General features: G+C 46.6%; 16 protein-coding genes across 16 annotated transcripts; 7 read left to right on the top strand and 9 right to left on the bottom strand.

Annotated features, from left to right (window-relative positions):
* Positions 1 to 4,270: 4,270 nt before the first annotated feature.
* On the bottom strand, positions 4,271 to 6,481 carry PtA15_16A167 (uncharacterized protein; the record flags this gene model as incomplete). The annotated part of the gene is made up of 9 exons (XM_053163830.1): positions 4,271 to 4,515; positions 4,586 to 4,616; positions 4,697 to 4,767; positions 4,839 to 4,848; positions 4,936 to 5,234; positions 5,308 to 5,593; positions 6,012 to 6,166; positions 6,236 to 6,417; positions 6,474 to 6,481. The coding sequence occupies 9 exons, from the start codon at positions 6,479 to 6,481 to the stop codon at positions 4,271 to 4,273; spliced, it is 1,287 nt and encodes a 428-aa protein (XP_053027816.1).
* A 264-nt stretch (positions 6,482 to 6,745) lies between these two features.
* On the top strand, positions 6,746 to 10,478 carry PtA15_16A168 (uncharacterized protein; the record flags this gene model as incomplete). The annotated part of the gene is made up of 9 exons (XM_053163831.1): positions 6,746 to 7,212; positions 7,333 to 7,366; positions 7,426 to 8,879; positions 8,953 to 9,181; positions 9,250 to 9,582; positions 9,662 to 9,830; positions 9,905 to 10,011; positions 10,082 to 10,287; positions 10,370 to 10,478. The coding sequence occupies 9 exons, from the start codon at positions 6,746 to 6,748 to the stop codon at positions 10,476 to 10,478; spliced, it is 3,108 nt and encodes a 1,035-aa protein (XP_053027817.1).
* A 181-nt stretch (positions 10,479 to 10,659) lies between these two features.
* Positions 10,660 to 12,219, top strand: PtA15_16A169 (uncharacterized protein; the record flags this gene model as incomplete). The annotated part of the gene is made up of 4 exons (XM_053163832.1): positions 10,660 to 10,719; positions 10,828 to 11,349; positions 11,446 to 11,637; positions 11,761 to 12,219. The coding sequence occupies 4 exons, from the start codon at positions 10,660 to 10,662 to the stop codon at positions 12,217 to 12,219; spliced, it is 1,233 nt and encodes a 410-aa protein (XP_053027818.1).
* Positions 12,220 to 17,504: 5,285 nt separating this feature from the next.
* Positions 17,505 to 17,915, top strand: PtA15_16A170 (uncharacterized protein; the record flags this gene model as incomplete). The annotated part of the gene is made up of 1 exon (XM_053163834.1): positions 17,505 to 17,915. The coding sequence occupies one exon, from the start codon at positions 17,505 to 17,507 to the stop codon at positions 17,913 to 17,915; it is 411 nt and encodes a 136-aa protein (XP_053027819.1).
* A 1,699-nt stretch (positions 17,916 to 19,614) lies between these two features.
* On the bottom strand, positions 19,615 to 21,243 carry PtA15_16A171 (uncharacterized protein; the record flags this gene model as incomplete). The annotated part of the gene is made up of 1 exon (XM_053163835.1): positions 19,615 to 21,243. The coding sequence occupies one exon, from the start codon at positions 21,241 to 21,243 to the stop codon at positions 19,615 to 19,617; it is 1,629 nt and encodes a 542-aa protein (XP_053027820.1).
* Positions 21,244 to 28,332: 7,089 nt separating this feature from the next.
* Positions 28,333 to 30,187, top strand: PtA15_16A172 (uncharacterized protein; the record flags this gene model as incomplete). The annotated part of the gene is made up of 3 exons (XM_053163836.1): positions 28,333 to 28,959; positions 29,049 to 29,285; positions 29,369 to 30,187. 3 exons carry the CDS (start codon positions 28,333 to 28,335, stop codon positions 30,185 to 30,187), a joined length of 1,683 nt encoding a protein of 560 aa, XP_053027821.1.
* Positions 30,188 to 32,132: 1,945 nt separating this feature from the next.
* PtA15_16A173 (uncharacterized protein) lies at positions 32,133 to 36,417 on the top strand (the record flags this gene model as incomplete). Its single annotated transcript, XM_053163837.1, has 13 exons — positions 32,133 to 32,201; positions 32,314 to 32,718; positions 32,786 to 32,899; positions 32,981 to 33,072; positions 33,161 to 33,242; positions 33,325 to 33,516; positions 33,584 to 33,748; positions 33,848 to 34,423; positions 34,489 to 34,972; positions 35,064 to 35,601; positions 35,715 to 35,838; positions 35,912 to 36,001; positions 36,079 to 36,417. The coding sequence occupies 13 exons, from the start codon at positions 32,133 to 32,135 to the stop codon at positions 36,415 to 36,417; spliced, it is 3,270 nt and encodes a 1,089-aa protein (XP_053027822.1).
* A 912-nt stretch (positions 36,418 to 37,329) lies between these two features.
* PtA15_16A174 (uncharacterized protein) lies at positions 37,330 to 38,497 on the bottom strand (the record flags this gene model as incomplete). The annotated part of the gene is made up of 7 exons (XM_053163838.1): positions 37,330 to 37,413; positions 37,477 to 37,631; positions 37,712 to 37,823; positions 37,880 to 37,936; positions 37,994 to 38,050; positions 38,108 to 38,347; positions 38,420 to 38,497. 7 exons carry the CDS (start codon positions 38,495 to 38,497, stop codon positions 37,330 to 37,332), a joined length of 783 nt encoding a protein of 260 aa, XP_053027823.1.
* Positions 38,498 to 42,444: 3,947 nt separating this feature from the next.
* On the top strand, positions 42,445 to 47,287 carry PtA15_16A175 (uncharacterized protein; the record flags this gene model as incomplete). Its single annotated transcript, XM_053163839.1, has 5 exons — positions 42,445 to 42,993; positions 43,093 to 43,594; positions 43,680 to 43,786; positions 43,853 to 45,553; positions 45,629 to 47,287. 5 exons carry the CDS (start codon positions 42,445 to 42,447, stop codon positions 47,285 to 47,287), a joined length of 4,518 nt encoding a protein of 1,505 aa, XP_053027824.1.
* Positions 47,288 to 54,257: 6,970 nt separating this feature from the next.
* Positions 54,258 to 54,805, bottom strand: PtA15_16A176 (uncharacterized protein; the record flags this gene model as incomplete). The annotated part of the gene is made up of 2 exons (XM_053163840.1): positions 54,258 to 54,569; positions 54,677 to 54,805. The coding sequence occupies 2 exons, from the start codon at positions 54,803 to 54,805 to the stop codon at positions 54,258 to 54,260; spliced, it is 441 nt and encodes a 146-aa protein (XP_053027825.1).
* Positions 54,806 to 54,850: 45 nt separating this feature from the next.
* Positions 54,851 to 55,233, bottom strand: PtA15_16A177 (uncharacterized protein; the record flags this gene model as incomplete). Its single annotated transcript, XM_053163841.1, has 2 exons — positions 54,851 to 55,050; positions 55,128 to 55,233. 2 exons carry the CDS (start codon positions 55,231 to 55,233, stop codon positions 54,851 to 54,853), a joined length of 306 nt encoding a protein of 101 aa, XP_053027826.1.
* Positions 55,234 to 57,849: 2,616 nt separating this feature from the next.
* PtA15_16A178 (uncharacterized protein) lies at positions 57,850 to 58,434 on the top strand (the record flags this gene model as incomplete). The annotated part of the gene is made up of 5 exons (XM_053163842.1): positions 57,850 to 57,983; positions 58,065 to 58,082; positions 58,159 to 58,179; positions 58,248 to 58,277; positions 58,377 to 58,434. 5 exons carry the CDS (start codon positions 57,850 to 57,852, stop codon positions 58,432 to 58,434), a joined length of 261 nt encoding a protein of 86 aa, XP_053027827.1.
* Positions 58,435 to 65,590: 7,156 nt separating this feature from the next.
* On the bottom strand, positions 65,591 to 66,648 carry PtA15_16A179 (uncharacterized protein; the record flags this gene model as incomplete). Its single annotated transcript, XM_053163843.1, has 2 exons — positions 65,591 to 65,667; positions 66,495 to 66,648. The coding sequence occupies 2 exons, from the start codon at positions 66,646 to 66,648 to the stop codon at positions 65,591 to 65,593; spliced, it is 231 nt and encodes a 76-aa protein (XP_053027828.1).
* A 4,447-nt stretch (positions 66,649 to 71,095) lies between these two features.
* On the bottom strand, positions 71,096 to 72,887 carry PtA15_16A180 (uncharacterized protein; the record flags this gene model as incomplete). Its single annotated transcript, XM_053163845.1, has 6 exons — positions 71,096 to 71,186; positions 71,293 to 71,362; positions 71,802 to 72,291; positions 72,436 to 72,521; positions 72,673 to 72,750; positions 72,851 to 72,887. The coding sequence occupies 6 exons, from the start codon at positions 72,885 to 72,887 to the stop codon at positions 71,096 to 71,098; spliced, it is 852 nt and encodes a 283-aa protein (XP_053027829.1).
* Positions 72,888 to 130,052: 57,165 nt separating this feature from the next.
* On the bottom strand, positions 130,053 to 132,773 carry PtA15_16A181 (uncharacterized protein; the record flags this gene model as incomplete). The annotated part of the gene is made up of 6 exons (XM_053163846.1): positions 130,053 to 130,847; positions 130,937 to 131,289; positions 131,381 to 131,456; positions 131,837 to 132,273; positions 132,379 to 132,436; positions 132,606 to 132,773. The coding sequence occupies 6 exons, from the start codon at positions 132,771 to 132,773 to the stop codon at positions 130,053 to 130,055; spliced, it is 1,887 nt and encodes a 628-aa protein (XP_053027830.1).
* A 1,986-nt stretch (positions 132,774 to 134,759) lies between these two features.
* PtA15_16A182 (uncharacterized protein) lies at positions 134,760 to 136,801 on the bottom strand (the record flags this gene model as incomplete). Its single annotated transcript, XM_053163847.1, has 4 exons — positions 134,760 to 135,554; positions 135,644 to 135,996; positions 136,088 to 136,383; positions 136,536 to 136,801. The coding sequence occupies 4 exons, from the start codon at positions 136,799 to 136,801 to the stop codon at positions 134,760 to 134,762; spliced, it is 1,710 nt and encodes a 569-aa protein (XP_053027831.1).
* Between the last annotated feature and the right edge of the window lie 5,107 nt (positions 136,802 to 141,908).

The raw sequence follows: 141,908 nt of genomic DNA on the forward strand, positions 1-141,908 counted from the left end.
TCCTTCTCGGCGAGCAGGGATACATACACCTACCCGCCGAGGGGCTCTCGGCGAGCAGGTATATGTATGTACATGCACCTGCCCACCGAGGGGCTCTCGGCGAGCAGGCACGGTGCACGCTTGTCACGCCTATGTGGGGGCGTGCACGCCCTCGCACGCCCTTGATAAAGCTTTTCAAAGGGGGTGGGCGTGGGCGTGCCCCCGGGGGACGGGTGTGCATTTATCAATGCCCGTTCTTGCTCAGGCAAAGGCTGAGCAGCAGCTGGGCCTGGGCCAAGGCTGAGCAGCAGCTGGGCCTGGGCCAAGGCTGAGCAGCAGCTGGGCCTGGGCCAAGGCTGAGCAGCAGCTGGGCCTGGGCCAAGGCTGAGCAGCAGCTGGGCCTGGGCCAAGGCTGAGCAGCAGCTGGGCCTGGGCCAAGGCTGAGCAGCAGCTGGGCCTGGGCCAAGGCTGAGCAGCAGCTGGGCCTGGGCCAAGGCTGAGCAGCAGCTGGGCCTGGGCCAAGGCTGAGCAGCAGCTGGGCCTGGGCCAAGGCTGAGCAGCAGCTGGGCCTGGGACAAAGCTGAGGATCAGCTTGTGAAAATTGCACTAGAGGCTGGATAGCCAGCTGGAGCAGGTGTCATGTCAGTTGTCATCTAGTGACTACTGATTTTTCCTGGTGAACAGTTGTCCGGAAGGGATCCCTCCCGGATGACTGTTCTATGTATCAGTCGACTGGGAGGGATGCCTCCCGGAGGACTGATATATGTATTAGTCTTCCGGGAGGCATCCCTCCTGGTCAACTATTGTATGAACCTGTTTTCCAGGAGGGATCCCTCCCGGATAACTGATACATACAACAGTCGTCCGGGAGGGATCCCTTCCGGACGACTGTTGTATGGAGCAGTTGTCCGGGAGGTATCCCTCCCGGAGGACTGATAAATGTATCAGTTGACCGGGAGGGATCCCTCCCGGTTGACTATTGTATGAACCTCTTGACTGGGAGGGATGCCTCCTTGACAAATATTCCCTATATCAGTCAAACGGGAGGGATCCCTCCCAGACGGCTGTTCTATGTATCAGTCGTCCGGAAGGGGTCCCTCGCGGACGACAGGTTCATACAATAGTTGACCGGGAGGCATCCCTCCCAGCCGACTGATAGGTTGACATGGGCTGGTCAACATGAGTGCCTTTTCATCTAGCCTGGTCGACCCCGCCTAGGACGGGAGGGATTACTCCCAGTTGACATGGGCATATATTCTGGTTGACCTGGTGGAATTCCCCCCAAGGGCTTGTATTATGTGTATGGAAATACATCCCCTTGTTGATGACCAATGAGCACCAGTACGGCTCAGGAGCTTGGCACATGCAAATACTGAGCTAGCTGAGCTGCCCTGTGATTAATCATGGAATGAAAGTGGATGTCCTGGAAGTCTTGCCCTGGATTGCACATGTCAACTGACGGCGCTTTCTCAAGTTTTTTTCACAGTGAAAAATACACTTTTTAGGGGTAGCGCAGCAAAGGTGCCGCTAATCTGTTTACGCCTCCCATGTAGCGTAGCTACAATGAGGGCGCTAACACTAAGTTTACATGTAATTTAGCGGTGCAGCGGCTTTCAATTGCTAAAGTACCTGCTACACCACTACATTGAGTAATTATCAGTGTAGGGGTACTTTAGCGGGGCTTTGACCTGGTTGAAACACACCAGCACCGCTAAAAATGAGCAATCAGTCTTTGCACAAGGAGTACTGGTGCTTTGCCAAGGAAAATACCCAAGCAATTTTACCCCCATATACAGTAGTATTTGATTCTGCAATCAATCTATGATAATTTGGAGTGGTGTTGAAGTTATGGGAGTTTGACGGGCCAAGCGCCCCCCAGCGCTCGCAGAGCTCATATTGTTGGATTTCGCGTAATCCGACAGTAAGAGCTCTACAAGCGCTCCTGAGCGCTCCTGAGCGCCCCCAGCGCTTGTACAGCTACTGTTGCACGAAATCCAACAGTACAGCTCAACAGTAGCACAGTCGTACTGTCGGATTTCACAAAATCCAACAGTACAGCTCAACAGTAGCACAGTCGTACTGTCGGATTTCACAAAATCCGACAGTACAACTCAACAGTAGCACAGTCGTACTGTCGGATTACGCGTAATCCAACAGTACGAGCTCTGCAAGCGCTGAGTAGGCAAATATTCCCGCGGAGTGCGCACTGCAGTATCTTGTGAAATCTGACAGTAAAACTCAACAGTAGCACAGTCGTACTATGAGCTCTGCAAGCACTGAGTAGGCAAATATTACCGCAGAGTGCACACTGCATTAGTCGCTAATTAGCGATCTAACTTAGCTAATTAATTGCTGCATTAGCGAATGAGGCGCTAAAAGAAATGGAGCATAGTTTTTTTGCGCTACAAACGCTAAACATTAGGGATTAAATTTGTCTGTTATTCTCCCAACTCAGGTTGCAATTGTAACTGTAGCTGAAAGACAACTGCGCTAAATTGCAGCGTAGCTGGCAGACCGCTACGCTAAAAATTTTGCTAAATGGGCTAAATGTAGCGTAATATTTGGGGTGTTGCTCTATAGCTGGTCGTCAAGAGGATTACATGTTTCTCTTGATGACCAGCTAGAGAGGAGTACATAGATTCTCCTCTCTAGCTGGTCATCAAGAGGACACTCCTCTGATGGCCCCCTTGACAACCAGTCACACCAGGCATTGAGAGGAGCCGGCAACCTTACCGGCTATCCAAGCATACACTGCTCTTGATAGCCGGCACTGACCGGCCATCAAGGGACTGTGTGAATGTCCTCTTGATGACCGGTCTTTGCCGCCCATTAAGAGAGGGGCTTGGGAGTGAGTTTTGATGAAAAAACCCCGGCGGGTACCGCTGGTACCCGCCAGGCGGTGCCGGGTCCTGAGAACCTTTTGCTGAATGGAGAAGGGGATGATGGAGGTGCAAACTCTGCCCTTCTGTACTATCAGATAACAAGACCCACCAAGGTAAGCTTGGCAAGTTTTAATGAAGTGATAGGATTGGTTGGCTCAAGATGAGCTTGTTGATGACACTGAACAAATTGATGTTATTGTTATTCTAGGGGTTGTTATGTATGTAGGTGGTTAAGTATATGTAAGCTTGTAAATGTAAATGTTGGGGTGACTGTAATTGGTGAGTAATGAACTGCCGGAAGGACAGCTGGGGGGGAAGAGAGCTCCTTATGTAGACAAATGTGAGGGAGTTTAGCTACAGGGGAAGTTGAATGAGTGAATGTGGTTGGTCAGATCTGTACATGACATGTAGAAGATGCAAACATCTGAATGAGTGACTATGATTGGTCAGAACATGAGGGATTTAACGTAGTAATTCTATGATATCACCTGCAGCTGTCAGTTGTAAAAATCCACTAAATTAGAATGTATCTATATACCATGCAGTGTAAATGAGTATGTGTAGCTGTCCTGCAGCCGTGTTGTGTATGTAAAAGTGAGGTTGTAATAGGAGGTTGTATGTATATGTAGCCTGCAATGTATATGTAGCTTGCAAGTGTAGCATCTAGTCCTGTAGACTCCCGTCCTTGCGCCATAGTCTGTGATTCTTGATCAATATCATGTAAAGAAAAGAAAACAAAGATTTTTTATTTATTTTTGACGTAGTGGAACCTTTCCGTTTACCGCAACGCAAGAACCTCAACCTTGCGCGCAAGTCCCGCCGTGGTGGGAGGATGCTGGTTTCCTGAGAGACCTACTGGTCCTACACCATACACTGCAAGAAAAAGGCAAGCAACTGCAAACAGTTGACATGCAACCAATCAACCTTGTGTTATTCCACAAGCCTTTGTCCAGGCCGACTGTTGACAAGCTTAAGCACACAGTCACTGTGCAGAAAAAGCTTGTGTGTGTGTTTAAATGGAGCTAGAACTGCAGTTCCACAGCAGTGCCCCACTAGCAGTTGAGCAAGTTGTTCTTGTAGTGGTAGGTGCAGTGCCAGTGGAGGTGTGATGGACCAGTTGGCCGGGATCACCAATCCCAAGATCCGACCCGATAGAACCTCTTCCTTTGTTGCGACACACACCAAGCCAATGGGATGTGTTGAAGGCCCGGCTGTTGTTCGACAGATGGGCCCAGCAACGCGCAGGGCGCCGCGTGCATCGGGATAGGTAACCAAGAGACGAGGATGGTTTACTTTTGGATATATGATTGTGTTTTTTTGAGAAGAGAGACGGAGCGGGGAGTTTAGATGTGTGTGAGTGTTCGACCGGCAAGGCAGGAAATTCTAGCCGGGGAAAGCATGGGAGCGGATCAGGGATGGAGTCTCTTGGGGTCTCTGGGGAACAAGCAAGCCTTGCGGATATTGCCGAGGCCGAAGAAGAGCATGACGACGCGCTCGAGGCCGATCCCGCCGCCGGCGTGGGCCGGACAAGCCAGCCTGAACCCGTCCAGATATCCCTTCATCTGCGCCGGGTCGATCCCCGCTTCTTTCATCCGGGCCGTCAGGAGCTCCGGGTCGTGGATCCGCTGGGCGCCCGAGATTATCTCTTCGCCTCCTGCTCGCCAGACCCATCTTCTCGTTAGCCTCTCTCTTCTCTCTCTCTAACGGGGAGGGGGGCACTTAACTCATGAAGAAATCGTAGCTGTTACTCAACGTCTGACAAATACATTCAAGATTTTTGTGTTTTGGAGGTTAGTTAACTCTTTAAACAGAAAACGGAGAGAACAAAGCTCAACTGGATCGACCGGGTCTGGCATCGTGTAGAAGGGTCGGATGGCTAATGGGAACTTATCGATTATGTAGTAATCTGGTGGTTGAAAGAGTTGATCAACATGCGTTTTTTGTTTGCTGATGTTGATTATTGGAATGGCTGCTTACCGGTGTGATACTATATTCGAGGAGCAAGTTTTGCCCCGGCGAGAAGGAGCTCAGCGAGTTCTGCTGCTGCTAATAAGAGGAACAGATAAGGACGGACCTTTTCCTTGATGAGTTTGCCGAGGATGCGTTCCTGCTCGGTGCCCATATCCTGGCCGAGCTGGATGTCGATGCCGTTGTCGATGAGGATCTGGACGGCCTCCTTGTGGGACAAGCGGAGGGTCTGATCGAGGAAGGTGAAGTCGTCGAGGGGGTGCTGGGACTTGATGGTCTGGATCTCCGGGGCGGAGGAGGCCTGGAGACCTTTGAAGATGGACAGGAAGAGTCTGTCGAGCAGGTCGACGGCCTCGTGGTAGTGTTCGTTGATGGCCATCTCGAGATCAAGCCCGATGAACTCGGCTGTACACACACACACACACACTCACCCATCAGTCTCTCTCACAGAGTGTAGGGGCCAGAGGGGGGACTCAACTCATGTGACGATATGTGTTCGAGTTCTCGGCCCGGAAGACGGGGCCGATCTCGTAGACGCGCTCGAAGTCGGCGGCGATGGCCATCTGCTTGGCCAGCTGGGGCGACTGGGCCAGGAAGGCGGTCTGCTCGAAGTAGCCCAGCTTGAAGACGCTCGCGCCGGACTCCGTCGCCGCGCCCTGGATCTTGGGCGTGTGGATCTCGATGAACCCCTCGTCGTCTAGGAAGCGGCGGAACAGGTTGCATACGCGCGATTGCACCCTGAAGATCGCTTGGTTGACCGGTGTCTGGGGCGGGGACCATCTTGGTCAGCTTAGTCGTGTTTTTTTTTTGACTTGTAACTTACTCGGAGGTCGAGGACTCTGTTATCCAAGCGGGTATCGGTGCCGACGGTCACGAACTGTTCGCCCTCCTTGGGGAGCAGGTCGACGGGCCTGCTGGCGTCTTCGAGCAGGAAGGGCAGCTTAGCGGGGGCCTCGGCGAGCAGGAAGATCTGTTCGAGCTTGATCTCGAGCTTGGACTGCGAGCAGGTCTTGACGTCCTCGACGGGCGCCTGGAGGTGGCCCTCGACGACGACGATGGACTCGAGCGGGATGCCGATGGCCCACTTGATCATCTGCTTGGACACGCTGGTCTCTGTGATGGCTAGGATCGCTTGGAGGGTCGCTGTCTGTTGGCGCAGGACGAGGAAGGATAGCTTGGCACCTGGACACCATCATCAACAGTCAGATTTTTCGGGTGTGTGATGGATGATCGATGGTGTTTACTCTGTGATCGGGAGTTGTGTACTCTGGCCTGGATCCGGACGCGTTGGCCGACCATCTCGGGCTTGAGCTCGGCGATCCTGGCCCACGTGAGGTCTGCAATTGGGGGGAGTAGTCAGTCTTCGGATTCAACAAGAAGAAGAAGAAGAGACGGGGATGATGTACGGCTGCGTTCCTGGCTCATGTTGAGTGGTGTTTTGCCGTAGTTCTGGAGGGCATAGTCGGTCTGTGTGGCCTCCCTGCTCGCCTTCTCCTGGGCCTCTTTGGCCTGTCGCTCGAGCTTCTTGGCGGCCTTCTCGCGCTCCTTCTCGAGCTTCTTGAGTGCCGACTTGGAGAGGGGTTCCTGTCTGCAGATGTGCTTTAGTGTCTTGTGGTGTGCTGCTGTTGGTTGGCTGGTTCTTACTCTGCCATCCTGGGTGTGTGGGGGTGGTAGTGGCGGGGCAGCAGTGGTCGGAGCAGGCGTGGTCCTCTGCGGAGTGTGCTCAGCATACTATTTATTTTCTTTGGGTGGGCCGCCTGTGAAAGATGCACCGGGGGTGGGTGGGGGGGTGGGGGGGGAGATGTCACAGATCCCCGGCAGGAAACCCCCGGGGAGGGCAGGATGTCACACAACCACCCCGATCACTCACTTTCCTCTGTTGACCACTTCCTGCTGACCACTCGGCGGACACCACGATGGCCATCAGCACCCTCAGCCAGCTCCAGGAAGTCTTCCCGATCGCCAGCGACCTCGGAAGACTGCTCCAATCAGCCCAGCTCAGCCTGTCCAGCAACCCAGAACATCTGCTCATCGAACAGGACCTGCTCACCAACCCAAACAACCAGCAGCGATGGGCATCATACATCCAGACACTCACCCAGGAGCTCGAGCGAGAGATCAGGGAGGAGCGCGGCAAACATGACTCCAGACTGCTCGGCACCAAACTGGCCTCCGAACAGGGCAGGAGGGCATACCAGATCCTCGTCTCCGTCTACGAACGCGCACTGATCTACTTCCCCAGATCATTCACCCTCTGGAACGACTACCTCCAGCTCAGGCAGTCCTTCATCCTCGGCCAGCCAGCCAAGAAGTTCAAGCCGTCCTCAAACAAGAAGAAGCAGAAGACCAACGCCGACGGCGGCGACTCCCTCTCAGTGCTCGAGTACATCGCCAAGACGGAGGACCAGCTGGAGGACAACGAACGCGACATGGACGGCGGCGGGGGCTGGGACGGCCACCTCGACGGCGGGCTGGGATGGCTCGAATGGAAAGCACTCGCCAGCGCACACGAGCGATCATTGACCTGGCTTCCACAGGTCAGCACCCACAGCCAGGCACATGGTTTTCAACAACAAGCTAATCCATCCCTCCACAGATGCCGCGGCTATGGCTATCATACCTCACCATGCTCACCCATCCATCCTGTCCAGCACCACTCTCACTCACCCACACCCGGCACACCTTCGACCGCGCCCTGCGCACCCTGCCCCACTCCCTGCACGAACGGATCTGGAAACCCTATCTGCGATGGGCCGAGCAGACCGCCGGCGGCGAAACCTGCATCCGCATCTGGAGACGCTATCTCGCCGTCGATCCCAGTCTCACCGCCCACTACGTCCAGTTCTTGGTCGCCGAGGCGCAGGCAAGCACGGCTCATCAGGCTGAGGGCGACGGCCAGGATGCGGACGAGCAGGAGGAGGAAGATGACGATGATGATGGGGAGGAAGAAGATAAGGCGCAGGAGAAAAAGACTAGATACCCCTCCAAGGCTCTCGTCGCAGCCAAACTGCTTCTCGGACTCGTCCGAAGGGCTCGCAGGGGGAAATACAAGTCTCCAGACGGGAAGAGCCCCTACCAACTCCTACTCGACTTCCTCGAGCTCTGCGAGAAATTCCCGAGCAAGATTGGGATCAGTCTCAAGGAGACCATCCGGCGCCGGCAGGCACCCGCTCCACAGGAAGAAGCCCCCAACCCGGCCGGCGATCCTCCGAATCCGAGCGCCCCCGATGACTCGCCGGCGCCCTTCAAGGGCTTGATCAGGATGGCGGGGGCACCCATCCCCGTTCCCAATCGGCAGAAGAGCAGGCCATCGGAGGATGCCGAGGCCTACGATCCAGATACCGATCCATCAAATCCATCGAAGCTGGACATCGAACAGATCGTCGAAATCGAAGGTCTCAGCGTCTACAAGGATCAGCTGGGGCTCATCTTCACCAGTCTGGCCACCTATTGGATCAAGCGAGCCGAGTTCGACCGAGCCAAGGAGACCTTCGAAGCCGGGATTGCTCGGGTGGTGACGATCCGAGACTTCACGACGATCTTCGACGCCTATGCCGAGTTCTCTGAGCAGTACATCTCGACCTTGATGGAGTCGTTGGGAGAGAACGAGGAGGAGGAAGAGGATGAGGAGGAGGGCAAGAACTCAGACGAGCTCGAGCTCGACCAAAAGATGAAAGAGTTCGAGGAGCTCATGGATCGCCGTCCGTTTCTGGTCAACGACGTGCTGCTCAGAAGGAACCCGAACGACGTCCAGGAGTGGGAGAAGCGGGTGGTCTTGTTTGGGGAGCAGGAGGACGAGAAGGTGGTGGAGACCTATCTCAAGGCGATCGAGACGATCAACCCCAAAAAGGCAACCTCAAACTTCACCCAACTGTTCATCCACTTCGCCAAATGGTACGAGGAGAACGGGGTGGATGCGTCTGATGAGAACTTGCCCGACCTCGACAGCGCCCGGAAGGTGTTTGAAAGGGCGATCAATGTCAACTTCCAACGGGTCGACGACCTAGCAGAGATCTGGATCGAATGGGCCGAAATGGAGCTTCGAAATGAGTGAGTCAGCACGCAGGCAGACAGACATATCTATTTTCGTGTTGACTTCTGTGTCCGTGCGAGGAATTTTCAGGCAATATGCCGAGGCGTTGAGGGTGATCAGGAGGGCGACGGCGGTGCCTGCGAACTACAAGAAGAAGATGATCAGCTTCCACGACGAGTCTCTGGCCGTCCAAGTGAGACTGTTCAAGTCCCTCAAGCTCTGGTCGTTTCGCGTCGACCTGGAAGAGTCCATCGGGACGGTCGAGTCGACCCAGAAAGCCTACGACACCATCTTCGAACTGAAGATCGCCAATGCTCAGGTAAGCTTCACCAACTCTCTTTTTCTCTGCGCATGTAGTGAGGGGGGTAATAATGGGATGGAACACAGATCGTGGTGAATTACGGGAATTTCCTAGAAGAGAACGAGTTTTGGGAAGAGTCGTTTAAGGTCTACGAGCGAGGCATCGAGCTGTTCTCGTACCCGATCGTCTTCGAGATCTGGAACACGTATCTGAGCAAGTTTGTGAAGCGGTACCAGGGCACGAAGATCGAGCGGGCCCGGGACCTCTTCGAGCAGGCGCTCGAGAACTGCCCGGAGAAGTTCGTCAAGCCGATCTTCCTGGCCTATGCCCAGCTCGAGGAGTCCTTTGGGCTCGCTAAACGCGCGATGGGCGTCCTCGAACGGGCCACGGAGAAAGTCGCGCTCGACGACCGCTTCGAGGTCTGTCCTGATCCTCCCCCCCCTTTTTTTTTTTTTTTGAAGGACGATCTTGTGGCTGATCCGGGCGGATCGTGTGCAGATGTTTGCGTACTATATCGCCAAGGCGACCGAGAACTTCGGCTTGCCCGCCACCCGTCCCATCTACGAGAAAGCGATCAAGTCGTTGCCGAACGCGCAGACGGCCGAGATGTGTCTGCGGTTCGCGAATCTCGAGCAGAAGCTGGGCGAGATCGACCGGGCTAGAGCTAGTTCGTCTCTCTCTCTCCCTCTCTCGTTTTTTTTGTTTTTTTCTGGCTGAAGCTGATGTTAGGATGGCTTGTAGTTTATGCCCATTCGTCCCAGTTCTGTGATCCTCGAACGTCCCCGAAGTTTTGGGAGACGTACCACAACTTCGAGATCCAACATGGAAGCGAAGACACGTTCCGCGAAGTAAGTGCCCTCCTGTGTGCCTCTTTAAGTCGGGTGTTGACCATTGGTGTGTGTGGGGATGGCACTGTAGATGTTGCGGATCAAGCGGGCCGTGCAGGCGTCGTTCAACACCCAGACGTCCTATCTCGCTGCTAAAGCGGCGGCAGCCAGGGCCGCTGGGTCTTCCCACAAGACTGAACTCAATGGGGACAGGGATGGAGATGGGGCTGCAAGCGCGGATCCGATGAGCATGCTGGAGAAGAAGGAAGACCATCGGGCGGCTGGAACCTTCGTGCTGTCCGTCTCTTTCTTCTTTCCTCTCTGCTCTTCTCGGTCTCAAATCTGTTGCATTGTTTTTTTTTTTTGGGGGGGGGGATAGGTCGAAGGAAAGACAGATGCAGGTCGACCAGGCTGGGTCTCTGGACGGTGACCTTACCAGCAAGACTAACAACGCCGATGAGATCGCCATCGATGACGATGATGACTAGCTTTCATGTTTTCTTGCAATGATTGATATGTATACATTTGTGATTGTTTCTGTTTGCTTGGGAATGAGCCTTTCGCTTCAATAATGGGCCGGGGGTGTGTTCGGGATGTCCCCGCTGAGCTCGGGTGGGGCATATATCATGTCCTCCCCAGGGAGGAGGGCGGCAGCGGGAGAGAGGCAAGATGGCGCCCAACCAGCTGCCGACACCAGCCAGCCTGCTCCTCTCCGCAGACCCAACCCACGCACTCCGGCTGCTCAACACCAACAAAACCACGACCACCACCAGTGCCACCAGCACCATCTACTCCCGCCCCCAGCCACCCTCCAAAAGACCCCGGCACGCAAAACAGCCCAGCCAGAGAAAGAACAGCCCCTCGCCGCCCCTCTCCTCAGACCATGAACCACCTCCAGAAAAAGACCGCGCTTGGGCCATCGAACAGGACGACCTGCTGCTCCGCCAGCTCCAGTCCCAGCCAGCAGAGCTAAGACCCGCCCTGCCCCTCCTCCCACCCACCCCTCTCACCCCGCTCGAGATCATCAAGTCCAGCACGCTCTCGAGACTGTTCAGGAAATCCAACCGGGTCTTCTCCCAGATCGCCGACAGCGCCACCGGGCTCATCGAGTCCGACTCGAGCACCTGCAACAAGCTCAACGAGCTCGTCGAGCTCCTCCGGGGCGATCTCAGCTCGCGCTCGTGGATCGACGTGATCGAGCAGTCCATCGCGCCCGCGCAAGCCGCCCCAGAGAAAGCGGACACCGGCCAGCTGCACTACCAGGTCCTCGCCCAGACCCTCGAGACCATCCACGGCCTCTTCACCACCCCCGCCCCGATCACCGTCCCCGCGATCGCCAACGGCCCGCCCCAGCCCGCCGCCAGCAGTCCGCAGCACAAGCGCAGCTCGGCGACGACCACGACGACGACGACGACCGGCCGGCCGGCCCCCGCGCCCCCGCCGCACCCGGCCGAGGAGACCCTCAGCCCCGCCGACCAGCTCGGCTGTCTGGAGGCCTGCGCCGCCCAGCTCGGCCGCTTCCTCGGCGACATCCAGGACTACCGCGACCGGCTCGTCGAGATCCGCGACGGCTGTCTGGCCATCGAGAAGCGCAGACGCGCGCTCTGGACCCTCGTCAAGCTCTCCGCCGCCGCCTTCGACCGCGCCGTCTCCGCCAACGCCCCCGACGCCCTCCTCTCCCCCGTACCCTCCTCTACCTCCTCCTCATCATCAGCATCCTCGGACGACGACGACGACGACTTCGACGGGACCGTCGGCAGCCATCCCAAGCCTTCCCGCAAGCCCGTCACCGGCGGCCGGCCGACGGGAGGAGACAAGCCGAAGACGCCGCAGAAGCCGAAGAAAGCCAAGAAAGCCCCCCGCCCGTCGTCGCACCAGCAGCAGCAGAGGGCTGGCGGCGCGCCCTCGGACTCGGATCCCGTCGACCAGCCCCGCCTGTCCGACTCGGCCGACTCCGTCGAGCCCGCCGTCAAGCCGCGCAAGAAGCCCGGGCCCAAGAAGGGCGCGCCCAAGAAGCCCCGCCCGCCCGGCCTGCCCCCCGCCGCCGCGCTCCTGCCCCCGCCCCCCGTCGGCCCCGCGCCTCCTGCCCCGCTCGCCCTCCACTCTGGCCCCGCCGCCTTCCCCCACCCGCCTGGCCCCCCGGCCTCCGACCCGCCCGGCGCCGCCTTCCCGCCCGCTACTGACCTCTCGCCGGCCGGACTGCTCAAGCGGAAACGCAAGATCCCGTGACACCGGCCTGCTTCGCCCACTGTGTTTCTTCCACGCACATCCTTGTATATATAGAGAGAGAGAGTTATTTATGTGGTCATGGTCGTGCTGGGCATTGGTGGCCTTCTCGTGCATGCTTGCATCCTGCCAGCGTGTCGCGCTGTGTTGCGTCAGGCTCGGATTCCTGCCGGCCGTGTGTGGTTGAGGAGACTCGTGCCTGGTTGGATAGTAGGCGAGCTTAACCAAGCCTCTCTGGAGGAGAGCCCCGCAGGGTCTCTGTCTCACAGAGAGGCTTGCCCCCAAGCCACCGATTTTGGCATGAGAGCTGACAAGCCTGGGGCCCAACCAACCCCCATTTTTCCTTTTATCCATGATCTCCCACCCATTTTTTGCCCAATAGGGACATGAGTGGTGCGGCCTTGTAGGCTTGCTTCTTGCGCAGGCAGCCATCCACAAATCAGCTTTTTATCGGGTAAGTTAATTTTGCAAACCATTTTTTACAACCCATATGGGTTGTAAATTGGATCGGTTGTAAAATTCTACTTACCTAGGGTTGTAATATAATTTTACAACTCATGCTCCTAGTTTTGAGGATTGTAAATAGATAGTGTGCAAAACATGGTTTGTAATTTTGTGCCTGGCATGTGCATAGAGTAGATTCACAAACTATGTTTTGCAAGTCTCACATGTCAAGGTTGTGAAACTGCATAACGAGCTGTCAAAATCGAATTTCACAAACCATTTATTTGCAATCCATTGTGTGTTGTGAAATCAAGGTTGTGAAACTGCATAACGAGCTGTCAAAATTGAATTTCACACGCCATTTATTTGCAATCCATATGTGTTGTGAAATAAGCTATGCAAATAAGCATTTTTGGGCCGTGAGATACAATTTTACAACCCATCTGGAACTGAATTGCAACACATCGTTTGTGTGATCCTGCATGCACCAACAAGCTCAACAACCAAACAAAAGAACAAAAATGACATCAGCAAGACCTCCCGGCTGGATCGATCAGTTTTCCTTCCCTCCCACACTCTGTCCAACCGCCATTGACGAAGACAACGACGACGACTCTGACGCCAAAAACTCTTGCAACAATGGATCCGCCGCTGTTCAATCCGGAGTCTAGTCCGTTTTCCTCCGACCCTTCGATGCCTGACAGGTTTAACCCAATTCTCCCACCTTTCGGAATCGACTCCAACTCCTCCATCATCCCACGACCTGAAATCAACTCGATAATCCCAGATCTTAGTCCCATCTCTGGTTTCCTAGTTGATTCGTCCGATTCGTCCGATTCCTCTTCCTCCGTTTCAGCTGAAGCCCCCGTCTCAAACTCAGAAAAAATGCCGCCAAAGCCCCAGCAGCCCGTTTCAAAACCCTTGAAGCCCTCCAAACCAAATTTGCCAAGCAAGAAAAACAAACCAACCAAGCAACACAAGACGCGCAGTCCCTCCCCAAAGGCCGAGCACCCAAGTTCTGAATTGACCTCTCCTGACAATGCGGATGACAAGGGCTTTGAAGATGAAAGCGAATACAAGGTGGATTCGGATCAGGCGGATTGTGATGACGGCCAGGCCGATTTTGATGACGATCAGGCTGATTTCAATGATGAACCAGCCGATGCTGATGTTGAGGAAATGGACGATGACGATGCCGATCATCAGCAAGGAAGACGGTCAAAAGAAAAAGAATGGTTTCTCCCCAAATTGGGCGACCATTACGAGACGTACATTGATCACGGATGTACGCTTGACAAGCAAGGCTATCCAATCTACCCCAACGGACGGACAACATTTGTGCGCTTACCTGAAGACGACATCACAAATTTTGGATCAGTCGGATTTGCGAAGACGAGCTCGGTCAGCTATCGCAGCAACAAGACGTGGAAAATCACTCGGTATTTCTGTCTTGGTGCTCTGGTCTGCGACAATCCGTCCTGTGAGTGGGCCGGTTCTCCCCCTACTGGAAAAGGAGGTTGAGAAAAGCTTGAAAAAGGGTAAGTAAGGTCGGATGAGTTGCAAAATTATTTTGCAACTCATATTTTTGCAACTCACATTTTACAACCGTCAAATTTACAACCCTTTTACTAATTTTTACAACTCTTATTTTTGCGCTTCATCAGCCTCATCAAATGCCGCGGTCTAGCAAACAAGTGCAAAGGCACTGTTTACCATCAGACGTGTCCCGACTCCGTGGCCATCCGTTTTGACCACCATCTCCCATCAGGATGGGGGCTCCTCAGGCACAAGGGTAAACACCCTCATCCTTGGCCCGAAGCTAAGAAGCCGGACCCGCTTGCGAAGAAAGAACTGAAAGAGGAGATCAAGAATAATCCTAAAGCTGGCGCACTCAAGCTTAAGGTAAGCTTTCTCCCTGCTCATTCCTTCCAAAGTGAACTAATCTCTTTGATTTTCCTTATCTTTTTCACCCTTTATGTAGATGGGAAAGCCTACTGATGCTCAATCCGGCTTCGAAAGTGTGGCTTCAATCCACCCATCTTACCAGAATAAAGATCTACTTGCCTATTATTGCCGAACCATCTTAGCTGAGTTGGGATTAGCGCCAGACAAACTCGGCGCTGGCGTTGGCGACAAATTCATCTTGGACATGTTTGGATGGGCCGCGTAAGTTAATTGTTTTACAACCTTTCTTTGAATTTTACAACTCATTTGAAATTTACAGCTCACAAGTCTTGTTGCGCAACAAACAGTCGGGGGATGTGGATTATTTCGTGCTCGTTCATGCCGAACGCCGAGCATTTCACCTTCCAGACGAGATGGATGGCTGATCGCTTACTCGCTCGTGATAGGAACAATCAGGTGTACAGCAGCGGTCTAATATCCGATGTCACTTACCGATACTTTGAGACGGGATACCTGCTGACGACTTCGATGTTTTGCGAAGATCTTCAACGTTGGATCCCTGTTCAATTGACCTGGATGCGAGGGCTCAGTGAAGAATATTATCAGATCCACTTCGCTACTCTCTTCCGGCAATTTCTGAAGCCTTCAATCACCCCGGCCGAGAGGGACCAGCTGGTCCGCGAGGTCGTTGACTTCTCATTGGCTCAAGTCAAAGGATTCGTATTGGCTTACATCAAAGTCTTTCGTCAAGGCACTCGCAAGGAAGTAAGGGCGATGTTGAAGGGTTGCCGGGAGCATTACAGACAATCGGTCACTCGCATCAAACGTAATCGAGCCCTTATAACCGTGGATCAGGAGGTAAGCCATCAGCATAAATGACTTGTAAAATTATTTTACAAAGTTTTACAAACCTTTATGACTTGTAAAATCATATATGTCAAATTTGCAACTCATAATACTAACAAACAATGGTCATTTTTTCCACAGGAACCCTTCCAAAAGGCATGCATGGAACTCCTGGAGCGTGCCAAACCGGATGGCCAAACCCACAAACAAAAGGTTGACTACATACGGCGTCGTTACCCCAAGGTCCGCAAATGGCTTAATTGGTGGACGGTATCGGATATCGAGGCGCTCTTGTTCCCTTCTCGAGCTCCGCGACTTGAGGACACACCCGATGGCCTTCCTGATACCACCAATGCCCAGGAAAGCATGCATCGAACGTACTATCGGCTCAGGTAAGCATGGGTTGTAAAATATGGGTTGCAAATTTTCTAAAATGCTCATTTCACTTACCCCATTTGTTTGAAATCCCAAGCGATGGACGGCAATGCCTTATGGTAGGGATGATTGACTTGTTCACCTTCGTCGACATGCTGGAACGCGACTGGAACGCGGTGATGAAAGGAATCCCAATCAGTTATGGAGCGAACACCGGGAAGAACATAGGTCAAACCTTGGGCTTGGGCAAGAAGCGCAAGCGTTCCAAGTATGTCAACAATGGAAGACCGCCGGATACCACTGACGACCTGGTCGATGGACATAAGAAAAAGAAATCACAAGGAGGACGGCCTCCAAATTCGAGAAATCACAACAGAAACCTCTGGGCCGCCTATCCCTCGTATCAAGCAAGTGGCGAGTCAAAGAAGATAAACCAATGCTGGCTTGCTGCCGGCTTGGAATCTATGTACGCGCTGTTCAACGCGTTGTGGCTTCGTGGGATCAGCGGAAAGGGGAAGGATATCTTCACCCATTTGGCCCATCACTTCTCATGTCGATCCAGCGGCGAATTAAACGGCGGCACCTCTATCAGATCAACTATCACGCGTGGCCAAAACCACATGTTTGAGGTTTTGAACGCAAAATATCCAGCAAGCTTCATCCCTGGTGCTTTCTGCTCGGCCGACTACTTTCTCGAGGTCGCCTTGGATCCCAAACTCCACCAGAGCCCAGAATACAAGAAACTCTTCCATCTCCACAAACATCAAACATTTACCTGCAAACTGAAGCCTGATACACTGCAGCTCCATCCAACTCGTGCCGATCGAAGCTTCCACGTTGTCGCCATGAAGCCTCAGATGTTTGACTCCAACAGGATTCCCTACTCTGATGTCGCCCAGCTCGTCGAAAAATGGCAATCAACGGGTTTGATCGGTCATCCTGGTCTTGTGTGCAAGGCCTGCAATGAAGTTGAACCTTCATCTAAACCCAAACATAAGCCAAAGAAGCCGAAGAAAAAAGCCAAAAACGAGAGGGACAATTCCATCGAGATTTGCCACAACCCTGGAGTATCGCAGCAATCGGCTCACTACATCATCAATTGTTCAAAGCTTACCTTTGACAAGAACGGTCCCCCTCTTCACATCAACTTCCACCTTGAGGTCAGCGATGTCGATGATATCCCTCGACGAGACAGTTTCATGGCGACCACCAACTGGCCCTTCAAGCTGAATGTTGGCGGGGCAACATACACCCTCATCTCTCGAGGATATTGGAATGGCAGTCACTACTGGTGTAAGATCCTTTGGAGCGCAAATATCTCGGCAGAAAAGGGGAGTTTAACAGCGGTTTGGATGCATAATGATGTGGAGAATGACGGCTATGCTCAACAAATCAATCGAGTGCCAAGTTCAATCGCCGGCGCAGAACAGTTCACCAGCTGGCTCTTGTATTCGCGTGCGTGGACGCCTTCCGAGGAAGAATACGTTAACAAATCCATCCAGAAGATTGTGGATGACAATCCCAACGCAATTGGAGATGTCCCCTTCAGAGAAATGAAGGCGATTTTGAACATATCTCATTCTTTGACGTTGATTGCACACAAGGGACCAGCGCCAAACAACTCTCAATCTCAAACAGTCCACTCTGAAACACCGGCCGAACATTCTGCTTCACCTGAAGAATCAAAACCAAAAAAGAGGGCCAGAAGGAAAAACAAGATGGCAACAATAAGAGAATCGGAGGAGAGTGATGTCGAATCAGACGTCGCCAAGATTCTAGACCCAGACGAATCGTTCATCGCCAATCAGACCTTCGAAGACGAATCTTTTTCCGTCGCCAAGATTCTAGACCCAGACGAATTGTTCATCGCCAATCAGACCTTCAAAGACGAATCTTTTGCGGCGAATGAATCTTTCATTGCCAATGATTCTTTCATGGCCAATCAGACCGGTGAGACCGTTGAAGACAAGTCTTTTGTTGGCAATGAGACAGTTCAGAACAAAATCGAGCAGCAGTCCTCTCAAACTCGAATTTGGATAAAGCTCAAACCTCCCTGCCCACCAGCGCCGGCGATCCCAGCTACCTCCAAAAGCAAAAGACCTACGAGGCGATCAAACAGGAAAATATAGTTGTGCAATTTTCTTTTTTGGATGGTTTGTGAAAAAACGTTTGCAAAATTGTATTTCTGTTAGCCTTGATGTTATTTTACGGCCTTCATATTACAATCTATGATGAGTTGTAAAATAAAGAGTTGCAAATTTCCACATAACAGGGTTGCAAATGGAAATTTGCAACCCTTCTATCTTGCAACGCATATGGTTTGCGAAATATGTTTTGCAAAATTGGTCTTCAGACCGCTAATTTACGTTTTTACAACCTTACTTTTGCGCACCTTCACTTTGCAACTCACATTTTACGATGATGAGTTGTAAAATTACATAATTCATGGTATATGTATAACTTTACAACCCATATGAATCGCAAAAAATGAGTTGTAAAATTACATCGACCCGCTTTTTATCCCCCCAGCTGGCCGCTGGGCATCCTTGCAAAATCACTGCTGAGCTGGGTCCAACAAATCAAGGTTTTTTTCCAACTTCTGTACATCAAGCATATCAATATAAATATTATGCATTGATCATGAATTGAGAATTGAACTTGTTCAAAGATATGCATTTTCATTTAATTACAAGCAGAAAATACTGCTTCCATGCACTTGCTAAAGATACAGAAGTGTACAATCATTGCCAGAATCTTGGAAGCATGATTTTAAAAGCTTTGTAACTTCAAGACCGTTCAAGATAAAAATATATGGCCCATGTAGGTTTGAAGGCCAGATACAGGGCTTCAATTTGGCACCTGGGCGGCCCATTTGGCTCACAGGATGCAATGGTGGTGTGGTGTTGAAGTTTGACACCAGCCAAATGGGTTGAGCCGGTCCTCAGCGCTCACGCCAAATTTCCCCGCTTACTCCCAAGTCCCTCCTTCGGAGGCTTGCGCTTCGCGCGAGGGGCGCCAGCCTGCCAACTCAGAAGGAAGGACTGACTAAGCTCGGATAGTAGGGGCCTCCAAAATCGGAATCACATATGCATAACTGCAGGATCTCAAGCGACTTGGCTGGCAATCCCAGCCACAAGCCATTAATTAATTTATCATGTCTTGTGCGGCCACTTGCAGTAACAAACTCTCTATTTTTTTAGTTGGGTGGTTGCATAGCGTGTTTGGACTTGTCCTGACTTCCTTGTGAATCCAGATCAATTGGGGATCATGGGAGGTGCATACTTGTACTGCCGGTTAATGGTTGTTGCGGAGAACGCGGGTGATGGCGGGTGTTGGCGGACTGACAATGAGTAGCTTGGTGACAGCGGATTTTGGGCGGCATGTCACCATTTCCACATTTCACAAAAATTGTATTACTGGGCAGGCTTGATTATCACCCATCACACATTCAACAGGGCCACATTAGGGCAAATGTGAAGAAATACAGTTTCTTTGCAAGCAGAATGTGTTGATATTCAAGGAAGAAATGGGGAAAGAAATTGAAAGTAATTGATCAGAAAAAGCTTGCTACAGAAATGGGGAGTACTGCACTGTAGTAATATGATTTCTTTTCAAGCATGCACACAGAATGTATTAATATTCAAAGAAGAAATGAGGAAAGAAATCAGAAGAAGTTTGCTGAAGAAATGGGGAGTTCACTGTGAATTTGAAATTAATTGAAGATTAATTGGAAATGGAAACTTTGATTTGAAATCTATAAGGATTCTCCTTTGGATTGTGTGCTAGGCTTTAACAAAGTTTTCCCTGTATTCTAACATGATGGTCAATTTATAGTTGTCCAAGATTCTGCAGAAAATAATTGTGAATGTCTTGGGGCAAAAACATTCCAACAGATGGTTGATAAGGATGTATGTATGCTGCAATATCATCAAATCCTTTAACAATATTAATCTTCCACTGGTCCTCCCAGGTTGGAAATCGATTGAAGCTGTTTGAGAATTCAATCTGGTTGAAATCAAGCGTTTCAAAGATCTTTCCAAGCCTTTTTTCAAGAAAAGAAGGAAATTTGGTTTCATACTTCCGGTCCCATTTTTGACGTTTTTGGCCATATGCTTCCAGTAAGGTTCTATAGGAGGCTTGTGAGGCACTCCTGTTTTCTAAATGGTAGAAAACTGCTCCACCTTTTGGATCCCCTCCATAAATCAATCGAGCCACTGAATTTAAGCGTTTGAGGATTTGCATGTGACTGTATTCTTCATTTTGATGCACATCAAAAATTCGATGTCCGTGGGAGCATTCTACATTGAGGATTTTACTAAAGTAATCCAAGGCTTGTAATTGTAGAAGGGAAAAATCATTTTTTGGAAATCTTGCATCTGATAGTAGTTTAAAAACTCTGGCTAAATCGGTGCGGGTGTTGAAAACGCTTGATTTCTTTGTTGAGTATCCTGAATTGAATATGTATAACTGAGGGATTGATAGTTCTGAGATGAAATCTGAGATCCAGAGAAACTTTCTCAGGATTTGATGCTCTGATTGTTCACTTTCATATGAAAAATCCCATAGGTTGCGCCACACAAGGAGGATTTGGCACCAATGATTTGTTGAAAGTGGTTTCATCATCAACTTGTGCACAAATGGCACTAAGATCTGGTGAGAGCTGTGCATTGTTTCCAATTTTTCAGTCCATTGGATGTTTTTCAGTGCGTCCTCAAATTCCTGGACCATGAATAGAGTAGCACAGGCCGCTTTGAGGTTGGTTACAGGCGGAATCCAGTCTAGAGTTTGACAAGGGTAATATGGGAAGAACCGGAGGTCTTCTCTCCATTGTAGCCATGAGTTTTTGAGGTTTTTCTTGTTCAAATCAGGGGCAGCAGTCGTGCTTGCAAGATCCTCATTCCTGAGTGGCTGCATCACAGAAGACGTCGAGTGAGAAAACGGAAGCCTATCGGTTAAGGGAATGATTCCACCGAGCCCCAGCTGCTTGAAAAGGTCGGTGTTCCGCGACAAATGCATGCCACGTGGAGCCCACAACCCTCCTTGCTCTTGCAGTGGGCTGTGAGCATCGTTAGGGGGACGAGCAACTTGGTCATGGTGAGCAGCTGGTCCCACCGACAGTGTTAAATCAGCGCTTGGGTAATAAGATGCAACATGCTCTTCATGGGCTGGAAACATATCAACCCCCGTTGGTATTTCGCGAGCTTCCTGATCTTCATCCATGTTACTGGCGTATCTGGTGGGATCTAGTTGAAACAGAGGCAAAAGTTGAGGAGTTCTTTCCCAATCCATGTGTTCTGGAATCTGTGATTCGGTCAAGCCAGAGCCGTTCTTGGAAGTTGAGCCGCTTCTACTCGTCCGCCCGGGGGATGAGAATATGGCGCCTTCGCTGGATGCTACCCGTTTGAAGATTCCCGGAAGGAGCAGAAGAAAGCCATAGAGTCTTGTCTTCGCGATCATTTGTACTAACTGGAAATGTTTCTGGCCACCTTAAAACTGAACTGGAACGATATATAAAGTGAGATTTGCTGATTGTTTGGCCCAATCAAAATCCAAGTGGGCAGGCAGCCTCGAGGATATGGGATTGAGGGAGTTATAAGTTTGTACGAAAGCACGTGAAGATTGTACACTGGGTGCTTCAACTTGACACTCAAGATGGCCGCGAAATGCCGATGGGCCAGCTCTTTTTGAGTTCCAATGGTGCTCTACACCTAGCCTATCCGTGCTCGAGGACATTCATCTTCAGTCATCGGTCAATACTCTCTCCGTCGAGGAAACTGCAGTATGTACATACTGGTTTTGAAGTCTTGCTGCAGACTAACTCTAGTCTCTCAAACACAACTGTGGCAAGACTTGTGGCTGCCTGCACGAAGTCAACGAAACTGCACCAGTGAGACCAAGCTGTATGGACCTGCAGAGGTAGCAGGCGACGTTGCCAGCTGGTCGCCTGTGGAAATCCTGGGTAGCAAATCACAGACTTCTACTAGATATACGTATATGCCTCCGAGGTGCGAAGAGACTTCCAATGTGCCCAGGCCCCTGGGTCACTGGGTCCTTGAAGGGGTGAGGCGTTTATGAACTAAAGGCTGATTGCAGCAAAGAATGGAAACAAAGTAAATAGGTCAAGGGAGAAGTGTATGATTTCTTTCCAGGTAGAATGCATGAAACATTCAAAGGACAAGTGAGGAAGGAAATAGAAATGCCAGTGGTCGTCTACGAACTTAACACATCCCTCCCTGTGCTCGCGGGGCGCGAGCACCCTCCCGCTTGCAGGGGACTTGTGCCTGATGTCCAACATTTGGCTTGGTCCAACATGGCCAAATGTTGAAAAATGCCTTCTAACCCACATATCACCGCATACCCCTCTGATTTCTTCACAGCCTTCAGTACCATCAGAATCCTCTTTCATTTCTACATAATCTCATGTATTCAAACCAACACCTACCACCATCCCCTGAAAAATAAATTTATCATATTTTATCAATACTTTTTGATCCAAAATGTTGATCAAGCTTTCAAGACTTTTCAGCAAAATATTGGTGAACTTCCTGAGGAAAAAACTTTCCAAAAGATGGTTTATAAGTACCTAGGTATGTATCAAATAATTTAACAAAAGTAACTGCCTGTTGGCCCCATTTTGGAGATGGATTCAAGTTTTCTGAGAATTCACTTTGATCAAAATCAATGTTTCTAAATATTTCCTTGATCCTCCACTCAATAAAGGTAGGAAATCTGGACTCATATATCATGTTCCATTTTTGACGCTGTGGACCATATTCTTCTATTAATTTTCCAAAGTTTTTTAAATAATCAGAAACTGATCCTCTGTTTGCATCCTCTCCATAAATAAATCGAGCCGTTGAATCCAAGCGTTTGAGTATTTGAATGTGGCTATTTATTTGATTTTGTTTCACACCAGGAATTTGATCTCCATGTGAACATTCAACATTTGAAATTTCACCAAGTAACGCAATGATCTGATTTGTGTTCTAGAAATATGTTTGTTTGCAAATCTTCCATCTGAAAGTAGGGTCAAAACTTTTGCTGGATCTGAGACTTTGTTATAATAGACTCTTCTGTTTAAATCATTGAATAACTGAGGGATGGTAAGTTCTGAGATGAAATCTGAAATCCAGAGAAACAATTTAAGAATCTGATGTTGTGATGGCTTCAAGATTTTTTCACTTTTGAATGCAAAATCCCATAGCTTGTGCCACACAAGGAGGATTTGACACCAATTATAAGTTGTAAGTGGTTTCATCATCAATCTGTAAACAAATGGGGTCAAGATCTGATGAGAGTTATGCATATTTAACAATATTTCACTCCATTTGATTGGGTGAAGTGCATCCTTAAATTCCTTGACCATGAAAGCAGTAGCACAAGCTGCTTTGAGGTTGATTACAGGTGGAATCCAGTCGAGAGTTTGACAGGGGTAATATGGGAAGAAACGGACATCGCCCCTCCATTGTAACCATGAATTTTGTACTTTATTCTTGATCCAATCAGAAGGAGTATTTGTGCTTTCAATTTTGACATTTCCTAGTGGCTGCATCACAGAAGAAGTTGAGTGAGAAAACATTGGGTTATTGGTTGGAGGAAAATTTTGAATGAGCCCCAGTTGTTTTAGAAGGTTTGTGTGCCGCGATAAATACATGCCACGTGGAGCCCACAACACTCCCTGCTCTTGCAATGGTTTGTGAAAATTGTGAGTGGGAGGTGCAACTTGGTCTTGATGAGAAACTGGTTCCACCAACATTGTTAATTCAGTGCTTGGGTAATGTGATTCACCTTGTTCTCCATGGGTTGGAAATGTATCAAACCCCTTTGGAATTTCACAAGCTTCCTCATCTTCATTGATATTACCTGGATACCTGGAGGAATGCAGTTCAAATAGATTTAAAAGTTGAGGAGAATTTCTTTCCCAATCCATCTGTTCTGGAATAAGTGATTCAGTCAAGCCAGATCCCCTCTTGAAATTTGAGCCAATGGTCCTTTTCAAACTACCTGCTTCTTGTTGCTTGTGTGAGGAAAATATGGTGCTTTCACTGGAGGATAATTGTTTGAGGGCACCCAACAGAAGCAGAGCCCAGATATGTAGTCTTCTCTTCATGATAAATTTTCTACAGATAAAAATCGGAATTTTTTCTGGCCACAGACAGACTGCACTGGAATGATAGTGAAAGAGATTTGCTAATTATGTGTGATAAAAATCAACATAGACAGTCAGCTCCAGAATATCAAGGTTGGGGGAGCAGGTAACAGGCCAAGAATACAGGAAGTCAAACTTCAAACCAGTTTACTTGAAACTCAAAGTGGTTGAGCAACCCTAATGATGGGGATCACTATTCTAAACATATTACGTGTTTTGTGGTTGAGGAACATTTTCAAGGAAACTGCAGTACTAGTATGAAAATGAAACACAGGCTTAATGCTAATTGTAACTGTGGCAAGACTTGTCACAGCTTGCACAAATTTAAAAAAACAGTACTAAAGATGTGGTGAGACAATTCTCCATGAATCTGCTAGAAATGAGTGTCAGAATCATTATTCTTCTTTACAGAGATAATCAGGAGGCTGTTATGGTCTTTTCTGTGGAGAGGAAGATGGGGTCTGGGGTCTGTGGTTCTAAGGGTTCTGGATCCAAGATGGTAGATTGCAGGATGAGGGATAGGCTTGGATATCAAGGCTCTCCAACCTTGAGCATGGTCCGTGACATGTACGTGTAGTATATGTACATGTGTGCTGCAGAGCCCATGCTACATCTCATAACAGAGGCCAAGAAAACAATACTAAGTAATTGGGTCACGGTTGCTTATCTAATCTTTGGTGATTAGTTTTTCAAACCTGCAAGGAGTGCAGGGCTTCAAAAATGTTCCCATCAATAGGGGGTTTCAAACATGGTGCAGGTACCAGTTCAGGAACCCCAATTCAGGAAAACAAAGTTTATGCAAAATGAATTTTCAAATTATTTCTGTATGTTTTTTGGGTAAAATTGGGTGGGTGTGTTGCAGGTGCCCTGATTTTGTGAATTGGGGGTTCCTGAAACAGGACCTGCACCATGTTTGAAACCCCCTAATCTTGGAAAGGATTGTGAAATTTTTAAATTTCAGGAATATCTTTTAGATGGAAGTTTTTCATTGGAAGTACTCGAACCAGGCACGCAGGAGAGTACTGAAGTCCATGAGCGCTAGGGGAACAAACTGGTTGACGGCAGACCAGAGGACCAAGCACTGTTGCGGGTCTGTGCGGCTGCCAGAAGACGAGAGCAAGTGGGAGGTATATGGAGCGGACTTCAGTCAAGCAGGATCCACTCCAGTCACGTTTCTCACACCCATCCTTTTAGTTTTTATCCCTCACACATCAAGCAAAGATAAAAACAAATTTTTCCTTTTAAAAACCATCCCACCCGCCCAACTTTTTAACCGTTGAGGGGGAGGGGAAAACATTCTATCAGGTGAGGTATTTGCCTTGCTTACCCTCCTCAATTTATATTATCAAACAGAATTAAAACATGCGCTGTACACTTGTAGCCCTCAATTGAACCGGGGAAAGATTGGTTTCAATTTCCTCCCTAGACTCGGTTGAACTGAGAAGTAAATCAGAAGATTTCATTCCTATTCACCCTAGGAAAGGTTTGAGAACCTAAACAGAATCATAGCATCTTAATTGGTTCAGTTTATTCTCACCTTTCTGACACGAGTACTAGAAGGTAGTACCTCACAGGCGGAATGGATTGCAAAGGGGGATACTTGAAGACTGAGACTAAGCACATCAACTAATTTGGCCAAAGAAGGGGGAATATATAATATATGATTTATTTCCTGGAAGAACACATGGAATCTTGAAAAAATAAGAAATAGAAAGCAATGAATCAGAAGAATTTACCTGGTGTGATGAGGAATCATTATCTAACTATGTAGTAATTTGAATTTGATTAAAATCAAAACTTTGAATTTAAATATATGATGAGATTTTTTGTGGATTGTGTGCCAGCTTGCAACATAGCTTCTACCTGATATGGTGGTCAAGTTGTGAGAATTTTTGAAGAAAATATTTTTGAATCTCTTGAGGAAAAAACTTTCCAAAAGATGGTTTATAAGGATGAATGTGTGCTAAGATGTTGTCAAATTCTTTAACAAAAGTAACTCCCCTCTCACCCATTTTTGGATATTGATCAAAGCTGTTATGGTATATTCTGTGGAGAGGAAGATGGAGTTTGGAGTCTGAGGTTCTTGGGGTTCTTGATCCAAGATGGTAGATTGCAGGATGAGGAGCAGTCCAGGATCTCCAGGCTCTCAAACCTTGAGAGTGCCGCCTGTGACATGTATGTGTAAGCTATGTACAGCCATGTTAGAAAAGCTTGCTTTTGGGCTGCTGATTTCTGCCTCAAAGCCTGTATGCTCCTGTATGTCAGGAATGCCATCAGAAGAAAAAACCTATCTTCTTTGTTTTCCACTTTGGGGCCTCGAGGGCCCCACCATTGGATTCCTGGAGCAATTTTACTTCGATCTGGCCCTTCGCCGCCCCTGCCTCCCTCGCCCCTTGCCCGGCCCGGCACCCATGTCAAGCAAAGCCGGCTGCCCAAACGGGTTTTGTCTGCCTGTACAGTGAATACAGGCCTGTGGCTGAAATGCTGAAATCGTTTCAGTGAAGCTGTACAGGCCTGTGGCTGGATTGCTGAAATCAGGCCTGTGGCTGAAATGCTGAAATTGTTTCAGCCACACAAGCCGGCAAGCTTTTCTAACATGGCTGTACATGGAGTCCTGCGCTGCGGGGCCCACCTCAGACCCCAGAATCCATCTTCCTCTCCACAGAATAGACCATAACATATTGCAGGATCTACTTCACAGATACAAAGATTAAGAACCCAACAGACCAACAGAAACCAGATCACTCCACCTCCAAAACCTTGAAAATACTGACTCCAAAACCTTGACTCCGCTCTTAGAAACCTTGAATATCCCGCTCCAACATCACACCCAACTCTTGGCCCTAGCTATACAATTGATGCTTCCAAAGCCGCCAAACTCCGACAACAGCACAAGCCAGCCATTGGGTGGAGTATACACAACTCCCAATGAGTGACCCAGCGGCCAGCGCAGACATGGAGTGCAAGCGGACTTATGGGCTCCTCTCCATGCCCACTCTGTTCCGTTCATCAAGTGGAGCACACACATCCCTTGATGACCACTCTGGTCATCCAGAGGATCAAGCACTCCCCTCAATGACCAGTCCGTTCCAGTCATTGAGAGGAGCAAACACTGCCCTTCCAGAGGCCCCTGGATGATTGGGTCCGTGCCGGGCGTTGAGAAGGGTATAACATACTACTCCACTCAATACCGTCTTTTCTTTGGTCATCGAGATGCATTCAAGATGACTGGTTGCTTTGGTCATTGAGATGCATTCAAGATGACCAGTTGCTTATGGTCATTGGGAGGAGTGAACACTCCCCTCAATGACCGGTTTGTTCTGGTTATTGGGATATCGATGACCGGAGCAAAGAGTGGAGTGCTCACTTCTCTCAATGACCGGAGCGAAGCTGGTCATTTGTTGGCCGGCCAGCATCATTGAAATGCAACTCTGGTGTCAGGCGTCAGAGTTCTTCGGTTAAAAATTTATGGACCAGTCCAGCAAAAATGAAAGCAGTCGTACTAGGACTCGTTCAGCTCGCCGTGTTCAGAAGGATATTGCAATCCTTTCATTTCTCTTTGGCTTTGGCTTTGGGTTCCTGGTTGGGATTTCTTACGAGTCGAAATACTCGCACAGCTCATTCCGTTTAATTGACCATGATGGCGGGCTGATGGCAAGGTAACCGCCCAGCCTGCCTTGAGGCGCCGTAAACCGACCGAGGACGTGTCAGGCCAACTTGCCAAGCTTGCCCGACGCGCCTGGAAGCCCAGTGAGATTCCTAAAAAACCGTTGCATCGCCGAGTTCAACTCATGCTTGTGGGAAGTTTTCTCCGAGAGGTCGACCGGCTTTTACTCGACAACATTTACCCCGCACCAAGCTGGCCTCAGCTGGCCTCAGTCTGCCTCAGTCCAAAAAGAAGGATTTGCCAACGCCATGCCAGTTAAACTTTTGGCTGAAGGTGTGGTCATTATGTATCCCGAAGTTACATAGTCCAGTGATGTGCTTTGGGGTTGTATTTAAGAGGCCTATTTGTCTCAGTAAGTTGAGGATTCCCCAGAATCAGCTTCTCCTTTCGATACATACCTACCACTACTATTTACTTCCACCGACTGCTTGACTGAGAGTCATCCTGAGGACCCCTCTTACCAATACACCTTTCATTTGAGCCGAGCTCGTTTATCTCATTCATTGTCCCCCAAGAACCAACACTCTACTTTCTTACTACTCAGATCACCTTGATTTTATTTTGGGCGAGAAACATTCTTCAATTATTCACACCTCTTCACCTGCCACCCTTCATTTCAAACCAGCCTTTCACCTTCAAAAACCACCTATCCTCCCTTATTGAAAATAAAACCAGAAAAATAACCTCACAGCAAACACACACTTCGTAAATCAGAATAGAGTTAGCAGAGATGCATTCCAAGTCTCTTTCTATCTCATTCTTGACGCTTGTCTCGATTACGAATGCGCTCTCACTTCCCATGGACCAGGAATACCAGTCCGGCACTCCACCGACCGACTTGAATCCAGAGATATTGCAAACAATGGACGGGCCAATGAAGAAGTCTGACTACTTTCCCAGCGGCAAGTTTATGTCTGGAAAAGGTCCCAAATCAGAGCTGGTTTCGGAGCAGCTTGTCGCCGAGTCCGGTCGTTCCGCGATCGACAAGAGCTCGAAGGATGCCGGTTATAGTCTTCCGAGCGATTCTTACCAAAGCGAAAACTTCAATCAAGCTCCCAAGATTCCCTCTGCCCCTGGTCAATTGAATCATCCCGGAAACCCTTACAGCCCAACATTCCTGCCATTTCCCAGTTATGGCCAGAATGGTCTTCCAGCAGGCACGAATTTCGAAGGGAACCCACCAGGCGGACACCCTCCAATGTTCCACGAGCGACCTTCAGCCTCACAACCTACTGCGACTAGGCCCAGAAAGCCACATCAAAACCCTCCTCCCGGAGGTTTGCAAATTGACGAGAATCCCGCACAAGACCTTCCGGATCGTGAAGACAATACGGGAGAATCAAAGGGAATAAACAAAGTCGGTCTAATTATCTAACCATCCAAACTTATGAACTCCGGCAGAAAATAACTAATCATACCTTCTTGATATTTGAATCTCCAAATTAGTTACCGAAACGCAGGGTCTCATCAAATACACTTATTGGCCGAGAGACAAAACAGGGCGTGCGAGCGGTCCTTGACTTGCACACCGCCTTGGAGCGCAGACAAGATGATAACGAGTTGGCGAATGGTCTCAATGATAGCGATGATGACCCGTTTAGCGATTTTTTCTTTCCAACAGCATCTGATGGCGAGCCGGGAGATGTGGAATTAGCCAACCCGGATATCCCAACGGGAACAGGGGTTAGTATCACACTCATAGATTCATTTTCTTCATTTAATCTCGCGTTTGATCTCAGCTATGAACTGACGGTCATCTCAAATAGCTGAAGCGTCGAAATTCGATTGAAAACTCAAGCCATGGCCTTCGCCGCCGTCACAATGGTGAGGATCACTCCATGAAAGGTCTGAAGGACATGACAAAGCAGGCAGGTGGTGGAAGCCAAGGTGGTCACGTCAAACAAACCGAGAACATCCCAAGTGAGAATGCCGGTGATCAAGCTGAGAAAGGCCCTGCCAGAAAGATGGAATCGGAAGATCCGACAACCACAGAGACAAGCCAACAAGGGATCCCCACTGAAAACCCTGGCATGCCTTCTGCCACAAACAATCTTAACACTAATCTATCGAACAGCCAGGTCGAGGGACTTTCCATACCCGATCCGATGGGAAAACCTCAGACCCACCCTTCTAGCTTTCCGCCACAGTCCCAGACGCAACGATTTTCTCCAGAAGACCAAGAAAGCGGGATAAGAACTTCGATAGGATCCCCCGTAATCGACCTGGATGCCCAAACCGGCCAAGAGGGACTACAGTCACAGTTTATGGGAGGGAAATCCGATTCTCTTAGCCCCAAAGGTTCAAACGGACTCAATATTGGTCCTACCGAGGGGTCTCCTTTCGACATGGGAGCGGATTCCAGAAACGTGGACGGCGAGTCGATAACTGCAGAGATGGAAGATGCTTCCGGCGATGGCGAGGGAGATGACGAGGAAGAGAATCCTGAAGAAGGGCAGGAAGGAGAAGCTGATCAATCACCAGGGCCGCTCATGGCCAGCCTCGGTGCAAAGCCTGCTCCATCCTCAGAAAACGTGGGTTCTCCTAACACGCTGTCATCAGATGAAGTTGAATTGGCCTTAAATTGACTCTTTCATTCGTTACAGGCTAGCCTTGAGCTTCCATCCGCCGGTCTGCCCACTCAGAGAGATTTCATGGCCATGGGCCACCCCTTTTAAACTGCAGCACATCCGTTGGCCTTGGACCCCTAAAAACATGATATTTAACCAGAGCTACATGACAATTCTACTTCTTTTATAACATTGCTTACTTTCCAGTTGGTTTTTGATACGCGATCATATATATTTGTCGGCATGCAACTCATTATTTGCAGGCAGAATTTGCATATCCACCTTGTTGCTTTTCTTTTTTTTGCATATTTAAATTATTCAAACACATTAAGGACATCTTAACTCTTATGGCTTGAAAATTGGCCAAAACCTGAAAATATCTACTATGTGAAACGTCACCCCTTGTACATCCTTGAACAAATGATGAACCGATAAATTCTGACGTTGGTGTTGCTCAATTTTTGATCTTTCACTGAGTGCAGGCATTCTTTATTTGAGAAGACAAAAAACCACACACCAAAGCTGGTCGCACTCATTGATTCTGAATTTTTCAAGATGGAAAAAGGATTCTTCTATAGGCATACGGACTTCCTTTGTACACTTCAAAAAGTGCTTTGCGCGCTCTGGGGGTTGGCAACTCGAAGTCGCAACCCCCAGTGAGAGTGCGCGGTTCTGGAAATTTCCTCGCTCAATACATGTTGAAAAACATGAATTTTCAAGTTTTCTTGCAGTTAGCCAGCAGAGGTGGTTACTCTTGGCCTCCCTGAGTTTTCCTGGCATTCCAGAAGCGCGCACTGGGGTGCCGGGTTGCCGACCCCACAGTTCGCGATTCGAGCGCGAAGCACGTTTCTCAGTGCGCGGAGTGAGCCCGTAAACAAACTAGATCAATCAGACCATCTTGATGCATATCAGGTTTGCCTAAATCGGCCCCTATCAACAGAATAGTTATCAAATGGATTGCTTTGCGGTGTAGATTTCACTTTTATTGATCTCTCTGTTTCAGTTTAAAGTGTTGGAAAATCATGTTTTGTTAGTACTGCTTGATGCTTCTGGGGGTGAAGCTGAAGTTATTTTGTTCCTCCGCTCTGTTTTTTCCGCGTGAAGGCTTCCAGGGTTGACTTTGAACAAAATTAAATAAGTACCTCGAGACTTCAGGCCCCGTCAGGAGGGACCCATATGCCACTTTGATTCTTTTTTCACCGAGTTATGTTCACAGCTAGTAAACAAGTGTGTGTTTATAGGGCTTTTAACATCCTCTGAGAGAAACCTACTGAAAAAACCATCCACCAAATGTGCACACAAGCTGCGAAATGAAACAGTCAAGCTAACAACTGCTTGTAGATCCAGTGGTTTGGGGATTTTTGTGGAATTTCTGTGGGTGGCAGGATTTTCATGAACCACCTCAAGTCCCTTTGGTTAGATAAGAAAAATCAGGCCTGCCAGTGCAACCCAAGCTGTTTTATCCCAAAACAAACTTAAGGGGGAATTGTCAAGCTTCAAAAACCCCTCCCACCAAAGCTCCAATTTTTGGCTCCGAAAAGGGGCGATAGCACGCAAGTCGTTCCTGCCGAGGGCTGTCAGAGGCTCGCTTCGCGTTACACACACCCGCCGTCCAAGGGACTTTGTTATGTTCGGTTTTTGAACCTTTTCATGTTTATATGGGCCCCAATTGGTTCAATACTCCAGACTGGGACGGTGTGCGAGTTGTGCCCTTCCCGATTCTGGCGCGAAGTGTGAGGATGGTTTGCCAGCACGTTTCCGCAGTGACTGAGCAGTCGCTCGCCTCGTGACGCGCCCGGCCTCGCAATATGTAAGCTCGACCAAGGGGGCCCTCACATAACACACTCCACCAGCTCCCCCGATCAACTCAAACGATACCGAAACTGAACATCTGAACAGTAGTATTCCGCCTTGATCCGATTGCAGTTCGACACAAGGCATCGTACGATAAACGACACGCGTGATGGCTGATGTTAAGCTGAACGTAGCGTTATTCTACAGAAGGCTTAATGTCTTGATCAAGTCTTGGAAGGTCAGCAGTGATTCTTTATTGCCCCCTCACGCGAGCATCCTTTTCACTTTTTCAGCCTTGGCTTATCTCCAACACTCATTCATCGCGCTGTTCTCGTTCGATGTTTTGCCAGGATGCTAATGAGCCTGATGTGGAAAAACTACAATCCACCGGAGGAATTATATTGGTCGCCGGAAACACCGATGAATCTAACCCCTACAAGAAAACGGGAGCATTACAGACGTTTCTCCTGGGATACGAATTTCCATCTACCCTGACTTTCATCACACACGATTCAGTCACATTTCTTTGCTCCGAGAGCAAAGCGAAAATTCTCGCACCTCTTGCAAAACCCCCCAGCGATGCACTCGGTCCAGACGAAAACCTAGATATCGATGTCAAAGTTATCGTCAAGCCGAAGGACTCGGCAGGATCAACTTCGGCAATGGAAACTGTACTCTCCTCTATGGAAGAAGTCGTCTCAAAAGACCAAAAAATTGGTCGCTTACTCAAAGACAAGTACACCGGGAAGTTTGTGGTAAGACCCAAAAACTTTCTCTTTTGTACCGTTGTTACTGATCACGTGCCCTTGTGCTTTGACACAGGACGAATGGAATGCATTTTTGAAAAGCAAAGGGAAGGAGGCTTTGGTTGAGGAAGCTGCAGATATTTCTCCCGGGGTCTCCGTCATCTTGGCCACCAAAGACGCACAAGAAAGAGTCAATCCGATTTGCACCTTTCCTGTCCCGATCGTTCCGGATCTTGCTCACTCTTTTACAAATTGTGTTTTTTTGTTTCAGGAATATACAGAAGTCGCTTGTCAGATGGCCCATAAGCTAATGTCGGTTTTATGCAATCAAATGACCAACTTGATAGAGACCGAAAAAAAAATGTATGCCCCGGAAGACCAATTTTTGCTCGCAAATCTTGTCTTAATCTTAGTCAGCTCCCGACTAACGTCGTTCGATACTCACTTGCAGAACGCATGAAAAACTCGGAGATCTGATTGAGGGCAAGCTCGAAGATGCTAGCGTATGGAAAGGAGCCAAATATGCCCCCGATGTAAGCTGCAAATCGAGCAAAAGGGTTTCCTTCCTCACTTTCTCACTACATTCCACCTTTCTGAGTGCTTCTCCTCTTTTAGTTTGATAACACGTACGCAGATTTATGTTACACACCCATCATTCAATCGGGTGGCGAATATGACTTGCGCACGTCGGCCCAATCTTCCACGGAGAGACTCAAAGACACAGGGATCATTCTAGCGAGCTTGGGCGTCCGATATAAATCGTATTGTTCCAATGTATCTCGTACTATAATGATTGATCCACATCCAGTGAGCTTATTGGGTTATCCCACCATGCAAGTATTATCAACTAACCGATGATCGAACATGCCTGTAGACTCAAGAAGTCAACTACAAATATTTGCTTGAATTGCAAAAATTTGCCCTTGAAGCAATGAAGGAAGGCGTGGCCGCCAAAGACTTTTTCAGCATCGTCAAGTCCAAGGTAGCAGCGGACCGAGCCGAACTTGAGTTGTGCTTGCCCAAGAGCTTCGGCTTCAGTGTAAGTCGTTGCTGATCTCTCATCGTTGACAAACCTTGCCTCCTAACCTAACCGACTTTCGATATCATCCTCCTTATTTACCATGTTTGCCATTCTTAGCTTGGAATAGAGTTTAGAGATTCGTTTTTGACCTTGACCCCGAAGTGCTCTAGATTCTTGAAAGAAAATATGATTTTCTCCTTGACCCTCTCCTTTGCCGACATTGAAGATCCGTTCGACAGTAGCAAAACTTACTCACTACAACTAATCGATACCGTGCGAGTCGGAAAGGAAGCATCTACTATCTTATGCGATGGACTGAAAGAGCTTTCTCACATCGCTTTCTTCTTCAATGATAAGCCATCCAAGTCGAAGAATGGTAAACCTCAGAACGCCGGCAAATCTACCGCAGTCTCGCCAAGCAAGAAGAGCACTTCTCCAAGAAAAGGCGGTGCGGCCGTTGTAACGACATCCCGAAAAGGTCGACTTCGAAACGATGGCAAGGAAGTTGATAATGAGGCAACTGCAAAGCGCAAAATCCACCAAAAGGAATTGGCCGAACGAAGACAAGAAGAAGGACTGAGCAAGTATGCTGAAGATGATGGCACTGGGAAGGGTTCTGAAGTGAAACAGTGGAAACGGTTTGAAAGTTTTCCTAGAGAGCGGGATCTTCCTAGCGCGGTCGCTAGCCTTCGAGTAAGCACACTCGTATATCTAATATCATACGTATGAACCTTGTCTGACTTTTGGTTCACCCCCAGATCATCGTGGATACCAATAAACGGAGCTTCATCTTGCCCATTAACGGCTTTGCCGTACCTTTCCACATCAACACATTGAAAAATGTTGTGAAGCAAGAGGAAGGTGACTACACTGTCCTTCGATTCATGCTTGTTGCACCAGGCCAAATCACCGGCAAAAAAGAAGATACGCCATTCGAGGACCCCAATGCAACTTTCATTCGAGGATTAACCTATCGCAGTACTGATAACGACCACATGGCCGAGGTTTACAAAAAAGTTACTGACTTGAAGAAAGCAGTCTTGAAGCGAGAGAAAGATCAAGCCGAAAAGGCAGACGTGGTCGATCAAGATCAGCTTATTGAAATCAAACATCGACGACCAATAAAAATGCTGGATATTTCCGTCCGTCCTTCGTTTGATGGTAAAAGACAAGCCGGAGATGTGGAGATTCACTCGAATGGTATCCGCTATCAATCTACTCTTCGCTCGGACCATCGAATTGGTGAGTCTGACCGAACTCTCGCGCTCAGTAGCCTCTTTTTTTTCTTCCTCGACGTCCTGATCCTAACGTTTGCTTTTTCTATCTACACCAGACATCTTGTTCAACAACATCAAACACATTTTCTTCCAACCTTGCGATCACGAGCTGATCGTGATATTGCATATCCACTTCAAGTCGCCCATTTTCATTGGCAAAAAGAAAACAAAAGATATTCAGTTCTTCCGTGAAGCTTCAGAGGCCACGTTCGATGAAACTGGAAATCGAAAACGCAGAAGGCAGAACAATGGTGGCGATGAGGACGAAACTGAAGCTGAGCAAGAGGAGCGAAGGAAGCGAAATGAACTCAACAAGCATTTCAAATCATTTGCTGATAAGATTGCGGATGCTTCAGACGGTCGATTGGAAGTCGATATGCCATTCCGAGAGTTGGGCTTCCAAGGCGTACCATTCCGATCGAGCGTCTTGCTTCAACCCACAACCGAATGCCTTGTTCACTTGGTCGAGCCACCGTTTTTGGTCGTAACATTGACTGAAGTCGAGGTTGCTCACTTGGAGCGAATTCAGTATGGACTCAAGAACTTTGATTTGGTATTCGTGTTTAAAGACTTCACCAGAACCCCGATCCACATGTCAGCCTTTCCTTCCTGTTTATCATTTGATCTTCATCTCCTTCCTCGTTTTTACCCGCAGAAAAACTCATAATTTGGATTGAATTTACAATCCCACACTTGACTTTATACAGTAATACCATCCCGAGTGGACAGATCGAAAATGTTAAGGAGTGGATTGATTCATGTGATATCCCATTTTCGGAAGGGCCTGTGAACCTGAACTGGACAGCCATTATGAAAACCGTAACAGATGATGTAGGTCAAAATCCCTCCAGTTGATTTTAAGGCGCTGTGAAAGTTTAGCTCAACCCTAGCCTTCGCGTTCCAGACCTACGAATTCTTCAAAGAGGGGGGGTGGAGCTTCTTGAACTCTCAATCCGACGATGAGGACGAGGATGGCAATTCCGATGATGAAGACGTGAGCCCTTTCTTCGAAGCTGTTGTGAGATTTGAGTCAAACCCCACAAGGCTAACGTCAACCCCCTACCCTCCCAGTCCGCATTTGAAGTATCAGATGACATTTATGAGTCATCAAGTGACGATTCTGATTCTGCATCCGATTTCGATGAGAGTGCATCTGACTCTGGTGGCTCGTCAGGCTCTGCGGAAGGGACTGAGTCCGGCTCAGAAGCATTGGATTGGTCTGATCAAGAAAAACGAGCAGCCCGAGCCGACCAAAACAAAAAGAAGGGAGCGGCCGAGTCCTCATCCAAAAACAAGAAGGGTAAAAAAGGGAGAGATCCTTCCGATGATGATGATTCCGATGTATCTATCGATAGTGAAGAGGAAGCTAAAAAACAAAAGAAGAAAAAAGCTCCGGCGCGGAAACGTTAATTTTCTTGTTTCTGCACCAAATTCTGGTTTCTAATTCACTCGAAGGAGCTGCAACCACGAGTGTACCTTTCAGTTGATGTAATTTCACTCGTCTTGAGTTGTTCATACGCCATTGCTTGTCGCTCTTGTTCTCAAGAACTAAATGTTGAATTGGTTGGTTTGCTGAGCATTAACATTTGTGACAATGCAAGTAAGATAAATTAACTTCGCCGAACGCGGTCCCAAAAATACAGTGAAAGGGATCGCTTCAAATATCGATCTGACTAGCCGAAGTTGTCTCCCACTACACCCTCTACGCATTGCATCCAGAATCATTCGCCACTGAAAGAGTTAACAGCTGTCGACAAGCTGATTCCTTCGAACTTCGGAGGAATGCATCGCTTGTGATATCTCTTGAGCCATTCTCACGTTTGGCATCTTGTTCACCAGTATTAAACAAAGGTTGCCCAGGCCACAAGTTTCAACCAAGCCGAAGTTGTTGAAAATCAACCCCAGCGGCATTGCTTGGTGGTTGATGACTGCATGAAGCCGGGAAACAAAATGAACAGCAATTACAGTCAAACAGTCTGACAGTTATCAACTGTGGACCATTGCTCTTCACCGTGTTTTCTCTGTTGAGAAAACTGCTTCTTAAGCGGCGCGACGAAGTTTGCGGGAGGTTAAAATCGAAGTCTCCCCGGTAACAAGTGTTGAACAATCATGTAGCCAAAAGACGGTAACAAGTGTTGAACAATCATGTAGCCAAAAGACGGTAACAAGTGTTGAACAATCATGTAGCCAAAAGAATGCTTTCTTGCAGGTTAAAAATACCTGAACTCTCAAGGATAAGTGGCTAGACATCGGTGTGTGAAAGTGCGAAAAAATAGGGTGCACAGCTAACAAATCAAAAAACTATGACTCCCAATGCCTGTTCTACAAGGCAATAGCGGCCAAAGACATCGCTAATAAGCTGGTGAGCACGGTACCTTGCGCAGAGGTGAAAGCAGCGGCGCCGGGCTTCAAAATCGAAATGACAAAATTCAGCAAGTGAAACGTGTGTCTGAAAGAACTGGGTCTTACCTGATCTCCTGGAGTAGTGCCGTTGACAGGAGGTGTACCAGCCTGAGCAGGGTCAGGAGATTGGCTCGTGGGGTCAGACGCGGAACCCGAAGGTGAGGGCGAGGATGCTCCACCAGGTGTGGGTGAGGCGCCGGCACCGCCGGCTGCACAGGAAGCTGATCGAAACAAGAAAGCAGGAATAAGAGACCTGGGTAGTTACCAATAGTATAGGACGGATCAATTGGACTGTGCTTACGAGGCGGAGGACACATGCATTGTCCACTTGACATGTCGCCGGGAACCGGAGCTTGAGGGCCAGCGGCTCCAGGTTTGCCGGTTGCACTGACCGCAGTACCAGATGGCGACGGCTAATGCAGGTGACAGTTAGCTAGAACTCGGTATGTGGATCAAGAAAGTCACTTACGCCACCAGCGCCGGCATCAGGTGATGAGGCACCCGACGGTGCAGGGGTGGGAGAGGCCTGAACCAGATGAGGATTAGCTAGCAGTTGCACAGCTGCGATGAAAAAATTACTTACACCACCTGCACCTGCATCAGGGCTTGGAGCACCGGACGGCGGGGGTGGAGGTGTGGACTAGGTGAAATGGGTATTAGCGATCATTAGCCAGACAGCGAAAAAAAGGTCACTAACACCACCAGCTCCCGCATCAGGAGACGGAGCACCCGGCGGTGGGGGCGGAGGTGGAGGGGAACCTGCACCACCTGGAGGAGGAGTCGCACCCGCAGCCTCACCGCCGCCACCTGGGGTGGGTGCACCTGCAGCAGGGGATGACGCATCAGGAGATGCACCCGGTGGGGCGCCAGATTGGCCAGCACCTGCATCAGGCGGCGGTGAGCCAGCGGAGTAGTCCGCCTTGGGTGGAGCCGGGTGCTAAAGTGAAGAAAAAAAATGGACTGGGATAAGAACAAGCTCTGTTTTCGTTGGAGAACCAAGTGGACGTACTGAGGTTGCGGCAGTCACATCAGCGGGGATCTGGGACAAAGAGATGACGAGGGTAGCAAGGACAGCAAAAGAGCGCATGTTGACTAAGTCGAAAACTGAGAACAGCCAAACGTCAATCAAGAGAAGGAGAAAACGTTAGCGTGGTTGTAGAAAATTTTGCGCTTTTTTTGAAATACGTGAGACGTACGCTGAGAAGAGGCTGAAAGAGGTGGTAAAAGTCGTAAAGTGGAACGAGGTGCGAGTTTCGAAGGAGGAACGAGGTGTGAGCCTGGTCAGAAGTCAAAATTTGAACACGAAATGGAAGGTTTGATAACGGGGCGAGTGCGGTGCAGTGGGAATGAAGAAAGGCTTTCTTGAGGTGGCAATCAAAGGGGTATTTATAGAGCTCCATGGCTAGCGTGGGCCGCGGGGTTTCCCCCTTTGACACGATAATGTTTTTGAGCGTCATAGCTTCGCGTCGGAGTGTCACCACTCCCTCCACAGTGCTGTGACGATACGGGGTGCCAAGTGAGCGTTTTCAACTCTCCGGCCTGCACACATAATCGCCACTGGAGACGTTCCTCGAATAGAGCTGATCAGCAGGGCTGGTCATCGGCAGATGCAATCCTCGCGTGAGTTGTGATGGCATCTGCACGCAGGCCTGAAGATGAGCCCTCGACGATACTTTACATCTTTTTGAAATTTTTCATCCCGCTGACTCCGTAGCTTTCCTCTCCATTCCCAACAGGACCAACTCGCTTGATCTTTAGCCAAAGCTTTCAGCCCGCTGCGAGTGCGGCCAGAGGATGTAGGACGGTATCTACGCGGTGCCCATACCAGCCTGAAAATACAGTATGTTTATTTCACAATTGCCGACTGTTATAGTAACAATGATATCAGATTCTCCGGTAAAAAGGGAAGCCCAAGGTGGCCTCTGCAGTCTGTTCCGCAAGAGGTGCAGGGGTTTCTCGTCCATTTGCAAGCAAAAGGACAAGGGGACCCAGCTTTTTTCACGAAAGATCTTGTTTTCGAGGAAAAGAAATAGAAAAAACATGACAAAGACAGAAAAATAGCCGCATGGGCTGTGTGTTGTAGAGAGCCAGGCCCTCCTGGATACAAATTACACAGTTTTTGCGGCCTTTGTATTCAACCAAGTGGATGAAAGCCCCACATGTCTGTGGTCTTACGAGTCTACAAAGGCCACATGATAGGGGTAATACAGTTGCGCAAGGCATTCTGCTGTAACACTTTCTACTAATGACTACACTAACAGTTATTGTCCAATGACGTTGTAGTGCAGTGGCCCATTGCTGTCTAGCATGTCAAAAATGTTGGCCGGCAATTTTTACAACACTTTTCTGCAGATTCTGAATCCACTGTGCACAGCAAGAATTCTGCTGAACTTGGCCAAATTTTGGTGTCCCAGTCACCAAATCTTGGCGCACAGACCACATCAAACTTAGCTAAGTCCCTGAGCCTCCACCAGAGTAAAACTTTCAAGTGATAATTTCATATGTACCATTCTAGAAATGTTGCTCTAATTTGAGTGCTTGGGTGCAACATATTTTTTTCAGCTTAGAATTTTATGATTTTATGGTGTTATGATTTTCTGCAAGTCAACTTTGAACACCCTAATTGAATGTCTTCACACTGTTTTGCCTCAGATTCATTGTCTTGAAAAATTGGAGTTGTTTTCCATAGATTTAGGGGCTTGATTAATTTGCTTCTGTAGCAGACTTTGGGAAGACCAGATTTTGATGTCCTTGTTAGAGTCCAGGGGAGCCAACAGGGTAAACTTAATCAATCATAGTTTATCCCAAGTTATGCATGTATCAATCTTGTACATATATGCATTACTGCGGCACAGCCAACCTTGTACTTAGTCTATTCTCTCTTCTCTCCTCACCAAGATTGGACCCAATGGGCCAATACCGCGTGTGCTAGAGCTCACCAGTGACACATCCCTTTTGTCAGGTTTGCATTCGCCACATCTGGCATCTTACAGTCCTTATCTGGTCCCCGGGCCCAAAAATAGGTCCAGGGATTTTTTGGCAGTTGGAGCCCCAATTTTGCATAAATAAATAAATAATAATAACAAATTGAAACTTCTTACTGGGGGCCCAAAGTTAGTGTATCAGAATCCTGCTACCTCTTAGCGTAGTGTTAGCACAATTCTGTCAGATCAGCGCTAATTCTATGCACACATGTCACAAAAAAGTGTCTGCAACATTGTGTTAGAGTGGTTTTAGAAGTTTTTTGGCCTTTTTTTTGCCAAAAGCACTGTAGCATAGTGTGATGCAGCATAGTGGTGTGATGAAATGCAGAATATTTTACTCCATGCTGGGGTCAACTTGCAGAGTGCTGGCCTTGGGATGATTTGAGAACTGATTGTGATTTGATTACAGTCAAATCAGAGCTAGTGGAAGTGTTGTTCAAACTTATGGATTTAGAGATGAGATACTTCTTGACAGTGTCAATATTGATTAGACCTTTGGTTCAACAAGAGATCTGTATGTTGTGGCTTCAAGCTTTGATGGAAGAAGGTTGACAAGATATTGAACCAGAAGATGTTCATCAAGGGTTTGCTTGCCATCTTGAATATTTGAATTCCAACCAATTGAATATGAGATAGACCTAAGTCTATGTCAGTGAGAAATTGACCAAGAGTCAATACAAATTTAATTTTCAAAAAATCTTGATAGACCACAGATTGATTTTGAGTGGACTCTGATTGAAAATGTTTGATGAGACTGAGAGCAGTCCAGATAAGATGAGGCTATTTCTTATTAGCCTTGGAAATGGACTTAGAATAGTTTTCTACACCTGAGTTGTATCCCAATATGCCGGCTGCAACTCCTTTTTGAAGCTTGAGAGTTGCTTTAGCAATAGGATCCCTTTCTGAGGTCACCAGATCAGATAGAAAATGATCATCTGCACCCTTCTCAAGACAGAATGCCATTTTGCCAGTCATCAAAAGTTGTCCTGGTGAGAAGAGGTAAATGATGAATTGCTTTATTGGTCATTTTGTAACAAATAGAAAGCTTGAGTTTGATGAGGTTGTGTGTTTAAACACCAACTGGGCTCATGACCTAATGAACTCAGAGCTTAAAGAAGGTGGTGATATGAAACACTTGAGTTGATTGAAAAAAAGAAACTGGTACATGATAGGAGTAGGCTTTAAACAGATCCGGTAGGTTTCAGAGAACACTGCGGCACAACTAGGTAACATATATTGTGTGTCACAGAGATAACAAAATAGCTGAACACCTCATGAGTTCAATATATTTGGATGGAAAGGCCCTTTTTTCCAACCAATTGGACGGGCTGCAGAGATGTTCTATCTTGTTCCTGGGGCCTCTCCTTTCCATCGGGGTAAGTCGCGGAATTCGGCAAACCGAGCACGAATTTGTCTCCGTGGCGCAATTGGTTAGCGCGTTCGACTGTTATCTAGATCTGCCGCTTACACGGGCGTACAAGGCATGACCATCGAGAGGTTGACAGTTCAATCCTGTCCGGGGACGAGGTCAGACAATTTTTGCGCATCTGCTGATGCTCGGTGAAGAGATCGACCGAATCACCCAGCCAGCTTTTGGCAAGGTCTCCGTCGAAGAGCCGACTGACACACAACGGCCCTCCTTCTGGAATTCTTCTTGAGTTCTCCTTTTGCCTGTCTTCCCCGACTCTCTTTCCGCTTTCTCCCCTGAACACATTTTTTCCTCCTTAGATGAACGTTAATCAGCTCTCGCCGCTCCAGGGGAGGAGTCTACGTGGGGCGATGAGAGCACAGTGAAGGCAGCTGTGCGTTTTGCGGCACTTGGTTGTGCGAAGACAAACTCTGCAGCGTGTTGCTGAATGCGGATGATCGGCTGGTGTGAAGGTGGGCCGCAGTTGGTATTTTGTTCGGCTGAGCTGGGTGGCCCCCTCTGGAGTCGGATATTATGTAATCTGCCCGCATACACTGCTCGCCCTCATCCCCGTGACCATCCCCAGTCGCCGCCCTCCTCTTCCTCCGACGGTCAACAGCACAGCACACCACCACCCCCACCATGCCACTCCACACCCACTCCCACTCAACCAACTCCCGCCAGCTCAAGCCATACCACAGAAACAGCCTCAACCACAACCACAACAACACCCACTCGCTCAACCACCAGCTCCACCAGGTCGAACTCGGCATCGTCTCAGGATCACCACTCAACCCAACCAGCAGCACCAGCCAGCAGCAGCCACCACAAGCGCAAGCACAAGCACACGACAGCCTCCACCAGACTAAATCCAAGGCTGGCCTGCTCACCAAATGCGTCGACTGGCTCTTCAGAAACCCAAACAGCAAGAAACAAGCACCCGAAAACCACGCACTACCACAACCACAGCAACCACCAGCTAAAAAACAAACACTACCATCCGCTGCATCCTCAACACTCATCACCAGCAGACAGACCATCCACCAGCCATCACTCTTCGCCAACAACTCAACAAACTACAACTCACTGCCCAGCCACAACCACAACAGCAACAACTACCGCCAGCGACCAACCCAAACCCAAACCCAAACACAAACAAGCAATGACTGGTTCAGATCTCAATCCCCATTCGTCTCAAACCATCCCAGCCTGCAAACCTCATCCTCATCCTCCTCACTCCTCTCACTCAACAACACCCACAACGGCTCACCCCACATCACCATCTCCAAGTCCGAACGACGAAGACCCAATACCTCCCATGCCACCCTCAACATCCCCCTCTCAACCAACAGCTCCCTCTCAAACCGGGTCTTTGCCCAACACCAGACCATCCATGGCCACCAGTCTCGAATCCGATCACTCTCCCCCCTCAGACAGACCAACGCCTACCGAAACACGCTCTCCCCCTCGGCCCAGCTCGCACAGTCCTCAACCTTCTCCAGCCTCGGCCGGCGGCCCTCCCCCAACCGGATACTGAACTCCACCTTCTTGGACAACATCCCCAACTCGCCCCGCACATCCAACGGCGCGATGCTCAGTCAGAAGAGAGAACACGACCAGATGAGCATCAGCCCCGTCCGCGAAAACAGCCCCCCCGAGCGATCGAGCGTGTTTGGCGACGCCGGATCTCAGAGCTCCAAGAGACAGATGTTCTGGGACCCAAATCTAGGCTTTGTGACCAAAGAACAGAGAGAAAAGATGATGCGAGAGGCTGAGTTGAAGCTCAGAGAAAGTCGGTCACTCTCTCAAATACTTGGTCCTGACCACCAACTGATTCTTTTTTTTTTTTTTTTTTGCTTTTTTTCGACCTTTCCCAGAGGAAGGCAGGCCTCTGCCGACCAACGAAGCAGAAAAAATCTTGGAGATCTTGGAGAGCGGTCGAAATCCGCATTCGCTTTGGGGTACCAAGCGCTACACAGCAAACGTAAGTATATATATTTTTTCGGATCTAGCCATCGGCTCCTGATCAATGTCTCGCGTCTCTCTTTAGCTTCCTAGCATTCCTGTGCCTACTCCTTCAACGGCCTCAAGTCAACGAACAAGCATGCTCAAACATCTCAACCGTCCCAGTGCCCCCGGAACTAGCTTGACTGCAATCTACGAAGAGCAGGCCTTGCAGTCGAACCATGGCACGATCATCGCTCCCTTCAATAAAAAGTTGGAAGCCGAGCGAATCAAGCGTCTCGAGGAGAAAAAAGGCCAGTTACGCGCCGAATTGAAGAAGCGAAAGTTGTTTGAAGAAAATTTGCACCAGCGGAACCGACAGAGTGGAGAAGAAGATCATCAAGAGCTCAACGGATCCGCTCCTATCGATCTTCCGGCTACTGATCGGGCGGAGCGCAAGTCTTCCAGAAGAGCCCAGAGGTCCGCTTCGGCCGAGAGTGCTGCCGAACCTGCCAGAGAGCGCGTCAAATCGAGCCGAAAGATCGGTAAACTCACCAGTAGTTCGTCCAAGGCAAAAGTCAACCAAGGACGGAAGAGCCGGTCCCAATCGGTCAATGAAGAAGAGACCAACGAATCTACCACCGCGCCTCCAGGTAGAGTGACGAGGAGCGGCAGATTGCTCTCCAATAATGCCCACGATCAGAGCTCAAAATCATCCAATTCGACAAGGATTAGTAAAAGTTTGAAGAATCTCAAGTCGCCTTCTCCAATTCAAGAGGAACCTGAGGATCACCATCAGGAACCTGATTCTGACAACCAATCAACCCAGAGAGATCAGCCCCAAGTCGACCAAAATTCGAGCTGTCTCCATCCTACCGTTCGATCCGCGTCAGTCTCCCTACAGGTTCCGTTATCGAGCATGGTCAAGTCCACATCCAGCTCTTCTCTCCGCCCTGGACGCACATTCTCGAGCCGGAGGCACATCAAAGCCAAAGTGTTTTCGGCCCGAGAGGAGGATCTACCGCCGCTGAATGACGGGGAGGATGAGGAGGTAGACGAAGAGAGCGAGAAGTTGAAGAAGATCAAGCTGCCCAGCACGTTCCTCAGCAGCTTCAAGTTGGAAAAATTTAATCCTCCTCCTCCTCCTCCGCCTGTTCAAGTCGATGTCCAGCCCGAGAAGCCCGACCAGCCAAAACAGAATCCCGATTCGGCAGAAGGCTCATCATTGTTCAAGAAGAGCGGTACCGATTTCCCGAAGACGAGCTTGTTCGGCGCGCCACCCACTGCGGCCCCAGTCCCGGCTGACCCCGTGCCCGCCGCCGCCTCGACGACTAGCGCGCCCAGTATCTCCAGCCAGCAGCCGTCTTTCCTCTCTGCTCCCAAGGAAAGTGGTGAGCCTGTCCAGCAGCAGAATAATAAGCCGTCGCCCTTCTTCAGTCTGGCGAAAGACGCGTCGACACCAGTCGCACCCGCGCCCGATAAACCGGTCTCTTCTCAGCAGCCCCCTGCCTCGTCCTCGGGACACAGCTTCTCACGGATATCTAGCGATGCCCCCCCGCCCAACTTCTTTGGCTCTGTGGCCTCTCAACCTACTGCCGCCCCGGATTCAAGCGCGTCCAAGACCGCCGAGCAGCCTGCGAAACCAAGTCCATTCAGCTTCCAGCCCAGTACTACTTCTACTACTACTGCATCTACTTCTAACTTATTCAAGCCTGCATCCGAGTCGAACTCCGTGGCTCATACCTCTCTCTTCGGCGCTCAACCCACTCAAAATAATGAGAGTCTTACCAAACCCAGCGAATCTAAGGTACGTGTCTTTTACTCCACTTTCACAACTATCTGGGTTTTTCAACTCATTTTTATCCATTTTGCTCGGTTGCAGTCTCAGCCCTCCCTGTTTAGTTTCGGTACCCAGCCGAGCACTCAGCCGACCTGTTCTAATGACTCGGTTGAAGCAGCTCCTGCACCTGCACCTGCACCTGCTTCATCTTCCGTCCCCACGTTTTCCTTCGGGGCTCCATCGAGCCAAGCTGGCTCCGGGTTCGGCGCGCAAGCTCCTGTCTCAGCGGCTACCAGTGCTCCAAGCCAAATCGCCCCGGCACCAGCCAGCACTCCCACGTTCAGTTTCGGTGCCCAGCCAACGACGACAACGACATCAGCACAGCCGGCTAATAGCCAGCCACCGGCTTCCAATGGGATGTTTGATATGATGGATTCGAGCTCATCAACCACCGCCCCGAGTATCTTTGGCAACTCGGCCGCGGCCCCAAGCAACCCGATGCCGATCTCGACTGGCTTTAGCTTTGGCAGCAATCTCAACACTAACAATGCTGTTTCGGCTGCCACCAAGCCAGCCGAGCTGAACTTCGGCGGGACCTCTTCCTCGACGACGCCTTCTTTCACTTTTGGGGCTTCTACGAACACGAGCAGTGGCACCACTGGCCCGACCCAACAACCGTCGGCGGGCGGCAGTCTCTTCGGCGCACCCGCACCCGCCCCGACCTCGAGCTCCTCCAGTCCATTCACGTTCGGCGCGCCCAGCACAACCGGCACTGCTAGCGCATCTGCCTCTCCCTTCGTCTTCGGCGCCGCCAACCCTTCCACTCCCTCGCCTATTCCCCCTACGCCCGGCGGCTCGACCTTCGGCCTCTCCTCCTCCAACCTCGCTACCCCTACCAACAACTCCTCCACTAATATCTTCAACTTCGGCGCTGCTAACGCCACTCAGCAACCGGCCATCGCTAATGGGAACAGCACCGCTGGGACGTCAGTCTTTGGAGCCCCGTCTGCTGCTTCTTCCTCTTCGGCTGCGAATAACGGGGCAGGAGGGATGTTCGGAATGATGTCCAACAACAACAACAACGCGATGAACCCTGGCTCCGGCGCCACCACGCCCTCGTTCTCGTTCGGCGCCACGACATCCGGGTTCGGCAAGCCCCCGTCGGCGGCCTCCGCCGATGTCACGGCGCCGGGCGGCCTGTTCGGCGCCGGCGGCGGGTTCGGAAAGCCCTCGCCGGCCGCGCCTATCTTTGGCGCCTCCGTGCCGGCCAACGGGGCCGGAGGGATGGACGGCAAAGGCTCGACGACCGGGATGTTCGGCCAGCCCGGCTCGACTGGCTTCGGCGCGCCTAGCACTGGAGCCATGGACATGAACAACGGCGGGCAGACTATGTCGATCTTCGGCGCGCCATCCACCGGACAACAGCCCTCGTCTTCCGCCGCCGCCTCCATCTTCGGCGCCCCGTCTGCATCCGCCCCTTCCTTCAGCTTCTCCAGCCAACCGTCTTCGACACCTGCGCCTCCGTCGACGCCCTTCGGCGCCGCGCCCTCCTCGTCTGCGCCCACACCTGGAGCAGGCGCTCCCGGGGGCCCGACGCCCGGCGGGTTCGTGTTCAACATGGGCAGCTCCACGGCTAAGCCCTCTGCCCCCGGTGCCACCCCCGGCGCCGGAATGGGCTCGGCGGCCGGCGGCGCACTCGACGGGACGCCCGTCCGGGTCACTAGGAAGCTGCCGTCTTCTACGCGCAAACCCAGACGTTGATCTCCCGTCTTGTTCAGCTATCCGTGGCGGGGGTTGGGTCGGCTAGTGGGATTTTCTCTTAGGCTCATATACTCTTGTTGCTTTTTTCTCTTCTTTTTTCTTTCTTTTCTTTTTTTTTTTTTTTGTGTGTTTGTGTGATGGGAGAAGTAGGTATAGATCAAGGTGAGTACAACGATAATCTAGATGGTCTTTCTCTTTCTCTTTGTTGTTTCTCTCTCTTTTTATTTTTTTTCTGAGGTCAGGACGTAGACTGGGTTGTTTTCGATTATTTTATCCAAGTTTTTCTTTATTTTCCGAACAAATTATCATATTACATCCATATTTGAGATGGGAAAAGCGGACCGAACCTCGCGCCAAACCGCAGCTGATCGGGGTCAAGGGCGAGGACCAGGGCGAGGGCGAAAAGGCCATGCCCGCCGAGTCCGTTGTCTTTCTTTCCTGAGTGGACATATAGAGACTTTGTAACCAGGCGATAGACATCGCGGGCGAGGCTTTGGGGGGCCTGGGTTTTGGCAGGAGGGCCCGATTGGCACAAGGATGGCGGAAGGGGACGGCGTGCCAGTCCCCGCAGTCCTCAGATCCGAACGGCGACTCAGTACACCCACATCAACCGAGGCCCAGCAATACTTGCTGGTTGGACTCCGGCGGCGTTGGCCGAGAGAATGCGGCCCACACCCCCGGCAGTCTCATCTTGCGTCCAGCCAATCGTTCCCGGGCCTGGACGGATTACGCCCGAGGGATGTCGCGTCGTGGGCTTGGTGTGGGGGCGGACTTGTGCTGCACAATCACATGCACTCATGGCAGTCACTGGTGTTCGACCGTCGTGTGCCAACTTTATGGTGCCCTATTAGACGGTTCCTGTTTCTCTGGTGTCACAAGCATGTACATAGTGATATTCACACTCTGAGTCCGCAGTCTACTTTGTCGCCTAACCTAGTTGTCATGTTAAAGTCCAATCCCTGTTTCCACTTGTTCCGGTTTCTTTAACACTCAACAATTGTCGAACTTAGTCAGTCCTGCCTTCTGAGTTGGCAGGCTGGCGCCCCTCGCGCGAAGCGCGAGCTCCGAAGGAGGGACTTGGGAGTAAGCGGGGAAATTTGGTGTGAGCGCTGAGGACCACCTCCACCCATTTGGCTGGTGTCAAACTTCAACACCACACTAAATTTGCCTCCTGCGGGCCAATCAGGCCGCCCTGGTGCCAGATTGAAGGCCTGCATCTTGCCTTCAATCCTACATAGATCACATGTCATTAACTCAAATGGTCTTGAAGTTACAAAGCTTGTAACATCATCTTACCAAGATTCTTGGATTGTCCGTACATTTGTACATGCAAGGCAAGTACATAAGAGCTAAATACACATGCCAAAGTGTACAGTTATGGTGGCTTCTGTACTATGTTTTTGTTATGGTACAGGTAGGATACAGCAAGTTTATTGGATAGTGGAGTGTACAGGAGTGAAAAAAAACAAGAGTTTGACTTTTGGAAAACAGCTCATTGTGTTTTTTGAAAGGATGTCTAGCACTGCTCTGGGGGGATGGATAGATGATGGATGGATGGATGGATGGCTGCGCAAGAAGCCAGGCTACAAGGCCGTGCTACTCATGACCCCGTATGTTGCGTTAAAAATGTGTAGGCATTGATTTAGTGGAATTTGGGTGCTGGCCAGGACTACGGTCTGTCAGCTCTCACGCCAGAATTTGCCGCTTAGGGGCAAGCCTCTCTGTGAGACAGAGACCCTGCGGGGCTCTCCTCCAGAGAGGCTTGGTTAAGCTTGAACAATTGTTTGCCTCAAACTCACTGCTCCCTTTGACTCACCGTCTACAGGTCCGTTTCCATCTTTTCACTTCATTATCTCCTGTTCTCACTGTAGGCTCTTCTTTTAGGTTTGCTCTCGTCTGCTCGTTGTCACCGCTCCCTAAGCTTGTGTCTAACGCGCATCCCATCCTCAAAAGGTGTGCCTAAGTAATCAACACTCAACAATTGTTCACCTCAAACTCACTGCTCCCTTTGACTCACCGTCTACAGGTTTGCTCTCGTCTGCTCGTTGTCACCGCTCCCCAAGCTTGTGTCTAACGCGCATCCCATCCTCAAAAGACTTTTTCGTCTAATATGCCCCACCCTCTGCAATCCTTTTTCGGGCTGCGCCTGTAAAGGAAGCGCATATATTATCACCAACACAAGTCGCTTTTATGCTTGGTGTTGGGATTCTGGAGCCATGTCTTGCAGGTGGCCGGGACTCTCAAGACTTGCCAGGATCGTTTTGGTTATTTGTTGAACATTCAAAACGGTAGTTTCACGGACACATCTTCCTATGAAATACCCATTGATCAACCCCCATCAACCCCATCACTGTTGGGTTAGTCTGTCAGTGTTGGAGAAGATCTCGAAGTCAAAGCTTGGTTTGAACTCGTCAGACCAAAAAGACAAAACACTATGTTTATGCATCCATGATGAAGAAAAATCACGGGAGAAAAGTGGCGATGCTTTCCACACAGGCTGGAATTGCTGAGATCAAAACCTAATGTCACCACCAGCAATTTGTTCTGTCCGCCTTTGTTTTCAACTGATCATGCTATAGCAGGCATTCTGCTGTTGATACATACACACCGGGACGATTGGGGCGCCCCCCGATCGTCGCCGCTGGCGCCACCGTGGCCCCGCAAGTCAATCGCGCCTAAGTGGCGCTGTAAAATGCAATGCCGGCCAGGCGTCGGACATAGGCGCCTCGCGAACGGCCCCAGATGGGCGCCTCGCGGACGCCCTGGGCGGGGTGGCGCCGTATCTGCGTCTGCATTCAAAACGCCAGGCCCCCGCGAGCGCCTGGCGTCCTGCTTGCGGGGGCAATGGCGGTGATGAGGACTGATCGCTGATGACCTGCGCACGCCTGTTGGGGGTTTTGTGGGCGCCTGGTGGGCTCTCATCCCAACGCCATCGGGGACGAGGCCGTGGTGCAGGAAAATTTCCCATCCCCTAGGTCATCCGGGTGGGGGTTTGGCAGGTGCCGAGGGCTCCGCCTGGCTTGGCTGGTTGGCAACGCTGTCCGCCCCTGAGCCGTCTCCCGCATCCGCAGGTGGGACGATGAAGGGCTGTTATGCCGCGGCTGCATGCACGCGGTCCCTGACGCAGGCAATGGCAGAGGAGGCGCGAGGATTGCACTGAGCAGCAGCTTGGCCACCAATAGCAATATGAGGCCGAGAGGGCCTAATTTGCCTCATTGGGGGCAAAAAAATGGGGGGGGGGGGTCTCACGGTGATGCTCAGGGGGCTCATAGGTATGTGGGGGATTTTGGGGTGATGAACTGTATTCCTTAATCAATTGCTTATGGGTAGTTACAAGGGGGAGGGGGAGCAGGAGGATGAAAAAGTAGAAATAGGGCAACTGGGACAGTCGCCTGCGCAGCGGGGCATACTATGAAGATTACCAAAAGTGGTGACATACAAAGCAGGTACTTCTGGACCACAAGTAGAGTCTACCTGCATGGTACTCAGGGATCAGCATTGAGGTGGTGCATGGGTAGGTTGAGAGCTCTGAAGGACTTACACGGGGATTGTGTCGCTGGCAGCAGGAGCCCCGGAGGGGCGCCTTGTGGGCCAGGATCTAGTCACTGCAGAATGGCCGCAAACATGTTGAATCCAAAACCGTTTTGGTCTTCCTCAGGCGGCTGGGGTAGGAAACATGCAGGTTAAAGAAGCTGTTAGTTGAGGGGGTGAACAATCATGGGTAAAATTTTGCGAGCGGCTTACGGTCAGTGCCTGGTCAAGGTGCCTGGCGGCCGGTTGTTGATGGTTTTGCAGCAATTGGCACAAATGAAATGTTGCTCACGTGGGGGCATCAAGGTGATGTTTGTTGGTTCTGCAACGGTGGTGGGATGGGGGCATATTGAGTGGACTTCGAGGGGCGACACAGGAAAAGAGGAGTTGTGGTGCGGGCAGCTAATTTCCGCGGAGGGCTCATATAGCCAGTTACCCTAAGTGGGTGATTGGGGTAGCCCTAAGGTGGTGCGGCTCCACAGAACATCACTACTGCGGCGCTACCACGGAGACAGCAGAGCACCCCACGCATAGATGGCACCCATGCCCCAGGGAAGCGTTCCCCATTCTTATATTGTCCTGTTTACTCAGCTGGCATGGACAAGTGACGCATATTGGCATCCTATGCTTTAAGAAGCAAGAATACTGTTCAATCTCTCAATATCCTGCTAGAGGATCAAGTAAGAGTGTCATCGAAGTTGTGTTCATAAAATTGCAAAATCCTTTCCATGAAAAGACTATTTTTTCTCAGAGCTCGATTAAGGCAAGAGGCATTGAATTTCAAAAACATCTGCAAAAAAAAGAGAACTAAATATACAACTATATGGCTGCAAATCAGAAAGGAAAAGTATTGCTGTTGCGCCTAAATATGTAGCTGGTTTGGTCGTGCTGGTTCGCTGGGAAGACTTGGGAGCGGGGAAGGGATGTGCATGTGCTTTTTGCATATTTTGGGTGGGTGGCCAGTTGCGCCATCATCTGAAACATGGACCCATGATTGGGTGGCCGAAGCATCTGGGGTGAGCCCCGCAATGCCTCTTCATGTCGTGCCTTCGCCGGCCCGATGGCGAACACAGATGATCACAAATGCCTCTTCATGTCGTGCCTTCGCCGGCCCGATGGCGAACACAGATGATCACATCGGGCTCGCGACTCTTCAAGGCGCAGAATTGGCGGCCTAGGCAGGCGGGCAACTAGGGGACGCCCACTTCATATGGACCTCAGCGGGCGGCTGCATGACTGGTCCGATTGGGTGCCGCCCACAGTTGGCGGCACCAGATGACGCCGGCCCAACCATAATGCATGGGGGGCGACCCGCTGAGGTGCCCGGCTGACGCCTAACCCGGGATCCGCCACGATGGTGCACATCCTGACGCCTACTGGGCTCGGGCGGACACTGGTGTATCAAGGTGGCGCCACCGTGACTCCTGGTCACGCTGGCGCCCTGTAACGCCCACCTGGCGCATGTATGACTCCTGCGTCAGGTGGGCGCAGCGGCTTTTCAGGGCTTTTCCCGATTCGCCCGGGTGTGTACATAGCAGTTGGGCAAAAGAGCTGGCTGCTAGGGTTCCGTTTCAGACGAGCAGGAAATTTAAAAATGGCATTGACAAAAAAGCTAGAAAACACCTCAGCATCCCACCTCCGCGGGTGCAAAAACAGCCGTGCACTATAAATGGGCTGGGCTCCGGGTGCGTTGTAGGGGAGTCGAACCCCTGACGAGGCCATGGCAAGGCCCCAGTTTACCGCTAGCCTAACAACACTGCGGCTCTGGATTGCGGCATTCAATATTGTTACCCCTGAATGGGAGATCTAACTGGTAAAGGCTTTCCTCGCCCTTCCCAACAAGCTATACCAGCTAGGCGGAAATTGAATCTTCTGTGCCAACGGGTGTACCTCAGAAGGAGTTTCCTAGAGGAAATAGAGCGAGAGAACAGAAGGAGAGCAGTGAGCTTCTTGGCCGGGGGGTACTAAGCTAAGATAGCTCTTGCACTGCTTGGGCCACCAACTAACTTAGCTAAGTCCCTCCTCCTCGGGGGAGCGAAGCGACCTCCGAAGAAGGGACTTACGGGCTATGTCGCCCCCGCGGCCTGTGAGGATTAAGCAAATGGCTGGGGAAAATTTTAAAACTCAACCTACTCATGCTTTTCTGAACATTTTGCTTCCTTGTTTTGACTTAAATGATGGCCTCACTTGTGCGCATCTGCTCACCTTGACCGCTTCCCTTCAGCTCTCAAGGTTGGGTCACAACGCTGCCATGAAGTTTTGTGCACATCTGGAATATGTGTTATGACATCTGCCTGTAGTCCAGCGTCTTCCATGCATTGGCACTGCATCAAACAACACACACATACCATGGTGTTTGGGTCTGTTATTATGGTGCAAGCTTCTGATTTCACCATCTGTATTTTATGCAGTTGATGTCGAGTGTCAGATGTGGTGGATGATACAGACTGAACATGAAAAAGCCAAATGTTGCTTGCAATCAAAAAGAGTCAGCTGGGAGAACCTGCTGAGCATTTCCAACATCATGAAGCGCGCGGCTTGATTCTCCCAGATAAGCCGCTTATTTTGGTGGGCAACTTGGTAACTGCCAAGGGCGTGAGGGTAGCTGTAGAGAGCTTCAAAAAAAAAGCCACTTTTTCCTAATCCTCATGCGCAAGCCAAGTGACTTAGCGCATAAGTCCCTCCTTCGGAGGCCCCTCCACATAGAGAGGGACTTAGTTAAGTTAGGCCACCAAAGGCCACCAAAAAGTCTGGAACATAAGGCGAGCGGCACGGTAATGCCGAATTAGAAGCCCACCCCTGCCCTCAAAGGGTGATGAGCGTAAGGACCTGGTCACCTTAGTGTTGAGTTTAGTTAAACATGTACTATTGAGTACACCCGGGGAGTCCATCCATGGGGAAATCACGCGGAATCCACGAGGACTCCACGTGGTAGCCGCGCGCGAGGTCGGACCAGCGGCTGGAGGTCCAGGGAATCACAGGGTCACCACCAGGAGGATCACCCGTGGATTCCACGGCAGCTTTCGGCTCCGCGTGGAATCCCCGTGGATTCCCTGTGATCACGACGTGAAGTTTGGGCCCACGGGTGGATCACGGGTCCTTCAACCGTGGGCTCCCCAAGGAATTGCTGTGATACCCACGTGCGGGTTTGGCCCATGAGATGTGGTTCAGCCAGGTAACCTGGGGGGGGGGGGGGGGGGGGGGGCGGAGCGGATCAAAACCGCGGATAATATTGCACAATGTGGTACCACACGCTGCATTGCACATCAAGTAGCCATCGTAAAAACATACAAAAAAAGGGATTGATAGAGAAAAAATCACAAAGAGAAACAAGAAGTAAAAGAAAAGCAAGAGAAATGAGAGAAAAGTGAGAGAAATGAGAAACAGGGGAATCAGACGGTGTCTGCGGCGTGACAACATGTGATGCCACCGCAAATGTTTATTTGGCACTCAGTGCTGTCCTGACCGCCGGCCTGCTGGGAAATTCATCAGCACAGTGCGTTGATGCCCGCTTGACACAATATCTGTGATAGATCCCTCTTTTGCCGGCTTTGTGATTGACGTCAAAATACTGAAGGTTATTGTACAAATCAACTGATCCGGCACACAGGTAACGGCCTAGAAGTGTGGTGTGAGTGGCAAAAATTGTGGTGATGTTGATTTGATGCTTGCAGCAGAGAGGGATAGCAAGGCCAGCAAGCCACTCGTGGAAGTGTCCGATGATCACCTTGGAAGTTTTGCGGGAGGCAAACTGAATCCATCACTGAAGTGAGTCAACAATGGTCATTACGTAGTCAGCCAATTGATTGCAATACATTGAACGTGTCTGGAGGGGGAGAAAAACAACATGCGACGTACTTCTCCCAAAAACCAGGCCACCAAGTAGCCAAAGACAATTGTATCGTTAGTTTTGCTATTGTTTGGGGGCGCCGGGATCCCGGCGAGGTTCCACAAGTTGGTCTTCCATTTGTCCAAGCAAGACATCATGGAGCCAGTGTTGAAGAGAAATACTTTGGGACCGCCTTTGATCAATCAATGTCTGTAGAGATACTTGACCCCACGATCCTTCATTGAATGGAGCGAGTCTCTCATCTCGAGCGTGTCAGGTTTGATGGCTTCTACTTCCATTGGGGCCGACTTGTAAGCCAAGGGGCCCAAGAGACAGTATTGATCACCATACTCGTGGCAGGTTACCGGGGCCTTGGTCTTGATGACTGTGTAGATACCTCCGACTGTGAACAAGAAGAAAGCATTGATGGTCAATACCTTTTGATCAAACAGGTTAGGGGGATAATCGTTGTGACGTCACGGGGATACATTTTTCCGCCAGCATCTTGTTGATCATACATCAGGACCGAGGCATCCATTGGGTTCCCAAAGCCAAGGATCAGCACGTTGTAGAGCGTCTCGCGCATTTGCCGTAGGAGGGCTTGACGAGATACTGGAGTCTGGCAGAGCTTGCGGTGGGGGTTAGTCTGGGAGATGCACCAGAAGACCTTATTGTAGTTCGGATGCTCTTTGATGAACTGGTCCTCTTGCTCGAGCTTCCTGTTGTTTGAGGTGATGTAGAACTGCTGGCGCTGGCACAAGTCCCTTGTTGCCCTGGGTCATCCAGAGTACATAATCAAGCCGGACCGGAAGTTTGAGCCAGGGCGGTTGTCATCAAATCAGCCCTATATAGCCCTAATATCCCGATGAGCTGCGTTCGTGTCGGTTCCACCGGCAATGCAGGGGCAGCCGTGGGTTCCCCGTTGTTGATAACGACGGGGAATCCACGGCTGCCCCTGCATGTTGTGTTCTTGTGGGATCCACCGCGATACCACAGGCGGCCGTGGAATCCTCGTGATTCTTGACGTGGAAATCCCAGGCGGGTGGAGACGACGGGAAAGCCCGTCTTCTCCACGCATTTTCCACGGGAGGGTGGGGACGACGGGGGGAGCAGTGAAATCCACGTGGATTTCACAGAGCCGGTGATCCCGTCGTCTCCACAAACGCGCGGGCCAGGAAGCACCCCCGCCCTGTATGTGTATTGTCTATGCATGCGTCATGCATATCATATGGAACCCATGCGATGACAATCGATCAAGCTCTGCCTCCAAAAAACTCTGTTCAGCAACATTCAATTTGCCGACAAACCTTCTTCCCCTTTCCGTATACATTCACATCTTCATCACTCATCTTCTCATCACTACTCAACTGATCAATTACGTTCATCAATCAATCATCAACTACTAAAATTACTCAAAGACTTTTTCCTTTGGACCTCTTCGATCAAATCAAAGATCAATCTCAACCATTGTCAATCTCAAACACTCAGGAGGAGCTAGAACTAGTCTCTGGGCAGGTATTTGTTTCTACATTCTTATCTAGCACATCAAACTATTACATGTATTGACCAATCATTTAATTGTTACTCTAGGCTAGCTTGTTGTGATAATTCCGTGTGTTTGTTGTCGTCGTCCGTTGTCCTTGTTTGAGATTTGTATTTGCTCTGGTTATTTCTTTGAGGTATTTCTTCTATCTTTATCAATCTTCAGCAGCTAAAGAGTTCTAACTATTGTCTTATATTTCAAAATTGTATTTAGGCTTTGTTTGGAGCCGATATAAATATAGGTGATATAATCATTGGTTAATTCAATGAAAACTACAAAATTCAACATAAAGCCTCCAAATATTTTTTCTAGGCAACCTACAATACTGGTCTCTTCAATTATGAAGTCAGATTCAACTGATTCAGCAATATTCAGTACTGTAGTACCATTATATTGCTTTTGACCAAAGCAAAGCAATATAATGGTATTATGGTGCTGAAGATGGCTGAATCAGTTAAATATGACTTCATAGTTGATGAGACCAGTACTGTAGGTTTCCTACAAAAAAAAATTGGATTCTTTATGTTGAGTTTTGTATTTTTTATTGAATTTACAAATGATTATATCACCTATGCTTATATTGGCTCCAAAAGGGGCCTTACTTTTATTGAGTTCTTTGTAAATAACTGTTTCAATAAAGTAACTTTCTACCATTTTTACACTTAGATCCATAATTCAGTTGAAATCAAACTCTTGGCCATAATGCTATGTATGGTTTATGTGTGCTTTATCACGAGTGCCCGAGCCCGAGGGGTGCTGACCCAGGTGGCCGTGCTCTTAAACAAATTTATAGTATTGGCGATACTTCTTGTTTGTAAGGCCTAGCAAAACAAAATAAAGAAGAGTTTAACATCATTTCTCAGTGAAGCAATGTTTATTGTTGGCCTGAGACTCAGAGGCACATGATGCTGCTGAAAAAATAGTGATCAAAACGACTGTTTGAAAAAGAGGCGATAAGCGGTATCCGTGTTCAATCGATGTCAAGCGAAGACAGACTAGAAAGAATACTGTAGTGACTTTGCTAAGGCAGTACTTGAACATAACCATACACAAGTTACGACTCCGAGTAAAAAACAGTCGAGGTCGACCATGGCCACCATGGTCACACAGCCTGGTACAGTGTTGAATATCAGCAAGTCCTGTGGCAGTGCGCAGTGCGTGTGAATAGATATTAGGGAAAGGTATGATACTTTTGCATCTCATTCCCGGTCGATGACGCCGAGTTTGAGAGGCTCCGAGCAAGAGCAGCCAGAGCTTCGGGCGGCAATTTTGCCGCTGTCAAACTAGGATCGGTAGGAACCATCAATACGTGTTTATGTTTTTTCGGTGCAGGTTTCGCCATCGGTCAAACACCGCCAGTGGCTTGTCGAACCTCCAAAACCTTGCTCATTTCATCGACAGTGATTGTCACGCTTACTGTACCGCTAAAAGCTTTATCAAGGCTATCTTACCGTGGATGGAACTGAATCAAACCTTCGCTGATGCTTATACACACTCATTAGCAGGGAAGAGCTAATGACAACACCAAACATCTGATATATGAAGCCCACTGACTTGGCGCTGTTTCCGTATTTCCCATCTCAATCAGCTTGTAAAAGGCTGCTTTAGAGTTCAATTTTTATCCTTTCTCAAGACTGAATCCCTATAAAAACAATCACAATGTTACTTCATCCCGGCGCACTTGCCATTTATGGCACACTTTTGGTCCTATTTATGGAAACACCCTCCCAGTGTTCTGGTGCAAGCTTGTGGAAACGCGCAGATATCAACCCTAACGGGGCAATGGCCACTATGTGAGTTTCCAAAGAAGGCTTGCAATTATAAAATAGATGCATGATGTTATTCTAAACCTCCTACAATTCTTTATGCGGCAGGTTTGAAAAATTAGGTAGGTAAGTAATATATAGCCTGCAGTTATGAAATGAGTACCTAATTATTGATTCTGATTTTTTTTTATTTTTTATACAGCATTTGTGAAGGATTAGGCAAGTAAGTAAACTTTTGACTGGAAAAACTGCAACCAAGCTCATTGCTTAATCAAATGTGTTATCAATTAGGGATGAAATGGGAAAAATACCACATGAACAGTGCGTAATTTAACTGTCAAGGTCTAATTTCTATATCCAATAGTTTTAGTTGTTGTTCTGACACCTAATTTAAACTCAATTTTGATTTTCTTGATGTAGTGTTGCCAATTATCTGGGTCTCAATGTGAATTCAGAAGATGAAAAGAATGCTATGTAAGTGTTCTATAATTCTCTGAGCTAAGGAAAAAGCTTAAATTAATTGAAAATCTGAAACCTTTACCAAATGTAGGAGGGTACGAGTTAAAGCATATAGGAATTTGATCAAAGAAAAGATTGGGTTGAACCCTCAAGTGACAGATATAGGTGCAAATTATTTTCTGTATGTTCATTTCAAATTTTTCAAATTTTTCATTAAGATTCAGTCTGGCAGTTCAACTGATGTTGGTCACATTCATTTATCTTTTCATCCCAGCCATCTGCCAGTAAACTTGTTGATGGTGATTATAAAGGAGCAGATAAGACTTTATCAAAGATTCAAATAGCAGGAATGTATGACTTCTTCATTGGATATATGAAAGCAGTTTCGTAAGCTTGTTTTTATGGATAAATATATAATGCTTCTCCTGGAAGATGAGAGGTTTGACTGGAATGTAATTGCCTGCTATTTCTATCAAGGAAGTGGAATAAATCATCCCAATTGGGTGAGAATGATATGAGAGAGGCACTTGTGAAAGAAACTCAGCTCATGTATGTATCTCATTGCATTTTTCTAACCAAACACACAAGAATCAAAGTCAGATTAACCCAAATTTGTTTGGCATTTTTTATTTTACTTTTCTTTGGATATAAGTGAAATGGTAAATTTCACAGCTTCCTTGCACCCAGAAATGACAAATTCCGATTTAGAGGATTTCAGGATATTTGTCATCAACAAGGAGAAACAACAACATGCAGATGGATCAGCAATTGTTTCAGGAGATGAAGCCCAATATCTAACTGAAGATGAAACCAAGAACCTAACAGAAGATCAAATTTTCCAACTGGGAATAAAGAGGAAGTTTAACAACTTATATGAACAGTGGAAGGAGAGCAAAAAACCAGCCAAGCTTCATGTGTTAAGATGGTGGGAGAAATTGGTTAGGGGAACTAAAGCATCTTTCAGAAGAATCTTGTCTCTTTTCAAAGTCAACTCTAAATGATATCTCTGATTTTATAGCTATCTTTCATCATCTCTACTCATTTCACAGGTCTTGTTATATATCTGGGGAAGCAGTTTTGAGTGGGAACCTCTCATCTTTCCTAAAAAAAACATGCTTTCTGTTCTCATATATGCACTCTCAATCATTATCTTCCCCTTTTCTCCCAGTAGAATGGTATGAATTCAAAAATGATCAGAGGTTTTAGCTAGAAAACATCATGGAGGCTCAAATAAACAGCCTGTTCAGATTTCCTTCTAGAACCAAAAAAAATTAAAATTAAAGTAGGATATGCAATCCCAGCGGCGCCAGATATGGTTCTGCAGTGTCAGATATATATGGTTCTGTATGGTTCTGAAGGGTCTGTAGATCTCAACAGGAATGAGCATGGCAGCCCCAATTTTGTTGCACTGAACAGTGAATTGAAAAGCAGCTTATCTCATGGAAAAAAACTGATATGTGCATCCAAAAGATTTCATCAAATTTGTGATTGATTGTCTACATTTGTTCTACATGATACAAGTAATGTTGTGTGGTTGTAAAGTTGGGTTTTGTCTTGTAGTTTATACATGAGTTGTTCTTTTTTTACATGCGCACATTGGACCTTTACAAGTTTTTGAAGTTGGTACAAAGAAGGTCAAAGGAAGAAAATGAAGAAAGAGGGCGAGAAACAAAATTCTCTATATATGAAAGGTGGTTTTTTTCTGTTTGGTTTCAGGTTTTGCTTCCGATGCGGTTTGAATTGGCCAAATCTTGAGGTTCAAAAAGATGACCTGGTCATTTCCAAATTGTTCTTGGGTAGCTTCTGGGACGCCAGTGTTTGCATCACAAGTTCCCCATTTGACACCATATTTATCTGCAAGCTTACCAGTGGAATAGGTGCCATCAAGTCACTGCACCTTGGCTTCTCCATTGTCCGGCCATATACTCATGAAAAGAACCATTCCTTGGCTTTTTGCTTCTCCCATTTTCTTTGTGCCACCCTTTTTTTCAAAGTCGTTTTTATCTCCAGTCATTTTCTTGTTTGCAGCACAAAACTTGTCCAACAAAGAATTGGCCTTTCCAAGTCCGTTGAACTTGACCAGTTTGTTCTTGATGGAATTTTGCCTTGTTTATAAATTTGATGGATTTCTGTGAGTTCTCCATTATTGGTTTTGTTGCTTGTAACAAATTGTGTGATCACCGTAAACGGTTTGCTGGTATCCACCTTCTTGCCTTGACCATAGAATTCTGTAGCACCCCAGCGATAAGAAGCAAAATCACAACCATCTTTGTTACAAATTCCGTTGTATTGGTTTGCAGAGGTACCTCCAGATTGATCACCAGTACAAACTGCTGATTTCACAGACTTGCAGGTGTGCGTGGTGAAAGCCTGTGAAATTGAGTTGGTTTCCCAAACATCCATTTCTGGACAGCAAGATCCCTTGGAACTTTTTCCAACATCTCCATCCCCTTGCTTCTAGCCCTCATCAGTAGCCTGGAAGAGTGGTAGCAAAACTGATTTAGATTTGATGTAAAATTGGATTTGCATTCATGGAAAAGTTGAATACACTCACTTTTGCTTCTATCCTTTTAATATATTGTGGAAATTGCGTGTCACAGTAACTGGTGACGTACATTTCCCCTGCCTTATTGCCAGAGTGTGTAGACTGACCACCATCCATTTCCATGGCTGTAAAGTATAGAGCTCCATTGACACCACAATGAAGTTGGGAGATGTCAACATCAAATTCAAATTGGAGGACTTCCCGTCACTTTTGAACAGATCTGGAATTTCAGATTTTGCAGCAAAATCTGAAATCTGGAACTCTGGAGCACTTTGGGCATCTTCGGGGACCTAGATTTCCCTGAAAAATCTGAAATCTAGCCAGTCAGATCTGACTTTCCAGATAAACAGTGTGGTGAACTGTACGGTACTAGGCCCAAAATCTCACTGTGGCGGCTCAAAGCGCGTTGGCGGCTTTCAGGTTCTCAGGCGGTTCTCATTTCTTTTCCATGCTGCTTGTTTCTTTTATATTTGTTTTTGTTTTTTTATGGTATACATGAAGATAGGGTCCAGGGAGTAGCGTGGAGGGTTGTAGGATTTCTTCATTTTTGGCAGCCCATTGTGTCTTGTTTTCTGTTTAGTTTTGTTTGTCTCTCTTTCTTTCAGTTGTAGCCCGCGTGCAATGAGCACAAGGGCCTGTCGCGCAGCCTGTTGCATAAACTGTCACAACCCAGAGTCTAAGTTCACCCCCAAACTTAGACAAAGGGTTGGCATGTGAACTATTTTCCCCCCAAAAAATAATAACATCAAGTTTCTGAGCTTAATGATCCCCGATTGTGTTGATCCTCTTTCCCAATATTCCTGAGTTTTTCTGAGTTCTTCTTTTCTGAATTCTGAGTTCCCCAAGCTTCCTGATCACCTTCCTGACAAATGTCGACTTCCCTTATTTTTCTCGAGGTTTTTCCTTTTACCTCACTTGAGTCCCATCCAACAACCAACCCCACCAAGGGTATTCATCCCCCTTGCATCTCTCAATTAATTCCCCCTCCACCAACGCTATCTCTTCAATCTATCCGACTGGATTACGGATCACCCAAGAGGGCAGCACACAAGCACCATCCCCTCGACGCGCTGCCTATGGTCTGACACTGTAGGAGCTCCATAACAGGAAGTGTTCTTAAGCTTGAACATCTGGTACTTTTCTCCACTACTGTCAAAGAGATACATCCTAGATCCGGTGTGGTAGACAGAAAAGTGAAAAATCAAAAGTTTTTTCTATAAACTATATTTAATCACACTAGACCTCAAGATACCATCAAGCGGACCTCAGAAATGGATTCTATGGCCAATTTTACCCCTAGTCACCACTGGAAGCGTCACGGGAACCCCACTGGATTGGAAGTTACACCCTCTTGGACCCCTCATGGACACAGCCAGCCCCAGTCATTAACCTGTCACACCCCTCAAGTCTGGTTCAATAGTTATAGAGGATATAAGACTTACATAAAACTTACAGTCTTCATTAGTTACAATACTCACTTCATTAGTAACTTAGTTGAATCATTACATCACATTCTTTTCATAGATATTTTCTCACATACTAAACTCTTTACATACATTGCTCATTATGTACTATGCCTATTGTACACATTACATCATTGGATCTGTGCTTATCCTTTTCAGTGGTGCTCATCATTACAAGCTGTTACTATGTTCACATCACTCTTCCTCATTTGTACAACCTTCATTCCCACAGCCAGAACTCCTCATTGTCTGTGCTCATCCTTCCTTCATATAAGAACTGTCCTTCCCCCCCTCACTTGTACCTTATGCAGAATTTTAGATACAGAAATTATAGTACCCATTCTCATCAACCCATTGCTATTGAATCATTGCCATTGTGTTGCCCCTTTCAACCATTGCCCCAACCCTCTCATCCTCAGTAGCCAAGCAATAGTTAAAGCTCATAGTACTAGCTCCTAAGATCAAGTAGAAATCAGCCACACCTTTTCTTTCTTTTTCTTAGTGTTACTCTCATCCCCTCAGCATTAGTCAGGAAGGCAGCCTCATCAGCACCCTTGCATAGCTTACACTAGTACTAGTGTTGCTATCCATTTCCCTTCAAAGCTCTATTCTCCCCTTTGAGTAGTTCCACAATGGTCAGCTTGCCAATCATTGAGCTGGCCAATTATCTGAGTAATCCTCACTTGATCCTGCCATCAAGGCCAGTTTATTTTTTTTTTGATGACAGGAAAGTGTGTTCCAAATTCCAGGGCAACTGTTTCCCCTGGATGGAGCATAGTGAGTCAAGCAATTTTGAGGAAATGTCCCCCATGACAATTCATTAATTTGGCACATGATACTCCCTCTATGCTTGTCAGGGGTGAGTAAATCTGTCCACAACAGATTTAATGGTTGCCACAAATGAGCGGATGGCCACCTGCACCTGGATAATTTTAACCAAAAATTGCAAAGCTCACAACTTGAAGTGAAATTTAATTGTGCCCTCAAATTGAGATGATATAAATCAACCAATAGAAGAGCCACAGCATCAGTAAACACAGGCTGGATTCATCCACAAATATGTCTAGTTCTATGTACTATATTTTCCAGAGGAGTTTTTAATGAATGATTGCTTATTTGATCACAAATCAAGAATATTCACATCTTGAACAATTTGGCCCAAAATCAATCTTGTCATTGCATAGAAATGGGGATTTTCATGGCATAAACACAAAATCCCCTTCATCTGATCATTCATTCAAATTTTTATCAACAGAATAGTTGATTATAACTTAGGCTGCATTTATCCTCAGTATACTTAGGGAATTTACACATGGGTTATGGCAAATATTAACACCACATCAGTACCTGGGTCTTTTGGAATTACAGCATGACACTCTGTAGGAAGTGCAACACATTCCCCCCTGGTGTCTGTACTATACTGTACATAGCATGAGAAAGTCTTCTTATGGTATGTAGAGGGGTACCATTTCTGCTTACAGCAAGCAATGTCCAGAATTTCTAGCCACACCTTGAGCTCCAGCTATTTGGCCCCAGAATTCTTGCTCAAGTCCTTGTTCTTCCCCCCCCCCCCCCCCCTGTACACCACGTTTTAAAGCTCAAAATTGTTCCTGAGAACCTTTTGCTGAGTGCAGAAAGGGATGAATAAGGTTACCTCTGCCTTTCCTGGGTCACTAGACACTAAAAAAAGCCCCCCAATCTATGATTGGAAGGTTTATGTAGTGATGGTGGAGGTGTATCAAAAGATAGCCTACTTTGAGCAGGTGTCTTAAGGGTTATGTTGATGTAGCTGATGTGTAAGTGTTTTCATGAGGTTGTAATTTGTATGTAAGGGTGTAAAACCACAATATAGAGTGGGGCTAATACTGTAGAGTGAGCAAGTATTGTACTGTTATGGGGTAAGCTGAGTGCAAGTAGTTTGCTGAGAGAAATTACAACTGGGGGGAGGAGAGCCTCCTTAAATAGAAAAGAGTGAGACATTTTAGCTCCAGGGGAACAAGAGAATGAGGGGTTTTAGCTGCCCTGAAGACTACAATGAGGTATTTTGGCTGGTGGTTGACAGGTCACATGAGGTCATGATGTCATATGAGGGAATTTAGCTAATGAGAAATAGGAGGTGAGCTGTTTTAGCTGGCCTGGCCTGTCAAATGATGTCATCTGCAACCTGCATGAGAGGTTTTTGCTATCTTGACACCTGCATGATGTCATCTGTCAACTGTCAGACTGCAGCCCCTATTACACTAGTCTGCATGAACCTGCATTAAGCCTGCATCAAGTTGGCATAACACTGCATGACACTGCATGACATGTGTATAGCACAATATAATGAGTGCAGCTGATGAGATAAAGTATGTGTAAAGGTCAGACAAGCTGTCAGGGTGGTCCACGTAACGGAATCACATGTCCTGGGTAAGTGTGGTTCATGTAACAGATTACATGACCTGAGTATGGTGTTTGTGTGTGTGAAACTGACTGATGGTGTCTTGAAAGGGTTGTATCTTCTGATCCAGAGGGGTGTAAGGTGTGTTTTACATGGTGTCCTGTGTAGTTTTAGCTGTAGAATCCAGTGGTGCCGCCATATTGGTTGATTTGAGAGTGTAAATATGAGAAAAAAGGAAAATTTTGAAATGGGCCAGATGGGTAACCATAAAGCATACCACAGCGTCACCTGTCATCACCTGCACTACATAGCTACATAACCACCCGCATCATGGCCCTTACAACACCAAAACAATACATACTGTAACACTCACCCACCCTGGCCATGTGGTAGGTACTATGTACATAGCACTCACCCCACCCAAAGTCAATCACAGGTCAATTGTAACACTCACCCATATGTAAATATGTAACACTCACCCATCCGTAACTATGTAACACTCCCCCCACCCCCAAAGATGGATGAATCTGATTTATTCATCCATCTTGCACCCTCAGTTGTTTAGATCCCTTCTCCCAGTTGATACTTCTTTGCTCCTCTTGGTTGTTCAAACTTGAAATCTTTTTTTGATTTCAATTACGGCAAACATGCTTAGTCCCTTTCTTGGGTTGTTTTAAGTAATAAATAATATGTATACAAATGCAAAACTTGAGATAAAAAAACACAAGAGAGATAAAAAGAACACAAGAGAAACAGCCCCAGGGAAAGAGGAGAAACATTTAAGAATTTAATGAGATTCATTGACATCCTCCCAAGCACCTTTGGGATCCAAGCTGTCCTCTTCTCCATCATCAACTTGTACCCCTATGATTGCTTCCTCACCATTATTGTCAACTACAACATCTGCTTGTCCCCTCTTTGGTTGCCGGGCAGATTGATCTTTCAAGATAAAAGCTATAAGATTTGTCCATTTGGAATATTGAGTGTGAAGTAGTTTGGGCTGGCACCAAGCACACATCCAAATGACATTTTCTGTCCATTTGAGCATTAGTGTACCATGTGCAAACAAACAAGACTGTAACTCTTTGCTTATGAGTTGTAACTTCTTGGCCCTTGAGATGTCTCCTAAATACAAATTGTCAATATGATCCTCAGCCAAATCAAACTCATTCTCTATAGCCGCTTTGCCTGTTTCCATCCAGAAAGTCCAACCAAAATGATTTTAGTAGAAGTTAGCAGGAGATAAACATAACTTACAAGCATAGAAGTTAGCAGGAGATAAACATAACTTACAAGCATAGAAGTTAGTAGGAGAGTAGATAAACATAAATTAAAAGCTCAAATGTATTGGATAAAGTCCTTCATATGTCTATACCTAGCTAATCCCCACAACATTCTGTTGAGATGAACTGGAGCAGCAGACACGAGTGCGGTGAGTGTGTGTTGGAAAGGATACATTTCAACTGGAACAGGAAAAACAAAACAAAGAGAGAAAAAGAAATGCGTACCTGGAGCAGCAGACACAAGTGCGGTGAGTGTGTGTTGGAAAGGATGAGGAAGGCTTTCCAGATGCTGCTACTCCAGGTTAAGTAGTTGAATGAAGAAAGGCTAAGTATCACACATACGTAACATGTACAAAATAAAATGAAGATCGAAGCAGACTACAAGATGAGCACTCTCAACACATTCACCTACCATTTCTTGAGTAATCAACTCTATATCCTCATCCACCCTCTTGAGGACAAGGAGGCAGGTGATACCTGTCCGCACATCCGGCTTGATTTCCCATGGAGCTTTTGAATGGTAATAGATGCCATCATTCCAAAACTTTTGGTCAATAGGCATGCTGGGGAAATTGTTGTAGGTTAGGGGATGATTGTCTGTGTTGGCCACTCTTTGTCTTGGGAACTTGGCAATGTATTGATTGAATTGGGTGTTGCAATTGGTTATGAGTTTGGTGATTGGCCCACATCAACTCTGAATGGCCTTCTGGATATTCTTGCTCAAATTAAGTCCTAACTAACACCCCATTGTTCTTGAGTCAGTGAGTGGCTGGTGTTCTACCCAGATTTGCACTGCTTGAATGTATAGTTCAGATTTTTCATCCCACAAAAGCCAGAGGAGTTTTTGCTTGTCTACAAAAATAAAAACTTTGTAAGTGATGGATCAGCCAAAAGAAAATTTCTATCAACTAACTTACCTTTGGCTTCATCTGCAAGGGGCCTCTCAGTCCACCCTAATCTCTTGGCAGTCTCCTTCAGCTTGTTGGAAGTGTCTTCCAATTTATCCAAAAGTTCATGAACCTCCTATGCACTATGTAGATAAACAGACGGATTTTCGCGCAGGCAAGATCTGTCATCAAGAGACAAAAGAAGAGATCAGGAAGTCAATAGGAGCAATAAAAAGGAGTGAAGCCCACATACCTCAATTTCAAGTGCGGCTTCCTGCTTATAGACCTCAAGTAATTTGGAGCAATGTTCTTCATTCTCTTCTGTATGTGATTCCTTGAATTTTTGTTGATCTTTCCATTGCCTCCTCAAGAACCGCTTAGTGTAGCTGCTACCCAATTAGGGATGGCTCTTGGGCGGGCTCGGGCCGCCCACGGGCCGGCCCTGGAGGACCCAGCAGTTAGCTGGACGGGTCGGGCCGGGATAGGTTCTCTAAAAAGTGAGCCCTCCCTGAACAAACACGTTTAACAATTGGGCGACCCATGGGCCGCAGCTAAATTTTGGAATCATGAAGAAATGAAAATTTTGAGGGTTGGTCATTTAATTTGATACCTTTGTAACCCTCCCTACCTCATGGTTAGGGAGGGGACATACACAAACAATAAATAAATGACAACAATAGAGAGAAATAATTCTGAGGCTGCTGGCTTTGCTGTGAGCTTGCTGGCCTTGATCCAGTCTTGAGTGCATATCAATGCTTCAACTGAGTCTTTGTTCAGGCGCATTGGGTAGTCGTCCAGAACACGTCCACCTGTTGAAAAAGCAGACTCTGATGCAACTGACGTCATTGGGACCATGAGGATAGTTCTTGCAATTTCTGATAGTGAAGGGAATTGTGTGGCGTTCAACTTCCACCATCCAAGCATGTTGAACTCCAAATCAGCATTGTCTGAGAGGATCAGGTTTCTTTCTTTGAGATAGAGATCTAACTCGGCAGCCGGTGCGTTAGGAGATGTGTCCATCATCCCAGCCATATACTGATGGAACGCAGATATGTCTTGACTGATTGACTTCTTCTTCAAGGTTGGCTGTCCTTTACTGCTGCTGGGTTCGGGAACAGATGCCGGTGCCGTAACATGCAGATTCCACAGTGCAAAGAGGGTGGACCTTACTTTTCCAATGAATCACCATGGGAGTTTGCTTGGCACTTGCGTGCAAGTGCCATCGCACAATATTGTTTAAGAACCCTGTTAGATATATCCTGGAATATTAACCTCAAAACATACCGAAGTCATGATGAATTCTTGTTGAGATGATGCTCAATTGATCTCAAGGCATGTTGAAGAGGGGTTGGAGTCAACTTGAAACCAACTCCAACTTGACTAGAGGCTTTAGTTCAGCTCTTCTAGAATGCATATACAACTATCATGCCAAGCAATTTGGGTGAATTGGCAGAAACAAATTTATTTTACAGGTTATAACATATAACTCAAATATCAGATGGCTTCACTCCTTTTTACCCTACTGGCCTTAACATGTTTCCATCCCTTAAACGAACAAAACTATAGGTTGTAATAAAGATGAGGTTTGTCCACACAATTATAAGTTTTGAGATAATTTTTTGGCTGTGTTACCGGTAGCATGAAGACCTCCCTACCACTCAAGCTTGGCACAAACCAATACCATGGGCTTTCACTAATGAAATTATAAATCAGCATACCCCCAATAATTTGTCACATATTTGGTAATGCTTCAGACCGGACAGTTCACCATAAATTTAACTCACTGGATGAACCTGTGTATCATACAAATTGATTATAATATAATTTTAATCCTTCAAGACACTCATTGATAACTTGGTATGCAAATTTGCAATGCATGTACATGAATCACCAGTACAATCTTTTTTCAAATGAAAACTAAGATAGAAAAATTAATTCCTTACCAAGAATGTATCAATAGAGAGTTTTATGGGATGCAACTTCTTGGGGTTTCCACAAATTATTTTCCACCAACTTGAATGATCTGCTGAAGGAACTGTCATCACCAGTAGCATGGGTGCTTTCCATGATGAATTAAGACATGAAAGCAAGAGCTCAATATGTGAAGAAAGGCAGAGTTTTTTGATTGCTTTTATGGTTCTTTCTCAAATAATTCACATTGAGTCCCAGTGTATACGCACACAAGGGAACTTGGAAATGTAATACATATGATTTAATTATGATTTTTGCCACTGCTCAAACACCTAACTTTTTGAGTGATCTGTGAGTGCAAATTTTTGTTTCAAATTGTGATGGTTGGGCATCCTAAAAGCACATTTGAGTAGTTTAATATGTGTGTTGTATGTTGGTCCAAGTACTAACACAAGGGTGACGTTTTGTGAAAGCAGCTGTGCAAAAGTGGTAAATTAACTGAGGTGCACAAACAACAGAGTCAGAAATGGGATATCAAGTACTCTAGTTAAGGTTGAAATTTGAAATACTGGATTTGTACCACTGGAGACATTAAAAGACACTCATGGGAAACAAAGGAAAAACAGAAGGGAAAAATAAAAAGAGCACAAGGCAAGTGAAGAGTGCCAAGAGAGATGTAAAGAGAACAACCAGCAAACAAGAGAAAGACTAAAGACTAAAGTAAATATATCATTCATCTTTTAGATTTTTTCTTTTTGTCCTCTTTCGCAATATGTCTTTCAGCATCTTCTATCTGTTGCTTCTGACCAGCTATCTTGGTAGTAGATTGAATGTAAGCAACCACCGCATTTGACATCTTTTCAGACATCTGGCAAGAGAAACCAATCCTGGTGTACTTATCAGAAGGAGAAGCACCATCCAAAGTCTGATGTGTATCTTGGCCAGACCTGAAGACACACATTGTGACACCCACAACCTGGTTCATCTCAATGTAGACCTGGAAGTCACGAAAAGTAAACTGACCGCCCAGCATATTGAAACCGTTGTCGGCCAAAATGGGATCATCTTCATTCGAGTTCCGAGGGTTGAATATAGGAATCCAGCATACTAGCGTCCAGGTGTTGACGTCGCTGTCCTGGTGAGGTCCGTTAAAGAAGTTGTACATAGTGAACGTGAAGAAAGAGGCAAAATCAAACATGTTGTATGGGGTTGGATACTCCATGTGTGCCATTGAAGGAAGGTTGCCATTTATCAGAGCTTCGCGATATTCCTTGAATGCCCGAGGTGCGAGTTGTTGAAGGTGTGTAGCAATCCATTCGTTAGCTTCTCGATATGCGGCAGCCTCGTCCTCAGCGTTATATAGTGCCTTCCTAATCATTGCGGCAAGACGTCCCACAGAACAGAATCTCCTGAATCCTTCTTTCTTCATTCCTTTCCTCCAACCACATCCCCACATCCACCCACCCATGAGAGGACCGTTGTTCTGGACTTGCCCAACATACTGAGTTTGATCAAGGAAGAAACAGACAAGTTTCTCCCAACCTTGAAGTTCTTCGGATGACATAGACGAGAATGGAATTGTGGTAAATTTGCAGAAAGCCGGCTTTCCTCGTGGTGCAATGACACAGGTGCCATGAGAGAGGCCTTGATAGTGGGAGCGGAGGGTTTCGTTGGAGGTGAGAATCTCTTCTGGTTTTGGATCGTGTTGACGGCTTGGTGGTACAAAGTAATAGAAAGTTTTTTCGTCAAGGCCAGCAGATGTCTGATCTCCCTCAGGAGCTGGTGTCACTTCATCCTTGTTGGCATCAGGAGCTGGGGTCATTTTGTCCTCATTGGTGGGCAGAATGAATGAGCTTTCGGCGGTTTCGCGGAATCTGGCCCATCGCTTGGCAGCTCTACCAGGACGGATTCGTTTCCTGGGGCTGCCAAATGAATCAATTGGTCAGGCTCTTTAATGGAAAAAACAGAGCAGTGTTTTTTGTTGGTACGGTGGAAAGATAGAACATGTAGAAGGGGCCGAGTGCAAATGATGCTTGCCCCCAGAACCCCTCCCACTGATGAGAAAATGAACAAATAGAAAAAGAAGAGCCGGGTGCAAATGATGCTTGCCCCCAGGACTCAAATAGAATTTTTGGATAGGATTTTGAGAAGAGAGGAGTCAAAGATGATCAGAATGACCAGGGAGGAATAGCATACTTTGTTTTTGAACCATCATTTGCGTTGTTTGGCAAATCGGGAGAGGAATTTGGAGCTGCATTTCCGGGAAAATCGACAGGAGATGGGTTTGAGCGTGGGAGGACAGCTGGCACACATGAGGAGATCAATTAAATGGTTAGGAGGGATTTGTTGAAATTGGTGGGAAAGGGAAGGCTGAAGTAGTTGCTGAGCGCAACAAGATGTTGGCTTACCTGATGGATGGCAGGGAGATCCTTGCACTCCTCGGGATTGGATGGAATTGATGTTTCAAAGGGGCATTGGCTGTAGAGAATAAAAGCAACCAAGATTATAAATTAGCTGGTTGATCACAACAAGAAGGGGACTGTCTGAACCCCGAAGTGGGGTTCGGCAAGGTTCAAAAGAAGTGTTGCGATGATGACACTGGAACAGCAGAATGTGATGAGGATGTTTGTGGAAGGATGACATTGCATCAGAGAGAGAGAAAAAGAAGAAAGAGAAAGAGGAGAGAAAAGAAAAGAGAGACTCACCTGGAACAGCAGAATGTGATGAGGATGTTCGTGGAAGGATGAGGAAGGCGCCTTCCACGTCTGCTGCTCCAGGTGACTACAACTGAGAGATGTCACAAGCCGTGATATGTATATGACAGGTTTGAAGCACACAACAAGAGAGAAGAAAAAGAACACCAGAACACACAACCTCAACAAGAAGGAGGGAGAGGATCACTGGTCAACAAACTTACAGGTCTGGGAGCGGTGGTGAGGCATTGTTCTCCCTTGATAGGAAGGTGAGGCTGGCTGGCTTCGATGGCTGAGCAGTCGATCTTGATGATTGCTGTGGTGGGAAAAAACATTGTTTGGCGTTTGGTTTGTCGTTGGACAAGGAGACAGAATGTGCCGGTTGCTATGCGCAGTTGGGAGAGTGTTAGGAAACAATGGCTGCGTTTGATCAGATGTGAATAATGGGGGCATGATAGCTACCCCCCCTGACGCAATAGAAGAACGTTGATTCGGATGATGTGGAAGGGGGTGCTTATTAGAGGAGGCCATCTGGGATGCATAGGATACATCCCGATGTATCGTTTGGCTGTTTGGTCTGAAGGGGACCGGGATGTGACGAGATAGATGCTGAATGTGATTGGGCTGTGTTGGGTTTGTTGGAATCCAAGGTTGGGCTGCAAGATTACAATTGTCGACACTAGGGAACGTGTTCGATCGAGAATCCCTGTTGGTCTATGGAGGAGAGCAGGGGTGGGGGATCAGGTACCACACATTGAGAAGAATATGGCTCGATTGAGCAGATTGGATGAGGAGATCTCCGATGGATCAATGATTCAAGGAGTGATGAGGGCAGAGATAGTCAGGTGTGGTACTCACCTCGCTAGGTATACTGTTGTTGAGCGACCCCGGACGGTAGTTTGTGTTCGACGGCAGTGCAAGCGAATTCCTAGAGGAAGGAAAGCCTTTCGGTGCGAGAAAACAGAAAGATTCAGTTCATCGTTTGATCGCATCCGGTGTGCAAGCGATCAAGTAGAACACAGTCAAGGGGGTAAAGAAACATTTTCAATAATGTTCAGAGGCAAGTGGCGAGAAGACCATGCCTTTATGGCGTACCTAGGTGCATCGTTGTGTGAAGATGTTGCTGACCGGTAGCACGGCGGCGATTCTCTTCCATGCGATTGCTGAGTCCTCCTGATCGTTTTTTTGGGTTTATTGTTGGATTCTTTCATGTAAGTGATGCTGATGCAGATATCCAGCGGTGTTAAAGTAGATCGTTTGTTGAAAAACTAACCTCGATTGATTGGTCTTCCGCGACCATTCTGGGACATGCTGAAAGAACAACGCAAATAAGGCAGGTCAGTCTGTGGTCAAGAGTAGGAACAACCGCGGCAGCATCCGATCTCCGATTTCGGACCTGCGGACTGTTTGCAGGTGTTTTGTGACATGTGAAGGACAGTTTGCAGCGCAGAGACACATAGGATCAAGATACCGACTTATGTACCATCACTCGCCAGACAATCCTCACCCCAACTAGGGAAAAAAATTGTACAGCCTGCTACTGACTACTCGAGGAGTGTTTTGACCACTAATATCCATGTATACACTGTCTATTCCTCCTCCAACGGTGGGAAGTGTGCCCCAAAAGGGTAGTTCCTGAGACTCCTACATGCTGCGCAAATCACATGACACATGGAAGGGTGGGGAATACAACACCAAAGATTGGATGTAGGGCTTTGGAACTAAGATGTCCCTGTGTTGTGTGAATGGATTAATTATCATTAAATACTGCCTGATTCAATTTTCATTGAAAAGAGACACGGTTGAATTTGAGAATTCCGGGCCATGAAGTATGTTGGCTTGTGGAAGACTGATCACTGAACACAAGTCAGGAACCTTTCATTCAAATCAAAATTTTTGGCAAATATACAACCAGATTTTAGGGGTGGATTGGTGAATTTTGGGACTTGAAGGGCTTGGAGTGGGTGTACTTGGCCAGTGGAACTTTGGAGATTTATATATCCAGGACCATTGATGGTGATAGCTTTTCCTCTCTTGTTTCAATGAAGTACAATTGTCACATCTGAAATTTGAGCCGACAATATGTTCTGAAAAAACCTGTTGGGAAGGATGAGATCAGTGTTCTTTGGACTGGATACTAAGGTTTTTATAGTGTGGTAGTAAACACGCCACATCTGTTCTTCAGAATAGGGCCCAGAATTCGAGTCTGGCTGGGTTGTGTGGGGAGTATTTCTGATGCTTGGGGTAGTGAAATTGATTTTGAGGGATTAGCAGCTACTTGGGATCATAATCTGCAAGATAAAATTCTTTGGAGGTATAGTGGTGAATTAGCCACAAGCAAGGGGAAGCATCACAGTGAAGCAAAATGTGTAGTTTTGGTTGTGCATTAGTCAAAAGCAAGCAAAATTGGAAATGAAGATCACATTAAGGGACCTCAGCATACACTGATTAGTAAATAGTGAGCATAAGTGGATACAACTTGGTAATTAAGGCTGAACTTCTAGCACTCATTTTCAGGTTTGGTGGGGCCCTTGTCACAAGCAAGGAGGAGCGTCAATAAAAATCACAAACTGGCAAACCTGAAAATGGGAGAGAAGAACGGAGACTGCCAATGAGAAACCAAGTAAAATAAGACAGAAGTAGACCCAAGGTGTGTCCAGTTCAGTAGTCATAAGTGGATACAAGTTGAAATATGTTCTTCGAGAACCAGTGCACGTGAACTCATGATTTTTAATAGTTGAAATTTGTTTCACACAAATTATCACAAAGTCAGGTCTACGTTAAGATGCAAGACACTTCTGGAGAGCAACAGCTGAATAGCATAATACATATTCCAGACTGATTGATGGTCAAGAAGCCATGTTGAAGGAGTTCTGCATGATGGAAAGGGCAGAAACGCACAAAAGAATCAATTTGGAAAATATTTCACCATGCTTCAGGGTAGGGACTTGTGTCACACAAACGTACGCGCGTACGTTTGTGTGACAAATTTCTTTCCCCACATCACACCACTCTGAATCCAGGTAACATTACATCATTTTTGGCTACAGTGCCAAATAACAACACACAAAATCAACCCATTTGGCTGCAGATCTGACATTTGCTCAATTGAACCTTGTTCTGAAAACTATACAATGCATCGTTATCTCCACATGAAATGAGTGCAGGTGGTTTAAAAAGCTGACAGTACACCACTTTGGATTTGGTTCCTATTTATGCTCAAGCCTGCACCTGCTGAGGAGGTAGCTAAAGCGGTCAGGATTCCTTTGTTTTCAGAGTTTGGTGGGGCAGGGTGTCCCTTTGAAGTGCGTGCTATGAAAGGGATTGGCTATGAAGTGAGGTAATTCAGGCAAAATGCGTTGGGAGAGACTGATCAGACAAAGAGTATAAGAGCCTCTAGATTTCAGAAAGAAATTATCCCCCCATGCAAGCTCAGATCCGCGTCCCACCATCCCCAATCTGCCCTGTTACTGTAGTCAATCAGCAACCCCGTATCCTCTGGCTCAATGCTTGATATTGTTGGTAATATCCATATGTGTTTGACTGAAATAGGCTCATTTAAGGCCATTGGCCAAGATATCCATATGATCAACTGTGTTGCTAGTCCAAAGTTAGTTGAAAATATATCAGAATCAGAAACGGCTCAATTCCATGTAGTACTTCAAACATCCAACTCACTTTTCCCGCCCATCATTTTGGATAGAGATACCCAAATTTTCATATCTGGATGCCTTTCCCACCCATCTCTCACTTTTCATCCTAAAATAAAAGTTCCCTCTGGCTGCTGGATAGCGCATAAAGGAAATCTCGACATCAAAACTGAAACAGAAGTTCAGAAGGCACTTGTTTCTGGGAGCGTCTATGTGGCGAAGGTGTTCTGGAATGGTAGAAATCAATGGAACAGCTACATCAAGGTTATTGATCCTTCGCTTGGTAATGTAGGTGTTTGTGTTGGTTTATATCTAGCACTTATATATATTGAAGATTTTTTTGGGCTGGATCACATTGTTTTATATGCATTATCAGAAAGTGAATATTCAATTTTCCACCCGAAATCCAACCGCCTTGAGAGGAATTCAGAAGCTGAAGGGCGGCGAGTGGATCCAGGTTCAAGGGTGCAGTGCTCAAGGGATACCCCAGAAAGAAGGAGTCTTCAAAGTGAAGGTTAGTCTTCTTCCTGCTTACAACAGGAGGATTTGAGAGCTGATTGTGAGAATCTTGCTTGGGAAGATTGATGTCTTTGCAGCTTCAGAGCGTTCAGAGTCGACTCCCTATGTTCTGAGGAAGGATCCCAAAAAGCGGTTTAATTTGACGGTTGATGATTGGAAACCTGAAATGAGGCAAAAGAAAAAAGGAGGAAAGAAGAGATCTACCCAAAGTGTCCACAGAAAATGATGCTGAGGATCATCTACGATCAATTCATTGTATCAAGGCTCTTCATTTTGACTTGTTGCTAAATCTCAACTTCATATTCTCTATCTCAATATATATGTGTGTAGAATTTAGCCACATTACAGCATGGTGACTCACTCACACGTTGATATCCCAAAAATTTATTTGCGGAGTGTAACACGCTCTTGTACCCCATTAATCTGGATGGGAACTTCTTTCAAAGCAAACAAACATCTTATGAAGTGAAACTAATGTACGGGCTATCATGATTACTTAAAAAATTACCCTTTAAAGATCCTTTTCCATAATGAGAATCCTCATTGCAGATGTAATTGGTAGATCTGAAGCCAAAATCTGAGGGTGTGAGGGGTGCAGTATTTCTAGGTAGCGCTATTTTTTTGGCATATGAGTTTGGGATAAAGCCCCAAATTCCTTCAAAAGAACAACTCCTTCTTGAATCTTCTGCTCAATCGCCTGGTCAAGGGGTCCTCAAGTTTATGGAGGATTGATTTGTTTGTTTGACTACTGCTTGCTGTTGAATACACTAATGTATTTTCAATCTGAATAACACAAGCTTGTGAAGCACATGAGAAAGGGAAAACTCGTTGAAAATTACTATTTGTGAAAATATTCTGTGGGCAAGCACTGGAAAGTTATGACTTGCCCCAGATTGATTTATTCACCATGAGTCTTTTTACTCGTGAAGTATCCATGGAGAAAGAAATTGAGTGGAGTTTAAGGTTTTAGCATTTTCAACTCTCCAAAGAGGGATCATTTCATTTGTAATTAAGGTAGACCTTTTTCCATGACACCCCAAGAAGGGATTGGTATCTCACAGAGTATGACGTGAGTTTGGAGTTTAATACAAGCTTCCAAATAGAAAACATACAGTTCACACAATTTTGAGCTCATCATGATGACACATGGTTTTTGACACCCATTGGGTACTTGCTGAGGAGCAAATTCCAGGTAGTATGCGCATATTCTCTCACAAACGGAGCAATCTGATTAGGCTTTCAGACCTATGTGTACCCAAAAGTATTTTATCGCACAGTTCGGATTAAAGCTGGGGCATTTTGTGCATTAGGATTGCAATCAGAATCAAACAAGACATATTATGTATTACTCTGCAAGCAAGAAATCAACAGGACAAGTGATTTGAGTGGGTGAGCAGGTTTATGTTGCAAGACTGAAACTGTAGTGAAATTAGGAGTAAAACGATTGAGCTAACATTGGGGAAATAAACTTGTAGACATCAAGTTCATTTTTCAGTAATCTGACGGGACGAGTGTGGGATTAAGAATGGGCTACTGGGTTGTTTGTCTCTCCAGTGATTCAGGAAATCCACTGTAATTGCTTGGGCAAGCTCGTTGCGAGTCGGCGGCTTTGGGAGTGAGACAATCTTGTTGGGTGACTGGAATGCTGGTTCAAAAAGTTTGACAATGTAAGCAGAGAGGTTTTTCCATATAGGTTCTTCGGGAGTTCGATTGGCCGCAGATTTTTGGCTGATAATTGAAATGGCCTGGATAAAGGAGATGCATTCAGAGACAGGGGCATTTTGGTGGTTTCTGGAAGCGATAAAGAGCCCACGCACACCGCCAACTAGGTAGTATATGAGTGGTTGGAAGTTTTGTCGAGATTGAATGGATTGAAGCTGCTTGGTCGAACTGTCCTTTGTACGTGAAATCTGCGTTGTTGGTTTGTCAGTTGTAGCAACGGAGGAATTGGTGGCCGCATTGGAAGAAGAGCTTTGGGTTGCACGCGAGAGGTTTTTTCTTTGTGCACCTGTGAGAGGTTGTTTACTGAGTGCGTGTGTTTGGAAGATGATGTAACCCATGAACACATCTATAATCACGTTTCGAAATTCGTGGAGGACATCAACGGAGTGAGAGCGTTGGATGGCTTGTGATTCAGTGCCTGTTGAGTCCTCAGTCGATGTTTCAAAAGTTGATGACAAATTCTTCAGCTGGTCCAGATATTGGAGTACCTGAACTCCCTGTGTGATTTCATCGTCATCGGCAGATGTGATTGGTGGGGGAGGTTTGTACAGGTTTTCAGACATGAGTTCAACGGAGGCAGCTACGATCTTGGCCCACTCCGATGTGACTGATGTAGGAGGATTCTGGAGGCGGAATAAAAATCGAACTAGTGTTGACTCGGGATGTTGGGTTTTGACATGGGGTGAGATGAGTTTGTGGGGTTGGAGACTACCATCGGCATTGGAAAAACTTGAAAGAAGCGGCAGGTCGATGATGTCTGGACAATGCCATTGTTCGGTGGGTGAGGGACCTAGGAAGTCTTTGGCTGAACACAGAAGCAAATAAAAAGAATCAGTTGTGTGAGCAGAGTGGGAGGATAATCAAAATGATGAGACTGACCCAATGAGCTGATTGTCTTAATCCAAGATGCATAAGAGCAGGCTGTTCGCTGGAAGTGGAAGTCGGCGCTTTGAGTGTCCAAATTTCGGGTAGACAGGGCATGAAATTCGATGATCTTAAGCAGTGCGTTCCATGTATTTTGATACTTCTGCCAGTTTGGCTTGACCCCGTCAAGTTCTTGGTGGAGCTTGATCAACTGGATCCGAACATCGGTAGACTTGATGATTGTAACGTTGGTGTTGGTGAAGAGTGTGGAGTTGCGCTGTTCAGGATTGTCAGGGACAGTGTTGCTCTTGCTGCTGGAGGTTTGTTCCGGTGCCGATCCGGGGTTGGTTTGTTGTGTGTGATCTGATGGAATGGGCTGTGGCATTCCTCCAGCTGGAACAGAGGGTGTTGGGTCCTGAGTTTGTTGTGACGTGGGATTCGTGTCGTGGGGTGTAGGATGTTCCAAGCGGGAGTCTGGAATGAGACCTTTGGGTTTTTTTTGGGCATTGACAGGTGGTGAATTGGCACGTGGCATTGAGGGTTGATCAAGAGTCAAGACTGGTAAGGCTGGGTTATCACCTTGGTCGTCTGACAGAGTGACAGAATTGTGTGGGTTAGCGGGGTTTTGGGTTGGGGTAGGGTTGGATAAAGCTGATGTTGTAGGATTTTGGAGACTCAAAGCTAGTTGTGCAGCGGATGCAGCGTGGTCGCATGTAGTACGAAGCTGAGGATTGGCTGGACAATCGTCTTGTTTGTTCATCAAGTCTACAGGTTTTATACCTCGGTTGCCCTTTTTCTTCTTTGGTGGAGGCTGCTTGGAGGCAGTTGACGTTTTTGGAGGCCGACTTGACTTCGGAATTTGTTGAATTTTCATCCCTTCGTCATCTGGTATTTGGCCAGTCTCTTCCCAAGCTTTAAGAGTTGATTTTAGGATTGGATTGGTCTCAGATATCATATGTTAACCAACAGACAATGTATAAAAACGTTGACTCACTTCTCTTGGTGGTGAGCAGCAACTTTTCGAAAGACTCGGCTTCTCTCTTCAGGTGCCTAGGCAGTTTAAGCTTACGCAGGCCACGGGTAACTTTCTGGGCTTCCTCCATATTGCGGTTAAATTCTTCAGCTGTGATTTGCTGGATTTCCGTCTCAAGGATGGGCTCATCGGGGTTGAGTGGGGCCGAGGAGCTGGCTTCACCTGATTTAAGCAAAAACTCTTGAAATGAGGGGGCTTTGTTGGTGGGAACAGGTTTGGATTGGCCTGCTCGGAAGTTCTTCTCTAGTACTGCCTGGGCTGGGGTGTGAGGGGAAGTGGGGTCAGCATCCTGTTTGATGGGGGAAAAAGTTGAGGACCTACTTGGGGGAGGAGTTCCAGAATCTGAGCTTGTTCCTGATCGTTCCAATGAGCTATCACTTCGAGGAATTTGGCTTTCAGATGTGGGATCCATGTTGTGTGGGGGTTGATACGACTTGTGATAAAAGAATTGCACTTCGGATAAGTGTTGTGGATGGAAGGGTTCTGTGTGGAACATATTCTTGATGAGAGGCGGGAAAGAGTGGATTGAACACAGAGGGGGGCAATGTATACAGCAATTACCACCCTGCTGAAATGGGTGGAAGACTCGCAGTGAAAAAAAAATAGCCTTTGTGCACCCACAATCTACGTTTTGAATCGAGTCTCATGTAGATCTATTTGGGCAACAAAGGACGATTACATTACATAGCACATGGAAAATCCTTTGTTTGGAGATCTTATCTTTGTAGGCAAAACTGTGATTCTGTTGGGATTTAGGCTGACCTCACCCTGTGGATCCCCACCACTTAACAAGTCCCACAGCAAAAACACTATGAGATCTTGCAGGAATCAGTTCACAGAAGATGCGATCTCACGCAGATTTTTTTTTACAAAATTCTTAAAGTGGGTTGGAACCCGGTTGGAAAGCAGGGACAAGTGCAGCAGAACCCAAGATTACCCAGGGGTTGTGCAACACTTCCAACCGCCTTTTGAGAATGATCCACAAAGTGTATGCGGAACCACACATTAAGTTGTGTTTGGTCTTACCAAACATCTCGGCCTTACATCAGCCTCTGGCTCTCTTGAGGAGTCTGCATGTGCAAAAATGTGTCACACAAACGTACGCGCGTACGTTTGTGTGACACACTGACCCAGTTTGCCCAGCCCAGATTTTCTCAAAGGCTGACCCTCACTGAAGATTTCCCAGTACACCTCCGGCCTCTTCATAAACACTCACATGCACTGCAAGGTGCAGACAACTCCAATCAGCTCACATACTAAAGCGAAGACTTGATGTATTTCAAGCGAGTTATGTATAACAAAACACCAGACCAGAGACAAACTAATCTAAATTCATGGATCTCTCCCTGCTCGGACCAGCTTGTCCACCTGGAGTGTCGTTGTTTGACCCACCACTTGGTCCTGCCACGGGTTGGGGGGTTAGGGTCGTCAACTTATCGATCTCCTTGGCAAGGTTTAAGACAGAAAAGGCCGGTGTTTCGGATACTGTATCCCGGTCAAATTTGCATAAACCTTCCCTCCACGCCTTGTTGTAGCAATCAACCGGAAGATTACGTGGAACTCCATCGATGCCTTTCTTCTTGCTGAATGTTGATCTTGCTTGTCCATAGATGTCCTGGTTGACGGATTTGGTCTTGTGGTGTGTGGCTTGTGAAATTACCATTTTGTCCAAGCCATGCAACATGGTTGAAAGTGAGTCGGCCCTTCATACCGGGGACACTCTAACAGGCCGATCACCCAGCTTGTCGCCATCTTCAATTTCGGAATGAGTATCTTTGTCGGCAAGGACAACAGCAAGTTGATGATTGTTGGGGAAAAGTTTGGACGCCATAGTGCACCGGTTTTCACAGATCTGGAAGATAGATACGTATAGGTGTTAATGAGGCTGGTACTTTCTAAACTTTTTTGTACAAATGAACTAACTTTCTTACGCCACCGTGTGTATTGAGCCTTGTTCAACTTGACCTTCTTCTGAGCCTGATAAGTGTTGACATCGACGTTGCCATATTGTTGAATCTCTCGGCATTTACCCTGGAGCCATCGCTGGATTATTGCTTGCGCCTGTCCGGCATCTTGGTCGCTTAATTTCATTGACAGACTCAGCCATTCTACCGACTTTCTGGCCATCACCTCCACGACTGCCGTGTTCCACGAAGAAGTGTCCATCGGCCTTGCAGTCCAATTGAAAGTCATCCGAGAAATTCCGGCAGCGGCCAACTCCCTCTCCACCGCACTCTTCATCTGAAGGCTGATTGGGCGACTTCCCCGAAGATCACCCTTCTTAGAAGCAGGTGTGAACGGGGGTGGTTGGATATTTTTACGGATTTCAGATTCGGCTCGGGAGACAAAGTAATCCTGTTCTGCAACTGGTTTGTCGCGGAGGGAATCACGAAGCGTGTCTAGTTGCTTCATGATGAACTGTGCACGCCGTTCAACCCAATACTGGGAATCCTTCTCTCGTTCGGACGGAGGTGGCGGAAAATCTTGAGGCTTGTCGGGACCGCCCAGAAAATACTTGACAAAGTACTGAACTCCTCGTGCGTATGGTTCAAAATGATTCACAGTTGTATTTCGTTGTGCCATACCCCTGACTCGACGCTCGGTTTGTTTTTTCCCTGAAGCTTCGGCGGCTTCCGCTTTATTGAGTTGGGCTTGAGTTGCCAAAAACTTCGGCACAAGTTGTGGTTCCCTTGGCAAGGGTGCTGGCTCAGTCGCATTATTGGAAGGCTCGCCTGAAACAGGTGTGTTCAAACATATCAACAGCCATTCACAACAGGATCAAGACATTAAATTCAACTCACCACCTGATGCCGCGGCATCATCAGTGTCCATTGGAGTTGTACTAGCCTGCTCCTTGAACTTAGGGATCAGGCCGGAAACCACGGATGCGATGAATGCTTCTTCCTCTGACAACGGTGGCTGGGATTCACTAGAATTGTTTTGAAAAGTTGGGTCACTGCCGCCAGAAGGATTGTTGGTTTCATTGGGGGCCATTATAAAACGGATAGACAACTCAGAAATTCAGGACTAAAGTATGTAAGGGTTGATGGGGGCCCAAGGCGGAGAATTTAAAATAATGGAACTCAGGGGATGTTGGAGCGAAATTGGTGGGACCCAGGTATGGTGGACTAAATATGAATATATATATATAATATATATACAATGGGAGTTGAAAACAAGTGCAAGCCAGATCATGTCCTGCTAAGATTTGTGATATGATATCACAGTATTGCATATTGACTTTGCCTTTCAGGACTGGTGATACAAATGTTTGGTACTGCAACACCATCCCTGTCCCTTTCTCTTATGTAAATCAAAGACCCTCCCAACCCTACATGAAATAATACATAATCAAGATTCAGCATCAGATACAGGACCAGGCAATTTAAGCTGTGCTTACAGATGTCCCCAATCCGACAGCACTGATTGTTTCGGTTGTAATTCCAAAGGTACCACTCTGATGCTTGAGCATTGCAGCATGTCCAATGATGGATTCCGTATCAATCACTACTACAGCCTCCCAATCCGCCCGCACCAGCCTGCAATTCAGATCTGGATATTCTTGGTATGGATCTTCATTCCTTTGTACCTCTTTAAAAGGTTTGACGATGACCCAAGTTTTTCCTTCTATTTGTCCTGATATGAAAATACTTTCAATTTCGCCAAACCTTTGGTCCTTGCCCAGAAAGAACTCCACCAGACTATTTCCTTTGTGGCTCTTGCAGGTGGTGTAACGCTTCCGGTTGATTTCAAAGGCTTTCTGGCTGACCACATTGGGGCTCAGTGCTGGTTGATCACTACCTATCTTCCCCCTAGAAGTCACTTTCCCCGCAACAGCACGTTTCCATCTGTTCAATAGTGGCGCATCCAGCTCAATACCTTCTTCCTTGTCGTTATATTCCTTGCCTGCTGCAATGTGTAATTGATCATCTCTTGCTTGGGTATCGAGAAGGATTTGGAAATTGGAGTTGACATGCCACTTTGTCAAGATGGTCTTGGGGATCTTGTCTGTGCACATTTTAATTTTTTTGCTCAGTCAGTAATGTACCATTATCAATATCCCATAAAGAAAGCATTACAAGCACATACCACAATGACAATTGGTTGGGATTTTCTCATGTAGTATTCCGTTTACCCTTTCTTGAGCCCATGCAGCTGTTGATCGAGGTGGGCCAAACCTTAAGATGACCTCAGGGTAATGCTGTGTCAGGTGAAGGTTTGGTTTGCTGGGTTCGTGAGGCCAATTATCTTGCAGACATTTGCGATAGCTCATCAACAGGTCATCAAGCTCAGAAAGATCCTTTGATTTGATCATTGGGAGGGTGAGAAACTGAGCTATTTTGGAAAGAAGAGTTGTTGATTGAAGTAGAGAAGAAACGCGTGTCCTCTCCTGCTCATTGTCTGAGCCATTATCCGGTTTAGTCCAGAGAGGAATCAAGGCTATAGTATAGTATAGTTTGTAGAGGATCAACCATTCTGCAGCCTTCAAAGATCCGTGGTTAGCTGCCCCCAGATTCTGTGGCACACGATCAACCCAAGAAGGCACTGTGGTGTGCATGATTGTTCTTCTAACCACATCAAGCTCTTCTGGAGTTAGCCTGATTGCCTTGTGTTCTGTGTCCTTCTCCGTCTCAGGCACTATCTCTGTTCTTCTCCCCCTGGCAGTTCGGTCACTTTCACCAGAAGAAGATTCATGAGAGCCATGGCGCATGGATTTGGATGATTTCTTCCTACCCCGAAGTCTGTAGGAGTGACTTGATGCGGTACTTGACTCTTCAGAACTTTCAGTTTGGGAACTGGAATCAGATGACAAATCGGTGCGACTGGGTCCCTGCTGCTGGGTGGCAGTACGTGAGCTTGTTGCTTTGTCCTTGGGGATCATGCGCAGTCGTTTATTTTGTTGGTTTGTAGTAGAGCTCTCTGGACTAGAATCACGTTTCCTCTTTCCTTTTCCCTTGTTTGGGTATTCCTTTGGCTTTGGACCATACATGTCTGTGTAGGGAGGTTCGGTGTAAGACTGATCATTCTGCCAAGCTTCGTCCTTCTCTTTGATCTTCTTCAGCTCCTCCCCAACTGCAGGCAGAGAAAAGAATCGCATGCTGTGATCCATCAGATCACCCAGCACCAATGCATGCATCAACTCAATTGAACAATATTCAACAGGTCTCCAATACGTAAGATCGTTCAGAACACTCCATCTTGCTCCATGCTCTTTCACAAGTGCCTTCCTGTCGGTAAGACTTTGACTTTCCAGCCATGCAGATGCATGGGCAAGGTGCTCGAAATGTGTGCGGAGTGGAAACTTGGACTTGTCGATCTCTTCTATGTTATTCTTGTCCAATAGGCAAAATGAGCAAAAGAGGGTCGCTTGGTGCCCCCCAAATCCTGCTGCCTTTCGGAGAGCAGGAAGGTCTGCAATAAGTGGAAAGATGGCAGCTCTTAGGGTACGTCCGTTTGGGTGGGAGGCAGTCGTCTTGAAGAAGCAACCAGTTGTCCAAAATATTTGGAGCTCTTCAACTAATGGTCGCAAAAGATGGTTTATTTGTTCCAGGCTGGGCTCTTTGGGGCCAGGAATGATCCCAAAAAGGTAGATGTTTTCTAGTTTGTAGCGGTGGGTTGGTGGAAGATTCAAGCACACCAGAGTAATTGCCCCCAACGAGTTCTTCTTCCCAAGATTTGAAGTTCCACCTGCATTGAACCAGTCAAGGTAAAGGCTGAATACAAGATTCCCAGAGGTTTGGGTGAATATACCTTCTCCCTGGTCGTTGTTGGGGAATTCTTGCCAGACACTTCCATGCCAAACATCTTCCATTGCTTGATCGGGAGTTCTGTTTGTTGCAGCCAAGCTGGAATCTAGCAAAGTCTCAAAGTTTTGATTCAGAAGGCGATTCTTCAGCCAAGATTCCAAAGTCACGTAATTGAATGTTCGGCCTGGTCTCTTCTGACCGGCGGAGTTAGTACGCCAGAGATATTGATTGCATCTGGGAATTATGTCTTGTGACTTGGTCAACTTCTCGAATTTTCGGTACTTGGATAAGAAGAGCTCGGTACATCTCGCCTCCTTTAAATCATTCGGATACAATGCAAATTAGCATTTTTGGCAACATACACGAGAAATCAGATCCGGCTTCAGTCCGAGTCGATGAAAAACCGCATCACTTGTAATTGGTATTGCTTGGACAATGGGGGTGGGATCTATGGTGATCCCATGCAGTGATCCCCATGTATTCGCAAGAAGTACTACGTTTTCTCGAGCCGATAACAGGAAAGATTTTGCAGCCTCTTTACTCATTTTACAATGAAATACTGCATGCGTCATTTGAATCATCACCTGCATACAAAAGTCTTCCTCCAAAAACAGCGGACCTGGTGCAACTTGTGTATCTGATTGAGAAGGGGCTGCAGCAGACTGATAGAGCCGGTTTTCAGCAAATACAACCAAGGAGACTGATTCAATATGCATTTTAACTCACTTCCGTTGCATTCGAGTTTTCTTGATGTTTTTCAAGCTGTCCCTGTTTCTCGCGTGCAGATCTCTGACCTTCTTTCCTCTGGTGCTCCCCGTAAACTTGTCGTGACAATACTCTCCCAGGTACTACCCCTCTCCCCTCCAATGTATGTTTGGCTTTGTCACAAGAGTGATATACACAGGTACAGACATACGGACTCATTGTGGTGCTTTGAGAAGTGAGTGAGTGGGTTTAGATTGGGAAAGTGTTTTGGGAGTGTGACGGGTTCAGTTGGATTAGGGGAAGCTTAGCTTTTAAAACCATCTGAATGGTCTGGCAAATCTGCTGGAAGAATTGGTGAGATACCATGTTTGGATCCTTTGTGTGTCACTTGTGCAATAACATGTATTCTTAATTTTATTCCAAAACAAACATGTGATGTGCTCAATTGGATGCATGCCGGGTGAATCACCTGATTATCATGGTGAAACAAATATGACCATTCAAATCTGAGCAGTTGAGTCATGCAGCTCTGTCATTGCGTAGTGAATGAAGGATGTGTGTTTTTCTTTGGATGCTGATATCATGACACCTTATGTTGGTATATACACAGCACGGGCTCAGAAATTCGAACCAGCTTGATACGGGGGGCTGTTCCCCACCTAAAAATCCGTGTCACAGTTGAGCAAGTGTGACCTTCACATATAAATAGAGCTCACTTTCAAGCAAAACAAAGTGATCCACCATAGAAACACATCCATTTATCACCAGCTCAGGATCTGTCAGATATGCCAAACACTTTTACTACTATTAAATTTACTTGATTGCAATTGGAGTGGCTCAAAGATATGCAAGCTGTTGTTGATAGAACTTTGGAAGAAGTAGAACCGGATCCAGCTGAAAATCCAGCTCGAGCCAACCATAGCTGGGAATGGCAGGGACATATAGTCCTCCAAGGCCGACTGGACAGTAGTGCACCTGACCATAACATCCCAGTAGTAGCCGTTCCCAATGTGATGGTATGCTGGAATGCCCGAAGAAACAGATTCGGACTAGGTATGCAGTTTTCCATCACTGTTGTTAAAATTTCTTATCTGAGGCTTGTTTATGCAACTGCCGTCAGGACCTGTTGTTCGAATTCCGATCATTATGGACAATGAGGAACCTGTGGAAACTCCTCCCAATGAATCTCAAGTTTGAATTATACTAGGTGAGATCCTGTACATAGTTGATCCATTTTTTCAAACACATACCAACACAATCTTTCATTCAGCACCCAAACACGTTCCCGGTTGCAGGTACAGAACAGATTCTCCACTCGGCTCAAGATAGACATGGATGCATTTGGACATGCTTGGTACAATCTAGATACTAGAATAGGTTCTTATGAAACTTGGTATACACCGTAAAATGCTAGAAATTATCCCTAGGCTATGAACTAGTTATTCCTCATGTTTCAGAAGCTTTTTGATTTGCTTGGTGGAAAAGACCGGACCATTTTGTACGTTTCATTGAACCTTGGATGCTTTGGAGGTCGGAATGCATTCTGATTTTCCAGATGCATCTCATGCCCCCTCAGCCCAGGTTGAGGGTGAGATGAGACTGGCAGAATCAACAGTGATGTGGGTAGCTGAGGAAGAATTTAATGGTTTAATGAAATTTGTAATTTATTGCAGCTGCATGCATGTACCAAAGTACAAGCTGTACACGGTTGCATGCTCAGACAAACTCCAGCCTAGTGCCGTCCCATTCAACAAATGTGTCACACAAACGTACGCGCGTACGTTTGTGTGACACAACACTCCCCCCCTGGGCTACACTCTTGCATATTCCAACCGTACACAAATCCCCCTTGTATCTTGATGAAGTGAATGATTGGATCCCCAGGATCCTTTGTCTACACAGATGCACACTCATCAACATGAATCCACGGCACCCAGTGTTCCCACTATGTTTAGCATAAATGAGGGATAAAGACCACTCCAACCAGTGTCTCCCCCCCTCAGATCATCAAAAATGGCAGCACAATCTTCCACCATAGCATGCTTCCAAAAAAACGGCAAACCCCACGCTGGAGTTTGTAAACTCAATAGCCTATATTCAACAATTCTTCCGAAGTCCACTTCACCTCTGTGCCGTAGTATATATTCCCTAACTCAGACACTATTAGAGCTGAATTTGAAAATACCATCCAATAATTGGATGCAGACTCCCTCTCAAGACCATCTCAACATCGCTGATTCACTCCCCGACTCTATTTTGCTACACCCAATTGACCCTGTCCCACCGACTGCCCTTACCAAAGTATCAGAGAGGATTCCTCCAATCTATAGGATATTATTCCTTCAAGACCTAGAACGTGCCAACTTTCCTGGTTGGACTTTTGCCTAGGACCGACCCTGGGAGAGCCAATGGAACCAACTCCTCTCAAAGTTTATCCTCAAACATTGGCAGCATGCCTCCCGCGCTGGAGCGTTTAAAGCATTCCACATCGATCCTAACGATTCTTTGGATGAGATCCTCCGGATTGGTATTTTACACCGCTGGTTCCTTGGTCGCCAGGAAGGTGTTTGATTGGGTCGTTTTTCTGCGCTGCAAAGGAATAAGAAGAAGAAATCTGAAAAGAAATGCAAGCTACGATCACAAGTAAGGAATTTACTGAAGGTCAACTGGAACTGCGCTGTTGTTTAACATAATTTTCCTTTTAATCTTCAGCTGCAGAAACACAGACAGGACATCCTCTCAAAACTCTCACCATCAGTAATTGAAATGGAGCTCTTCGATAACATCCAATGCTGTTCTGAGACCGAGGCTTTCCCAGACAAGACACTCAAAAGAATCTCCCTACCCTGGCGATCAGAAGATTTCAACACCCTGGCACGTCAACTTGATGTCATTCACATCCACAAAACCCACAATACCAAAGGACAACACTTTATAGACTCCTTCAATCTTGAAAAAAAGCGTGCTTTGCCAACATCTTCAACCTCAACAGCACCTTTCTGCAGTGTTCCACGCCGCCTCCCTCGCAACTGTTATGCAGTCGAATATCTAGCCACCCTGTCCGATGTCAACATAAAAGTGCTCGACCCCAAGCCAGAAATAGATTTTCCAAAGTTATTGTCTTTGACTAAAGGTTGCTGTAAGTACATGATATTCTCATCACACCCTAATTTAAAATGTTGCTCATTAGAAACTGTGCAAACTGGTAATCATCATTTCCATGTGATGGTACACTCAGCCTGAATATCAAAACAAAATTCCACCAAAAAAAACAAGTAAGTCAACAACTTCACCTCTAGATATGAGGAGAGAAAAATTCATACAATGCCAATTCCCCCTTCCTGTTTTTCACTTGGTGTATATTCATTTCCAGTGTTCCTTGTACATAGTATCGGTAGACATGAACCTCGCTGGTTTGGCCAAGGCGATAAAGACGATCCACAGCTTGAGCCTCCATTGCCGGATTCCAATTTGGTTCCCTAAAGATCAAAATTATCATCAGATCATGTAATTCTATATCAGAAAATGCTTATTCTCACCATCACATACACATTCTGAGCACACCGCAAATCAATTCCTACCCCGGCTGCTTGTATTGAACCAAGGAGGATGTTGCAGTTTGGATCAGATCGGAATCGAGCCAGGTTTTCATCTCGTTTTCCCAAAGCCAAGCTCCCTACAAGCCATGTAGAACCAAGCTGTTTCTCTTGGAGTGCTTTTTCAATTCTTGGTTAATTGATACATACATTTCATCAGTGTTATGTTTCTTCTGTTTGAATGCAAGACAATATACGGTAAAACTTACATCTCAAGATAGGCAACAAAGCTTGAGAATATTACTGCCTTGGGTCTTTGAACACCTTGTTTGCCTTGCAAGAATTCATTCAGGTTCTCCACAAGATGCACTAGTTTTGCAGAGTCTTGCCATCGCCGATTCCATGTAAAATGAATTTCATGCCGTGCAAAGGTTGGGTGATTACAGAATTGCCGAATCATGGTCAGCTGTCGGAAGAATTCTGTAGAATCCCACGGCTCGCCAGACAATCGAAGTCTTCCAAAGCACTGAATGAATGTTTGGTGAAATCGGGTAGACAAATCCTCCCACGGTTCACCCAAGCTCACAATTACAACTTTTTCTACCTTGGAAGAAAGGTTCAAGAGTACATCCTTTGTTCGCCTCAAGCATATAGTTTCCATCAACCTATTCATCGTTGTGATTGCATCCTGCGAACCAACATTCATTCCGGGGATAAGGTGCTTCTTCCATGTCCATTCCTGGTCCCAAGGTGAAATCTTCAGCAACGAGATCAAGCTCTGGACATCAGCCAGTCTGTTCTGAAATGGGGTACCGGTAAGACACAGAATGAATTTTGATTGAAGTTTCTGAATGTTGACAGTCCGGTTGGCAGTTGGATTGCGTATCATACTACATATTTTATACAGTCAGAATGACATGAATTGATGGCAAGTGATATAAGCTTAGTGTGACTTACTGAGCCTCATCCAAGACTATTCTGAACCAACACACATCCAGTGATTCAATTGTGATTTGATTGGTGTGAAGTGGGTTTCCTGATGTTCCAACCATCTCATAGGTTGTCAGAACAACAAGTGAGGACAAGAGATCTTCTCGTTGAATCTGCCTTCGCTCCCTTCCGTGAAAGATACAGTAAGGCAAAGCTCCCTTGACAAAGTGGATCTTGAGCTCGTTTTCCCAGTTCGACAAGGTGGCCAATGGACAAATGACAAGCGTTGCAGCAGATTGAACAGGGAGATTTTGGACGCCGTCAATCTGAGATTTCTTGGCTAAATGACTGGTAGCTAGAATAAGGGCCAGTGTGGTTAACATTTTTCCTAATCCCATATCGTCAGCAAGTAGGGATCCTCGGCTAGAGTATTTTTCCATTTCCACAAACTGTAGGTCAGATGGGTTGCAACTTCGACGTATCCAATTGTTGATAGGATCTTTCCACAGCTCATAAATTCTATTACGTTCAGTTGACTTGTTATTCTTCAGAAACTGTAGGGCTGTGTGTTGATGGTCCTTCAAGCTAGTTACACAGTTCCTGAGTATTATATTTGAGTAACCACCAACATCCTCCAGACTCCTGTTATAATTCGGAACAGAGGTAGTTTGGGGAATGTTGAAAAAGACACTAGGATTGTAGTTCCAGATGGGCAAGAGATTGACTTGGGCATTTGAAAAAGCAGCTGAAACACGGGTTTTGTTCGAAGCAAGACTGAATATGCACCCTCTCAGTTGGGGATTGTTACTGATTTGGGTTATAAAGAAAGCTCTAACTTTGATGAGTGATGTTTCTGAAGAGTTCATTCCCTCTTCCGTTATTGGTGTTGAGCAGGTACCCACAGGACCTAGCAATGGACCAAGGAAGTCGCTTTGAACTTTACTGAGATCTCCGACCAGCTGCTTGGGTGCACACCACACATGAAGTCAACGTGTTCCTTGCTGCAGGAATGCCTGTTGTGGTTGATCAGGAAAAGAAGCCTGAGTGTGGGAACTAATAGGTATGATGAATTGACCGAGGCATAGTATGTTTGACATCACCAAGAAGGAGTCGGAAAGACTAGAGCTGAATAGTTTTGAAAAGCAGGGGGAGTTGAGGCATGTATGTTATGTGTCTGTTCAGTACCTCTCTGTTATCTAGTTTCCAAAATCATGGAATGCCCCTGACAACATCTTGCGATACACATCCTCCTATGCTTAATCTTAAATATTAACTGTGCGTGCAGGGCACCATATCTGATATTGATGTAACCTACAAATTTTGGCAAACAAACATCAGCACCTCTCTGATTGGGATATTTGATGAATCAAATGCCTCTTTGGTTTGAAAGACTCGAACCAGGAAAAGCAGTTCAGGATTTTGCTCCTGATTGTCATACTCTTGAAGATACCATTGTACATAGCTCATCAAACAAGGTTAGGGGACCTGTCCCATACTTCTTCTTTGTGATTCTTTTGTACCTGAAGATATGGTGAAACGTGCACTAGTAACCGCTAGCTGAGCCCACACACTTCCTTTTGAAGGGTATTCCCCCTAATAGTATACGAAATGTGTTTCTCCAGAAACCAGCAGAGATATGAGTTGAAAACCGGCATGAGCCGCATCATGTACATACAACATATTAAAATATTGGGTTCAAGGAATACATATCACCACATTGAGCTAAGTTCAGAAACCATCTCTGGTACTTTCTACACATACATTACACAATATATCCACTGTTGTTCAACCTGATATCAGAATAAATTGAGTCAGACATGAACTTGGCTTCAAACCAGCATGTAATTGAAATCCAACCAAATCTATGACCGAGTTCAGAGATGGCACTTGCACGCAAGTGCTGAGCAAACTCCCATGGTGAATTCACCAACCTCGTCATCCGCCGCTGCATGTTGTTTGAGGTTGAAGCGGAGGTATTGCATCTTGTAACAGGGGTCAAGGACCAGTCCAACTGCCAGTAGTTCCTTTGATGGGTTCCAGTACTTTTCAAACTTGTCCTTCATTGGTCCAATCATCTTGTCCATGTTGGCTAGATTGCTGGGGTTTGCTGTGAAGTCGTTGAGTTGCCTTTCAATTGCCGTCATTGCATGGGATGCGTGATTGATTGTTGGGTATTTAGTGCCACTTAATAAAACAGTAGCTGCAATTATAAATACATAGATAAAATGGATAAGTAAAGCAACAACGGTATAAGAAAAGAATTAACTCACTTTGGTAAAATGGTTCAAGGAACTTTTCCATGGAGGCAAGTTCCTCCAATTGGAGCTCACTTGGGCAGTAGGCAAACTTCTCATCCTGGACCGCTAGTTCCTTGAAGGCCAACTTGCAGGGCAAGGAGGCCTCATTCATCAGAAAGGTTGAGTTCCATCGGGTCGGAACATCCTTACAAGGGTGCTTCTTCTTGAGGTCAATATTAACGGCTGTGAGGGCCTTTTCAAAAGCATCCATGCGGCCCGAGGATCCATGAATGTAATGGACACCATTCAGTAATAGATCAACGGCTTCACCTGCAAACTTCATGCCGTCCTTCACAACTAGATTGATGATGTGAGCGAGGTAGCTGACGTGGAAATATGCTGAGGTGGCGGCGCCGGAGTGGTCCTGCGATCATCCACATATTGTTGAAGCCAAACCATTGCTGCGGTTTTTGCTTGAGCATTTTTGAGGGTTACAAAAGTTATTTTGTTTAGTGCCTTCCAGTCACGCAGGATATTGCTGAGGCAATCCAAAATGGCTGGGCCGGAGTGCGGAGGAGGAAGCGGTCGGAAACTAATGATGAGCTTGACGTTGTTGATGAAGTGGGTGGTCACAACCATGTAGCCGGTGAGATCAGAGGCAGTCCATAAATCAGTTGTCAGGGCTATCTGTTTGGCCTTGTTTGCAATATATTTTATAAGTGCTGCCTTTTGGCTGTTGAAGAGTTTTATGACATTGCTTCACACCGCCTTACGACCTGGCATTACAAATTGAGGCTGAGCCTCTTTCATCAATTTTTTAAAGCCTTTGTGCTCGGCCATGGAGAGTGGGTATTTGTGTTGAATTATCATCTCCGCCAATTGTTCGCGGACCTTTTCTTGATTGAAAATCCAGACATTGCGGCTGGCGGAATTGGACGCCAAGGAGAAATTCAGCAGGCCTTGCGTGGTTCCTAACAAACCTCCTCTGTACAAGATTCATTTCTTTGAGTGTTGATGGAGATGGTTTGTTCCAGCGCTGAAGGCACCCGTCAGCTTCAGGTGGCAGTATTTGCACTTGGCCTTCTCTTTGCCGGTAGAATCTACAATGCACAGTATCATCCATTTCTTAGTTGAATGGGATGATTCAGAGATGAGAGGAGAGAGACAATTTGAACTGACCAATAATCTTGGTGAAATGCTCCCAAACGCCACTGGTGAGTTTCCGCTTGTTTACTTGAGTTTCATCCTGTGATTTGCTTTGGCTATTGGCAGGTACTGGCGTCTGAGGGTCTGCTTGACTGAGATCTTTGGTTGTATCAGCTTGAACCGGAATGTCGGTTTTGTCACGGGTACTGGTAGACTCCATGTGGTCAAGACCGATGGTTGTCAGGCGTGGTGGTTGTCACTGGTGGTGGGTGTGGATTTGTGGCAGCCTGAGCCTGCCCTCCTGCCTCAGCCCTGGCCCCTCTCCCATGATCCCCACGGTTGGGATCACCCCGGGGGATGAAAGGGGCCTTCCCGATGGGCGCCCATCGGGCTGTAGAGACTGTAAAATGAAGATGTGTCTGGTGAGAGTCAAACTCACAAACTCAGCTATGCTGAGACACATACTAGAGTGCTGCCTTTACCAACTAGGCTACAGACGCTTGTTTCTGCCAGCTGGGTGGTTGGTTGGTAGTGCTCATGGGTCAATCCAACAGCCCTCCATCACTGCCAGCATAATTGGCTGGGTTGAGGTTATCCCAGTTAAACTGGGATGCACTCAACCAATTTAAACTTGGGCAATCTAAACTGATGAAATATAAATCCAAGGTACCACCCTTGGGTTTATATTAAATTGGTTGAGATCAGCCAAGTTTAAATTGGTTGAGTGCATCCCAGTTAGGGAGTGAATCCAGTCGTCCGCTTTGTTGAGATCCTGTCCGAAAATAAAACTAGTGGAAGATACTCCCTCCACTTTCCACCAGATTCGCCACACATTTTAACCAGAGCATCCTTGATGGGTCGATGTCCACGTTCAATCATTCCATTTGCCTCCGGATAGTAAGGTGTTGTAGGTTTAAGAGTTGCTCCAATACTTTTCACAGCTTCAATAAAGTCTTCTTTAAATTCTGCGCCGTTATCCACCGTGACTGTCTTGATTGAACCGTACCTGTAGACCCAGTTTTCCAAAAGAAACTTGGCTACATTGCTTGCAGTGAGTTTGACCAGAGGGGAAGCCTCAACCCATCCAGACAAGTCGTCCCGTGCCACGATAAGATATTTGTATTGGCCAGCTTTGATGTGACACGCGTCCAGAGCCACTCGTCCAAAGATGTAGCTATCCCCAGTCGCATTTCGAATTTCCCTAGGTACCGTTGGATCCCGTTTTTGACAAGCTTCACAGCTTCGAACCCAGTTCTTGACCTTCTTCTTCAGGCTGGGCCACCAAAACCGAGTTACCAATCGCTGATAAGTTTCTTCTATTCCACGGTGTCCCAGTTCTTCGTGAACCTGCCGGAGTAATTTTTCTTGAAAGGTGTCCTTGGAGATTACTATTTGCGGAGAGGGTGAGTGTTTTCTCATGAGTTGTCCATCGCTACTGAAGAATTTAGCTGAGTTCCGTCGTAATTTTGCAAAATCCACTTTGTCCATTCCGTCCGGTGGTTCCAAGGTTTCCAGGTAGTGTCGAAGGTTCCTCCAATATCCTGGAGACTCCCATTCCTTGAGCTCTAGAACTGTCGATTGAGTGCAAATCCTAAATGTGTAACAGGGTTTGATTAGGGGTTCCTCCTCGTCAAAGTCATCCTGGTCCTCGTAGAATTCCTCGTCATCGCTAGAAATAGGGCGCCTTGAAAGCCCATCCGGTAATGTGAAAGTTTTCCCAGGTTTATGAACTATGTCGTAGGAAAATAGCTGAATAAATGACACCCATCGAGTCATAGGTGCATTGGGTAATGATGGAGAGTTTATCATCTGAATTAATGACTTGGCGTCCACTTGGAGCTCAAAGTGTTGGCCCCAAAGGTAGATCTGTAACTTCTTCAAAACCCTAGCTACTCCGCACAACTCCAACTTAGGCTGAGAGTACCGTGATTCCACTGGTGAAAATACTATTGATTCGTAAAGTATAGGTCGATCCAATCCAGTTTCAAGTTCCTGTTGCATTAACACCGCACCTGCCGCTATGAAGCTTGAGTCAACCGCCAGTTTAATCAATCCTGCGTCCGCCGAGTAGTCAATGCTTTTGAGAACAATATCTTTGCCAATTATTCCCTTGAGTTGCTTGAAAGCTTGATCACATTTGTCCGTTGTAGGACTCGTGTGGGACACTAAATATAATTTGGTGAAATATCCGCTGAGGGGGAAATAAATTGCTTAATAGGTTGAAAGGCTATTACAACTTACGGGTGGTTTGAAAGACCTGCCCCTCTAATAATACTATGCAAATATCTAAGAGTCTTGTAATCAATATTTATAAAGATATGGCTGATTCCAAGATAGATCTTACTTTCATATAGTAATCTCTATCAGACCTAGATCACTTGATTCAACAGGCTAGCAAATCTGCTATAACTTCTTTGCTCGCAGGCAATATACTTACTTTGTGATACTCGTACTACACGTTACTAATATGCTGTTTAACTCGCACTTGTTGTTGTGTTATGCTGGGTTCTACTACTGCCAAAAAAAAAACACTAATACTACTACTAAACTTCTATGCTACTTTTACTAACCACTAATACCGCTAATAACCGCACTGCTGACTAAACTACCGTATGTGACCAAACCTTCCTAGGCTGATTGCAACACTAACTTACTACCGTAACTAACTAACCACTGTGACCAAACCTCTGTAGGCTGATTGCAACACTAACTAACTACCGTAACTAACTAACCACTGTGACCAAACCTCTGTAGGCTGCTGGTGAAAAGTCTGATGAGGGGAGAAAGGGCCTTCTTATATATTGAAGGGTGAGGGATTTTTGCTCCAGGGAAGCTCCCCATGAGGGATTATTGCTGCAGGGGATCTCAACTACACAGCCTCTCATGCATTTACTGCGCTGCATGTACAAACAACGAGGGGTTTATGCTGCAGGAGACACTCAACTACACAGCATCTGCATGCGTGTGCTGCACTGCCTTACAAACAATGAGGGATTTATGCTGCAGGAGACGCCTCCTGTACATCTTATCTACCTGCATATGATGTGCTTCATGTACAAACAATGAGAGATTTATGCTGCAGGAGACACTTCCTGTACAGCTTATCTGCCTGCATATGCTGTGCTACATGTACAAACAATGAGGGATTTATGCTGCGGGAGACACTTCCTGTACAGCTTATCTACCTGCATATGCTGTACTATGCGTACAAACAATGAGGGATATATGCTGCATGAGGCGCTTGAGCTACACAGCACTTTCATGCATGTACTGCGCTGCATGATGTCATGTGTTGCTATGCAACCAAGCCATCTTCCATCCTCTTCCACACACTCTGCATCCACTGTCTAACCTGTTCCATTCCCAATGTTGGGGGTCAAGGCCTCTCCTCCCATCTTGCTCCTTCTTCCCTTCTTCCCCCGCACTGTATTACACACTCCCTATACTATAATACTTCTGCAATGTGCTTTTGGCATTGTCACGCATATGGAACACCACATCCCCCCCCAACTTAATGCTGTCCACAGCATTCGTGACAAATGCCAAAAGAACCTGCTCAACTATTCACTGAAAAGAATCCTCAAATCGTTGTGATTTCCATTTGCCCCAATCCAATACGCCATGTTCCGTTTTTGTGCGTCCAACAGATGTCGTCCTAGTATACCCAAGTGCCAGTTGAAATAAAGAACTCCCGAATTACTGATTCATCTCCCCTCCCTACAAACTAGGTCCAATTCCAAGTGCCCAACGTCAACCTTCACCACTCAATCTCCACTGTAATCCCAGGTGTCATTCTCTGATGCCCATCCACAATCCAATGCAAGACAAAAAAAAAACATTCCAAATTCAATCCCTCTTCTTCTTCATTCTAATGACATTGTCCCAAGGAAAAGGCCCGTTTATTCCACAAAAGGTTGTTGAACATTAGTATTCAATAAGGTCTAGACTCCTTTGTCCTTTCCGCATGATACCCACCCAATCTGATTCTCCAGATAGTCCAATCCTGATGCCCGCAATTGATGAACCCCGCTAATCCGCAAATTCCTATCTCGTCCCGTTATTTGGCCGTACGTTTCCAACGTCCATTCCACGCCATCCACATTGCCTGTTTGTATTTTCCTGTTCCAAATATGAATTCATCCGTTCTCCTATCCCTTTAATCTCCTAATGAATGACTACTGCTGTGCTAAATTGCTTGTAATTTGTGTTGAATTGGCCCACCCTATTCCCTCAGCTAAACAAAGGAAACTGTTTGCCTACCAAATGCTTTCCAATACAATAACTTTTTTTACCAACTAATCATATATTCAAAACCCTGACTTCCTAATTACTCTGTGCTATCATCTTCTTCATCTTCCTCCTCCTCTTCAGTCTCTTCTTCCTCAGGTTCTCCCTGACTCTCCACCTCCTCTTCTTGTGCCTCCTCTTGTTCCTCCTGTGTTAATTCTTCTCCTTCTTCTTCTTGAGACTCTCCCCGCGGGTAGAACCGTTTCACGTGATTTGCCGCAAATGTCCTGGTAAGAATTGTTCCATCCAATTCAGCTAGCACATAGGGTCCATTCTTTATCTGCTTAACTATTCTATATGGTCCGTTCCATTTATGTCTGAACAAATTTCCCCATTGTGTTTCCAGGGCTTTGTTGTACACAAGCACCCAGTCACCTGGCTTGAGGGGCTTCCTTAATCGATGTGCTAGTCTCCTGTCCCAATAACGAACCGATGTTTCCCGGGCTTTCTTCATCCTCTGATGAGCTTCCTCCATCATGTCTTCCTTGGCCGCCAACTGTTTTGCCCTTGCTTCCAATAATTCCGCTGTTGTCTGAATTTCCGACCAATTTACTGTGAGAAAGCTTCCTAGCTCCTGATCCACTGGCAAGACAGCCAGTTGACCAAACTGAAGCTCATAAGGTGAATATCCTGTTGTCCTCTTTGTTGAAATCCTATCTGCAAATGTCACCAATGGTAAATACTCCTTCCATTTCTTTCCATCTTCTCCGCACATCTTGGTCAAAGCATCTTTGATTTCTTTGTGCCCTCTTTCTACCATTCCTTGTGCTTCTGGGTAATACGGTGTCACCATCCGGAGATTTGTTCCAACTCGCCGCATTGCTGTTTGAAGTTCTTTCTTGAATTCTGCCCCTCCGTCCACTGTAACTTCCTTAGGCACGCCATATCGATAAATCCATTCCGCCAGAAACCAGTCCACCACGTTCTTTGAGCTCAACTTTGCCAGTGCCACTGTCTCCACCCATCCTGAGAAATCATCCCTTGCCACCACTAAATATTTCCACTTACCTGCTTTGACATGAACTGCATCCATACTAACCCTCTCAAACAATGTTGTCTTGTATGTTGCCTTTCCGTCCTCCTTCTGCAATATTCGACTCCTCTTCTGACAACTCTCACATGACTGAACCCACTTCTTGATGATCTTCTTCATTCCTTCCCACCAGTACCGCAATTTGATTCTTCAATAGGTTTCTGTTGCTCCACGATGACCTAACTCCTCATGCATTGCCTTCATTATCTTCTGTTGAGTCAACGGAACAGATACAATTACCTGACTGTATGGTACATTTCTCTTCCTTAGTTGTCCGTCCTGTAAAAAATAGTTAGCTGATCTCCTTTTAATTTTCTGGAACTCTGTGTCTGAACAATCTGTTGGCCGCATAAGTGTCTCCAGATAATCTCTCATTCGTTTCCAGAATCCAACTTGCTGTACTCCTGCTCCCGTAACTTGAGTTTCCACGATTCCAACTGATTTTACTCCCATTCCGGGGTGAGGTTTCACCCAGCCGTCTTCCTCGTCCGCGTCCCTTGCCACGTCGTCCTTATCCAATGGTCGTCTTGATAACCCATCCGGCATTGTAAATGTCTTTCCGGGCTTATGTACCAATTCAAAAGAAAAGAGCTGAATAAACGCCACCCATCGTGTCATTGGCGCACTTGGCAAACTGGGGGTATTAATCATCTGTATGAGGGCTTTTGCGTCTACCTGTAATTCGAAATGTTGTCCCCACAATAATATCTGCAGTTTCTTCAGGATCTTCTTAACTCCCAGGAGCTCCAGCTTTGACTGTGCATATTCTGATTCCTTGTCCGTGAAACTTACTGATTCATACAACACTGGCCTATCTAATCCATCCTTATCTTCCTGCATGAGCACTGCGCCTGCCGCTAAATAACTTGAGTCTATTGCCAGTTTGATCTTCCCTGCGTCCTCTCCGTAGTCCAATCCTTTTAATACAATCTCCTCCCCTACAATCCGCTTCAGTGATTTAAATGCTTCTTCACATTCCTGTGTCCAAATAAATTCTGTATCTATTCGTGTCAGCCGCCGTAATGGTGCTGCTATTGCTGAAAAATCCTTGATGAACATCCTGACGTAAACACACAAGCCTAAAAATTGCCTGACATCCTTCTTTGATGTAAGTGGAGGCCAAGTCTGAACCTTGTTTTGTTTCTTTACTGATATAGTCCTCCCCTCCTGTGATACCACATGACCTACAATATCCAAAGCCGGAACACAACAGGCAAACTTCTCTCCTGATATTGTGAGCCCTGCTTCCTCAATCCGAAATAAAATCCTTTCCAATGTGATTGCATATTCCCAAATGAATTGTCGAATATTTGGATTCTCATCCAATGTAGCGCCACCATAGTCTGACTTAGGTCCCTTAATTCCGCCATCATCAATAAATATTCCTACATGTTCTGGCAGTTCCTCTTGAAGTATCCACATCATCTGCGCCTGATATACCGCCACTGAGTTTGTTGCACCCTGAGGTAATCTAGTTAGTTGTAACCGCCCCAAGGGTGTTTCAAACGTCGTAAGAGGTCTTGAAGCTGGATCCAGTTCTCGTTCGTCGTAACCGCCCATGATGTCGCCCAATCCGTAACAAGCTCTCCCTGCAAAAGAATCCACAAATTCTTCTATTTTTGGAGGTAATCCTGCATCTTTAATAGTGACTTTATTCAGCTGCTGCAAATCATGTACAATCCGTAACTTACCATTTGATTTTGCCACACAAAAAACCGGACTAGAATAGCTGGAAGTTGATTGCTCGTAGAGTCCTGTTTGAATCCTCTTCCTTACCAACTCAATAAAATCGTTTCTTATTGCATTTGGGATGGGGATTGGCCACTGTTGCCAAGGTTCATGATTGATCACCGGTATTTTGTAAGGTTGTCCGTATTCATGTCTAAGTATTCCCCGTTCTTCTTCCGTAAAAGCAATAGCCTTCTCCCGCAACACAATCACATACTTCAACAATTTTAACTCCTCTTTTCTCAACCAATTGGGAGGTCCAAAGTTTACTGCTTCTAACCTCTTCGCTGTAACTCTTCTTGTTTCTCTAAACTCTGGTGGAAATGGCGTGAGAGGTGTCTGATAAGGATCCCGAGATAACTTTGGTCTTTCCAATGGCGGGTTAAGTCCTTGCGGCATAGGCTGATTTACCGGTCAAATCTTCTTTGCAACCCCCTTGTACTTTGCTGCACAAACTATGTTGTCCATCCTGTCTAAAATTTCTGCTGAAATTATCAATTTAACTGGTCAGTAACTGGTTCTGCTGCTGTAAAAGTAACGGTTAGTTATGGCTGTGTAAGGACTCCGTTTGAGTCCTTCACTGGTCGTCGTCGAGGGGCACAAAAGACAAGGCAAAAGCCTAAGAAACCATCTAGTACCAACGTAGGGGCTGTATTGCAGGTATCTAGCCGGGAGAGAGTGAAGCTCTCTCTATGGTAAGTATAACTAGAACAACTAAGAGAATGAGAAGAATGGAAAGTAGCTTACCTAGCCGGGAGAGAGTGAAGCTCTCTGCCGGACTAGGGAAAGAGCAGGAGGAGACTAAGTACTTGTTTAGCTTATGTAATACTGTGACAACTCTTGTGAAAGGTTCTTGTAAGACTCCAGGGATGGGGGCTTACAGTCTCCCCTCCTATAAAAAAAAAGGAAAAATGGGAAGAGAATTGGGAGGAAGAGGTGGTCTGTTGAAGTGATCCCATCAGTTGAAGCCATTCTTTGTCGTTTCGTTACTCTTTAGCAGTTCTTGTATCATTCTGTCATTCCAACCTCGCCCTTGCCATGCGCCCTATTCAATCAGAAATGGTGTCCCTTCTGTAAGTTGTCCGAAGGTCTTCTACCCAGGGACCGATAATGCTCAGGGGCCTTCTGCCCAAGAACCTGTAATTATCCATTCGTTGTGGAGACCAGTCTATTGAATTTCTGTCGCATGGTGGCAGGTGGATGTAGTTGATAAGGGAGTTCTTTTAAAAATCGTCGGCAAGGGCTCAGGGGGTTTGGGGTTCAACAGGAGGAGGGTGTAGCTAGCAGTCGTCGGAGAGGTTAAGGGGTCTTCGCGCAGTCGTGTAAGTCTTTGACAGCGAGGACAGTAGCGGATGGAAGTCTTAGGCGGGGCAGGTGATTTGTTGGGTAGGCTGGGAGTCGGGAGTGCAGGAAAGAGAAAGAAAATGGTGCCATTGGGGCGACCAGGCAATCGTCATGGCGGCCAGAGAGACGTCGTGGAAACCAGAAAGTCGTCGGCAGCGTAAGGAGGTAGTCGGGCGGCCATCAGACAGGGAGCAAGGGCCTGTTTGATCGATCAACCGGTTGACCGGAGGGAGGAAAGGAATGGTCTGCCGGCCGATCAATAAAAGACAGGGGGCTGGGAGTCGCCGGTAGCTCATGGAAATCAGTGAGATTGTTGTTGTTAGCAGAGCACGTCGGCTGGGCAAGGAGTCCGTCGGCTGGGGAGCAGTTCATCGTCTGGGCAAGGAGCTTGCATGAACAGTTGGTCGTTCTGCTCGAAGGGGTTTGTCCGGAGGTCTGTAGCAAGTGGGGGGTCGTCTCGGCGGTCCTGTGTGGCCGTCGAGAGCGTCCAGGAGCTTTAGGGGTCGTCCTGTCGGTTCTATGAGGAGGGCGGCGTGGGGCCTGAGTTCGTCCAGTCGAATTCCAGGGCTCCCTCGTTCGAGCTCGGATACAAGGGGCCGTCGTCCAACCGAACGGGCGTCTGTTTGAGTGAAAACACAAGGGCCGGGTTTTGATGGCGCGGAGGAAGGCCTGTCTGATCGCAGCGGCGCGGGCAATGCGGAGTGCGACGAGTAATTCAAGGTGAAAATGGCAAGTGGGGGATGGCGAGACGATTGATCGTTTGTCCGGTCCTTCGGAACAGGAGGGAAGAAGAAAAAAAATCACGAGTCGAGTCGATTGCTTCCGTTTGAAGCATTCAAAGATGAAGTCCGTCGCGAAACGGACCGCCACAACGTTGGATTTAGAAAAAAAAAGTGTAAGGACTCCGTTTGAGTCCTTCACTGGTCGTCGTCGAGGGGCACGAAAGACAAGGCAAAAGCCTAAGAAACCGTCTAGTACCAACGTAGGGGCTGTATTGCAGGTATCTAGCCGGGAGAGAGTGAAGCTCTCTCTATGGTAAGTATAACTAGAACAACTAAGAGAATGAGAAGAATGGAAAGTAGCTTACCTAGCCGGGAGAGAGTGAAGCTCTCTGCCGGACTAGGGAAAGAGCAGGAGGAGACTAAGTACTTGTTTAGCTTATGTAATACTGTGACAACTCTTGTGAAAGGTTCTTGTAAGACTCCAGGGATGGGGGCTTACAGGCTGTTGGAGTTAATTTTGTTCACTTGAGCGCATAGTCTTTCTTAAATTCTGTTGTTCTTATTCATGAGTTAGTTTGGTTTGAATTTGCCCACCCCTGCCCTCAGCTAACAAACTTAATTGCTGCCTACACACAAATGTATAATTTTAATTTTATTTCAATTTTTACTCAGCTTTATTTATTTATTTCTCTCTCTTTCCAATCTCAGTCTTCTCCTGATTTTGTTAACCAGGAAAAATAGAATAACTTACCAGCTAGAACGCGCAAAACAAAAAAAGTTTCCTTGTTGATTTTCTCGCCATGTAGCCACAACACCATGGGTGCGGTCCCTTATGTTAGAATCTACTGCGCTTTGCTCGCGCTCGCGCGGGTCGGAGTGCTACAAGGTCTTCCCCAAGTCGTAGAGACCTTCCTAAAATCCGCTCCGCGCTCCGTAACTTGCCAATAAAACAGCTTGATCCGATCCGTCCTTGCGCGCCTCTGCACCCCGATATCGGTTTGAGTGAATAGAAACCTTATTCCCTTCATGTAAACACATACGTCGATCCCCTGAACAGCGGCAGACCTCGGCTCTTATCCATGCGGCAGCTACTCTCTACCTCCATTCCGCCAACCAGATCTAATGAAGCAGTTCAAGCTCTTCACCTTCGCGGCAGAAGAAGGTGAGTGACCTTAATTGCGAAGACCATTTTCAATAGGCTGACAACGCTTGGTACAGCGCCGTCAGCTACGCTGCCATATCCAGATGTTTCTCTCAGTTTCGCCGATCGGGTTTGCACAAAAATTTTCGGGATCAAGGTGCGTCCCCAGTTCCTCCCTCCCTCCTTCGTTCCCTCTCCAGTTTTCACTACCAACAAAGAGATTAGAGCACCATCTTACAGCCAATTCTACTGTTTTCTGGCTTTATTTTTGAGACTAATATTGCTTTCTGTCTCAACTTGTTAGAGAAATACCATACCACCTTGTTTAGAATGTCTTCTCACGAGTCCACCGGCGTTGTTGTTGTCCCAGAGGCCCCGCGCGATACTGCTTCCTCTCCTGTGACTGAAAGGGTACGCCCTCGCTCAAGCTATCTCCTCAATACCTGCCTCCTAACATAGTACACCCCCCCCATCTCATTTTAGGCCCCGACGACGGCGCGTCCGTCGTTTATCGAACCTCTTGAAGAAGAAGGTACTCCAGATGAGGCACCTCCTCCCTATATTGCTACTGCTCGCTTCTCCACCGCCGCTGGCGGCTATCTTCAGAACGCTTGTGCTCCTGCGTTCACGGTCGGGTCTCCTCCTATACTTGCAAACCTTTGCACGCCCTCGCCAATCCACTCACCTCGATGGGCACAAGCTGCTCCGTTCGTCCTTCGATCGCCTCCACCTGCCCTTCGTCATCGCTGGGCTCCAGAGTCTCCGACTCCCGTCGGCCCAGAGCGCCCGAATCGTCGCCAACGCTATTCCCCACTTTCCCCTCCTCCGACGTCTTCGTCGCCTCCAACTGAAATGCCTCCTACACCTCCATCTCCTCCTGACATGCCGCCGACCCCTCGTCCTCGAGCCGCACAGATTGCTGAAGTGTACACTGATGGACACTTCAGCTCTGCTTTCCTAGCCGCGCAGTTCTACAATCTTCTAGTGTCTCTTCGGGCCATGTTGGCCAGATTTCCCGCCAATCACCCCGACGCTAATCACCATAACCTTCTCCGCTTAGACGCCGACTTGCTTGAAGGTTGGTTCATTGCCCATAGCGCTAATTTGTGAGCATTACTTCCTACTCTTCTCCTCCCATCCACACTCCTAACTATCAACTGATACAAGCACAGTCCCAAACGCTCCTTCTTCCCATAGGTTGGTGTTACTCGACGACCCCAATTCCCAAGCGCGATTAGTGTTTCGCACCCTTTGCGCAGCTATCCTTTGCTTCAACTACATAAATACTCGTACCGTTCCTGGCTATGACCCTACCAACCCTCAACTCTGACCATTCTCCCTTCCTCTTTTCATCCAAGGCCACTGATATTTCAGCCCGACTCCCAAGACCTCCTCTTATCTAAAAAATACAAAAACAAAGCTGCTCCCTACCTGTCCTGTTAGCTTCTAAATATAAAAAAAAAGAAAAAAGGTCTCTTTCCAATCTTGTTAGCCTTAAAAACAAACATGTCTCCTTCCAATCCTGTCAGCTCTGGAAATAAAATATTGTGTCCGCTTCCCATCTTGGTAGCTCTAGAAACATTCCACTCCTGTTAGCTCTACACATAAAGACAAAGGGTCTCCTTCCTATTCTGTTAGCTTTATACTTCTGATAGGAATAAAATAAAAATAAGACAAACCTGACCCCTCCTGAGAGTAATGAGCCCTAAATGGCAGGGGAAAACTGAAACCTGAAAAAACACATGACCAATCCCCGCAAGGTGGAGTGCCAAGAAGATTGAAGCTATCAAGTAAATTTCTTCCAGAATCTATCCTATATACACCAATCCGTAATCTGCTATGTGTGGGGGCTATTCTGCAATTGCAGAATACTCCCAATCTGCCCAGAAGGTTCTGAAGTCCATACCAAGTTGATCTTGTTCGTCCCGTAGCGCCCATTTGAATAGATCCCAGCTGAATCTCCCAAACAACAGCACCATCTTTGCGCATACACGTCTCAAGAACTCCTCCTCCTCCCCCCTCCGATTGTGCAAATCATACCGCATCTCCAGTTCTGCCGTATCAATAATTCCTCGAGTGCTGCCAACGTACATTCCAAACCGTTCCGTAGATGCAATCCACCAGATTTCCGGCCAAATGGTGTCATTTTGAAGATATCCCATGGTCCCGTCGTAATTTAGCAACATCATAAATCCTATTCGTCCAACGGGGTGCCCAGGGAGCTCTTTCCAAACCCCTTCAGTTGTGCAACCATAATTTTCTGGATAAATGCGCAGGAATTCTTTTACTGGATACCCCTCATCAATATAATCAGCACTTATTGGAAACAGCTTTGGTTCTGGAGCAGTATGAGTGCCCATCCACAACGGTAGTTGTTCCCACTCTGTATGCCAATCTTTCCTCATTTCAGACGAAGGATGTGACTGCCATTCTTGCTCTAAAGGCACCTGCTTGGTTTTATGGAGATCAGGTGTGTCTGAAGAATGATCTTGTATTCCCCTTTCCTCATCATCTTTACCTGTTTCCTTCAACACAAATCCCGTACAATTTGACAGAGTATCTGAAGGAGTGTTCAATGGCCCATATACAGGTCTACTCTCTTCTGTGAACCCTGTGCTGTTATATAATTCGTTATTTGAGCCGGCATCTGTTCCAGTATCCATCCCGCTGGCTGTTCCACCGTCCGTTCCTTCATTGCAACCCATATCCGCTCTACTATTTGACCCGCTATCCGTACCACTATCCTCTCCGCTGCTTGACCCCCTATCTGTACCAATATCCGCCCCGCTGCCCGCTCCATCCGTTGCTGTCTCCTTAAGCTGATATTCACTCACCTGAATGCTATGGGAACACTTACTGGCAATCCTTCGAGGGGGTGCCATTTCCCATCCTGGAACTTCTGGAGCGCATATTGGTATACATAACCTTTCTCCATCCCATAGCTCGTAACTCAAAATTTCTCCTCGTGCTTTGGACAACTCCAGGCGTACTTTGTGATCCGCCAAAAATGGTCTTCCCAACACTGTATATACCTTCCCTCTCACAATAAAAAAATTGGCTGCTTTGTTGTCCTCTGCGTCTATATGGAATGGGATGGCCTCTGCTAATCCCACGATGGGTGAAGAGTGGCCACCAATACCCGTAATATTCATACTGATTTCCCTAGTAGGTAATTGCAATTGCAGAGCCACAGTTTCCGGCATGATGTTCAGTTCTGCGCCACTATCAACTAACGCCTTGATCTTTTGTCCGTTAATAGTTATATTCACAAATCCCAATGGGCATGCATATGTCAGCGGTGCTATGGTATTCAGTGGTCGGCCACTACAATCAAATTCTTCCTCAAAGTTGGTTCGGTTACATATTCCGGAGTTTTGTTGACGATCTGCCATCTTGACCTCAGCCAAAGGTAAATTATGTAAGTCTTGAAGGAATTTTGGTGCAATAAGCAGGAGTTCTTCCAGGGTGAGTGTGAAGCTTTGTTTCAATATCTTCTTTCTCAGCCCCCCCCCAACTTTGGCTCTGTCCACCGTTGTCTCCGATGACTCCTTTGCTGACTCCTCTGTATTCTTCCTTTCGTCGTCCTTTGCAGGTACCCGCTCCCGTTCCTGAATCTCCTCGCCTTCACTGCTTCCGTCATCAGATGTTCCTTCCACCCATGCTCCCGGATAGCTTGATCTCCTCTTCTTTGTCACCGGGGGTTTCTTGTTGGCCTCTTGGTTGGGTACTGGTGCATTATGTGTGCTCTCCTTAGGCTTCTCCACCTTATCTGGTTTAGATTGCACTGGCTGACTGTCTTTTTCCTTCTCCTTATCCGCATGTCTCGGAGATCGCCGTAAGCCAAATCCAACCTGGATCTCCTCGTCTTCCTCCCCGTAGTGCATCTCCGGTGGACTCCACATCTCCCATCGGTTAGTCAAAATCATGGTTGCTGTTGGCTCATGCGATTTCTCCACTCCTGTGTTTCCTGCCGCCCTATTAGCTCGTATTTCCGCTCCTTCCCTGCTTAACTCAACCCGCTCCGCATACCTCCGTACCAGTTCACGAATAGAGTCGCCTGTGTCAGACGGAATTGGTTCCCTGTTTGGATAATAGTAATTTGGTCCTGACTTGTAAACGGCCCGCTTAGTGATGTCTTTGTTTAGATGGGAGCAAAACATTGCTGTGTGATCCATCTCCTTGCAGTAATAACACTGGATCTGGGTTCTTTGGTAAGGTGGTTCTCCGGGTCCTGGCGGTCTAAATCCTGCTGCTGGTGGTCTTGTTCCTGCTAAATGAGGCGGAAAGGGTCTAGAATTTGGGTTAGTATTCAAGTTAGTATTTAAGTCAGTACGTAATTTCTTAATTTCTTCTTCTAATGCCTTTACCTTGTCAGACCCCGCATCTGCTTTGGGTTTGGACTGAACTTCGTTCTTGGCTTCTGGTTCCTTGCTGAAACTCTTACCCTTTGATGTTCCAACTTCCATATCCAATACGGACAGTGACGCCTCCACGTATTCCTTCAATTGCTCCAACTTAGGTACTAACGCCTTGCCATCCTTTGTCTTCCGTAGTTTCTTGTTATACGCCAAATCCTTCGCCACGTCTCGCCGTATCTCAAGTGAAATTGCCCTCCAAAGTGGGTCGCCACTTTCTGCACTCAAGTCCTCGTAGCCCATCTTCTTCAAGTATGCAAGGATCTCCTCGAGTTCGCCCACAAATTTACGATACTCTTCCTTCGTCTGAATGCCACCTTTGCTAGCATGTTTGTCCACCAATGTTGGAATTGACTCCTCATTGAATCTCCTTTTTGGTGTAGCCCGACCCCATTTACGAATAAGCTCCTTCTTCAGCATCTCCCAGTCTTGATTTTCATGGCCTTCCATGCTCTCAATACATTCACTGATCTTCTGGTCTTTGATGAGAAACGGCAATTGTAATGCCACATCCTGTCCTCAAGCTATCTTCTCCACTCTCTTAATAAACAGTTCTACTTCTGTTCCATCAAAGTGTAAGTTCATCTTCTTTGTGTCCAGAACATTCCCTGTCTCCTCATCCTTTAGCGTAATTTCCGCTTGTGATCGACACTGACTGGAGTCTGGCGTCGTCTGAGCTAAATTCAACAAGCTATCTGTAATGCCGTGAATGGTTGTGTCCAAGCCAACTGTTGGTGCTGTGAATGGAGTTGAGGTTGCAAATCGGAGGGATGGTCCTTGTTGGACCGGAGTCTCAGGTATTGGTATGCTCTGCGGTGATTTCTTCTGTCCTAACAGTGCTGCCATCATCTCCCTCATTTCCTTCATTGCATCCTTTATTTCTGATATCTCCGCTTGCTGGTGTTGGATGATTGCTGACTGATCTTCAATAGGTGGATCCATGTTGACTACTGAGCTTGAGTTGGATTGTGTTCTCTGTTCCCCAATGTTAGGGAAATGCTTCCGAAAGACCTCCCGTATCACTTCTCTTTCCCGCAACCGACGTTCCTTATCCTCGACGTCAAAAATCCTATCCTCGTCGTCCAAAATCCTATCCTTGCCAATCAAAATCCTATCCTTGTTGTCCGTGATCCTATCCCTGTTGGCCAAAATCCTATCCTTGTCGTCCAAAATCCTATCCTCGTCGTCCAAAATCCTATCCTCGTCGTCCAAAATCCTAGCCTCTTTGTTCAAAATCCTATCCACTCCGTCCCGTCTATGATCCACGCCGCCACTCTTTTCCACGATTGGTTGAAGTTACTGATGATCTGCTTAAATTGATTGATGACTTGATGATCTTGCTGAAGGAAATGGGCCACTGTTGGGACACCAGATGTAGGACTCGTGTGGGACACTAAATATAATTTGGTGAAATATCCGCTGAGGGGGAAATAAATTGCTTAATAGGTTGAAAGGCTATTACAACTTACGGGTGGTTTGAAAGACCTGCCCCTCTAATAATACTATGCAAATATCTAAGAGTCTTGTAATCAATATTTATAAAGATATGGCTGATTCCAAGATAGATCTTACTTTCATATAGTAATCTCTATCAGACCTAGATCACTTGATTCAACAGGCTAGCAAATCTGCTATAACTTCTTTGCTCGCAGGCAATATACTTACTTTGTGATACTCGTACTACACGTTACTAATATGCTGTTTAACTCGCACTTGTTGTTGTGTTATGCTGGGTTCTACTACTGCCAAAAAAAAAACACTAATACTACTACTAAACTTCTATGCTACTTTTACTAACCACTAATACCGCTAATAACCGCACTGCTGACTAAACTACCGTATGTGACCAAACCTTCCTAGGCTGATTGCAACACTAACTTACTACCGTAACTAACTAACCACTGTGACCAAACCTCTGTAGGCTGATTGCAACACTAACTAACTACCGTAACTAACTAACCACTGTGACCAAACCTCTGTAGGCTGCTGGTGAAAAGTCTGATGAGGGGAGAAAGGGCCTTCTTATATATTGAAGGGTGAGGGATTTTTGCTCCAGGGAAGCTCCCCATGAGGGATTATTGCTGCAGGGGATCTCAACTACACAGCCTCTCATGCATTTACTGCGCTGCATGTACAAACAACGAGGGGTTTATGCTGCAGGAGACACTCAACTACACAGCATCTGCATGCGTGTGCTGCACTGCCTTACAAACAATGAGGGATTTATGCTGCAGGAGACGCCTCCTGTACATCTTATCTACCTGCATATGATGTGCTTCATGTACAAACAATGAGAGATTTATGCTGCAGGAGACACTTCCTGTACAGCTTATCTGCCTGCATATGCTGTGCTACATGTACAAACAATGAGGGATTTATGCTGCGGGAGACACTTCCTGTACAGCTTATCTACCTGCATATGCTGTACTATGCGTACAAACAATGAGGGATATATGCTGCATGAGGCGCTTGAGCTACACAGCACTTTCATGCATGTACTGCGCTGCATGATGTCATGTGTTGCTATGCAACCAAGCCATCTTCCATCCTCTTCCACACACTCTGCATCCACTGTCTAACCTGTTCCATTCCCAATGTTGGGGGTCAAGGCCTCTCCTCCCATCTTGCTCCTTCTTCCCTTCTTCCCCCGCACTGTATTACACACTCCCTATACTATAATACTTCTGCAATGTGTTTTTGGCATTGTCACGCATATGGAACACCACACCGTCCAAATCCATTCGACGTCCTTCCTGGTGAGCTGTCGTAAAGGTGCTGCCTTCTCAGACAGATTTTCAATGAATATCCGTACGTAAGTGATTATTCCTAGAAAGCCGCGAAGTTCCGTGACATTTGAAGGTGTTGGCCAGGTTAATATTTTGTTTTTCTTTTGAGTAGAAACTTGTCGTCCAATCTGAGAAACCACGTGTCCAACAATGTCCAAAGCAGGAACGCAACAAGAAAACTTTTTCCCTGAAACTGTGAGTCCTGCTTCTTCTACCCTGAATAATATCCGTTCCAATGTCTGTGCGTATTCCCAAATAAATCGTCTAATTCCCGGATTTTCCTTCAAAGTTTGCCCACCATAGGTTGTTCGTGGTCCTTTGATGCCGCCGTCGTCGATGAACACGCCCACATGTTCTGGAATCTCATCTTGCAAAATCCACATCATCTGAGCCTGATATACCGCTACTGAATTAGTTGCACCTTGAGGAAGTCGAGTAAGCTGGAATCGTCCTAGTGGAGTGTTGAAAGTTGTGAGGGGCCTTGATTCTTCCGCTAATTCTCTTTCGTCGTATCCTCCCATAATATCACCGAGTCCATAGCAAGCTCTTCCAGCAAAAGATTCAATGAATTCTTCTGTTGCAGGGGGCAAGCCAGCATCCTTGATTGTAACTTTGTTCATTTCTTGTAGATCGTGTACGATTCTGAGTTTCCCGTCGTGTTTGGCAACACAAAACACTGGACTGGAGTAGCTTGATGTTGATGGTTCATAAAGGCTGGTCCTAACTCGTTCCCGTACTAGTTCAGTGTATTCTTCTTTAATTGCCGCCGGAATGGGAATTGGTTTCTTCTGCCATGGAGTGTGTTCTACCACTGGTATGACATAAGGTAAGCCATAAGAGTGTTTCAACAATCCACGTTCCGCCGGACAGAATGCAAGAGAGTTTTGTCGAATGATAATGAGATGTTTAAACAGCTTGAGTTCCTCTGGCCAGAGCCATCCTTCAGGTCCAAAGTTGATGACTTTCAGGCGCTCTTCGGTGATTTTTGCTGTAGGTTGAAATTCTGGTGGATTAGGTGTTAAAGGTGTTTCGTAAGGATCCCGTGATAAAGCTGGTCGTTGAAGAGGTGGGTTGATTGATTGTGGCATGGCTTGATTGATAGGTCGAACTTTCTTCGCCACTGGTTTGTATTTCGTCATACACCACATGTTTTCCTCCTTCCAATTCTTACAGAGATCTTTCTGTGCTGAAGCGCCTAGCCCGGTGGCTAACAAACTGTTTATTCGTAAATCTTTGTCCAGGGTTGGTGGTTTTGCCACAACCTGAGGTACAGGTTTTTCTTTTTCTGATTTCTTCCGCAGGCGTAAACACATGTTTTTGACCCAGCCCAACTTCTTTGAAATTTTAGTTCGAATCTTGACCGAGTCCGTGTCGTCCAAAAAGCGTGACTGATTTGAATGTTGTGTCATGTAAGCAGTTGTTTGCGCAGTCTGTGTGGGGCTTGGTCCTAAATGTTTTAACTGATTCCATCCTCGTCCTTGTCCAACTTTAGCTATTGGTACCGTAATCCTTCTTCCAATATCCCCTTGAAAGGATAGAAATTCGCCAGCCCCTGGATAGTCCAACGTGCAATCGTAGTCGAAAAGGAAAGGTCGTCCAAGGATACATTCCTGAGCTTAGCGCTGGAACTCGCGGGGTACCCGAGCCTTTTGCTCCATCCCGGGCCCCGCCCGGCGGGTATAATCGAATGCCGGGTACTCAAATCATGGCAACCGGACCCTACCGGCGGATATTTGGACGATCCCGCGGGTAACCGGCTGGCTATACGGTCCACGGATATACCCGGCTGACTGAGGCTATACCCAACGGGACGGCGGGTATACCCGCCACCCGTTGAAAAATTCAGAGATCCGCCGCCGGTAACACAACATCCACCTCCCACCCAATATGATCTATCCCTCTACAAGTGCTGTGATCCTTTGACAAACCTCCAAGTTTCTATATTTGTCAATCCATTACATAGATTCTACTTTCTACCATAGTTACATCAAGAATTTGTTTGCAAATGATGGTGGTTGTTGCTATAAATAGAGCCTTATTTTTCCAGGTTGTACCGAAATTCAAAGATTATAACCCACAACCTTCGGAAAGTCTAAGAATAAATTTCAAATCATAACCTCACAATCTATCTCTGCTGTTGTGTCTCTTAATCTTTACTTGGCTTAGTCTTAAATATTTATCATCATGAGTGAGATTGAAGTTATTGGCTCCGATGATGCTTCTCACACCCCCAGTACTGCCGCCGCATCCCCTTTGTCATCACCAACTCCGAACCTCCCAGTCCAGAGAAGCTGGGTTTGGACACACTTCAAGCTCTTGAATGACGAAGGCAAGGTTGAATGCCAGGTTCCTGAAAAGAAGAAAAATGGTGCACCGTGCAACCAACGACTAACTCGAGATGCGACCGCAAGTACCAAATCAATGAGTGAGCATTTGAAGCGCATGCATCACATCCTGCCACCGGGGCAAGAGAAGACAAACCAGTTGCTCCTGCCCAATCTTTTAAAACAACAGAGGGTTGAACAGCGGGTCAGTTATCCATTTTTCCTTTTCTTTCTTTTGGAATCTTCTCTTAGCTGACTTTGTTTTTGACTGAAGCCGGTTCTGACAGCTAGTTTGCTCAAGCAGGCCATTGGTTATTTCATCGCCGAGGCCGACTTACCATACTCGATTGTGGAACGCAAATCCTTTGTTCACTCATTAGAATTGCTTAATCCCAGCACTGTCAACATGGAGTACGGCCGAAAGACCATGGCAGACGAGATCAAAAAACTGTATATTGCCCACCACAATCACATTGAGGGAATCCTCAAGGATATGAAGCATCTATCATTCACTCTTGATGCGTGGACTTCACCCAACCAGAAGGCCTTCATGGCGGTCACGGCACACGGGATTACATCGGATTGGAAGGTGTTGGATATTTTTATTGGTATGCCAACAGTCCAAGGTAAACCCATCACAACCATTTATTCAAATATGTACATGTGATTATTCTGATCAGCTTCTACAACTGAATCCACAGGTCAACATACAGGTGTAAACTTCGGAAACCTCTTTGTGGATTTGATTACTGATATGGAAATATCAGATTTCATCGTCAGCGTCACGGCCGACAATGCTTCGAATAACTCCACACTGGCTCGGCAGGTTGAGCATCGATTAGGCACTACAATTTTTGATGCTGATACACAACTCTTGGGCTGCATGGCCCATGTCATCAACCTCGCTGCCCACGATGGGCTCAAGACCTTTGGTGCCAATCTTTCTGCTGACAATATCGTTGAGAAAGAAGTATTGTTGAATCACATGGATCAGACCAATCAATGCAATGAAACACGCAAAACGCTTATCAATCTTCAGACAATTGTTAGTCGCATCCACGGGCTAGCAACCTTTGTTCGTGGCTCCCCTCAACGTCGAGAAGCCTTTTTTAAGGCTATGGATTTTGTTAATAGCCAGGGAGCAAATGAAGTTGCCTTCAACAGCAATGGCAAACGGAAAACCTTGATCCTCGATGTCCGCACACGATGGAACTCGACCTACTTGATGCTGAAGCGGGCGCTTGATCTCAAATTAGTCTGTACAACATTTTGTAGCTCTAATCTCTCCAAAGTCGATGCATCAAAATTTTCTCTCCTGGATGCCGAGTGGGCTAAGGTGGCTCAAATCACCACCTTCTTGGAACCACTTTACGATGTCACCAAAATCCTCTGCCAATCTAAATATCCCACTCTCAGCATGGCACTTCCAATCTATATTTCTCTCATCAGAACAATCTACCAAATTCGAGAAACATACGATGCTGACGAGCTCATCCCAGCAGCCACTGAAATGATTGAAAAACTCAAGAAATATCTCACGCTTGCTTTAGAAAAGACTGCTCCCATCTGTGCCATGATTCTTGACCCACGAATCAAGCTTAGTTACTTCGAAAAAGCTCATTTGTTCTTGGTTGAACATTCTATTTCAACCGTAAAACCGTCCGAGATATTGAAAAACTTCAAATATGAGGCCCGTTCTTTCAATCGAAGTCCCAGCAAGATGCGACAAGGTAAAGCCTCCGCAAAGAAAAGCAAGGCTGTCAAGAAGATGTCTATCATTGAGGCCGACATCTTTGGTCAAGGCCCTCACCAGGAAAATAAAATAGTCAGTCAATGACAAGTGACATCACACCAGCTCCAGCCAGCTACCCACCATCTATCCAATATCTATCCACCATCTACCCCAATCTCCCAACCATTTCCACAACTTCCAAAATTTACCAAGGAGGTCCTTTTCAGTTTTTGATGAGCCCAACTGATCCTCAGTTCTGTCCAGCTGATACTCAGCTTTGGTACCCAGCTCATACTCAGCTCATACTCAGCTTTTTTTCTCAGCTCATACTCAGCTCATACTCAGCTTTTTTGCTCAGCTCATATTCAGCTTTTTTGCTCAGCTCATACTCAGCTTTTTCATGCCGCTCAGTCTCAGAATTGAAATGAAGCCTTTTGAACAGTTCTTGCCCAGGTGATGCTCAGCTTTGTACTAGTCCTGGCGCAGCTGATGCTCAGCTTTGTACCAGTCCTTGCTCAGCCTTTTCCTAGTTCTGTCCCAGCTGATGCTCAGCTTTGATCCAGTCCTGGGCCAGCTGGCCAGCTGATGCTCAGCTTGCTGAGTATCAGCTGAGCCAGGCCAGGTAAAAAGATGGGAATCAGCTTGGACAGGACCAGAGCTGAAAATCAGCTAGGCTAGGGCCAAAGCTGAGCATCAGCTCAGCCACGGCCAAGGCTGAGCATCAGCTGTGACAGGGAAAAAGATGATAATCAGGTAGCCGGTGCCAAGCTGAGCATCAGCTGGGCCAGGGCAAAAGCTGAGCATCAGCTGAGCCAGGATAAAAGCTGAGCATCACCTGGGCCAGGGCCAAAGCTGAGCATCATCTGGTTTTGTCAAATGGATTGCTTTGATCCTGACACCTGTCATGTGAGCCCTAGATTTGCTGGTGGAGAGGAGCAGCATTGGAGCAGTGTTGGAGATGAAACCAAAGCTGTGTCATGTCACTTGCCATCAAGTGACTACTTTTTTTTCCTGGTGCCTGTTACAGACGACTTGATGGGCGAGATCCAGCAATATCTATTGGAGCCAAACAAGAAACAAAACACCGATATACTCTACTTTTGGTCACGTCATCAGAATCTGTATCCATCTCTAGCAGCCATGGCGAAGTGTTACCTTGGAATTCCAGCCACAAGTGCACCATCCAAGCGTGTATTTTCTCGTTCAAAAACAATAATAGGCTCGCAGCGTCACAGCCTTGGCGCTTCTTCAATTGAACACCTCCTTTGCGTAAAGGAGTGGTACCAAAAATTCAATGAGATGATGGACTCGACCTCAGTTACACTCAAAAAAGCCAACATTGATCGCTCGGACAATGATGACTCTGATGATGATAACCCGCTGTTCCTTCTCATCTGTTTCTATTAATATATCTATCTCTTGATTGCATCATGTATCGTCTCTTTCGAACTCTTTTTTTATATATGAATGTAAATACTTTGCTTGTTTTATAAAGCTGTTCCGGACCTTCTCACCCAAAACAGTCGGGTATCCGCGGGTACATGTGAGGTTGCCCGTGGCCCGTACCCGCTGTACCCGACCCCATAACCGAGACTCAGGAGCCATCCCGTGGCCTGTACCCGCCGGGTCGGGACCGGTTATACCCGCTGGGTCCGGGTACGAGTTCCAGCGCTACCTGAGCTTGTGGTGAAACAAAGAGGTGTACCGGTCCCGAGAATCGTCCAATTCCAATGGTGCAGTTTTCCACTACTCCTTTGATATCACATCTTTCTCCGCCAATGCCTCTCATTGGGATCTCCACCTTAACTACTTCTAGGTCCAGATCAATAGCTGCCTGGCTTGGAATTACATTGACCATCGATCCAGAATCCACCATGAACGGTACTTTGTGTCCGGAGATTTGAGTGTCAATAAATCCTAACGCGCAGCTATAGTAACAGTTGTATTCCGAATCTTCTTCCTCCTTGTTAAGTAACATCGAAGCTGAAACCTTGGGTTCCGATTTGTTGCCATTCACGTATGACATTGTAGAAGTTTTGTATCCAGGGATTCGAGCTTGGAGTTTGTTGATTACTTCTTGAGCGTAAGTTGGAGAGATTGCCGTAAGTTGAGAAAAGGTAGTTGGTATCTTCAAGTTGTCCAGTTCCGTCACTAGAGCTGTTTCTGCTGAATTTTCCTTCTTTGATGGTGTTGATTTCCTGTTAGGTTCCAAGATTTGGCCGGGAGTCTTCCTAGTTGCTGGAACTTCTCGAATAACTTCTTCTGGTCCGACTTCCTGATCCACGTCCATTGCCGAATCATCCGCTTGTGCCGGAGGTTTTTGTCGTCCACGAAGCGCTTCTGCTCTAGTTGTCGCAACATTGGATTCAAATTTCACTTTTTCAAAGTTAGCTGATCCAAGCCTTGGAGGTTCCCAGTCAATTTTGTGCATCAAAGAGGTACAGTCGGATTCTTGCTGAAGTCTTTCACTGTTGATTGAAAATACTGCTGGGTTATCGGTTCTGAATGCTGCTGTTACTTTTGCTTTAGGTTTCGCGGAGTCCGCAGCCACCACCGCACAAATAGGTCTTGAGTTGTCCGCTGGGATCTTCTCACCACTGGGAAGACAAAAGTCACGTCCGTCACGCTTGACTAAGCCTTCTCTTTTGTCCTTCTGAGCTTCATAACAAGAAAATGCTGAATGTCCTTCTCGATGACAATAGGTACAGGGTCGGGGTTCGTATAGTCGTCCACTTGGCCTTTCTTTTCCACGAGAGTATTCCGCCTTTGGTGGGTTCACTAGCTTGCCAGTTAAAGCATCGATTGCTTTTGCCAGACTGTCGACTTGCTTCTGCAGCACCTCTGGGGGATTCTCTTCAACCATCTTTTCCCGTTTCTTGCTGTCGCCTTTCTTCTCGTCTAACTTCTTTTGCATCGCTCGATTAGCTTCACTGAAACCGCTTCCTACAAATGTTTCGTCTGCTGCAGCTCGGACTTCATCCTCAGCCACATCCATCAAGTCTTCTAGGTGAGGCGTCTTAGGATAACCATCTTTGCCGTAAGGAATCAGGTCCTGTTTGACCATCTCGTGTTTGATTGATTTCTGTAATTCTTTTGAAAAAGCCATAAAAAACAGGTGAGTAACGTCTTGTTGGTCTCTAATGTGCTCATTAGCAACCAAATACTTTGTTATTAATAAAAATTTTGATTTGTAGTTCTTGTATTCTTTGAATCCTTTAGGTCCACCAGCCTTTGCCTGTTCTTCCACGAAGTTTTGCAGGTCCCGAATGGTAAATCAAATTTTTGCATGGGTGTCACCCCATATTTCCTTCATGCTACGCCTAAGCATGTTCCAGTCCCGTTGTTCGTATCCGTCCATTGATTCCAGTTCTTGCTTCAAGTCTTCAGGTCCAACAAAGCTGCAAATCTGACGAACCATGTCGTATCCTTCCGCTCCATAAACTTCCGCCGCCAGTTCAAATCGGTCCAGAAATTCCTTGAAGTTTTCTCCATCGTATAATAAGTTTGCCGCTTTGATAATTATCACTTTTCTTTTAGGTTCCGTCCTGGTTGGGTTGTTTACTTTGGGTTCTAGAGGTAAGCCGTAGGTTCCAGGAGGGTGAGTCTGAGTGTTTTCTTGAGTAGTTCTATTGTTGGCCAGCCGTCCACGATAGGTCCTTGTTCAAGTGTGAGACATGGGTGGTGGAGGTAGTGGATCAACATTTATTCTATTGTTCTGACTGTTTTGAGTTCCATTGAATAGTCCGAGTGGATTTGGATTGTTTGTTGGTAGGACATTTTCCAAGTCTTCATTCTGTGGAAAAGCCATGTCTGAGTTTTAACTGATTTCTGATCCTTTATGTTTAGATGAGTCGGTCAATATTTGCTAGTAGTTGTCCTAAGGGTTGGTCTCTGGGTTTCTTCCAGGGCGAGTTGGGGGGTTATACTATACTAAAATAATAATAATACTAAAAAAAACTAAATAGTATGATACGTTGTTCAAATATTCAGATGCATAGAGGGTTATCGCAACTAAAATCTGCCCGCAGTGAGTCTAAGCCGGCTACCACCTGGTAGTTAAAATATATATCCTAAACGCTCACAACATTAAATACGTCAGTTCTAGCTGGTCCTTGTCTCCTGACCTTATAAGTGATTTTTCAAGTATTTAACTATTTAATCCGGAGTTCTACTAGGAATATGTTAAGGACTGATTTGTTATAATGATACCAGAAAGTGTCTTGACAGAGATATGTTTCTTCACTTGAATGTAACAGGTTAGTTTTCCTGCCACCAACTAATCAAAATTCGCTAAGAATACTTATAAAATTCGCAACAGTGGTTAGAGATATGTTAAGCCACGTGTTCAAAATAGAAATCCTCTATCACGTTGGGGACTCCCTTGTTAAGCTCAAAAGTGTTCCTGAGAACCTTTTGCTGAGTGCGGAAAGGGATGAATGAGGTTACCTCTGCCTTTCCTGGGTCACTAGACACTAAAACAAGCCCCCCAATCTACGATTGGAAGGTTTATGTAGTGATAGTGGAGGTGTATCAAAAGATAGCCTACGTCGAACCAGTGACTTAGGGGATATGGGTGATGTAATCGGTGCTGAGCGAGTTGTGAGTTGATATGGTCCGTGTGTTGCCGCAAAGAGGTTGTGGAACACCCTGACAGAGGGGTTGATGATGATTGAGCAATGTAATAGTGTTGTTGTATGTATGTAATTGTTATGTAATAAGGGTAAAACCACAATATAGTGGGGCTAATACTGTAGAGTGAGCAAGTGTTGTACTGTTTATGGGGTAAGCTGAGTGCCAGTAGTTTGCTGAGAGAAATTACAACTGGGGGGAGGAGAGCCTCCTTAAATAGAAAAGGGTGAGGGATTTTAGCTCCAGGGGAACCAGGGAATGAGGGGTTTTAGCTGCCCTGAGCTGTCAAATGAGGGATTTTGGCTAGTGGTACAGCCTAGATGAGGGAATTTAGCCCGATTGACAGGTCACATGATGTAATGATGAGGGAATTTAGCTGGTGAGAAAGTGGAGGTGAGAGGTTTGAGTTTGGCCTATGATGTCATTGACGTATGATGTCATTGGGTCATCTGATCATCTGTACTGCCCCTGTCTGTCAAATGATGTCATACGAGGGAATTTAGCTAGCCTGAGCTGTCAACTGATGTCATGTGTAAGCTGCATGAGGGGTTTTTGCTAGCTTGACACCTGCATGAACTGCAGCCCCTATTACACTAGTCTGCATGCACCTGCATGAGCCTGCACAAGACTGCATAATCCTGCATAAGCCTGCATAATCCTGCATAAGCCTGCATAAGCCTGCATCTAGCCTGCATAAGCCTGCATAAGCCTGCATCTAGTGTGCATGACACTGCATGACACTGCATGACGCGTGCATAACACAATGTAGTGAGTGCAGCTGATGAGGTAAAGCATCTGTAAAGGGTAGACAAGTGTCAGAGCGGACCATGTAACGGATTACATGGTCCTGGGTAAGGGTGGTTCATGTAACGGATTACATGACCTGAGTATGGTGTTTGTGTGCGTGAAACTGGCTGATGGTGTCTTGAAGGGGTTGTATCTTCTGATCTAGAGGGGTGTAAGGTGTGTTGTCCATGGTGTCCACATAAGGTGTGTAGTTTTGGCCGTAGAATCCAATGGTGTCGCCGTATTGTTTGATTTGTGAGTGTACATATGAGAAAATGGAAAATTTTGAAATGGGCTAGATGGGTAACCATAAAGCATACCACACCGTCCAACTCTGCTAACGCGTAGGAACCGCCAGGCATTTGTTCAATCACTCGGTAAGGCCCATTCCACCGATTTTCAAATAATTTCCCAAACTGAGAATCTAGGGACTTATTATATACTAACACTAAGCTGTCTTTTGTCAATGGTTTTCTAGGTGACCGCTTCTCATTCCAATAATCTACAGACTGTTGTCTCGTGCTCATTAGATGCAAGTGGGCTTTTTGAAGCACCTGATCCCTCCCTTGTAACTGTTTCACTCGAGCTTCTAGTAATTGTTGAGTGGTAGTAATATTATCCCAGTCAATACCAAGAAAGGTTTCCATTTCTAGATCGATTGGAAGAATGGCTTCCTGGCCAAAAACCAGTTCAAACGGAGAGTAACCCGTAGTTCGTTTGGTTGAGATCCGATCGGCGAAAAGCACCAACGGCATATGAGACCTCCATTTCTTTCCATCTGTTCCGCACAACTTAACGAGGGTATCTTTAATGGCTTGATGCCCCCGTTCGACCATACCGTTCGCTTCCAGGTAATAAGGCGTGGTTACTTTGACGAGGACTCCTAAGTCTTTAAGTGCTTCCTGGAACGCTGATCCAAACTCTGATCCCCCATCCACTACTACCGTAGCCGGCGCTCCAAACCTATAAATCCACGATTCTAAAAACCACGAAGAAATTTTCTTTGCTTGTATTTTCTCCAGACCGACTGCTTCGATCCAACCCAAAAGATCATCCCTAGCTATTACAAGGTATTTCCATTTACCCGCTTTAATATGAACTGTGTCCAAGCTAACTCGTCCGAAAATTGTCGATGCTCCTGTAGCTCGTTTGTCTTCCGCAGGTAATTGAGAACTTCTTTTCTGACATGGCTCACAAGAACGCACCCAACTCGAAACTACCTTCTTAAGATGTGGCCACCAGAAACGTAACTTCACTCTTCTATAAGTCTCCTCTATTCCTCTGTGTCCTAGGCTTTCGTGGAGGGCTTGCAGAATTTTCTTTTGAACTAAAGACGAAGATACTACTACCTGAGAAAATGGATGACTTTTTTTATGTAGGATTCCGTTCGAGATGAAAAAGAAAGTCGATTTTCGTATTATCTGCTTAAATTCCGCCGCGCTTGAATCTGGCGGCTTATTCATTGAAGATAGGTAATGCTGAAGTCTTTCCCAAAATCCCTCCTGAAGAACCAAAACGTCCTCCCCCAACTTAGCTGTTGTCCCCAACAGCTGTACGGAGAAAGCTTCCTTCGTTCCAAAACCAGGATGCGGCGCTATCCATTTCTCTTCCTCATCAAACGTGATACCTCTCTCGCCTGGATCGGGTTGCCGGCGAGACAAACCATCAGGCATTCCGAAACTTTTCGCGGGAATATGTACCAAATCATAGGAAAATAACTGTATGAAGGCAATCCATCGATTCATCGGGGCGTTGGGGAGGGAGGGATTATTTATCATACCAATGAGGCACTTGGCGTCTACCCTCAGTTCGAAGTGCTGACCCCACAAGACGGTTTGTAATTTCTTTAATATCTTCGTTACCCCGCATAATTCCAGCTTTGACTGAGAATACGCTGACTCTCTATCCGAGAATACAATAGACTCGTATAAAACCGGCCGATCAGCTCCCTTAATGTCGACTTGAGTAAGAACCACACCAGCAGCAACTACGCTTGAATCAACAGCCAAAGCGATTTTTCCCGCCTCAGCTCCGTAATCCAACTTTTTTAACGTAATATCCCTACCCACAATCCTCTTTAGCTCTTCAAAGGACTCTTGACAATCTGATGTCCATTTCCAAGGCGCTTCTTTCCAGGTCAAACGTCGAAGAGGAGCCGCCACATTGGAAAATTTTTTGATAAACATTCGAACATAGACACATACTCCCAGAAATCCCCGAACCTCCGTCACATTCCTAGGAATTGGCCATGTCTCTATCTTATTCAGTTTCTTTTCCGATATTCGGCGACCCTCCTTGCAAACAACGTGTCCGACCAAATCCAGCGCAGGTACACAACAAGCGAATTTCTTTGCGGAAATAGTAAGTCCGGCCTCTTCGATTCGAAAAAGAATTCTTTCCAAAGTTTCAGCATACTCAAAAATGAATTTACGTATATTAGGATTGTCGTGCAAAGTCTGGTTGTCATAATCCGAGGTTGGTCCTTTAATACCTCCGTCATCAATAAATATTCCCGCATTCTGCGGAATCTCGTCTTGTAGGATGGCTGTCATCTGCGCTTGATATACGGCAACCAAATTTGTCGCGCCCTGCGGTAGTCTAGTAAGCTGAAACCTTCCCAAAGGAGTTTCGAAAGTGGTCAACGGTCTGGATTCTGGCGCTAACTCGCGCTCATCGTACCCCCCCCATTATATCGCCCAAGCCGTAGCATGCTCTACCAGTAAAAGATTGAACCAAATCCTCCGTAGAAGGCGGCAATCCCGAATCTCTGATGGCTATCTGATTAAGCTTCTGTAAGTCATGGACAATGCAAAGCTTACCGTCTTGCTTCTTGACGCAAAAAATGGGACTGGAATAACTTGAACAGGAATGTTTGTATAATCCCGTTCTTATTCGCTCTCGTACTAATTCGATAAATTTTTCTCTTATTGGGCCAGGAATAGGAATAGGGCGAATTTGCCATGGTTCGTGCTCTACCACTGGAATAATGTAGGGTTTACCATAGGAATGTTTCAGGAGACCCCGCTCCGATTCAGTAAACGCCAGCGCCGCCGATCGAATAGAAATTACATGGTAAAAAAGATTCAATTCTGCTTCCGATAACCAACCCGGCGGTCCGAAGTTGATCATTTGTAGCCTTTCTGGAGTAATCTTTGAAGTATATTGAAAGAGAGGAGGAAAATGGGTTAAAGGAGTTTGGTATGGATCCCTCGATAAAGGAGGCGTAGCAAGAGGAGAGTTAAGATTTAATGGCATAGGTTTATTTATGGGTTTTATTTTTTTTGCTACGGTCTTATATTTAGCGGCTTGACAGTCAATGGATGATAATTTTCCCGGAACCTCGTCTACTTGGCGTAATCGAAATCCCGGGCAAGTTCTAAAAAATCCCTGGTCGCCAGATGCGCCGGCAGCGATGTTTCCCATTTGTGGTGCTTCGGAACCAAGATAGGTATCAAGTAAGTTTGGCCTTTCAGATCCAAAATAGCCAACGATTCACCTCCATTAATATTATATTTGATTGTCGCAGCTACGTCTACCAAGAACGGTTTGCCCAAAATAAATTGCACAGGTCCTCGTGCCACCCAAAAATGTACTGATCGAGTAAGTTTCCCGATCTCTATTTCCACACTTTCCGCGATGCCGATAATCCCTGTTTGATGCCCGCCAATCCCTTTCAAACTCATAGGTTTCTCGGTTACCACTAACCCTAGTCGCTGCGCAAGTCCCTCCGGTATCAAGTTCACCATTGAACCCATGTCGAGTAAAGCTTCGCTATCCTGACCATTTATTCCCAATTTAATATACCCCAGCGGACAAGAGTAGTGAGCAGTAGGGATGTCTTCCGACTCCTCTCCTTCGACAAGACCATGGCTAGACGAAGTTCCTTCGACTATTGGTACGCGCTTATTGGAGATTTTTTTCTTGAATACGTCAGTGACTCCGCTTGAAATTGTGAAGATCTCTCCATAACTAAGCGTCATCTTCCCCTCCGCTAACATTTGCTTCGCTGTTTCCTCCTCTACTCCAGGGAACTCTTTGGCTAGTGTCTTCTCCAGAAAAGTCTTACGGACCGGCTTCTCTTTTTCAGGAGCTGCTGTTTCTTCAAAACGGACTCGCGTTTTGACCGCTTTTGGTTTCAAAGAGTTCTGAGCAGGACTTGGGGATGCAGCTTTCTTAAGTAAGTCTTCGACGTCCACGTCCATAGTAACATCTTTAACATTTTTAGCTTTCTTTCCTTCACTAGTCCCTTCCGGTTCCTTTCCCGAACGAGTTCGCTTTCCCAGATCCACCTCGTAAGAGGCTCTCTCTTCCGGTTCGCACTCCTCCAGCTGACCAAACGACGATGTAACGTTTATAGACGACGCCAAACCTTCCTTAGTCTCTTTGTCGAATTTAAGTACAACATCTCTAATCGCACGCCGAGTATCCCAGACAATAGGCGAATTATCGGGTAATAAGTAATCCCTTCCCTCTCGTTTAACCAGCCCAACCGTTTCGTCATTCGCAAATAAACTACACTGATTACTTCCATGTGTATCTTGAAAGCAGTAGAAACAATTGAAATTAGGCTTCTTAAATGGAACGTTTGTAGGCGCGCTAGTCTGCGCATTTGTCGAATTCATTGGCATATGGGGCGGCGGCATCTTTCCCGCGGTCAATGAGGCAAGCTGCTTAGTAAGTTCGTCCACCTTCTTATCATACGTCGCCTTAGGTACTGTGGGCGCTTTATCTTTTCCGGTACCTTTCGCTTTTGATGACGATCCGCTTGCTGCCGCTAACTCAGTCCTCCAAACAGATCTTCGCTCCACAACAGAAGTTGATTGAACCTGTTGTTGAACATATTGGAAAATGACCGCGGTGCTTGGTAAGATATCTCCTCCGTCCTTCGAAGCTTTCATCTCGTTCTTGTTCAGCAGCTGCCTCATCACTACTTCCTCCAAATTCTTGCTCAAAGATTCCATGATCAGCTCGCGGAAATCCTCGACGTTCGAAACGTATCCCATTCGCACGAGATAATGTGTAATAGTCTCGAATTTCGTGCGGAAGACTTTAAACTTCCCGAATGAATCTATTCCTCCTTCGGCGATTGTGGAGTGGACTAAATCACGAAGGTCCTGCTTGGTATACTTGACCAACGGTAAGGCCTTCCCGAACCGATCCAACAGCTGCTTCTTTAGTTTTTCCCAGTTTTCCTCCTCGTAACCCGACATTTCTTCGATTTCCTCCTGCGTTTCTAGACCTTGAATAAAACCTCCAATTTGCTTCGCCAATTCCTCCGGTCCTGCGCCGTCGATCTTTCCCGCCTTCTCATAGCGCAGAATGAATTTCTCGATTGGTATGTTTGATCCGTCAAAAAAGAGGTCTTTGTTCATAGGTTTAATCTTGACAATTCGAAACGACGGATCTGGTTTTTTGTAAACAGGCATAGTAGGCTCTTTTTCCAAAAAATGGACCGACGGAGACGGGGACGGAGGCGGCTCGTGGTGACTAGAGGCTGGCGACTGCGGCTGCAATAAGGCGGGATCTATATGTTCTAACGGCGGCAAATCAGAACTATCGGAGGACATTGGCGGAGGTTCGCGATATGCTCCGGTATTGACGTATAAATTTAACCCTGGTGGAAGAGCTCGATGAGACATTCTGTTTTATACTATTTTTGGGTTTTTTGATGTATATAAATAACTATGCTGTCTAATGATGATTCTGTTTTTTAGAGTAAGAATCAAGAGTAATGGAAAAAAGTGGTTAAGCGCAGATTGGAGAGTAAGAGATTTTGTTTTTTTTATTATCTATAGGCTGAGTTTTATTTTTAGAAGAAAGAATGGTGAAGATAAGATAGAATTCTGGGGAAGAAAATAAGGAGTTGCAGGCAGGGAAAAGAGGGTAGGTTTAAGGGGTAAGAGTGAAGTAGTAATAGTTATCTTTAAGACTGAAAAATCTGAGAAAATCAGGCCACTGTTGGGACACCACTTGTGGAACCTCTCAACTGGGTGAGATGAGCTTGGAGGGGAAAAGTATGTTGGGATACTTGGGTGTTGGTAAGACTGCCCTCCTGGAATAACTCTGGGAGAAAGGGTTCACTAAGAATAAAATAATTTGTGGCTGACTTCTATTCTAGTGAGAACTATTACTGGAGTCTTACAAGGACAACCTGCAAGGGGGGAAGAATGAGGGTTCAAGGATGTATCTGGTTCTCTGTCAATTATTCACTAAGGTATTCTGATCTGGTTTCAATGATGGTTATCTGTCTCTGATGATATTTCTCAAGTATAAAGGTGATGAATGCTAGTAGGTATCATTTACTATTCTAATGCAAGCATGAGGGGAAAGGAAACAACAACTGATGAGTGTAATCTTTATAAAGGATCTAGTACATTGAGGTAAATAATAATCAAGGGAAATAGTGCGGCAATGCCTTCCCTGTACAACAAGTTGGGGTTTGTGTCTGGGGTTATTCTGTACTGGGGAAGGACATTTGGTTGGGGTAATTCCACTACTACAACTGGCTGGGGTTTCACTAGAATTTTCTTCAGGCTAAACTATGTACTCTTCAGTTGGGGTGACTAGACTGGATGATGTAATAGTACTGGTTATGCCAGATGCTGATGGGGTTATTTATCTAGAGTGATTTTAGCCTTCTTGATTATGTATTTATCTGTACTATGTATAAAGATGCTCTTGTATAATAAATAAGAGGGAATATCTTGTGAAATGATTGGTCTGTGACTGTTTTTGTGATATGTAGCCATGTAACAGAAAATAAGGAAAAGAGCAAATTAAGAGAAATAATATAGCTAGCCATATGTAATAAAGATGGTACCCAGGATACCTTGACCTGTAGATTGTGATTCTGCTATAATAATGAAGGATTTTCTACTTATATGGGCTTGAAATACTATGTATGGGTTTGAGTGATCTCACCACAGCGTGTATCCCTTTCATGTGCATGTATCACTTTCACAATGTGTACATATCCCTTTCATGATGCTTTCATGATGCTTTCCTGTTTACATGTACCCTTTAAGTTTTTTACATCTTTTTCAACCCTTTCATAATTCAGGTTTACATACCTGTTTGATGTCCACACATTCCTTTCATGTGCAAATACCGCTTACTGCACATACCCCTTTCATGCATACATACCCCTTTCATGCATGCATACCCCTTTCACCATGTGTACATATCCCTTCTATGTGTTAATACACCTTCTTACATTCCCCTTTCATGCGTACATGATGCTCTCATATGTACATATCCCTTTCATTTGTACATACCCTTTTTATGTTATACTGGCTGGATTCAATGGCACATGGAGTGTTTTCTAAAAGAAAATAAAAGGGTGCTCAGGGGGATGCTCATTTGCAAGCTTGAACATTTGTCTCAGCCTACTGCATGAGCACTACAGCATGTTAAGAATTGAGATGCTGAACAAGGTACACACTGAAGGTGCACCAGCGTGGAATTTGGGTGCTTGACTCCAGCTTGAGCTGAGGCTTGATTCAAGCTTGCTGCATCTCAACTGCAAGCAGTTTCTAGAGTTTTTCTTGCAGTGTAGATAGCTATCTTTCATCATCTTTACTCATTTCACAGGTCTTGTTATATATCTGAGGAATCAGTTTTGAGTGGGAACCTCTCATCTTTCCTAAGAAACATGCTTTCTGTTCTCATATATGCACTCTCACTCATTATTTTCTCCTTTTCTTCCAGTAGAATGGTATGAATTCAAAAATGATCAAAGGTTTTGGCTAGAAAACATCATGGAGGCTCAAATAACCAGCCTGTTCAGATTTTCTTCTAAACAAAAGAAAAATTAGAAATTTTTTAGGAGATGTAATCCAGAGGCTCCAGAAATTGTTCGTAGATCTCAACAGGAATGAGCATGTAGCAGCCCCAATTTTGTTGCAATGAACAGTGAATTGAAAAGAAGCTTGTCTCATGGAACAAAATCAATATAGTGACACCGCCATGTAAGCATACATGTTGTAAGCATAATTCAATGTAAGCATACGATTTCCATCTACCATTTTTGGTTACCACAAATTTGATGCTTTTTATGCATGGAAGATTGGGTGGAGAAAACAAAAATATGCTTATATAGGAATGGGAAAAGAGGCAGAGGGGCCATAGATACTACTGATCTTCATCTTTGAAACCGTAAGAATCTCCGAACTACAGCTCATCAACCTCAAAAATGTAGGCAGGTAAAAGCTCTTTTCTTCAAAATCCTCACAATATCCCAATCATCTGCTTCCCAAATACCTCAAGCCACACGACCTAAGCATGAATTGCCCTAGGAATTTACAATTTATAAGTTGTTCAAAGTTGAAATCATAAAATTTTCAATACACAAAATCATAAAATCATAAAACTTTCAAGTGATGATTTCACATGTACCATTCTAGAAATGTTGCGGTAATTTGAGTGTTTGGATGGTACATATTTCTTTCAGCTTAGAAATTCACTCAATGGGCCAGCTACGCTAACCATAGCGTTAGCGTGGCGTAGCGTAGCAGAATTCTGCTAACTTTTAGCATAGCGTTGGCGGAATTGGGCCGTCTCCGCGCTAACGCTACGCGCACAGGGTGCACAGCTAATTCAGCTGTTAGCGTAGCGTTAGCGCAGATGCGAGTAATCCGCGAAAAGCACTGTAGCGCAGCGTAGTGTAGCCTAGCAACTGTAGCGGCGCGCTAACGCTAACGTAGAATTGGCGCGCTGTTAGCACAGCATAGCGGTGCTAAGAGCGCGCTAGCGCTGTAACACTATTCAAAATTGGCGGGCGCTTTTTGCCGCTACACTAACGCGTAGCGCTGAAATAGTGTAGCGGCCCACCATAGTTAGAATTTTATGATTTTATCAACGCTGAAACAAATACAATACATGGAGTGTATCTGGTAAACGTTTTTCATTGAAGATGCATACCTACATGTCCTATTTTTAGTTTTTAGCCATTATTATGTATATGATGGCTGAAAACAAAAAATAGGACATGTAGGTCTACATCTTCAATGAAAAACATTTACCAGATACACTCCATGTATTGGATTGTTTCAGCGTTGATTTTATGGTGTTATGATTTTATGCAAGTCAACTTTGAACAACCTAAATGCTTATGTAGGCTAGTCCTATATAAGCATACAGTGATTTATGCTTCCCTTGCTAAGAAGCATAGCTTGATGTAAGCATAGGATTTGTGTCCAACTGTCCAGCATCCTGATGCTTACATGGCGGGGTCACTGTATGTACATTGGAAAGATTTCATTGATGATTGATTGTCTACATTTGTTCTACATGATACAAGTAATGGAAGTTGTATGGTTGTAAAGTTGGGTTTTGTCTTGTAGTGTATACATGAGTTGTTCTTTTTTTACATGCGCACATTGGACCTTGACAAGTTTTTGAAGTTGGTACAAAGAAGGTCAAAGGAAGAAAATGAAGGAAGAAAGCAAGAAATAAAACTCTCTAGATGTGGAAGGTGGATCGTTTCTGTTTGGGTGCAGGTGTTTCTTCTGATGTGGTCTCAATTGGCCTAATCTTGATGTTCGAAAAGATGACCTGGTCATTTCCAAATAGTTCTCGGGTAGTTTCTGGGACGCCAGTGTTTGCATCACAAGTTCCCCGTTTGACACCATATTTATCTGCAGGCTTACCAGGGGGGTAGGTGCCATCAAGCCACTGCATCTTGGCTTCTCCATCGTCCCATATACTCATGACAAGAACCATTCCTTGGCTCATTGCTTCTCCCATTCTCTTCATGCCGCCCTTTTTCTCAAAGTCATTTTGATCTCCAGTCATTTTCTTATTTGCAGCACAAAACTTGTCTGACAACAAATCGGCCTTTCCAAGTCCGTCGACCTTGACCGGTTCGTTCTTGATGACGTTGTTGCCTTGTTTATATATTCGATGGATTTCTGTGAGTTCTCCATTATCGGTTTTGTCGCTGGTAACAAATTGTGTGATCACCGTGAACGGTTTGCTGGTATCCACCTTCTTGCCTTGACCATAGAATTCTGTAGCACCCCAGCGATAAGAAGCAAAATCACAACCATCTTTGTCGCAAAGTCCGTTGTATCGGTTTGCAGCGGTACCTCCACATTGATCACCAGTACAAGCTGTCGGTTTCACGGACTGGCAGGTGTGCGTGGTGAAAGCCTGCGCAATTGAGTTGGCTTCCCAAACATCCATTTCTGGACAGCAAGATCCCATGGAACCTTTTCCAACATCTCCTTCCCCTTGCTTCCAGCCCTTGTTATTAGCCTAAAAGAATCGGTAAGAAAACTGAGTTTGAAGGACTGGTGATTTGCAGTTCAAATATGATGAATGGAAAAGAGGAATACCATACTCACTTTTCCTTCTATCCATTTAATATCTTGTGGACATTGGGCGTCACAGTAACCGGTGCCATACTTTGCCCCCGCCTTATTGCCAGAGTGAGTAGACTGACCACCATCCTGTTCCATGGCTGTAAAGTATAGAGCTCCATTGACACCACAATGAAGTTGGGAGACGTCGACATCAAATTCAAATTGCTTGTTCTTAAGCTTGAACATCTGGTACTTTTCTCCACTACTGTCAAGGAGATACATCCTAGATCCGGCATTGACACCATTGTTATTCTTGGTTACGAACTTCAGAGTGACAGAGTCTTTTGTAGCCGAGACACCGTATGTACTCGGATAATCTCCAGCACCTTCAATCACTATAAGGCCCGAAATAATGAACAGTTAATCAATCAAAAGAATTGAAATAGGGGTTGGTTTGTTGGAAGTAAATATTAAACAAGAACTTACCACATTTTGCTGCACATTCATCACCAGTGCCTGAGCAAGCTGAAGTCCAGCCTTTATCATCAAAACACTTGGTACCCTGTTCATTTGCATCATGCGTCCAACGCCAATTAGCGTCAATCGTCAGGCTACCAGAAATAGCCTTGCAGTCTGATCCCTTTCCACATTCTTTTATGGAAAATGGCAGGGGAGTCTCCTGTTGTACTTTCCCTGGAGTTTGGGCCTGGGATGCGGAAAGGAACTGCAAAAGCAGTAGTAAAGAAAACAGATCCATGTGGGAGAACGGCGGCTTCGAAAATCTAGGAATATCTACACGTTTAAACACAGTGAGAATGATTGTATCACCTGAGGGATGTCGTGATTCTGAAAATGTTGGGCAAAGATGGCGGCTATTTATCTTCCGGGAACCCCCGCTATCCGAACAAACAAACACATTGGCAAGCTTCCTCACGGGGCTACGACCTCAATGAAACCAGGTGATAACAGCAGAATGAATAGTAACAGTTGCGGCAACCCGGAGAGCAAGCATCGGTAATCGAGTTGACGGAGACCTGGAAAGTTCGGAAACCGGAGTCTGATGTGGAAGCCAGACGGGAGTGTGCCAGCGATGAGGGATACCTGGACTCGGATTGAACCGTAGCACTTAGCTTGAACCAGCTTGCGACTAATCTCGTGTCGGTAGAACAATGTTCGATCCAGAAGACTGAGCAACTGCATAGAACGACGCGCCTTCGGGGCCCGGGGGACGACATTACATAATACACACTCCGCAACCGGCGCTCTACGCTCGTCGGCATCAACAACCGGCGCCATGCCTGTGGTCGGCGTCAGATTGCCGGCAACATCCGAAGCCTCGCGAGCTCGACAATACCAAGAGGGTAGCCCCAACCTCGAGGCTGAGACACCGGGGATGTCAACGCAACTCCCGGGGATTGCACTCCCGGTTCTCTTCAATCTATCATTTTTTTGACGGGGGTGACCAACAAATCCCAAGTTTTAACTTTTAGGTGACGACACCCTAAGCTTGGCAATCGTCCGCTGGACCAACAGCGCCTTAGACTGTCAGCTGGGAGGGGCGACCGAAAGCTGCTCCGGCGGAGCTTGGGAGGTTGTTGGTCCACAAAATCCCAGCACTTAGACAGGACGTCTCGCGCTGCCCGAGAGCAATCTCCCCTGCTGGGGCTCGGATTGATGCCTATGAAACCGCGATCGGAGAGCTTGCACGCACAAATCTGGTTGTTAACCGGCGGTCGAGAGGGTCCTCTGTTGATGACCGATTCTGACCGATCGTGGGACGTCCTCTCCCGGGCGCCATCAAGGCCCAGGGCAAGGTCCTCCCGACCGGCAAGAACTTCATGCCAATGAGGAGCAGGAACAAACAAGTCTCGGGGTGCATGGTCGCTCGAAAGCTGGCAGCTGATGGGTGGTCAATCATGGCCCTTTTTACACCGATTTCCTTTGTGCATAGATGGTTTTCACTCACGACCCCCAAAATAAGATAACGTCTCCGCAACCCCTTCAAGACGTCCTGTGATGGTTGCGGGAACCAACGGTTTGGCCAGGAGATTATGAACAGTTGTTAAACGTTTCTTCAATATATTTTAACCCGGGTTTGGGTGGGATGAGGTGCTTTCCCAACATTGTGAAGGTTTGGTGCCCTTCCACAGTACAACACGCAAGAAATTCTTTTTGTCTTGAGGATATCAGGGGAACAACTCCGAAATTGGAGAAAACCCTCCCAACAACAATCATGATCAAGAACTTCGGTCCCTGGACAGTCGCCGCAATAAATAACTGATATTTCTGAGCTTTGGATTGATTGAAATTGGTTGAAGCTCAGTATTATAAAGTACCAAAAGGAAAGACACAACGAGACCTAGCCAAAAAAAAAGGGATAGACAAGAGTATACCACTGCCCTGTTCCAACAGCGTGTACTGCATAACCTGCAAACCTGTAACATCATGTGAGTTTTTATGTGGAAGCAAAAGAGGTACTCCAGAAGAAACCTAACATAGATTTTCAAAAAAAGAGAAGCAAAGTAAAAATCATACAATTTTCAATACACAAAATCATAAAATCTTTCATATGTACAGCTAACGCGGAAAAGCTTGCGGCCAGCTTTTGGACCGCTGATTTCAGCCTCAAAGCCTGTATGGCTCCTGTACGTCAGGAATGCCATCAGAAGAAAAACCCTATTTTCTTTGTTTTCCACTTTTGGGCCTCAAGGGCCCCACCATTGGATTCCTGGAGCAATTTTATGTCGATCCGGCCCATTGCCGCTCTTGCCTCCCTCACCCCTTGCCCGGCCCGGCACCCATGTCAAGCAAAACCAGCCGGGCGAACGGGTTTTGACTGCCTGTACAGGGAAGCTGTACAGGCCTGTGGCTGAAATGCAGAAGTCATTTCGGCCACAAAATTTGGCAAGCTTTTCCGCATTAGCTGTACCATTCTATAAATGTTGCTGTGATTTGAGTGCTTGGATGGAACATATTTTTTTCAGCTTAAAATTCTAAGCTGAAAAAAATATGTACCATCCAAACACTCAATGGGCCAGCTACGCTAACCATAGCGTTAGCGTGGGGTAGCGTAGCAGAATTCTGCTAACTTTTAGTGTAGCGTTAGCAGAATTGCGCCGTCTCCGCGCTAACGCTACGCGCACAGGTGCGCAGCTGATTTAGCTGTTAGAGTAGCGTTAGCGCAGATGCGAGCAATTGCACTAACACTACACACAGAGGGCGCCAAATAGCGCGCGCTACGCTGCGCTACAGCACTTTTTTTTCGCGAAAAGCGCTGTAGCGCAGCGTAGCGTAGCCTAGCGACTGTAGCGGAGCGCTAACGCTAACATAGAATTGGCGCGCTGTTAGCGCCGCTGAAAATTAGCGCAGCACAGCGGCGCTAAAAGTGCGCTAACGCTATTCAAAATTGGCGGGCGCTTCTTGCCGCTACGCTAATGTGTAGCATAGCGTAGCGGCCCACCATAGTTAGAATATTATGATTTTATGGAAGTCAGCTTTGAACACCCTAAATGCTTATGTAGGCTAGTCCTATATAAGAATACATTGATTTATGCTTCCCTTGCTAAGAAGCATATCTTGATGTAAGCATAGGATTTATGTCCCACTGTCCACCATCCTGATGCTTACATGGCGGGGTCACTGTATGTACATTGGAAAGATTTCATTGATGATTGATTGTCTACATTTGTTCTACATGATACAAGCAATGGAAGTTGTATGGTTGTAAAGTTGGGTTTTGGCTTGTAGTGTATACATGAGTTGTTCTTTTTTTACATGCGCACATTGGACCTTGACAAGTTTTTGAAGTTGGTACAAAGAAGGTCAAAGGAAGAAAATGAAGGAAGAAAGCAAGAAATAAAACTCTCTAGATGTGGAAGGTGGATCGTTTCTGTTTGGGTGCAGGTGTTTCTTCTGATGTGGTCTCAATTGGCCTAATCTTGATGTTCGAAAAGATGACCTGGTCATTTCCAAATAGTTCTCGGGTAGTTTCTGGGACGCCAGTGTTTGCATCACAAGTTCCCCGTTTGACACCATATTTATCTGCAGGCTTACCAGGGGGGTAGGTGCCATCAAGCCACTGCATCTTGGCTTCTCCATCGTCCCATATACTCATGACAAGAACCATTCCTTGGCTCATTGCTTCTCCCATTCTCTTCATGCCGCCCTTTTTCTCAAAGTCATTTTGATCTCCAGTCATTTTCTTATTTGCAGCACAAAACTTGTCTGACAACAAATCGGCCTTTCCAAGTCCGTCGACCTTGACCGGTTCGTTCTTGATGACGTTGTTGCCTTGTTTATATATTCGATGGATTTCTGTGAGTTCTCCATTATCGGTTTTGTCGCTGGTAACAAATTGCGTGATCACCGTGAACGGTTTGCTGGTATCCACCTTCTTGCCTTGACCATAGAATTCTGTAGCACCCCAGCGATAAGAAGCAAAATCACAACCATCTTTGTCGCAAAGTCCGTTGTATCGGTTTGCAGCGGTACCTCCACATTGATCACCAGTACAAGCTGTCGGTTTCACGGACTGGCAGGTGTGCGTGGTGAAAGCCTGCGCAATTGAGTTGGCTTCCCAAACATCCATTTCTGGACAGCAAGATCCCATGGAACCTTTTCCAACATCTCCTTCCCCTTGCTTCCAGCCCTTGTTATTAGCCTAAAAGAATCGGTAAGAAAACTGAGTTTGAAGGACTGGTGATTTGCAGTTCAAATATGATGAATGGAAAAGAGGAATACCATACTCACTTTTCCTTCTATCCATTTAATATCTTGTGGACATTGGGCGTCACAGTAACCGGTGCCATACTTTGCCCCCGCCTTATTGCCAGAGTGAGTAGACTGACCACCATCCTGTTCCATGGCTGTAAAGTATAGAGCTCCATTGACACCACAATGAAGTTGGGAGACGTCGACATCAAATTCAAATTGCTTGTTCTTAAGCTTGAACATCTGGTACTTTTCTCCACTACTGTCAAGGAGATACATCCTAGATCCGGCATTGACACCATTGTTATTCTTGGTTACGAACTTCAGAGTGACAGAGTCTTTTGTAGCCGAGACACCGTATGTACTCGGATAATCTCCAGCACCTTCAATCACTATAAGGCCCGAAATAATGAACAGTTAATCAATCAAAAGAATTGAAATAGGGGTTGGTTTGTTGGAAGTAAATATTAAACAAGAACTTACCACATTTTGCTGCACATTCATCACCAGTGCCTGAGCAAGCTGAAGTCCAGCCTTTATCATCAAAACACTTGGTACCCTGTTCATTTGCATCATGCGTCCAACGCCAATTAGCGTCAATCGTCAGGCTACCAGAAATAGCCTTGCAGTCTGATCCCTTTCCACATTCTTTTATGGAAAATGGCAGGGGAGTCTCCTGTTGTACTTTCCCTGGAGTTTGGGCCTGGGATGCGGAAAGGAACTGCAAAAGCAGTAGTAAAGAAAACAGATCCATGTGGGAGAACGGCGGCTTCGAAAATCTAGGAATATCTACACGTTTAAACACAGTGAGAATGATTGTATCACCTGAGGGATGTCGTGATTCTGAAAATGTTGGGCAAAGATGGCGGCTATTTATCTTCCGGGAACCCCCGCTATCCGAACAAACAAACACATTGGCAAGCTTCCTCACGGGGCTACGACCTCAATGAAACCAGGTGATAACAGCAGAATGAATAGTAACAGTTGCGGCAACCCGGAGAGCAAGCATCGGTAATCGAGTTGACGGAGACCTGGAAAGTTCGGAAACCGGAGTCTGATGTGGAAGCCAGACGGGAGTGTGCCAGCGATGAGGGATACCTGGACTCGGATTGAACCGTAGCACTTAGCTTGAACCAGCTTGCGACTAATCTCGTGTCGGTAGAACAATGTTCGATCCAGAAGACTGAGCAACTGCATAGAACGACGCGCCTTCGGGGCCCGGGGGACGACATTACATAATACACACTCCGCAACCGGCGCTCTACGCTCGTCGGCATCAACAACCGGCGCCATGCCTGTGGTCGGCGTCAGATTGCCGGCAACATCCGAAGCCTCGCGAGCTCGACAATACCAAGAGGGTAGCCCCAACCTCGAGGCTGAGACACCGGGGATGTCAACGCAACTCCCGGGGATTGCACTCCCGGTTCTCTTCAATCTATCATTTTTTTGACGGGGGTGACCAACAAATCCCAAGTTTTAACTTTTAGGTGACGACACCCTAAGCTTGGCAATCGTCCGCTGGACCAACAGCGCCTTAGACTGTCAGCTGGGAGGGGCGACCGAAAGCTGCTCCGGCGGAGCTTGGGAGGTTGTTGGTCCACAAAATCCCAGCACTTAGACAGGACGTCTCGCGCTGCCCGAGAGCAATCTCCCCTGCTGGGGCTCGGATTGATGCCTATGAAACCGCGATCGGAGAGCTTGCACGCACAAATCTGGTTGTTAACCGGCGGTCGAGAGGGTCCTCTGTTGATGACCGATTCTGACCGATCGTGGGACGTCCTCTCCCGGGCGCCATCAAGGCCCAGGGCAAGGTCCTCCCGACCGGCAAGAACTTCATGCCAATGAGGAGCAGGAACAAACAAGTCTCGGGGTGCATGGTCGCTCGAAAGCTGGCAGCTGATGGGTGGTCAATCATGGCCCTTTTTACACCGATTTCCTTTGTGCATAGATGGTTTTCACTCACGACCCCCAAAAACTGGAGAGATAACCCCAAAATAAGATAACTATAGAACAACTAGGCGCAGAGGATCTTTTAAAAGACCAGCGAGTGTCAGGACACGACACGAGACGAACAAGAGAGACGAGCGGGCGAGCACACCTTTTAAAAGACCAGCGAGTGTCAGGACACGACACGAGACGAACAAGAGAGACGAGCGGGCGAGCACACCTGATGTGTGAGACGAGAGATGAAACAGAAGTGAAAACTGAATGGATTAATTTCATGAACATGAGAGAGAGAATAGTGAATGAAATTATTGAACCTTTTAAAAGACCAGCGAGTGTCAGGACACAACACGAGACGAACAAGAGAGACGAGCGGGCGAGCACACCTGATGTGTGAGACGAGAGATGAAACAGAAGTGAAAACTGAATGAAGAAAAGAGAAATAGGAAACAGTACACAATGACTATTTAACTAACACTCAATTAGGTTTCACTTAGGTTACATCTCTATTTATCACTACATGACCGGTTGATGAGTATGCTTCTACCAAGATCTCAATACCCTCCCTTGCTCAAAACCGGTTGATGTTGAGCTTGACCAGTGAGTCGTGGTGCTTCTTTTTCGCCAGCGCTTTGGTGAGAAAATCTGCAAGTTGGTCGTTGGTGCTGACGTAGTGAGTTTCAGCACGTCCTTCATTGATGAACTCGCGGATCCAATGATATTTGATTGGGATGTGTTTGGTTCGTTGTTGAAACATGGGATTATTAGCTAGAGCAATAGCGGATTGATTGTCCACTAATAGAGAAAGTTTTCCGGACAATTTGACGTTGAGAGAGTCGAGGAGGGTGAGAAGCCACTTTGCTTCTTGAGCAGCTTCGAAGAGAGATATGTATTCGGCCTCAGTTGTTGAAGCCGCAACGACTGGTTGTTTATGCGAGCGCCATGAGATGATGGAGTCATTGAATGTAGCTATGTAACCTGAGTATGAGTGACGGTCTTGAACGTCGTTGGCCCAGTCAGCATCGGAGAAGACCTTCATGCTGTTGAACTCTGATCTTCCATTGAGAAGAACTCCATGATTGCGAGTGCCTGATAGGTACCGAAGAAGCTGTATTATTGCCCTCCAGTGAGTTATCCCTGGAGACTCAAGATGTTGAGACAATTGTGATATGGCGAACGCAATATCCGGACGCGTGCAGACTGCCAGATACATGAGCATGCCAACAGAACGACGGTAATTCGCGCCGATGCGTTCGAACTGCTGACGTTCAAAAGGTGTGGACTTGCTTAGCTGAGTGTTGGGAACCATCGGAACTGAGGTTTGCCGGACATCTAGCATATTGTGGTCCGCTAGAACTTTGACCAGATACGCCTCCTGCGAGAGATAAAGCTGCTTGTCGCCAACAGGAGCCACTTTGACTCCCAGAAGATGCCTTAATTCACCGATATCTTCCATCTTGAATCGAGCCGAAATGAGATCTTTGAACTGCTGAACATCGGGACTGACGATGACCATATCGTCCACGTAGACGTGTACGAAGCAAACCCATGATGGTGAGTTACTGATGAAGAGACATGGATCGGCTGGAGATGGTCGGAAGTCGATAGATTTAAAGAAATTAGCCAGAGCGGAGTACCAAACCCTAGGAGCCTGACAAAGACCATAAATGGCCTTCTTCAGACAAAGACAGTGACCTGGAGGTACGGCCAATCCAGCCGGTGCACGCAGATACACCTCTTCTTCCAAGTCTCCATTCAGAAAAGCATTCTTTGCATCCATCTGATGGACTTGATAGCCTCGAGACAGGCCAACTGTGACAACCGTGCAAAGGGCCGCGAATCTTCCAGTCGGAGCATAGGTGTGAAGGATGTCCTCTGCCGCTTGAAGAGACCCCTGAGCACATAATCGCGCCTTGAATTTTGACACGTTGCCGTCCTCGTTGAGTTTCTTCCGGAATACCCAGATCGTCCCGAGGAGTTGATGGTCACGCGGTATGCAAACTATTTCCCACACCCCCAGATCAGCCATGGCCGATAGTTCGAGATTTATTGCCGCTCTCCACTGTTCAGCCTCGCCAGAAGCCATCGCTTGGTTGTATGTTTGAGGAACCCCCACCGAGATGTAGGCTATAGCATGAATATCTGGATCTGGGTGAAGATGATCCAGCATGAAACCATCTAGACGATCAAGGATGCAAATGTTTGCCCGTCGTCGGTGTTCGAGAATGTTGGATTCATCAATGGCGGAAAAGATATCTTTCGGGGCTTTGTCCGGTGCAAGAACAATGTCCCAGCCGGGCTTAGGCCTGGGTTGATTTTCAACGACTGCATTATTTGGAGCCATGGGAACGGGATTGGGTGGGTTGGCGATTTCTGATTCGACCAAGTCCTTTGGATCAAAATCGTCTGAATTTGACTCTGATTGACCGTCGTCTTGAGTTTCGTTGGACTCAGGAATCAGAGGAGATTGCTTGAGTTCTTCAAATTCTGCGGGATCCAGAGAGTCGACGTGCTCAGAGAGATCAGCTGAGGAGAAAAGGGAGACTCCTGGGAAGTCTGTTTTGTCAAAAGTGACATCATGGCAGCGCTCAACCTTCCCTCCTGGAAGTAGAATGCGCCAGTTATGCATTCCCAGCTGATACCCAACCATCAAACCTCTTTTTGCGGTGTCACCAAATTTTCCGTCTCTGAGCTTCTTCGGAATATTGACATAGGCCTTGCAACCAAATGGACGGAGCCGTGAGATGTCAAAAGGAGAGCCAAACCACAGTTCGTGAGGCGTCTTCCATTTTAGTTTACGAACGGGAGTGATGTTCTCAAGGAAAACTGCTGTCGAAACGGCTTCGCCCCAGTACTCAGCAGGAAGTTTGGCCTGCTTGAGAAGTGCTCGAGCCTTCTCACTGGTGGTCCGATTGCCCCTTTCGGCGACCGCGTTCTGCTGAGGAGTGTACGGCGCAGTGACATGGATGTTGGCGCCTTTTGATTTGAGAAACTCAGTGAATTCTCTTGAATTGAATTCGCCTCCACTGTCAAAGATGACGTTCTTTATTGGACGACCGTGAATTGTTGTAACATTGTGATAGTATTCAACAAACTTTGAGAAAGTATCTGATTTAGAAGTGATGATGAAAACATGACGATAGCGTGTGAACCAGTCGGTGAGTTTGAAATAGTAGAAACCACCACCAAACGAAGAGGGTGTAATTTTTCCACTCAGGTCCATATAGACCGATTCAAGTGGATGAGAGGCTTCAGGGAGATGAGATGGAAAGACAAGACGGTGAGATTTAGAGATCGAACAAGCGTCGCACTTGATCTTAGGAGCCGAAATGCCGAACATTCGCTTCAGTGCCTCGTTGCTGCAGTGACCGGCACGTCTATGGAGAAGATTGGCGTCAGTGATTGCTGAAACACGAGCCGACGGAGATGGCGAAGACGGACCTTCATGAGTCGTGGTTAAGTGAACCATGCAGGTGCCCCCAATAACAGATGCTTTGAAAACAACCTCGCCTTCTCGGATCAGTACGAAGGATGATGTGCCTGTTCTTTTGATTTCACATCCGCGTTCGAAGAGACGCCCGAGACTGATGAGTGTCGCACTGAGACCAGGAACATGAAGCGCTTTCAGAGGGATAATCTTCTTGTTTTCGGCAATGATGTTGACAAAGCCGCTCCCGCATACTTCAAGACTATGGCCATCAGCGAGTTCTACTTGACTAGACTTGGATCGGTAGTCCTTGAAGAGTGACTTGTTGGTGAACATGTGATGCGAGGCACCGCTGTCCAGGTAGCACATGTTAGGTGTGCCAATAGCTGCGAAAGCTTTGATGGTGCAACGCAGACCATTGCCTGTTGATCTTGATTCGCCGCTGTCTGATTCATCCGCTTGCGCTGTGTTCGCATTCTTTTTGAGTTGCCAGCATCCTTTTTCAGAGTGGCCACATTTCGGGTTATGCTTTCCACCTGAGCAGAATTCTCTCTTGGTTTGCTTGCCTTTTCCTTTTGATGAGGCGGCCATCGCGGTGTCTTCGGTCTTGATGTTGACCGAGGTTAAGCTAGCATTTTGACGTGTGTTGTCGAGTGCTTTGAGGACTTGCTCAATGGTTAAGGGTCTTTGTGCGTAAAGAAGATCCCTTGCTGTCGCGTACTTTTGAGGGAGTTTGAGAACGATGGTCTCCGCGATGTATGTCTCTTTGATGTCGAGTTCTGGCCCTGTGAATTTCATGCCGGCCGAGGTCATAATTTTGATGTGCTGGTTGACGCTATCAAGGTAGTTGGCTAGATCAGGTTTGTAAGGAGCCGCCATAAATTCATTATAGACTTTGGATTGATTACCCTCAGTCTTTGCCTCGTAATGATC

This window comes from Puccinia triticina, chromosome 16A (assembly GCF_026914185.1).
Source record: "Puccinia triticina chromosome 16A, complete sequence".
Taxonomy (NCBI): Eukaryota; Fungi; Basidiomycota; class Pucciniomycetes; order Pucciniales; family Pucciniaceae; genus Puccinia; species Puccinia triticina.